The sequence below is a fragment of the Perissodus microlepis genome, chromosome 4 (genome assembly GCF_051167445.1).
Source record: "Perissodus microlepis isolate ML-2025 ecotype Zambia chromosome 4, ASM5116744v1, whole genome shotgun sequence".
Classification (NCBI taxonomy): domain Eukaryota; kingdom Metazoa; phylum Chordata; class Actinopteri; order Cichliformes; family Cichlidae; genus Perissodus; species Perissodus microlepis.
Window position 1 is genome coordinate 20,320,125 of NC_140464.1, and position 144,179 is coordinate 20,464,303.

The 144,179-nt window shown below is 40.4% G+C and overlaps 3 protein-coding genes across 5 annotated transcripts; 1 reads left to right on the forward strand and 2 right to left on the reverse strand.

The window, feature by feature from the left end:
- Window positions 1–6,498: 6,498 nt before the first annotated feature.
- On the reverse strand, window positions 6,499–41,655 carry grapa (GRB2 related adaptor protein a). Its single transcript, XM_084926404.1, has 5 exons — window positions 41,234–41,655; window positions 34,435–34,532; window positions 33,307–33,426; window positions 19,816–19,984; window positions 6,499–7,799 (listed from the first exon to the last, which is right to left on the reverse strand). Exons 1-5 carry the CDS (start codon window positions 41,309–41,311, stop codon window positions 7,614–7,616), a joined length of 651 nt encoding a protein of 216 aa, XP_084782530.1. The 5' UTR covers window positions 41,312–41,655; the 3' UTR covers window positions 6,499–7,613.
- Window positions 41,656–51,502: 9,847 nt separating this feature from the next.
- Window positions 51,503–76,562, forward strand: epn2 (epsin 2). 3 transcript variants are annotated; one of them, XM_084926406.1, is made up of 10 exons: window positions 51,503–51,741; window positions 58,864–59,626; window positions 60,538–60,692; window positions 66,024–66,136; window positions 67,276–67,380; window positions 67,874–67,994; window positions 70,336–70,485; window positions 71,168–71,260; window positions 72,461–72,694; window positions 72,919–76,562. In XM_084926406.1, exons 2-10 carry the CDS (start codon window positions 59,199–59,201, stop codon window positions 73,248–73,250), a joined length of 1,731 nt encoding a protein of 576 aa, XP_084782532.1. In that variant the 5' UTR covers window positions 51,503–51,741; window positions 58,864–59,198; the 3' UTR covers window positions 73,251–76,562. The 3 variants fall into 3 exon arrangements, with proteins under 3 accessions (XP_084782532.1, XP_084782534.1, XP_084782533.1); XM_084926407.1 differs by lacking the exon at window positions 51,503–51,741 and adding an exon at window positions 51,788–51,997; XM_084926408.1 differs by lacking the exon at window positions 71,168–71,260 and having other exon boundaries at window positions 51,505–51,741.
- Window positions 76,563–76,636: 74 nt separating this feature from the next.
- Window positions 76,637–79,546, reverse strand: b9d1 (B9 protein domain 1). Its single transcript, XM_084926409.1, has 7 exons — window positions 79,356–79,546; window positions 79,128–79,196; window positions 78,840–78,951; window positions 78,114–78,210; window positions 77,876–77,938; window positions 77,322–77,389; window positions 76,637–77,054 (listed from the first exon to the last, which is right to left on the reverse strand). The coding sequence occupies exons 1-7, from the start codon at window positions 79,416–79,418 to the stop codon at window positions 76,906–76,908; spliced, it is 621 nt and encodes a 206-aa protein (XP_084782535.1). The 5' UTR covers window positions 79,419–79,546; the 3' UTR covers window positions 76,637–76,905.
- Between the last annotated feature and the right edge of the window lie 64,633 nt (window positions 79,547–144,179).

Here is a 144,179-nt window from a genome sequence, read left to right on the forward strand (position 1 = left end):
GATTTTTAATTGTTTCAAGACTTTTATGATCATTATATCTCTTTTATCAAATAATAACCTAATTTGAACTGCATCTAATACCAGAAACATAGTACCTCGTTGTCAGTAGATTATAGTGACAGGGCAGCCCAGTTACATCTATAAGCATGCATATGATGTTATTACTGTGTAAGAACAAAGAGATTGCAGTCAAGGCTGAAATTTACTTTTCAGCAGGGAGGTGTTCTCGCCTACAGCTCACTGTTTCTGTTTTTAATGCAGAGCAGGCCTGATGCAGGTACTCAAACTAGAAGTCTGCAGATTGCCACCCAAAGAACAATGACGCTAAGAATCAGGCAATGGCGGTATCGCAACATTTCTGGGCCCGAAATTGAAACCACTGCTTGTGGTTTTGGGAGAGGCTATACCGTGAGAAATTTAGCAGTGATTTGTTGATAGCGCTTGCAGATTCCACACACACAATTTTACTCCAACTCTGGCTAATGATCAGTTTTCAAACCTCTAAAAGCTTTATTATTTTAGTGAGTTAAAATGAAATAAAATTGAAAGATTGGACAGATGGATAAACTAAACAGTGTTTTTCACGCCTAGTTTTAGTTTTTAGTTTGGTCAACTGCAATAACATTGATGCAGTCAGAAAAAGAAAGTACACCCTCTGTCAGTTTTAGTATAAGGACACAATAAAGTCAAGAGTTAATATTTGTTTATTTTTTTAAACGGATCTAAAATGTTGCAATAATGTGTGAAAAAACAAATGCGCCCCACGATTCAGTAGCTTGTATAACCACATTCAGCAATAACTTGAAATAATGGTTTCCTGTATGATTTTATCAGTGTCTTGCTGTGCAAGTCCACTTTTGTTTACAGCATTGCTTCAATTCAGTAACCTCATGTTGACATTTGATCTTTGAGTGGGTTATTGCAACACCGTTAGTAGAAAAATAGCCTCATTTGACTCTAGAATACCTTGGTATACAAACAAGTTCATGGAGTTCATGGTCTGCAACGTCCCAAATCATCACCCCTCCACCACCGTGCTTGACACAGTTCATTTGTGCTGTTTGTGCTGATATGTTATGTTTACTTTTCTCCATACACAATGCTGTGTATTACAGTCAAACAGCTTCATTTTAATCTTGTTGTGATTTCTAACTTTGCAAACCTAAGCTGCACTGCCATGTTGATTTTAGAGAAAAGAGGCTTTCTTTTGGCATCTCTTCCAAACAAGTCATACTTTTTCAGTCTTTTTCTAATTGTCCTGTCATGAACTTTAACATTTAACATGCTAACTGAGGCCAGTAGAGTCTGAGAGGTACTCTTAGGCTTTTTTGCAATTTCTCTGAGCATTGCATGGTTTGACCTTGGGGTGAACATGCTGGGATGTGCACTCCTGAGAAGACTGGCAACGCTCTTGAATGACTTCCACTTGTGAATAATCTTTCTCACTGTAGACTTCAAATTGGAACCCTTTCCCGATTGATGTCTAAGATCATCACCGATGTGTCAGTGCAGCACCTGAAAAACTGCCCGAACTTCTGCTTTCATAGGGGGGCTCACACTTGCTGGCGAGCAGTCGATCAAAAGTGGTTTTTTAGACCTTTAAGGACAGGATGATTTTTAATTGTTTCAAGACTTTTATGATCATTATATCTCTTTTATCAAATAATAACCTAATTTGAACTGCATCTAATACCAGAAACATAGTACCTCGTTGTCAGTAGATTATAGTGACAGGGCAGCCCAGTTACATCTATAAGCATGCATATGATGTTATTACTGTGTAAGAACAAAGAGATTGCAGTCAAGGCTGAAATTTACTTTTCAGCAGGGAGGTGTTCTCGCCTACAGCTCACTGTTTCTGTTTTTAATGCAGAGCAGGCCTGATGCAGGTACTCAAACTAGAAGTCTGCAGATTGCCACCCAAAGAACAATGACGCTAAGAATCAGGCAATGGCGGTATCGCAACATTTCTGGGCCCGAAATTGAAACCACTGCTTGTGGTTTTGGGAGAGGCTATACCGTGAGAAATTTAGCAGTGATTTGTTGATAGCGCTGCAGATTCCACACACACAATTTTACTCCAACTCTGGCTAATGATCAGTTTTCAAACCTCTAAAAGCTTTATTATTTTAGTGAGCTAAAATGAAATAAAATTGAAAGATTGGACAGATGGATAAACTAAACAGTGTTTTTCACGCCTAGTTTTAGTTTTTAGTTTAGTCAACTGCAATAACATTGATGCAGTCAGAAAAAGAAAGTACACCCTCTGTCAGTTTTAGTATAAGGACACAATAAAGTCAAGAGTTAATATTTGTTTATTTTTTTAAACGGATCTAAAATGTTGCAATAATGTGTGAAAAAACAAATGCGCCCCACGATTCAGTAGCTTGTATAACCACATTCAGCAATAACTTGAAATAATGGTTTCCTGTATGATTTTATCAGTGTCTTGCTGTGCAAGTCCACTTTTGTTTACAGCATTGCTTCAATTCAGTAACCTCATGTTGACATTTGATCTTTGAGTGGGTTATTGCAACACCGTTAGTAGAAAAATAGCCTCATTTGACTCTAGAATACCTTGGTATACAAACAAGTTCATGGAGTTCATGGTCTGCAACGTCCCAAATCATCACCCCTCCACCACCGTGCTTGACACAGTTCAATTGTGCTGTTTGTGCTGATATGTTATGTTTACTTTTCTCCATACACAATGCTGTGTATTACAGTCAAACAGCTTCATTTTAATCTTGTTGTGATTTCTAACTTTGCAAACCTAAGCTGCACTGCCATGTTGATTTTAGAGAAAAGAGGCTTTCTTTTGGCATCTCTTCCAAACAAGTCATACTTTTTCAGTCTTTTTCTAATTGTCCTGTCATGAACTTTAACATTTAACATGCTAACTGAGGCCAGTAGAGTCTGAGAGGTACTCTTAGGCTTTTTTGCAATTTCTCTGAGCATTGCATGGTTTGACCTTGGGGTGAACATGCTGGGATGTGCACTCCTGAGAAGACTGGCAACGCTCTTGAATGACTTCCACTTGTGAATAATCTTTCTCACTGTAGACTTCAAATTGGAACCCTTTCCCGATTGATGTCTAAGATCATCACTGATGTGTCAGTGCAGCACCTGAAAAACTGCCCGAACTTCTGCTTTCATAGGGGGGCTCACACTTGCTGGCGAGCAGTCGATCAAAAGTGGTTTTTTAGACCTTTAAGGACAGGATGATTTTTAATTGTTTCCTACATTTGATTTTGCTCTGAATTGCAGTAATTTTAACTGACATGGACTCTCCAGGTGTGTATAAAGCCTGATATTATCCCTGCATGATTTGGCTGTTCCAAAGAGCTCAGAGTCATCCACTGTGAAACGCCCGTCTGCCTTCTTGTTCATTGTGGCTGAGGTCGCGTGACTGTGGAGGAAAATCAGCGACAGTCAGCACTCCTTGGTCTTCGTTGGTGTCAAAGTTGGAGTGAAAACCAGGCGTTAGAGCATGTCTCTGAAGAATGGAGAGCTACTTCTTGTGGGTCAAACTTCAGAGTATAGTACAAAAAAACCTGCAGACTTGAATATCATTCACTGCAGAGTAGATATGCTTCATTCTCTCCCCTTTACCGATCCATCAGTCAATACAATATTACAACATCCACTGTGAAACGCTTGCCTGCTTATCATTCCTTCCTTTCTTACTTCATGAGATAAATATTACATCGCATTCACACTTCTATCAGTGTTTTCATATAAAGACGGTCTCACAGGTTTTTTTTATTCTTTTCAGAGTTGGGATTTAATCCTGGACAGCATTTTAAAAAGGCAATTTGTAGCAGAACAGCTGTGTTACGGCTTGGTTGGGTCACTAAAGAAACCTTATACTGTATAATCCAAGCTTTCTTTACGCCTGAATGTCAGGTGGATGTCAGGTGTAAAGGTGAGTACAGTGAGTGATGACTCATCTCGTCTTTCACTCCCAGACTGGCTGCATTTGACCCATTAGTTTAGTAAACAGTTTTTCTGGTTCGCAGGATGTTTGACCAGTTTCCCTTCACTCCGTGGTCTAACCAGCCAGGGGCCAGTAAGTCAGTCAAACTGGTTCCTCTGTTTCAGTGTTTTTTACTGTTCACACCTGTAAATAGCTTTGATGTAAGAGCTCACACGCCTTCCTCAGCCGTTTGCTGTTTAACCATCAACCTCGACTGAGAGACCGACACACTTGTCCCTCACACTGCCTCCTCATCTCTCATCAGTAATCTGGTTCATCCTGTGTTCTTTTCTACCATCTATCTTGTCCCGTTTCACCGCCGTCTCATAAGGTTTTGCATTTTTATTCTGTGTCACCGTGACACAAATATGTCACTATAGAAATCTTGGCATCTCTCTCACACACGCTTACACACAAACCTTATCCCTTCATCCACAACTCAGACACTTCAAAGTGACTCAGCAGTTTTAAAAAAGATCAGAGGGAGAAAACAGCAGTGCTATTTCTGGTACACCTTTAACTCCTTTTCTTCTTTCCCCCCGTTGGATTGCGGTAGCTTATTGACTAACTGTCAGTGACAAGCCAGGGGTGACTCTGTCAGGAAGAATGAAAATAGTGGTTTGTTAGAACAAAAGCAGAGACAAGAGAGTGAAAGGTAACAGAAGTGATTGAGAGCAGGGGAATGGTCAAACGTAACCCAGTTTACCAGCTTCATGTCAAACATTACAGTGTGGTGAGAGAAGCGGCTCTGCATTCCTTACATAACGGCGGCCGAATGTCAGCGCAAAACTGTCCTTAACATCGGTGACGTGATGCGTTATCGCACAGATCTATTATTATGTTGACAGAATTACATGCCAGTGAGGCGTCTCCTGGCACAGGATACAATAAGACCATAAAATGAGCAAGTGTTGTAAAACTCTAATTACCATATAAGTAACATGTACATATTTGTTGACACTTTTATAAAATACACCTAAAAGACAAGTAACAACTCTTTTAACTTGACTAGAATTTCATGTTTAGGTTGTGTGGATATATACATGGATATGTTTTCCTCTTTAAGAGAGTTTTAGACACGTCTAAAGTGATTCTAGTTTTTTAGTTCCTTTTTGTTAACCAGGGTTTGATTTACTCAATCATAATACCAATTTTTGTTTAATCAGAGAGATCAAGCTTTATTGTATTTGCCCGTTGTGCTCAGTGTCCACTCAAAAATGTATTAAGATCCATGAAAAACTAGTAGATTGGCACGCTACAGTAGCTTTTCCTGTTGATGCAGTTAACAAACTGATGTACTTAATCAGACTGAGAAAACTTTAAAAAAGATAGATGTTGTTTATATGTTAAAAGCGGGTCATTATATTCTCTTGCAATAGATACCCACCTTCGGGGGCCCAAGATGTACCTGTGTGCCAAGTTTGGTTACTCAGCTCCTGATGGTCTATGAGGAATTAATGGACAAAGAAACAAACAAACAGAGAGACAGCCCTTATTATTATTATTATTATTATTATTATCTGAATTTAATATAATTATATTAATTAATAATTATATCATTTAATTTACTGAAATTGTGATGAATATGCTGTGTACATATGAAAAAAAATGCCCCTGGAATTTTGCTGTTTGACATTAAACAGAAGAAAGACTCATAGTGGACTCTGTTTGACCGGGAGCATTTCCATAACTTTTAAGTGTGGAGGCACAGGGCAGACCAACAATGGTGCTTGGAGGTAGCAGGGAGGATCAAAATGCTTAGTATTTAATATTTAATAAGTTTAGAAAATTTATGTACAAACCACAGTTTTCAAGCTCATATGTGGCCCTGCCTCCAGATTTATTATGTAAAAAGTGGAGCTGCATCAGAATTTAAACCTAATCTTTTGATGGATAGCTGAAAAAAAAGTTATAAAATTATAATTTTACTTACATGGCAAAATAATTCACTGGTTACATATTCAAACATGTTTAAAATACCTAATACCTAAAGTCATGTGAAATAAAAACAAATCAGAATCATATACATGATATTATTGGATTTTAATTATTGATTTATTCATGTGTATGTTCCTTTAATGTTGCTCAGCAGCTTGGGCTATAAAACTGAAGTTAATCTGTAAAAATAATAAGTATCTAAAACTTTAAATTATATAGTGTTGGGCACAAAGTGCAATAATTGCATTCAAAATATGGAGTAATCTAAAGTAAAAGCCGAAAGTAGCATAACATTGAAATACTCAAAGTACAAGTACATTAAATCTGTTAAATTTAATTGACCATTTAATTAAATGGTTTGGGGGATTGCAAGATTAGCAGTGCTCCGATGGCTTTGGTAGAGGGAACTTCAGGATAAAACTGATCATAAAAAAAAAGGGGGGAAATAGCACCAACAAAACTGATCAAGATCACAGCAAATTATGGCACATGTGACCTTTTCATTAAAAAGAACACAAGATCATTGTAAAATACACACTAAAAGCAGATACAGTAAATACCAAATAAAGTCCAAGCTTCAGGGCTCAAAGATGTAAATGTATCACTTTATTTCAATGATTTTGTTACAGGATAAGGAAGACCGATCCAAGTTCTTGCTGTCAGTCACATGAAGTTTGTTCCTCTTAAGCAACTGCAACAGTTTCAACAGAAGCAAAACATTTATACAATGTTTAAATTCACTTGCAGTATATGTATTTTAAGATCACACGTGGATAAGAATAAATACTCAAGAACAAACAAATGATCAGTAAATTGAGTTGAGCATGTTACATTTTAAGCAGCGCGTTTTTCTTTTTTTTTTTTGTATTAACAAAGCGATGTCTGGGCAGTGTTCGTCTTACTGTCACACTGTAACACAGTAACTCCTTTCACTGGTCCACTGAGCACGCTCAAACACACACACGCACACACACATATATACGCGCACACAGATACAATCAACACACTTCTCACTCCCTCATCGTCACACAACATGCATATATGTATGTAAAGACTGCGGCTTTACATCTGTACAGACACCCCCCCCCCCCCCCCCCCCCCCCCCCCCACACACACACACACACACACACACACACACACCAGCTCAGTGAGAGAGGAATCTGCTGTGTCAGTATCCTCTAAGTGTTCACACTCACAATGACTTTCTGTGTCTTTCTGTCCAGCTCCCGGTGAAAAGGATGGCAAAATACTGGAGTAAATGAGCCAGAGAGCAAGCCTGCCCTTCCTTCAGGAGTTTTCATGGGCCACACACTTTTCCCCTCAGTTTAGTGTTTATGTGTGTTACTTTTATACTAGAGATGGTAAGCTGTAATAAATGATTATAACTGGGAGTATGTATGACTTTGAATATATGTGAGAGTTCTCCACAGTGTAAAGGTCCATGTCTGGATCGGAGGAGAAAGTGGAGTCTTCAGGATCAGATGATCAGATGAGCCTGCAGCAAAGGCTGATTTGAAGGGCGACATCACAGGGGGGCATTGGGAGGAATCAGTTTAGGGAACGGGTCGTTCGGTGGTAGCTCCGTCGTTTGCTCCAGGAAGTTGACGGGCGAGTGCAGAGCGGGGGAGCAGCGTGAGTGTCTTTGGCTCGTCGGTGAACCCAAAGGAATGGCCGTGCGCTTGTTTGACACGAGGTCAGGTCACTGGCAGTGATAAATGGGCTGGACGTACTCTGGAGGGAAGTAGCCCACGCGTCCATGGCAACGGCCCCTCCAGCGCACCGAATCAGAGCAGTCAATGAGTTCAATGACATCACCACGCAGGAAGCGTAGCTGGGACGGGTGGTGCGGGGTGAAATCGAAGACGGCTTGGGCATGATGGGAACGCTGTGGGTCAGGAGGGAGAGAGGGAACAGGAGGGAGGGGAGGAGGAAAAGAAAAGAGAGTTAATCACACATTTTCATCACAACAGTAAGTTAATACCCAGTTAATAGTGTCAAAGAAAATACTAAAAGTAACCCACCCCTGTGTTGGAGACAGCTATCAAGCTATATAAGATTTACATATTAGCCCGGGGAAGTGAACCTTAAAGCCAGAATTGGCCCAACAAAGACTCCAGTATAAAGTATAAATGCAAATATTATACAAAATTTTAAAATGAAAGAATTTCTGTATTCTGAATTTTTTAAAGATTTTTTTGTATATTTTTCTTCAACCACACATTTGCCATTTACAGAAGCCTCTGTTAAAAAACAGGTAGAAAATTACTGTTTTTTTTGTTGTTGTTGTTGGGTTTTTGTTTTTTTTACATTTTTTATAGTGTGGACAAGTATGTGAGCTACCAGAACTCTTTCTGTCAGTTTACACTTTAAAGTCCAAAGAGTCATAATGACAGTCTTCTTTCACTGAAATAACAAACTATTATGACTGAACTTCTTTTTCTTAAATTAAAATATCTCTGGGATTAAATGTGCAGTTAAACTTCTGTACAGTCACAGAAAGGGGAGTTTCACTGGCCTGCTTAAGTAAGCTGCATGTGGCCCACGATGTAAAATGAGTTTGACATCCCTGTATTAGAAAATGAGAGATGAGGCCTTTTCATCGCGCAATATAAAGACACCACATGTCAAATGTCAATGAAGCTCTTTTTTACCATTTCAATCCAGAAACAAAGCACATGAATGCTACTTTTCTTTTTTTAAAAAGCTGGAAAGGAGGCAGTAAGCTTCTGTAATCCAACATCTCCCACATAAAATGAGTCATAACACACCGGTGCAATGTGTGTAGTATTCAGTGGGGTTACGCTGTAGCAGCATGGTGTTATTTGCATGTGACGGTCAAATATGTTACTCGTCAAATCAGGGGGTTGTAGAGTTATTAACATCTTTATCTCGCTACGTTTAGATGGCTGCAGAAACCAAATCCACTTAAAATCCTGCAAAAGACAGATGTTTCATGCTGATTTAATATCACAGCCAGTTTTGGGTTACTTTTGTTTTTTTATCAGTGACTCACAAAAATATGTCTTTCTTTATGTTAAGGTAATATTTATACATACCAGTGCGTTTTCTGCTTATCATCAGGATATAAGATTATAGAAAGTAATTTTGCACTTTTTTCCAGTCACTCATTAAAAAAACTAGAGCACACAGTTTACAAGGGCTAGTTTGGAAATTTCTCCACTACACGCACTTAAAATGAAAGTTGGTCAATAAGGTTCGCTGGTCTTATCTCCCAAAGGCTTTGAGAGGTATTATTTAATTCACCAGCCACAATCTAGATGATGAATTTTTAAAGTGAGCACAGTTTCTTTGAAGCAGGAGGCCAAACAAAACAAGAAAAAGAATACGAGCTCCAAAGAGATTAAATAAGTCTTGGTCAATATGAAAAAGCAGTCTATGTATTCACACATTCATACAGAGCACGCACTTGGTGACAGCAGGAAGGAAAAACTCCCTTTTAACAGGAGAAACCTCCACCAGAAGAAGGCTAAGGGAGGGACAGCCATCTGCTACGACCGGCTGGTGTTGAGGGGTGAGAGATTAATAATAACTAATGATTACATGTACAGTAGTGTGTAAGCACCTAAAGAGTGAAAAGAGTTGAATGAAGAAGAAACACTGTCCATCATGGGAAGTACCCATCAACCTAGGCCTATTGCTTTGTATCTAAGTGAGGACTCAGGGGTAGCTGAGCCAGCCCTGATTATGAGAGCTTTGTATCCTGAATCCAATCTGGGAGCTGAATTCTCTGCTTCCCATTCTACTTTTAAGTATCCTAGAAACTGTTAGTAAGCCTGCAGTCTGAGAGCAAAATTCTTTATTAGGTTGATACAGTACTATCAGGACCAGGGAAACAACTAGATCTGTCCAAGAGTAGCATATGCTAATGGACAGATACTTATATAGCACCTTCCACTACAGCTACAACTACACTACAACAACTCTCATTCACCCAATCACACACACTACTTCTGGTACTTCAGCTTCCTCCCACAGTCCAAAGACATGCATGGGGTTAAGATAAATGGCTAAATTGGCCATATGCATGAATGTAATGTGACTTGTTGACTTGTTGTTTGTCTCTCAGTGTTGTTCCTGTGTTAGACTGGAGTACAGTCCAAGGTGTACTCCCTCTCTTGTCCTATGACAGCTGGGATAGGACGGTGAACTGAAGGTGAAACTGATGAAAATGAATGGGTGGCTGGTTTTGTTTCAAGGACTTCAAGGACGTGATACTGAGAAAGTGATGGAAGCTGTAAAGAAAACCATGCGTGTAGGGCATATTTTCAAGGGGAGAGCGAGTACAGACACACAGCGATGTTAGAAAGGACCTAACAGACAGAAAAACAAAGAACATGCTGCTTACGCCCACTCCAGACACACCACTAATCTGGCCCTGTTGGGTTTAAAGTTACCATTCTGACACATTCCACTTTCTTTACCCTTCGATTCTCAGACTGTCCTTACCTGACAGCAGCTTATGGTAAATATCAATGAGGCAAGATATTTTAGATTGCTGTGACACTTTTATGGTGATGAACATCATGTGCTTTGCATAAAATTCTCATTATGCGCACCTTCGTGAAGCATGAAAATCACCTCGCGCCCCTCTTCTCCTCAAAAGCCTTGTTTAGCGTTGGGTTTTATCCGATATTTAAATCGAGTAAATGGTAGATTTTAGTTTCTCTTGGTCATAAAAGAGAAACACAGAGGGATGGGTATGCAACGGAGAGGTGCTATAAGTCCAGAATGATGAGTGTAATAAACACACATGCCCACTAAAAATAACAACAACAAACAACGCTTATAATACTTGTTGCTGTGATGCTTGATGGCAATCCAGGGCAAGGGGAGCCGCTTTAAATTCAGCCCTCAGATTCTGCTCTCTCTTCCTCACGATGTTTTTCTTTGAGTTCACAAAAGAACTGTTTTTCTTCTCCCTCGATCGCCGGCCTCCTCTGATCGCTGCTGACTCGTGAAGTAAAAGCAGTTTAAGAGTGGCAGAACAAAAGTGGCTATTTTAAGGAGAGAGGCTCGAACTTAACTAACCCGGCTGTCACTGGCGCTCCCACAGAAGAAGGTGGATGTGATGTGAACTGCGAGGGAGCGGGGAGGCTGCAATGAATACCAATATTATTTTTTATATGTAGGTGCGTAGATATCTATGTTGCAATTCTGGGCTTTATTGTTGTGGACTGCTTTATCTTAGAGTAAGGCCCAATAAAATGGCATCCAAGTAGCGGTAGGCACACAAAACATGTACACAGTTACAAACAAGTACATGCACTAACTAGACAGCGGGATTAGGATCAAGAAACCCAGACAGAATCCATCAGGCCTGCAAATCTATAAAATCCTCACAGTCTTATGATTTATTGTTTCACTGATCTAGTCGAGACTTCTAGTTTGTGTGGGTTGCACAAGAAGAACCCTTTCATTCTTGTTCTCTCTTGTAAAGACAAATACAATCCATGTATCCTTGTGATTAGGGTTGACTCTACCGCCTAAGAGAGCACTGACAGTACAGCTTTTGCTAGTTCCCTTGTGCACAGAATGCAACGAAAATTCCTCCAATACTGCTTGTTTGCCCCTTTGCACAAGGTCCAAGTTTTCCAGGGTAAAAGGGAAGGCTTTGCAACACAAGGACATGAGGATATTAAGGGATGTGTTAGGAGAATTATTTCCTATTCTGCCATACTGAGATAAGAAGCTATCAAGAGCCATGTAATGAGCTGATGTGGAATTAGTTTGGGAAGACAAACCAAACAATAGGAGGGTCAACACACACACACACACATACATACAAAAAAACCCCACCATGGTGCAACATGATTCAAGGACTCACAAGTGCTCAACACACTCGGTTCACGTCTGTGAAACTGACCTATTTAGTCGAACACAAAAAGTAAGAGAAACACTGAACACAATCTTTTCATAACCTCGTCTTTCTTTATAATCTAAATGGTTAAAGGGGGGGGATTGAACAGTTTTTTTCTTTGTATTCTTATTTCTTTTATGAAAGAAAAAGAAGTGATGCTGTGAAGAAGTGGATACTGAATACTGTTAATATTTCAGAGCTTTGAGCGTGCACATCAAGCTCACAAAGAAGAAAGAGCTGCTGAGCAAATACACAAGAAAGTGCCAGACTGTTTATTTGCCAGTTTGCCATAGTGTTGTCTGGTTAACTGGTCTTTAGGGCAAATTTCTTTCATTTAGTATTTTCTTTGGGGTTTTTTTCTTCTCCAAAAATGGCACAGAGGATTTTGTAGCTCACACAATTCTGTCCACAGTGGCACCTCGGAGATGCTTAAGAGTCCTTCTCATGATCAAAACCCAAATAGAAACCCTAAATATGGTTTTGCCATAACCAGGTTAAGTCATTCATCAAACAATCTTTTCTCCAAGAGAAGTAAAGCGTGAGTTGTATGACCGTGTGCAAACACTGCCAGTGGAAGACGCTGGGTGTTGGAGCTTTGTTGATGCCCAAGGCCAAGACAAAACCCCGCAGACGCGAAGACCAGCTGACTGTGATTTTATATAGCTTGACAGTGAAAAAGCCAGACGGGGCCAAAGCTAATATCAATGTTTCATGTGTGCTTTTAATCTGCGCATCTACCTACTGGGAAACCAAGCCCACTGATGTGAATTGAAGATAACTGGATACGGATGGAGCCAGTGCAGAAATGATCGGCTGGTGTTTACATGATTGCATCTCTCTTTTTTTCACCACCTTTGATCCTCTCCCAGATTAAATTGTAAAGAAGTAGAAGGCTGTAGAAATACATTGTGTTTATAGAGATTCAATGCTAAGGAAAGCTCTCAACAGACAGGCACAAAAAATAGACCTTAAAGCTCAAATTAAAACAGTAAACACATATGGAGACATAAAGAACTGACTAAGCTGCTGTGATCTCGTGTGGAAAGACAGAAAGGCTGCATAGCCATGTAAGGAAAGCACGGCACCTTCGGCTCTGGGGCATGATGTGATTCCGATTCAAAGTGACCTACAGGGCAACAACATCACAGCCAGTGTGCTAAACACAGAACGATACAAGGATACTGTATATGACCAGCAGCTGACACTTCACTGTAGTTATTTTCACTTATTTTTTCTCAAAACAAAGTCACACTGTTGCTGTATGTGGGCGAAACTCCACAGCAATGGATATAGAATTAATTTGTCATGTCTTAAAGGTACAGTGTGTAAAAGATGTCTAGATGTGTGTGGACTGCAGCCAACGGAAGTTTGTTTTCTTACTCTTCCTAATTCAAGTGCATAATCCTAGCTAAGGTGGCCACTATAGGATAAACAACTCTATTTATATCTTTCTATATTTATCTGTAGTGAGCATAGGCTGTCTGCTGTTTAAGTCAGCTGGTGTCTATGTCTGTTTACTCTGGAGGAGGCTGTAAAACATTTAGAAGAGAGTCTGATAAGTGAATGAAACTCACTTCTGTCTGATGACTGCAATACTGAGGTGAGTTGTTGATATCGTGAACTTTTCTGTGTTTACCCCAGCTAGCCTCTGCTGTTTTGGCTCACAGTAGAGCTCTTAGTCTCTATTAGTTGCTGTTAACCTCTGTTAGCTACTGTTAGCCTGTGTTAGCTGCTGTTGGCCAGTGTTAGTGATATCCTGAACGTTTCTGTGTTTGCCCCAGCTAGCATCTGCTGTTTTGGCTTACAGTAGAGTCTCTTAGTCTCTATTAGTTGCTGTTAGCTTCTGTTAGCTTGTGTTAGCTGCTGTTAAAAGACACTTAATGAATGAACTTGCGATGTGAGTAATTAAATGTAATTAAACTTTGTAATTAATGTAGTTAAACTTTTATTAGAGGGTAAGTGTGATTTTTAGGACACACAAGCCTAGCTATATTACAATATTGGGAATAAATGAGCATGTAGAGCCCTGACTTCAGTTCAGGAGATGAGGTTTGATGTGAGGAGGAAGACAATGAAGTGGAAATGAGGGAGGAGAGAGAGCAGTGGTGAAGGAGGAGAAAAGCATAATGAGAAACAGATCATGAAAATATACATGTACAAATGTTCAATAGTCATATAAGTACAACATATTTTTCTATTACATACGTTAAAAAATAAGTGACTGCATTTTTAAGGTTAGCCATATATGTAAACAACCAACACATGCCACATTTTATATATATTATTATTATTATTATTATGATCACATGTTTCAGGAAGATAATTACATAACACTGCCCTAGTGGACCCTTAATAAGCTTGCTTCTGATGGGGCAACTTTCTGACCTGAGACTAATGATGCTGCGTAATATAAAGACAATCGGAATTTGGTTCTGTGTCTGGGACTCCTGTCACTGATGAATGGAACAGATATGATATAATATCATAGAACCAGGAAATTAAGCAGAACCAAATGAAAGAAAAAACAAAATTAAAAAAAAAAAACAACAACAACATTATTTGGTAAAACAGAAACAGTCTTTTATGGTACTTGAGGACCATAAAAGCCATATGTAGTGAGAATGTGTATTTTTGTGTTTTTCTTTTTTTATTCTACTGCACGTATGTGAGCAAATTTAAAATACACTTTAAGTAATATTGAAGGTCCTGCTAAATGCTGATAGCAGAGTGGAAGTGGCCTGAAGATAAGAGCTGAAATAATCGATCATGAGTAAATGAATCTGCAGCGACTTTAATCATGTCCATAACTGTAAAATGAATTTCTTTTGGGTGTTGAACCATTAAATTAGAGCTTGTAGATGCATTTTCAAAACTATGGGAATTTTACATTTGCTTCTTTTGTTTTTAAAGAACAATTTTCTTAATTTCCTTAAATCGGCTCTGTGGCGTTGTGATTAACACATTTGCTTTACATGCAAAAGATTGATGGTGGAAGGGTAAGAAGAGTTAGGGTTAGGATTAGCATAAAGTGCTTTTACAGATCCTTAAATGTACAATATGTAGAAACTCCACTGATCATGAAAGTAATGCTGGTCTACTAATTCTTAGATAGACGCTGGGTGAACAGTGGCGGTTTCCATAAGCCCTATTATTTCTTAAGTTTAACCATATTCTTAAAAGTAACAGAAGAGTCACAGCTGACCTCTAATACCTGCATATTCATTTAGAATTCAGGGCAAATTGCCTGTGTCATCATAGTAAAATATGAGACAGAATAAATGGGGTGTAAAAAGCAATGAAATTAACAACCATAAACATCTTGTTAAAGCCTCCAGGCTGTTTTCTAGCAGTAAGTGCCAATAAAAGAATACAAGAATGCAGCATCTGTCCTAGTTTTGTTTCTCCTGTGTTCGTATTCCACTTCAGCTTGAGTTTGTCAGAAGTCACTGCACACAAGTGGATCCAAAAGTGTGTTTTTGAATGAGCCGTTTGAGCAGATGGAGAGAGGACAGTCATCCTTTTTGTGCTATTTCTGCCCAAACCATAAAGCCAGAAGTCATAACATAACACCACCTCCTCTGTGGTGGTGTCATTGGTGTAGCCTTAAGCTTCCTGTGCATGAGCATGAGAAATTCTCAGAAAACTGAAATATTCAGAAACAAAACCTGGTGTTGTTTTCATGTGCTATTCACTCGCATTAAAGAGAATTCAATTATCACAGTATTTAGGTCACACAGTTTATTAGTCTTCCGTGGGATGGCTGTAGCCATCTTCCGTTTAAGTACCACCACAACTGCCTAAAGCTAAATTCATCACTTCACACCTGCTCCAGCTGCATTTGCACAGAGAGACGAATGCACTGCGCATCATCCCGAGTGATTTGGAGCACGCTCTGAACGGTTTTATGACCAGCCGTGATGCAACTAATCAGGAGCTCAATTTGCAAAAAAAAAGACTTTTTTTTAGGATGAAAAAAAAATCTGAAGGTTTCCTGTTCCACGAGACAAACTACAACAAATCTAGAAGCAGCTACTCCAAAAGCACATCATCACAACGATCAAATGCATCATCTTCACGACTCAGATATGCTTACATTTTGTAAATTTTGGCTTTTTGTGTGTGCTTTTTTTGCCGTGTTAAATGGTTCATTCAGAAGGATTTTGGTTTACATAATTTTTCTACTGAATGCCCAGCTGCTTTCCTGTTGGGTGATGTCAGCTGCTCTTGCTAAATGTCTTTAATAAAATGTCCCACAATTAAAGTCTAACTTGTGGACATCCACTTTTTAACCTTTTGTTAAACAATAAAGGTAGAAGTCAAAGTATTATTCTTTATCAGAGCAAATAGCCCTTACAGGTTACCCTAGCCTATTAAAACAATCTTTCCTTGGAGCCTGCTGTCCAGGCAACTAAAGTCATGTTAACAAGTGCCACGATCAATAGGGGAGCTACCGTTAGCATGTGGGACTGATAGGACACTCAGGTTTCTTCATATCAGAGTAAGCATGGCAGACACCTGGATGATTTTGAGGTAGTACTGGGCGGGTCCTCTCATCCACATCGGCTCCAAATTTGGAGGGGTGGCCATGCACATGAGCTCAGTTAACCTTCGTATAGCTAAGGCACTGAGTCTGAGTTAGCTTTTACACAGAAGTCAGTGCATTTTAGTGTCAATCCTGTAAATTATAAGTGCAAAGGTGTATTTTATTCTTTAGTAAACAGACATTTCCTTTTTTTAAAGTTGGTTTAAAATAATTTAGTGACGATTCTGGTGGTTTTACTTTGGGTTAAGGCTAATAATCGTTTTTTCTCTTTTTGTGGTGACATAAAGTATATTACTGCAGGCGTTCTTCTCCGGGCTGGATCAGTAAGGATGCTATTATTACTTCAAGCAGAACATAAAAGGAACGTGGAGAAAGGAGGACGAGAACTACAATGTGCTGCTACCTTGCCTGAAACACTCGTGCATGTGTGTCTGTTTATTCCCTGCCTCCCTTTAGTTGTAATAACAGCACTGACTCATTGGCCACTAACATCACTTCTTCTCTGATCATCTGCAAAACACCACAGAGCAGCAGTGACTGGCTATCTGCAGGCCACCACCTCGGATGTCAGCACCTCTCTGCTTCTTTTTTGGCACTTCACAGAGCTGATTGTTAGGCGAAAGGTTTGATTTCAAAGGTGAACCAAACCGAGGCAGTGAAAGCAGTGGTCGCAAACAGATCCCATCTGCAAGGGTGCTTTGAAAACAGATGGCAGCATTAAGGATGAAGCTTGGATGTAATTCTAAGCTGCTCCAGAGTTGCTTTAGGATCATGTCTTCTTATTTGGGGTATTAAAAACATTATTAAGTCAATAAAGAAAACATGAGACAGCTCTATGGCAAACTTTGTCTGTGCATGTACTGTAAACACAGAGTACGAGGGAGCTCTTGCATTTTCTAACATAAAAACTGCATCCCACAATTAAACCTTTATCACCACTATCATCTACAATCAAAAGAAAACATGCAGCGAGTGTCTGATAACTGAAAAACCCAAATTCTTGAGGTTAAACGATCCAAACTTCAACATCATCTGTAGGCCATTTGAAGCACTGATTCTTAACTGATACTCAGTTGAGCTGTGGGCTAAGTAACCACATGTGATGAGATCCATTTCAATGAGTGATGTGAGCAAAATTTACCCTGTCACATTCTGTTAATCCTCGACTCACAGCGAGCCCAAAATGAGAAAAGCGTAAAGTGCTCATGTAAATGACTTAAGATCAAGCCCATCTTGATTGTGACTCTTTTATTTTAAATATACAGGATCTGGAAATTACACTGCGCTGATATTACTCTTATGATGTTACGGCTCCCTAGCTGGAATAAGTAAGAAAGTCTGTGCTAAAAATCCAGCTGAGAAATTCATCCAGGGCACATTAAGCTTATGCCTTTGGCTTCTTCTGTGCTTCATATGATTGTAAAATACTGGACTCCATTCAGAAGTCTGAGTGAGTTACATGTTATGCATTTTGCAGGACTTTTTGTGTAACATAATTTTGCACAAATTAAGAAAAACAGCAAACCCTATTTATTTAAAATAACATATAGTACTGCGCAAAAGTCTCAAACTAGCCCTCATTTCTTTATAGTTTATTAGGAAAATGACAAATAGGTGCAAGCATTTAATTAAAACATGCGACATGCACGATAATACAACATAAAACACCAAATTCTGACATTGTCTTAAGCAGCTTAACAAGCAAATGAAAATGATAAGATACAAGACTTTTGCACAGTACTGTAAATGATTTTTTGTTTCTTTAAAAGAAACTGGGGACTTTGTGATGTACAATAACAGCCACCTGCCACCGTAGCAGGAGTAAATCATGAAGACAGGAGGCTGACTAAAAGAACGACTTAAGACAAAAACCACGCATCCAGCAATGCCAGACATTCCTCGCTTTCATTTTGAGAATTATAATTTTTGTCAGTGTAGTAAATGAAACATGATCTCCATGTGACAGCTAACACTGGCAGATGACTGCACTCCATTGATCGTTCTGTTCCCCGATGAATCGAGGTCAAATCTCGGGGCTGAAACCACAGAAGTGAATATGATGTTATATGAAGTATTAGCTTGTGGTTTGTGTTACAGTGACACAAACATGCTGTCACGTCGGGATTGCTGTGGATCAAATCCCTTCGGTGCAATTGGGTTCGCCTGCGGATGCGGCACTGCCTGCCGCTCCCAGGCGTAGTTACTGTGCAATACGAGCTTGTCTACATAATGACAACAACAACAGCAGCTTTTCCCATGATGACGCCTTCTCAGGAACTAACTGTCATTTCTCGTACTAAAAATCAAATAAAGTACTACTAATGCTTGGGCTATGCTTCTGGTTTACAGCTGTAGTATATTACTATCGTGTGCAGTCTTTTGGAGTCTACATATCACACTCTACATAGAGTGTGATCCACCTAAGACTGATCGGGTGATTGAATTATGGAGTAAAGTAATCATATGCCCAAATTTGATATGTAGCTACCTCATGACTAATGTGTAGAATTGCCTTTTAGAAAATCAGTTTCCTTTAACACTGCTGTGCTCAGTCCGTCTGGCACGCTGTCTAAGATGACTGATTTGATTTTGCTCCAAACTGGCGGCGGCTCTGTGATGTTTCATTACAAGCTGCACCTCTACGTCAAACGTCAAACTCCGCCGACGCAGTTGCAGCTCCAGAAATTCCACATATGGAGTTTTTCCCATAGTTATCAGCTACATTAGATTGACAGGTTATGCCTTCGAGTCAAATGAAAAATGAATACTCAGCTTGTTATGTTTGTCCAGGCGTACTGATTTGATAAGCACCGGATAATTTACTGTGTCTCGCCTGATAGTTAACATGATATATGGGAGTACGGCGGAGGGAAGAGGAACGAGACAGAGACAGATGACATCAAGAACAGATGTGTCTTAAATGGTTTGGTGAGGACACTCATAAGGATAATGGGATTAAAAAATGCATAGGGATTTTTTTTTAAAAAAAAGATGAGGATTTAGGTGATTTAGGTACATTTAATTTTTTTTAATTGAATATATTCCATTTCAAATAAATTATATTCAGGTTGCTTTTAAAAACTGTTTAAAGGGAGACTTTTGTGTACATCTTTACTTCTACTGTATATTTTTGTCCTAGGAGTCCACTGGAACACATTTGCATTAGTCACAGTTTTAGCTCCTGCCTCTTTAAGGCCACCCCTCCCTTAAAGCACAGTTTAATCTGATTGGTAGCTCCTCACCTGGCTTTCACAAACAGAATCCAGTGCTAGCAAGCTAGACCTCCTTATCTCACCTGAAATGACCATAGAAGGAGACCTGCAATGAGCAGATTGAGCTGAAACTGATTGATTAGATCAGTTTAGAGGGTTTACTTTGTTACAGTACAAATACGAAAAAAAAAAAATCAGGTTAAAGCTTCCCCACTTAAATATTATTTTAGATTGCTTTAAGAAAACCATGAAATCAAAAGAAACTCACCCTGGCGAAGTGCTCGGGGTCTCTCAGAAAGACCGTCCTCTCCTTGGCGATGCTGTTGCTATGGTAGAAGTCCACCAGCTCGTTCAGAGAGGAGAACACCTCGTCCCACACGTAGTACTGACTACAGCGATCCTGCAGTACCTTGAAATGCTGAACATGATCCCCATAACTGCAAAGCAGGTAAACAAAGAGACGCAAACGATCATAAAACTGAGTATCTATTAGGATATGTGCTTCCTCGCAGTAGCATACCTTAACTAATGAGTTCCATTTTTTTGCCATTTTGTTAACTAACACTAAAAAAAATACAAAATCGTGAGAAAATCCTTATTTTGTTCCTCTTGATAAATCTTAATTTTGCTGATTTCTTTCTCCCCTGGTCATCCACAACACCACCCTGCAGTGGCTCCATGCTCACAAACACTGAGAATCACTGCCACAGCCAGTTTCCCTTTATTGGATTAAACTTCATGGAAATGAAATCTATAAAACACACTGGGCAAAATTCCCAAATCTCATTAAAAGTTTGAATATTTACTATTGTTTATATGGGACAAATTGCATATATATATATATATCTGCAACAACACGGGTCATTTACTCTCAGAAATAATTTGGAAACAAAACGGTGACTTGTTAACTGTGTTGACGGTGCTTGGGCTCAATTTAAGGTCTATTGTAGGAATCATGGCTGAATAATCCTGCTTTTTAATCATGTACTCTATTGTCAATCACAAGGTCTCTTTATTTTTCTTTTAGTTTATTTCTTTTTGTCTTACAGTACATCTGGACCAACTATTTCTTAATAGTCTTAATGTTTAGCCTGCAAAGCCTCCTCCCAGATGTCAGCTGCTGATTGGACAATGGATTTAGTGCATTTCAATTTGCCTCTAAAATCAGTGGAGTGACCTCTGCTTGGTATTATACGTATTGAAGTTTTATTTTTGGTCAGACTTTATTTAACGAGCAGGAGAAACGCTTGAGATTATAAGTGTCGTGTCCTCGCACAGGCAGAATTAACCTGGTGTGTTTTTCATTTTGAGCCGGAAGCTGTGCCCGAGTCCAAACCCAGGACCCTGGGTTGACTTAAAGCTGTTGAAATAATGTGAAAACAGACAAGCTGTTACAAAGAGAAACCAAAACTACTGTGGAAATATCTAACGCAGTCAGTTTCTCAGAATAAAAGCAGACAATGACATTTTCACAGACTGCTCTGTGAGTCTCATGTCAAACAAACCCAATACCCTTTAAATTTAAATAAATGTGGTTTAGATGCTTTGTAGCACAAAATCAGCAACATTTTTAGACAGATTCTGATCAAAGCCAAGCAAAACAAATGACAAATAATAATAAAATAAAGCCATAAGTGGCACGAACAAAAATAGCCTAGGTGTTGAAGAGCTTTGCCTTGTTGTTATAATTAGAAGAGTTTGGCCAGCATTCATTGACAATCATACCTGCTCCCCCTGTCCTGGTCTGTGGTGGTTGCTAAGTAACTTCCCAGCTTATCTTTAGAAATCTGGACATCTCACCGTGATTACATGGTTACATAACTGCATCTAACATGCAGCGGAAATCAGTGCAACACCCCCATATTTCTAAACACATCGCAGAGTAGGTGTGTGTGTTAATGTTATGTTAATGATTGCTAAAATATCACGTCGGTGGTTAAAGAGAGAGCCAACATTCTCTCTCCCGTTTCTCTTCTAGCGCAACGTCATCGGTGCGGATGGAAATACCGCCATTGAATGATGCAACCTAATAAGCGAAAAAGCACAATGTGGGATCTCTTTTTGGGGGGATTTGTGGTTTAACCTTGCTCGGCTCCTTCTGAATCGCGTCTGATTGGCCGTGCTCCAGGCTCGCGGAAAGTAAATGAGCATCGGCTTTTTTTCACCCAGAATTCCTTTCTCTATTCAGACACTGTGCTCCTGTGAACAAGCAGAGCTGGCTCCCTTATGACTGGATGGCATTCAGCTACACCTCCACCCTGCCCTTCTTTCTCTGCCTTCTCTTTTTCTCCAGCCTGTGTGTCCTTGTTTCTCTCCTCTCACGATCTGACTCCCAAAACTGAGGATTTTATTTTGCAGGAATATTAAATTAATCAAATGTGTCTTTCTAAAATGACAGCCTACCAGCATGTAAATATTAACTCATTCTGTATGACCAACAGTGCTTTTATTTTGCCCACAGGTCTGGCTGGCTTCAGCTATTTTGGTACCCTGTGCGAGGGTTTGAGGTTTGGTGAATAAACTCTGAGGAAAATTTCCGAAGAGCCAGAAGCAACAAACACAACTTCACCTTGAATTAATGTTTAATCGGGTCTTAATTACATTTAATTTCGGTGACTCTTACAAACAGATCTGTCTGTGCCCCTCTGGCAACACACGAACACTATGTTTTAAGCTGTAGTGTTCCTAGACCAATGCTGGGGTGGTAATGTTCATGAATTGCTACTTAAAGGCCACAATTTTTTTTATTATTGTCATATTGTTGCCATATCATTGCTGTCAGTGCAGACAATCACCTCTTAATCTCAGTTCTTTCTAACTTTTCTCTCTTTATCTCACTTTGTCTCCATTGCCTCTCTTAATTCAGCTTTACACACACACACACACACACGCGCACACACACGCACACACACACACACACACACACACACACACAAAGCACAAAACTGTGGTCTTCTGTCAGAGTAATCTTCATCGGCCCCAATAATCTCCCAAAGTGTCTGGCGCCCTCTGCTGCACCCTACTGGTGGGGCTCTGTAACTGCCACCAGCTCTGCAACTGTGCAGCAGCTGCTTGTCTGAGGGAGCAAATCACACAATAAGCCCCTGCTGGATAACGAAGTCAAAATAAGTAAGGGGTGCTGTGAGAGGTGAACAGAGACGAGAAGATTTTAAAACAGGATGTGAGCTCAACACGGACTTTCCCTCGAGGGGATTCACAACAATGTAAAGCACAATTAAACACATAAAACAGATGGAAGAAAAGAAGAAAATAAGGTAATATTTGAAGTTATTCTGCACCCTCTACATCCTTCTCAGTGGTAGTTTGAAATTTGAAAGAGAAAATTTATTTTCAGGAAAACGAAATCAATAGAAAACGAAAAACAAAAAAAACCTCATTTCAGTTTAGCTTTGGAATATCAATGTGAAACTGGCATCTATCATTAATGTTTGACATGCCCAGCCCCTCCCCCACCGGAAAAAGTGCCCATGCAAGTGACCAGAAGCTAGCTAAATACTGGCTGAACATTAAACCACGCTTGATGCTAAATTTACCCTGCCATGCAAAACACAACCACACATCAGTATCAGGAAAGAGGTAAAAATAATAATAACGCAGTTTGAGACTTTGAACACAAATCATGAGAAAACTAGCCTTAAAAAGTATTTAAATACTATTTTTTGCTGTATCGCAATGGCAACACACCTTATTTAGAATGAAATAAACCATAATCTAGAGTTAAATACTTGTATGTAATCAAGAGGAGAATGCATGATAATGTAGCTGTAACAATATTCGGCGATGTCATACTGATGGTTTTATTAATTATGACGGTGAAGTAGAGACAGTAGAGAAGCAGTTTGCTGTAAGAGCGCAGACAGCATCTGTCTCAGCTGGATCGCTCTCTCGCGCACACACATACACAAAGCAGTCTCTCCAAGTGCCCTCTCATCTCTCTGATCCAGTGTAATTAAGGCCCACAGCGATGGAGAGATTATGCTCTGTTTCCGAGTAAAAGGAAATGAGAACGAGAGCAAGAATCTAAGAATGAGAGTGAGAAAGATTGAAAGACAGAAAATGAAATAGATTTAGAGATAGAACTCAGAGTCAGATATACTGTAGATGAGGACAGCAGTTACATTTCAGACTTTTGCTCTGCGCCAGCGCTATTGTGTGTGCTCAAAGGTCGTCCGACCATCTTTCTCTCAACTTCCCCCATCAATCTATTCTCACTTCCTTGTTCTTGCTGTCTCTCTCATTCTGCCAGCCCCCTTGTCTAATCTGCTGTTCAGTTTCTAAACCGCTGCAGATGTCTGGACTACTTCACACAGTCACACTAACACCTCCGGCCGACAGTTTTTAACTCTGTGTGTGTTTGTGTGCCCATGTGATGCAAATTGCTGATTATATCATGTTTTTGTGCCAGCTAGCGTGCATAACCGTCTGCCGTATTTTAAAGGAGCGTCCTTGCATGTCAACCAGGCCAGTTTTGATAGATGGCTGAGGAGATAGGAAGGAAGTGTGACCGTCTGTGCTCTGAGGGTGCAGAGCGAGAGATGTGATGAAGCAGAGAAGGGGAGGAATGATAAAATATGTTTTGGTGGAGGCACTTTAATCGAAACTGTGTTGACTTAGTGGGCTGAATATTTCTACTGCATATTTAAGTCATTCGCGTCCACCTGAAACTTTGGGAAAGCGCTCATACCCCTGACTTCAATCAATCTTTTAAAATCAAGTTAAAACTGTTTACTTTCAATTTTTTTTGTCTGTGTGCAAAGTGGAACAATGCAAGCATCCAAAATAAAACCAGGATTGTGGGAAAAGCAGCGCTAAAAATTCCATGCTATGCTTAACAGCAGTTGGGCAATACTAACGATGCTCATTTTGGATATGTTTGTTAAACGTGTCTTCTTTTTTTGGCTTCCTTTTTTGTTTTGACCTTCTACATGAATAATTAAAAACAGCAGGACTTGCCATCCTAAGGTGACAGAAACTGTCAGCAAGCACTTCTGCTGAATGAGTCATGTTGGTCACAGGAAAAGTCTCCAACAAGCAGACCTCTTTAAGCAGAAAGCTCAAATGACACCACTGTCATGATGCTGTCAATAGATTTACAGATCTATGTCATGTCTTCACTTTTCATTAACTTTGTTCACCTTAAATTCAATAACATTTTAAAATTCTTAAGTAATGAGACTTTTATGATGGCCTGTGATTTCTTGAGTTCAAGCTTTTTTTGTGGTACATTTATGTTATGATTGAAAATCTTTTCAATTGGAGTGTTTGGAATTTGGGGAATAAATTTAATATAACTTTTTGTATCTGCTTTTTCTCATAGTAAACTCGGTCTAAGCCTTGAGAGAGAGTGAGAGACAGAGCGAGTTTGGATTAATTAAAATGAGAAAAAAATGAATACATAAATAAGGAGGAGGAGACCCTCTGGAGCCTCTATCTCACAGAGCACGTGATGGTCTTACTTGACCGTGAGAAAACACAACAGAAGGAAATATAAAGTCCTGTCCTTCTCTGACACTGTTCTTGCTTTGCCTCTTTCTCTCTTCCCCGTGTTTACGTTCCTGTCTCTCTCTGATGTGTTTTGGTCACTGAACTGTGGTATTAAACTGTGCCAGTATGAGTTATGGTTTAGGCTATGAAAACCTGACTTTCTACTGAAAATTTATGAGAAAAGCTCTTACTTGGTCTTGAATACAATATCCTCTCTCTAACCAGGCTGCGGTTTTTGGTATCTGACAATGTTTTCCTGGTCTCAGTCATGTTGGCTGTGGAACTCTTGACCAAACATGTCTATCAATGCCGGGTTTACACATATATATTGCAAGTAAACAACTTAAAGGAGAATTTCACAGAACAAACATTATTGTGCCGTGCACCACACATACAATCGCCAGTTACTTTATTAGGTACCTCTATTCAACAGAGGTGAGAAAAGTACAGACATTCTGTACTTAAGTAGAAGTACAGATACTAATGTACTCTACACCGACAGTTTACTGTTTAGGCTGTCTTTATATTAGACAGTATAAAGTTAGTATGAAGGTGGAATTCAGTCAGCAGATCTAAGCATCATCAGCTTAACTTAAAATTCATCTCTGCTACACCCAATGTAACCTAACTCTGACCATGAGAACCACAGCCACTGTGCACCAGCCCAACACAGTGCTTTACTTTAAATCAACCACATTATTTATCCTGCACAAACTTGCAGAGTATTTTCATGCAACCTTTAAATAACAGTTAGTCTACCTCAGGTTTTTTTGTTGGCTTTTTTGCAGCACGTTTCACAACATGAAAAAAATATATTGTCACATGTACAGGCACAATATATGATTTAAAAACATGAGGTTTATCAAACACCACTGAGCAGTCTTTACCTTTACATCTAACCTCTTTTCCTCCTCTCCTGTCCTGTCTTTCTTATCTTTCTCCATCTCTGAGTAAAGTTAGCTCTCTTTCTTTTCTCTCCTTGTTAAATACAGCAGCTGGACCTTTAGTTAGCAACGCACCGTGTGACAAACTGCACACAAACAGTTTGTTTCTTGACACATGAATAGGACTGCCTTTTGTGCATTAGTGCTGAGCCTCAAATCGGTTTGATGTGTGAAGGCCCGCAGTGATAATAACTCCCCTCAAATGCGTTAAACCAAAAGTAAAAAGCCTGTTTTGAAAACGTAAGGAGTAGAAAGTACAGATATTCGTTCAAAAATGTAGGGAGTAAAATTAAAAAATTGTCAGAAAAATAAATACTCAAGTAAAGATACCTGAAAATTCTACTGAAGTACAGTAACAAAGTATTCGTACTTCGTTGCTTCCCACCTCTGCTCATTAATGTAACAAACAGCCAATCACGTGGCAGCAACTCAGGGCACTTAGATATGCAGACATGGATGTCCTGCTGAAGTGCAAACTGAGCATCACAATGGAAAGAAAGGTGATTGAGGTGATTTTGAAGGTGGCATGTTAAACTTGTCTGACTTGTACTTACGTAGTGCTTTTCTACTCTGTTTGAGCATCTGAAGCACTTTCTTACCTCACACACAAATTCACACAAGCACTCTTTTCTGGGTCGAAGTGTGTTTACGTTCACACACTCACATTCTGATGGATACATCGGGGGCAACTCAGGATACTAAAAGCAGACTAGAAGAGCTGGAGATCAAACCATCAACCTTCCGATTAGTAGACAACCACAGTGTGGTTGTTGATGACAGACTGATCTGAGTATTTTAGAAACTGCTAATGTACTGGGATTTTCCCACACAGACATCTCGAGGGATTACAGCAGCAGCTGTCGGAGTAAAAATGCTCCGTAGATTCCAGAGATCAGATGAGAATCCCGAGACTACTTTGAGATGACTCAAATAACCACTCATTACATGTCAGTACAACACACTGAACTTAAGGCAGATGGGCTAGAGCAGCAGAAGACTGTACCAGGTGTCACTGCTGTAATCTCAGAACAGGAAACTGAGGCTGCAATTTGGACAGACTCGCCAAAATTGGGCAACAGCAAATTGGAAAAAAGTTCATCTGATGAGACTCAGTTTCTGTTGCAACATTCAGATTACAGGATAAGAATTTGTTGTAAACAGCATAGAAACCTTGGTCCATTCTGCCTTGTATGGATGGTTCACAGTAGTGGTGGTGTACCCAAGATACCACAGCCTACATGAGTGTTATTGCTAATTATGTCCAACCCTTTATGACCAAAGAACAAACATCGTAAAAATGACAGTTCACTGAATTTGCTGCATTCAAATGGCCTACACAGTCACCAGATCTCAATCCAACAGAGCACCTTTAGGATGTGGTGGAACAGGATATTCACATCATGGAAGTGCAGTCGAGAAATCTGAAGGATATGTGTGACCCCGTCACCTCAATATGGACCAAAATCTCTCAGGAATGCTTTCAGCAGTTTGTTGAGTCGATACCATGAAGATATTTCTGAATGCAAAAGGAGTTTGTCCAAGTAGTAGCAGGTATACCAAATAACGTGATGGCCTAATTAATTTTTTGGAGTCATGTTACATAACTTTACTGAGTCACTTCTTCATTTTGGCAGGCATTTTTTGACGAACTCTTTTTTATTGTATCAAATAAACTAAAGCACTTTTTTTTCCCGATGTTCACGAAGTGTGAAATTGTCCCCCAAATGATGACATTCACAGGACACTGAACCCACTCTGCATTACTTAAATCTCTGAGCGGATTATGTAGCTGTAAAATAAGCATCACTCACAGGGTCAGTTCCCTTTAATGGTTTCCCTTTGTAGAAATGTCCCTGAAAAGAGGCTGATGATAAATGATGACTAGGAAGCCGAATGAACAGCCAGAATCAGCGCTTACTGTATGAGCCATCAGTCAGTGTAGCGTGAGTCAGTGATACGTGAGGCCGTGTCAAAAACAACAGCATCCACACTGAAATGGTAGCGCAGTGGGCAAATTGCCTAGTGGCCCTGTCTATATAATTTTCATCTACCGTTAATGGCATTTACAGTCTCCATGGAAGGCGAGTTAATCACTATAGATGCCCACGTTAAAAATGAGCAACTTTACAGAAGCACTGCATTTTAATCTAACCTATGCTTTTTAAACTTTCTTGAAGCAGATTTTGTTTTTAAGTAAACCCGAATTTTACTATATTATTTACATGTCGGTACTAATTCACAGGCATCTGTTTCTATGTACTCTTTGATGAGTCAAGCTAGAGAAACTAGCAAAGTTAGCTGAAAACTGAAAAAAAGCTGAAAAAAAAGCCATCATAATTCAAGCTTCGAGTTAATAAGTCAAAATTTTGAGCAAATACCTAAATTGTCAAGCTGGATCTGACAATCAGGGGCTCTGTGAAGTTATGCCATTACCTTGTCACCTGGAGGTAGATTGCAGAAGACGTCAGCTGTCCAACAATTCCACATGAACACCTTTTATGAATTATCATTCGCTAGAAGGCATTCAAGTGGAAATGAGGTCCTTCAGGGCCCTTTCTGAATACCAGAGCTAACTGAAACTTTCAACTTACTAACTCAAAATTTCTAGTTTTTTGATGTCCTTAAAACAAGGACATAAAATGCTAAACTCAAGGCTTCAAAAACATCTGAGCCCACAAATCAAAGAGTGAAATCAGATAGCCAACCCTTTTTCAGGGTGGTGATTGCTCTTGGCAAGACATGCAATAGACCTCAGTCCTTACTGTTCAGAGCACAATGCGATTGACAAATCATTATCTTGAGACTATGAGTCATCTTCTGGGTGGGGTGGGTGGGCGTTCTGAGGCTGAGAATGTGGACTCACTGGTCAAGAAGACATAAGGCTAGACAAGTTGTTGGTGAGCTTCTATCAGACTGTTACATCAAAGAAATGGTGTTTGTATGACCTCCAGGTGATACGGGACAGATGCAACAGGAAAACCGACTGTGTACGTGTCTTTGTGCACGTGTGCGTCTGCGTGCAACACCAGACTATAGTCTAAACAAACACTGGGTCAAGCAGGAAGAAAATATCTAATGGAACAGATTTAGGTCTTTTCAAAAGAAAAAGGAAGGAAGTGATGTTGACTCTTTGAATGTGGGAAACATGTTAAACAAAACCTTGATAACCACAACCACAATGCTACTCCTGCCTGTCTAATAAATTTCAAGTGAACTGCACCTTCAAGACAGGTGTAGCTACTTTTGCTAAGGCACTCGATCAAATTTTTTGCTTCAGTTACTAATTTCCTGAAGTGTCTTTTGGTGACTGCGCACACTTTTTTTTACTTTGAGGGAGTTTGAAAAGTCTGAAAAAGGAAGTGAGATTTTCCACCAGACAGTGAGAAAAGTGATGTTGTCTCTCTGCAAGCATCTAAAAAGTACCCAAACTATAGAATTGGATTAGGTATTGCTGAAAGTATTAGATCTAAGTTGTGCCACTGCAGCGCTGCAGGAGAAGACCAAATATATCCTTTGGGTGCATCTGCTGCTGAGTCAAAGAGAACTGTGAAACCACCCGGCATGGCAAAATAGATTTCTCTTCTTGCTCTCTGTCTCTCTGTGTCTAAAGTCTATCTTGGCATCACTTTATATTCCAAAAATAAGCTACTAAATAACCCACTGGGATAGTTTTGCTGGCGTAGTCTGAAACTACAGTCTTCTGCCACATATTTTGCATGTTCAAAGAAATTTTGAAGCAATTACTGTTTTAAAAAAGGTCCCTTGCATTATGGCTGGAGTCATTAAATTACTTATTTTAGGCCACAAAAACGCTTTTAAGACTGATTTTATGGTGAAGAACGATAGCGAACAGGACGTTGAGATCACGTCAGTTCTTTATTCCCCTCCGCAGATGTTTGTGTTCCACATTTGTGGCTATTTTACACTTTTGTGCACAGTTTCATTCACTTGGCATCTTATATTAAGCGCCATTTTAGTTCTCTAGCTGTACCAGACTACCAGCACATTCTTTTAATGTTGTTTTTTTTATATTTGCTTACATTACGGAAGCCCTTCATGTCAGAATCCTTACTATATTTTAAGATTGAGATTAGACTTTTTTTCCCCTGACAGTTCAGATTAACTCTGATCCAGTTTTCGTTTATGTGTTTGGTTTACTGTAGGTTGACATGGGTATAACTGTGGCTCACTTCTGACTCAGATCTGTTGGTCATTCGCACAGTATATTTGCTTAATGAAAATGTCAGGATTTTTCATCGATTTAAAAATCCTCCTCACATACAAGGCCTTGAATATTCAGGCCCCATCTTAACTTAAAGACCTCATGGTACCATAATACCCCAATAAGGCACTATCAGAGGCTTTCTTGTGGTTCCTAGGATATTTAAAAGTGGGGAGACATTAGCCTTCAGCTTTCAGGCCCCTTTTCTGTGGTGCCAGCTACTAGTTTGGAGTTGGGAGACAGTCAACCTCTGTACTTTTAAATATAGACTTTTCTTCATTTTAAAAAGGAGTTTTTCCTCCCCACTGTCTCCAAGTGCTTGTTCATAGGGGGCCATTTGATTGTTGGGTTTTCTCTCTATTATTGTGAGGTGTTTACCTTATAATATAAAGCTTTTTGAGGCAACTATTGTTGTGATTTGATGCTATATAAATCCCATTTTTAGATATTGTACATTGTTGTTTGCGATATAAAAACTATTGACTGCAATATTTGATAACAAAGCAATGCATGTTTTGTTGTTTGATTTTTTTTGCGGAAACAAGAACAAAGATAGTAACATTGTTTGCATTTAACAAGTACAACAGGGACAATTCAATTCAATTCAATTCAATTTTATTTATATAGCGCCAAATCACAACAAAAGTCGCCTCAAGGCGCTTCATAGATACAGAGAAAAACCCAACAATCATATGACCCCCTATGAGCAAGCACTTTGGCGACAGTGGGAAGGAAAAACTCCCTTTTAACAGGAAGAAACCTCCGGCAGAACCAGGCTCAGGGAGGGGCGGCCATCTGCTGCGACCGGTTGGGGTGAGAGAAGGAAGACAGGATAAAAGACATGCTGTGGAAGAGAGACAGAGGTTAATAACAGATATGATTCAATGCAGAGAGGTCTATTAATACATAGGGAGTGAGAAAGGTGACTGGAAAGGAAAAACTCAATGCATCTTGGGAATCCCCCGGCAGCCTACGTCTATTGCAGCATAACTAAGGGAGGATTCAGGGTCACCTGGTCCAGCCCTAACTATATGCTTTAGCAAAAAGGAAAGTTTTAAGCCTAATCTTAAAAGTAGAGATAGTTTCTGTCTCCCGAATCCAAACTGGAAGCTGGTTCCACAGAAGAGGGGCCTGAAAACTGAAGGCTCTGCCTCCCATTCTACTTTTAAATACTCTAGGAACAACAAGTAGGCCTGCAGAGCGAGAGCGAAGTGCTCTAATAGGGTGATATGGTACTACAAGGTCATTAAGATAAGATGGGGCCTGATTATTTAAGACCTTGTATGTGAGGAGCAGGATTTTGAATTCAATTCTGGATTTAACAGGAAGCCAATGAAGGGAAGCCAAAACAGGAGAAATATGCTCTCTCCTTCTAGTCCCTGTCAGTACTCTTGCTGCAGCATTTTGGATTAGCTGAAGGCTTTTCAGTGAGTTTTTTGGACATCCTAATAATAATGAATTACAGTAGTCCAGCCTGGAAGTAATAAATGCATGAACTAGTTTTTCAGCGTCACTCTGAGACAGGATATTTCTAATTTTAGAGATGTTGCGCAAATGGAAGAAAGCAGTCTTACATATTTGACAGATGTAGATGACCAACAAATTAGAGGATAAAGAACTAACCACTTTATGTTGGTTTTTCCTTTAGTAGGTCACCCACATATATTTATGTTAGAATTACTTACCACAAGACCAATATTTCAAAGAGATCAACGCGGTGGAAATATTTATATTCACATCTTTACACGTGACTTTAACTATTTTCATAATGGACTAAAGTGGTTTTAAAGTTAGATTTAGATCTGCCATCCCTGCCTTCCTAAAACAAAGTTGCTAATTAGCCAATTTTATCGTACATCACACTTGGAGGATTTCTGTCTCCACCAGAATTTGTTTTTATGACAAAAAGAGCCACAACGTCTCTTCTAGGATTCATTCATGGCTGTGAAAGTGGATCGGATTTTTCACAGACTGACGTCAAAGCTGGACCGAGCTGAGCTGAGACTGAAGTCTCTCTGCAGTTACTGATGTCCTGTCTCCTCTGACAGGAGCGGTGTCGGCACACAAGAACCACACACGCACACTGGCAAACTCACACAAACACCTGACCCACTTTTCAAGCTGCTACACCATCCAGCAACAACAGCCAGAAAGACATCAATAAACAGCCAAAAAAAACCAAAAAAACAAGAAGCATCAGATTCCGCTCTGTCCCCTCTTGGCAAATCTATTTTACACGCAGCGTATCGCTTCTCTTCCATCCCTTGTGTCTAATTTTGTATTTTAGCTTTTTTTTTTAAACACAGGCAACCTAATTTTTTCCCTTCCAAAGGACTATCCTAAGACAAATCCACTGAGAGTGACATTGTGCCCAGGCGATTTAACAGCCAAACACAAAACAATCCCCAGATCTAATTCTTAACCCCTGTCTTGAGTTAAGTAGGAGCACAGTGAAGGGCCAAACCTCCATTCCAGGTCTGGCCTTTATCAGCACCAAAACTCAGACCCCAGACCTCCCACACTCCAATATCCACACAGCCCCTCAAGGCACAACACCAAGTCTCAGCTGCACCCTTCAGCGCCACGTACTGACAAGACAACCCATCAGCCCCATCAGCAGCTCCAGATGCCGTGGTGTGCTAGACAGGATTAACTCACATCAGGCCAGAGGGCCCGCAGATCCCCCCCTCACCCCTCTTAGCCTCCACCCCATACCTTATCCTCTAACCCTCCTTCTCTGCCTGCTTCTCTAATCCCCAGCCACCATGACAAATATATCGAGCATGCGCACGCTCGCCCGCGCACATCCAAAATACATTAATGAAGAGATACAGGGAAATAATGTAGCGTTTTCAGAGGTGTGTGCTTATAGGTCTGCTAATTCAATTCTGTGGCATTAGATGAGATGCAATGAAACTTCAGTGATGGCTGTGGAGCAACCCTGCAGCTGCAGTAATGAGAAGCTACGCAGGGTAATATGAAGAAATACATATGAGATCAGAGAGGTGTATGAAATCCCACTGCGAGGAGCACGACAGTAAAGCAACTGTGCAGAATATAGTGCAAATCTTTAGTAATTTTCTCCTACCTGACAGACATGGAAAACTCCCCAGGAGCACTCTCGCTCTCTCTGACCAGGAAGGCGCCGCACTCTCTGTTTCTGAGTCGACTTTCTGCCACGCCGCGAGATATGCGACCGGCGAACCAGCTGCAGGCCAGTCAAGCAAAAACAAAAACAGACAAAAGAAAGCAAGTGAGCAAACAAAGAAAGAAAGGGGTCACGGGTGTTACCACTTTATGCAGGTGAACTCTCCTGATCTGAGCATCTCCTCCAGACGTTTGCACACACACTCAAATTTAAGAAAAGAAGTTTGTGGATATCTGCTAACTCTGAAAGAAACTGAGAGGAGAGCAGCTCACAAAAGCACGGATCAAAGAGCTGAGAGAGAGAATGAAAGAAGTGAATTTTCCACACGCTGCTAAGTTTGCACATGAAACAAATCCAGCAATTCAGTTGTCAGCTGTGGTGCGGAAGTAAAGGTGTCATTATTCATTTCTTTTCTCTTTCTTTGTTTTGCACTTGCTTAGTAGTGCGCTTTGCTTGGAGGCTGTGAGCACAGGCAGTTTGATGACTCATGAAGAGTCAATATGGTGGAGAAACTCTGGGACCCTCGTGGCTAACTTCATGCAGTCAAATTTCAGGGATTTTTTAAAAAAAAAAATCAAAGCCACGCAAAGAAATTTGGAGGAAAAAAGACACACATATATATACACACGTATCCTACACTCCCAGGGGTGTCCACAGACTTAACTAGGCAATTCCAACTGGGCTGTACATCAGGGTTCATTAATGAGCCAGAGCTGCTGTAACGTCTGTGTTGTCAGTTTAGAGTTTGTCACAGCAAACCAGCTGGTGCATGACCATCTGATGGAGATACAGGGTGTACCAGCAGCTTCACTGTAAACACACACACACACACACAGGGCTGTATCATGTGTGATTACATAAGTTAGCGAATGAGTGTGTCCCTTTGGGTAGGCCGCCTTATGCCAGAGTGCAGATGTCCAAAGCAGAGCAGAAAATGCCCGGGGCAGCAAACTGCTCACATCCTCGTTGATGAGATGTTTAAATGGACCGGTGGTAGGTAGATGTGTGAAACGCTTTATACAGATGAGCTAAAGATGCACATGTGTGCGTGAGTGTGCGCATACTTACGCGTGTGGACGCAGGTTGATGTAGTTTTTCGGCACGAACCCTTTTCGGTTGTGGAGTTCGGCCGTGTACCAGTTAGGATCATCTTCCATGTTGGTGATCTAAGAGCAAGCGCACATAAAAACACAGAGTGAGATGAAAAGCTACCCATAATGATGTTGGCGCTGGATTTTGTCCTCACACTGTTTTATCAGCCTCCTCACAGGCCTCTCTGCTTCTACTATCCGCAACCGTCAACTCGCACAAGTTTGAAAAGATTACTGGGCGAGTTTTAAATGCCACATGAAGCTTGTCGTGATTTCACCATGGCTGGCAAATCCACATTTTTCTTCAAAATTGATCTTCCTCGAGTTAGCTGACGTGAGTCAGTCGGTCTGCGCGTGTCATCACGCCGAATGCGGAAACCACCATACATCACAGATGTGTAGCGGAGATAAAAATGAAGTTTGATGGTATTTGTCAAATGTTTGTTGCCCTTTACTGCCCTTTATCGCACTTTAATATGTAATGTATTCCTAAACCCCATAATAGGTGTCTTTTTCCATCAGTAAAGCCCAAAAGATCAAAGTAATTAAAAAGAATAAATACTGTAAACTTAATTCTTCTTAAAAAAAACAACCTTTTTTCTTATTAATTCAGATTTTCTGTCACATTTTCATCCCTATAGTATAATGTCAGAATAACTACAGTCTATTCAGTGCTATATTCTGCATTATGGAGTACAAAACGTGTGTGTAAGGGAGGCTCTGTGTTTACACTAATTATGGGTAAAATATAATGCATGCGCTATAATGTTGAGTGATTTGTTTGTTTCTATTACACTTACAGGTCAGTTGATCAGGTTGTGTTTTATAGCAGAGCTGTAACACCATGAGCAAAGTGGGTAGTGTAATGGAAATCATGACGACACCAGGTTTTACCTTGCGCAGATTCTCCAGGCGATCCAGAGGAATAATATGAAATATACATATATTTACTGTGGAATTTCACATGATATCGACAAGTAAAGATGAGCGCGTCTCGGCAGGCGTTGTCATTACAATCTGAAGTTGTAATCTCACACTGAGTTTCATCTACCTGCTCCTGCGTGTACTCTATAGATAAGGAAACACAGCTTGTCACAACAAGCAGCCAGGCTGCCCTCGCTGCCCGTTACAGAGCCAAAACACCCAGCGCTATCTCTAGACAGTTCTTCATACTCCTAAAGGCCCCACCGACACCAGCCTTTTTCCATAAACAGAGACATCTCACCAAAAATACAGGAAACGCCAAAAGAAAAGTCCTGTGCATGTGATACACTTGGAATGAGCTTTTTTGCAAGAGAAGATTACATTTATATATCAGTAATTTGACTTTTTTTCTCCTCTTTACATTTAGTGACAAATTTTGATCTCAGTATGTATCAACGCAGACAGACAGAAACCACTGGGCTCAGAAAAGAGCCTCTAGAAGCCTTTTAAGGGGCAAAGAGTTAATAATCAAAATTACACCGCTTTGGTGTAAGTAAAAAGAAATGAATTACATAAATAAAATAAATTGAACCCTTGTTTTTTTATCACTTGAAAATAAGCCATAACTGAAAATATTTCAGTTGACTTTTTAAAGACTATAGTTACTATAGTTAGTCGCTTGCCTTAAGAAAGTCTGAAATGTCACACCAGAGCCTGCTATCAAGTTCACATTAGCTGACGTCATTAGCATTCGCAGGATGTGTAATCTGACAGTGGGGTGTGCAAAGTAAAATGAAAAGAAATTCAAGCACAAATGATATTAATGATAGTCATTTAAAAACTCTTGCAAACATGTCTTATTTCTGCTGGCTACAGTAGGTAATAAACAGGGCCAGGGCTCCATCATGATGATGGTAATAAAGGACAGTCTGTTATTTTGACTCCTGATATGTTCCTGCTTTAAACCTTATCTGTTTTATCCCATCCCCTTTCATTGCTTCATCTCTGTTCATGCTCTTTTTCAAAATCTTTTTTACATTCAGTCTCCTAACCCAGCTGTGACATGGCTTGTCATTTTGATATTTTAAGATGATTTTTATTTTGCGCCGCCTGCCTCACACTGCCACATTTCTTCCTTATCTCCCTTACAGCTTGGGTTTATCACTTTTTGGGCTTTTGTCACGTTGCCTCTGTGTTTGATCAGCAGCTGTACCCAGCAAAGTACCGCGTGTCATGTACTGTAGTTAAAACATCCTCCCTCACCTCAAGTTTCACGCGACATCCTGCCAGCAAGGACTTGAAGGCCACTGTGATGAAGAACACCTTGGGCAGTAATGCCCATCTGCCAGAAAATAAATAAATAAAAAAAAGTTGCCCTGTCCCCTCTCTGCATTTAGAAACTTCATTTCATGCATCAGCTGCTTGTAATGGCTACAGTGCACTTTTGTACGTGCATTTTTTAAATGCGTCGCAGGCTACGAAATGATTTACTGCTCATAGCGTCAGTCATTCATCGAGCTGAAAGCTTGCCCTTTAAGAGGCTGGAGGTTTCGGAGTCCCTCCTAAACAACCTCTTCCTATATTTCCCACAGTTTAAAACAACACGCTGGACTGTCTCTCATGAAACCCAGTGAGCCATTTCTGCATCAGTCTGACTCAGAGACTAACTTCCCCCCCACCACAATTTCAATCAAAAAGTTTCCACTTCCTGTACAGCTTCACCTGTTAATTTAATTTTTCCTGCTTGTACATCATAATAACGAGTAACTACAGGAGTTCTGTGGAGAAACCAAATCTTTTTTTTGTCATATGTATTGTGTTCATAAAGCCTCTTAAGAGGTAACACTGGCAGTTTAAGAACTTTTCCTTATTTCTATTTCATAGATCGCTACTTTAATTTTATTAATAATGCAACAATGCCAGTAAGTACTAGCGCATCAATACAAATATCAACAGTATTAATATAGTAAAGTTAAACATGCAGCCCATATTGTTGTTGTTGTGTTTTGGAAAGGAAAATACACACCTCAAACACGCACTATGAAAAATGTCTGAGCCTTTGCGAGCTGACTTTCATGCCTATTTTATTTATAGCCTGTAGCACATTTAAACAAAAGCTGACACAAAAAGACGAGCGTATCTAGATCCCAGGTCTCCAAACAACCCCACTTTCAAATTACATGAAATGCTGCAATGTGTGCTTTGTTGGGTTAACTAATGACTGTGGAAAGTAAAAGTAAGTTATTTGGTTCAGCTCATAAGTCATAAAGGCTGCCTTTACTAATCAAAAGTATCAGTAGTAGTATTAGTAACTCTGGCCCTGTTTTTACTTGGTATCACATGCATACCAAAATTTGCATTATCACTCACCACTAGTAGCTACTAAGTAAGTAAACAATTGTACTGAATGTTGACCGTGTACAGCAGCGGTCTCCAACCCCCGGGCCATGGACCGGTACCATGGCCCGTACTGGTACCATGGCCCGTACCCGGAGGGTCCATGACCCCCCTGGGCCATGGACCCCCCCATGGCCTGGGGGGGTCGTTTGGTACCGGGCAGCGAGACATTAGGCTCAGGTGTGAAATTTATGGTTTTCAGGGTTTTTATTGTTAACTCTGTCTTTTTCCGTGCTGTAGTTGTGTGTCTTATTTTGAAAGACATATTTACGTGTTACCATAGCAATCAGAGAGGATTAAGGGGCAGAGAGGAGGATGTTACTCTCAATATTGTTGGCGCATTTCAGGAGGACGCTGCTAATAAAGTTATACAATTATACAGTGAATTTGCGTTTATTATTATATTTACAAAATACCACAGTTTTTGTCTTAGTCTGTATCATTTTATTTTGTTGTATTTATCCACGACACCTTAAAGGCCGGTCCGTGAAAGTATTGTCTGACATTAAACCGGTCCATGGCGCAAAAAAGGTTGGGGACCGCTGATGTACAGTGTTTATCATATATATATGTAGAGAGAGACCATATATAACCAATAATAGCTGATTATCTAGCTAGACCCTGTTAATTCAGCTGTGACTAACAGCTCCTTCCAGACCACTCCAGAGAGTTTACTCATTACATAATTAACCCTTAACAAAAGAGCATTAAACAAACAAAATCCGACAACGTGAACATCTGACATGGCAGTAGACTGAAAAGACCGCACACAAAGCTCTTAATGAGGCTTAAAAACAGGTCAGGTATGGTTGACCGCACCTGACTGCTGTGGTCAGACACACGAAACTGTTGGAGAAAGGAAGCAAATAAATACAGCAATATTTTTATTTCCAAGGATAGTTAACTATTTTCTAAAGAAATGAAGTTATTTCATTTTGTGATTAGAATGTAGTGCGTACTCTCTGGGTGCTTTGGAGGTTTTCAGTTCCAGCCAGAGTTGTTACATTTTTTGTGACGGTATCTGGAGAACTAAAGCTCGGCTTTTGTGTCCCTCGTGTTAAACTTGGCAGCACGGTCTCCCAGCTTTACACATAATGCCAGAGCCACTTCTTTTTTTTTACAAATTTTTCTATGAAGCTATTTTTATAACTTCTTTATGAGTCAACACTCTGCTCAGCTCGATCGATCCAGTTCCACATGGAAAACGCACAATGCGTTCGCATTGGCAACAAGGTGTGAAAAGAAGCAGAAGTAGGCTTTAAAGCAGCATAAGGGCAATAAATGAGCACCAGTGAGCAGCTGTGAGGAAAGCAACTATCTCTTTGGTATTTTTGTAACTAAATTATAGAGTTTCTTTTTTCTTTTTCCGCGCAAATTCTCTTGATGTTGTAAAGCTCAGGCCATCTGGCGCATCATGCAGAAACGAACAAATGTGGAGAATTATTTAAAAGTACTACTTGACCCGAGTGTGAACCAAAGCTTTTTGGCAAAGACAAGACAGTCGCTTAGCCCTGCACGAGTAAAGAAACAAACTTAACAGTGGTTTAAGTGATGGTGCTGTTTTAGCTACTGTAAATTATCACTGTGGCCAGACAACACGAGTACGCATCAAAGACTGCTGTAACTATCTGTCTTAGTGTCGAAACTAAATGCCATTGCATCTTAGCTGCAACATGCTGTGACACTCGACTTCTAACAAATGACTTTAAAGACAGCAGGAATAAGAGGCCTTTTTTATTCATGTTTAGTGCTGGAATGAAGTCAGTATGGGAAGAATAGTACACCAACTATCTTCAAGCAACAAAAGGTAAATTCACCCTCAAAGAAAAGCCTCAAATTAGCAGAGAAATATTCCAGTGAAAGGAAAAAATAAAGGTTTTAACTAGTGAGAAAAGTTGGACCTGCAGCACCGACGCCCACTGGTTAACTGAGACAAAATCCAGAAGACAAATTGATCTCACTGTGTCTTCCATCTTGCCTGATTTGCCTGCGTCTGAGTGTCAAACAGATGGTGCCAAAGCACCAGTGTTAGAAAGAAGCACTTGGCTCTTTAATTCTGAGGTTTGCTGTTGATGTCTTAGAGGGACGATTTTCTACTACACTAATTTCCAGCTGTGCCGGAATTATTTCAGTATGGTGTTTGACACAAATAAAAAGCTGCAGATTAAAAAAAAGATTGTTAGGCAACCTAGAGCAAAATTAAATTAGAGGAGTAGAATCGAATATGCCTATTTACTTTCTGTAAAATGATAAGAAGATTCAGCATTCCCATTTTATACTGTAAATATTAAGTTGTAGCCTGTGACGTTAGCTTAGCTTGGAAAAAAAGGTTTAAAATAGCGGTAACCTGTTAGCCATGTAGCCATGTGAAAATGACAACTTCCCATTTTAATATGTGAAGATTTAGACTACAAAGCCACCTGTGCTACCACTCATTAGTTTTTAAAGCTACATTTTAAAGCATTTTGTCTGTTGCCATGTTGCTTTTTTGTGGTATTTGCAAAAACTATCATTTGTTGAGACAGTGGAGTGCTAAGTTCTGAGCTAATGTTAGCAAACATGACTGTACAGTACACAGATAGCATAGGTGCCTTTGTACTAATAAAAATATAACTAAAAATCTATATTTCACTCACAAAACTGAAACACAAACTTCTTAAATGGGCTGTTTGTACAATAAATAGAGCTATACAATAAATTAGCTAACAGCAGAAAGAACACTGTTGTGAGGTCTAGCTCTGTAACTTTATACATGCTACAGCATTTTAGTATCCAGCTCTCAAAGTGGCCAAACCACTTTCTTTAGTCCTTAAGGAAAATTTGCACAGTTATCAAAAATGTGTTTAGCTTCATAGACATAAAAAAAAATGTTTTATCTTTCTGCTGTTAAGTAAGCCTTTTCAATATTAAACATGATAGGGAGTGACTTTATTGGTGGCCACTGAGGAAGTACAGATTTGGCACTTCTACAAGCTAAGGACTATTTGCCCTGTAGTCAGCAGACGCTCCAGGAAACCACTGGTTCAAGCCAAAAAAGTCCTCTAGCATACTCTACATGATTGTTTTAACACTTTTGTGTAAAGATTAGCAAATTAAATATAAAAAATAAGTAACTTTTTGCTCTTTTTAAGAACCAGGCTAGCTACTTCAAACTGTTTCCTGCCTTTATGGTAAGCTAAGCTAACTCACTGCTGTCTAGCACATTACCACACATACAGGTGAGTGCTATCATCCAAAATAGGTTTAAGCCACTTCTAATACTTTATCTTTCTTTAGACTATTCTTTCTTTAGGAAGCACCTGAAGCACTTGAAATATAATTTCAATGGCTTCTGACAGTAAAGTTTTAATTGCTGTAATTATCACAGTGTAGGCAGACGGAGCGAGAGAGAAGACAGAGGTGCTGTGCCAGTTTTACTCTTCAGACAGACAAAGATGAAAAATTCTTTTTCTTACCTTGAGCAAGTCTCCCTTGTTGAAACTGAGCTCATCACCCTCTGTGGCACGAAACGTGTACAATGCCACCGCTTCCATGCTGAAAACAGTACCGGCACGCTCTCACATAAACACACACGCACACACACACACACAGTCAAAAAGACACGCCGGGACCCTCACTAATGCCCCTGGCACCCAGGTGGTAGTGGTAGTGGGCAGGGGGGCAGACAGGGATGAAGAAGAAATGTGAGGAAGAAACAGATAAAAGAAGAGGATAGAGCAGAGTTAAAGGGTAGCAGAAGAGAAGAAGAAGTGGAGAGGAGAGGTCTGGTCTGTTCACTGAGCAACAGAGCGTTTGAGAGCCGGAGCAGAGGATGAGAGAGAGAGTGAGCTCAGCGAGGGGAAAAACACGACTGGCTGCTGCTCAGCAACACACTGCCATCAGAAACATTCAGAGAGAGAGAGAGAGCAAGTGACTAGGGGCAAAGGAGTGGGAGGCACTTCCTGTGTATATATTTGTCTTACACACTCAGTGCGGCTTCTGTGGAGTGTGTGTGTGTGTGTGTGTGTGCTTCAGCTTTTTCCATTATGTTCCGTGTGGTTTGTCGTTGCACTTCTGTCATCGTGCGAATTCAGCTTTAGTTTCACACCTTTGAAGTGAAAGGTGAGCTCACGTTTGCTGTTCCTATATTTAACATCTGTGAACGCTGAAAACTTCCGGATGGTCCAGTCAAGTCAGGCATTTCAAAACGTGAAAAAAAAGAGTGATCGCTCTATGCCACAGAACAAGCTGAGAGATTACCGCATCGGTTTTCCCCTGACACCCTCTTCCTTTCATTCTACTGACCGTACACATACACCGTGTGCTACATTTCAATTCTTGAGTAGCTTTGGTTGAGATTTCCAAAGCATCTGCGTGACAGTGAAGGCGTGTCTGATGCAACCTCTGTGCCAAAAATGATAACTGGGCAGCTGAGTGAACCTTTTCAAGATTTATTATTAAAGAAAAAAAAAGATTATAGCATGGATGATAAAACCAGCTATGAGGTTTTACATCATATCGTCTGTATTTATCATCTATGGACTGACAGCAGCAGCGGGCTGCCAGCTTCATCTGTCTCAATTTATGTCACATGCTGAGTTAAATTCATTGTTCCAGCAACGGTTAAAAGCAATAGCTTTTTAATTCTGGAGGCCAGTTCTAGGGGTTTGCTCAGATTCGTATGTGGTGAATCAGAAGTCCTGTATACACTGTATGCTTTGGGCTACACTGTAGGAAATAAAACATTGGGAATCAGTGGCTGTGGAGATCTCAGCTTGATTTGCCTATTTAGGACGATTTTGTAATTAATTACTAATAAAGATCACTTGTTTGCCTTGAGAAACTCTTGGGTTGCTTTTGCAGTTTGCTTTGGGTTAATATCCATTTGCACTGCAAAGCTCTGTCTAATTCATTTTGCAGCGTTTGGACGAATATGAGCAGACAGTGTAGCCCTGCACACTTCACAGATCATCCTGCGATTTCTATCAGCGGTCACATCATCAGTAAACAATAATGACCCGGCTCCACCATACAAATACTTTTAATCATGACTTTTCTCAGTAAGTAAATCTTGGTTTCATGCCTGCACGTTTTTTTTTAAACGTGCAAGTGGAGAAGGAGTGGCCTCCTTTACTTGCATTGACATTTCTTTGAATCTCACATTGGGAGCTCACATGAAAATCTACCAAATGCATATTCAATACGTGGAATCAACTTAGGATATTTTTAGCTGCTTAGTTTGTCATAGAATAACCAATAACATGCCTCCTCAGCCCATAAAACTGCCTGTCAGTCAATTGGCATCTTATTTTACACAACACATTTCATTACAAGTAAACATCATGTGCATTACATAAACGATGTAAACATTAAAAAACTAAACCTACAATACATACACACACAGAGAGAGTTATTAACTGCAGGCCTGCAAGAACAAAAAGGTTTTGTGTCTGTTTTTGAATGCAGACACAGATTTGATTGACCTCAGGTCAGCAGACAGCTTGGATCAGAGATCAGGAGCACAGTAAGTGAAAGCACCCTTAGCACACTTAGATCTAATTCTGGGGACAGTTAAAAGATCTGAACCTTATAGCCCGAGACGTCTGATTGGGTTATACACACTGAGCAAGTCAGAGATGTATTGAGAGGCCAAGCCATTGAGAGCTTTATGAACTAGTAGGAGGATTTTAAAGGTAATTTTGTATTGAACTTGTAGACAGTGTCTGTGTACTTGTAAGGATCTTCACCGTCTTTTGTATTATCAAGTCCTCTTTCTGATGCTTTGGATAACCCTTCAAATAGAGCATTACAGTAGTCTAACCTTAATATGAATTTTCTAACTTTTAGGTTTTTTTATGGTAGAAAGGAGTCCTGGTGACCTTATTGGTATGATTATCAGTTATCAATTGAGACCACAGTCCACAAGAGTTCTGAGATTCCTGCCTTGCTCTAGAACAGGGGTGTCGAACTCAAGGCCTCGAGGGCCTAAAACCTAAAGAGGGATCTAAAACCTGTCCTGCAGGTTTTAGATCTCACCTTGGGTCAACATGCCTGAATCAAATGATTAGTTTATTACTAGGCCTCTGGAGAACTTCATGACATGTTGAGGGGGTCATTAAGCCATTTAAATCAGCTGTGTTGGATCAAGGACACATCTAAAACCTGCAGGACACTGGCACTCGAGGCCTGGAGTTCAATACCTGTGCTCTAGACTCTCTAGACTTTGTGGACCAACAAGTATTTCTGGCTCATCTCTGTTTGGCTCTAAAAAAGTTTGTAGACATACAGCAGTTAATGTCATCGTTTACAAAATACAGAATTGAACTCAAGATTTTAACTGATAAATGACTTCTTCAGGATTTTATCTGGACATTGACCTCATGGCAGTAGTTTGGTAAGAATGTGAGGCAATGCTAGATAAATTAATCAAAGATATTACTTTTAATGAAAGAAATTCAGAGGGAATGGTTTTGGAAGCATTGGGTAGTTTATCAATGGCTGGGAATAAAAGAAGTGGAATTACCCTGAGTATTGTTAGTCAGTTGGGAGATATAGGGATTGCCTGCCTAATTTTATTCCATTGTTGCAGTAACAAAGTGTGTTTTTATTGATTTCAAAGACTCTTTTTTCCATATTTACATTCTCACTGTAGACTGCATACATTAACAGTTCTGAGAGGTGCGATATGATCGATAAATTGAGAAATGTCATCACATGACAACAGTACCAGTAATGTGTATTTTGAAAATTCACTACTAAATGCACTTGCACTGATGTAACGGCTGTTGATAAATCAGTTGGTGTTAGTTTTGACAGACGACCAAAACACTTCTGGAAATATGCAATAACGACCCGAGACAGTAACAGCCAGAACATTTGTCACTGTGACGTCAAGACCTCTGGAACCAATTAGATCAAACATGTGACCTTTAGTATGAGTGGGTGGAGTCGCATGTTGTTAAACATTAACATTAAAATAAACTGATGAAATATTTTGAATCAGAGTTGCTGCTGATGTCAGTGTGAATATGAAATGAATTAAAATAAAGAATAATGCTTTAAAAAATTTTTATAATTTCAGAAAAAAAGTTCATTAATTCTTTCCATAAAATCACATCTCAGTTTAGCCAGTTGGCATTTATTAAGGAGTAATCCAGCCGGAGATACCAAATTATTTACTAAAAATAAATATTCAAAACTTAGATAACTGACAGAGATTTACAACTCAAACTGTTTTTATATATAACAGCGACCAGATCGCCTCTCCTGTGTGGTGTAAAGGTTCAAAGCTGTAATTACTGGACGATGTTTCAGCCAGCTCTGTGTTAGCAGTATTATCAAGCCAGGTTTCAGTTAGAATCACAAAATCCAGTTTATTACCATCCATCCATCCTCTTCCACTTATCCTTTTAGAGCCAATCCCAGTTGTCTTAGGGCAAAATGCAGGGCACACCCTGGACGAGTCGCCAGTCTGTCTAACACATAGACACAGACAACCAATTTAGAGTTTCCAATTAATCTATTCCCACTAACTGCATGTCTTTAGACTCTGGGAGGAAGCCAGAGTACCCGGAGAACCCACACAAACACGGGAAGAACATGCAAACTCAACACAGAAAGACGCCGGCCTGATGGTGGAATTGAACTCAGGACCTTGCTTTAAGGCAACAGTGCTGCCCAGTTTATCACTAATAATGATATAACTAATAATCAAAGTCTTATTTGGAAAGTCCTTTTTGCCACATTCTACAAGCAGCCAATCAAACTCCCTCCCAAATGAGCCTCCACACTTCATGATCTGTAGATATCGTCTGGATGGACTTAGAAAGAAGAAGAGACAGAGAGTAAAACATAGAAGAGGAAATGCAAAGTAAAAATACAAACGGCTCTAACTACAATGAGATAAAACAACAGGGAAGTTGTAGCTGTTTCTTTAGCGTGACCTGTCCAGGAAATCCCCGATCAGCTGCGTCACTTGACTGTGCCACCAGAAGGAGGAGTGCGGGATGTGAAGGCTAGATGTGAGGTGATGGAAGAATAGAAGAGGAAGAGAAGGAGAGGAAGTGGAACTGCCTGCTGCTCTAGGGCCGAAGCAACACCCTTGTTCTTAAGTCTTTTCCTTCCTGTGTGATGATGTCTTGTGCGTTTGAAATGCTGGAGGTGAATTAAAAAATTTAAGGATCAACATAGTCTACAGCCAGACATTTTTTTTTCTATATTTTAATGTGTGGTACACCCCGCTGTGTTTCTGTGTACAGCTCTCCGGCCTCACTCATCACATAAATGTTGTGGGTGATCCTACTTTTTTTTTTGCATTTTTTTTCTGTTGGTTGAGTTTGTGTGTCCGTAGGTGGTTCTCTTCTTTGTCTCAGGCACTGTGCTGTTCACTGCTCTTTTCTTTTGTTTAGGCCCCTCAGCTGACACAATGACATCACTTCCTGTGTCCTTTTCCAGGAAAGCGTCGGATGTTTTAAACACCAAGTTACAACTTACATAAACAGCTGCCCGTACACAATGGTGTGTTTTCTGTTAACAGTGATGAATCCTTCATGCAATGTGGCTGATAGGCCATTTTTAACAGCCCTGCAGTACACTGTGTATGTGTTACCCACAACACAGGCAGCACATAGTATGTAAACCCAGTGCTTTTCTGCTTGGGTGACATTTTCATCATTTTCATCAACATTTTTATCCTGCCGGGGGCACTAATGCAGGGGGGCTTGAAATGGGTGAACAGGTTTGCGTGTTTGAGTGAGCTGGCGGAAGTCAGTGGGCAATGGCGGAAAAAGCAGGTGGGCACAAAATCGCTCAACTTCCCCTCAAACAAATAAACAATGCCTCTCAGGATCTGTGCATTCTCAGGCCACATTTGTCTACAGCTCGTTCCTACCCTCAATTTTCTTTTGCACCTATATGATTGTAATCCACCCCTCCCCCACCCACCCACCTCTAATAGCTGTCATTATATTGTACTGCATTATCCCCACGATGCTTTTTAATCTCTGTTCCTCTCTTAGCCCCCACCCCCACTCCCATTCTCTCACTTGCTTTTTTTGCTCTACCTTGCTTCCTCTCTCACGCACTTACTGAACAACATGTGGCAGGAAGGGCATCTGAGCTCACAAAAAAAAAAAAAAAAAGTTTTGTGAAGCCAATTAGAGAACTGCCTCCTTTATTTGCTGCCCAGGGTCAACATTACTCTACACTTTCTCTCAGTGTAAATTTGTGTCATTGCCTAAACTGTCCTGTGAATGTATATATGAAAAAAAAAGTTTTTGTTCATTTAGAAGAAAATTATCTTTTTTAACTTAGAAATTTCTTAATTAGATAGTGAAAAAACAGGCACTTTTCTGGCATTTAATTGTTTAATTATCACTTAAATACGTTGGGGAGGTGTTCATCATCAGAACAAAGTCGCAAAACCTGTGAAAATACAGTGAAAAGTTCAAAATGTACACCCTCCTTCACATTTTCCGAAGCAGCCCAACAGGCCGGATTTGACTATGCCTGGTTGTTCTGGCCCTCTGGCCTTATGTTTGACCCCTCTGACTTAAAGGGCACATGTAACTAAAGTGGTTAGGTATGTAAGAGTGAAAACATGATTCACCGCTGTCTGCAGGAGTGGTTTCACAAGGATATGTCTGTAGAAATGTGTGAACAGGAGGGTGAAAAAGTGAATTTTTCAGCCACAATGGTCAAGAAAATGTCAAACTGGTAAGAAGTCATGTATGGATTTGCATCTATGCAGCTGAGGAAGGCTGACTATATGGATTAAAAAGTTGCTGTTGTTGTTTTTAGTATTTTTTTACTAAAAAGAAAAAAAGTCTGCTCTCACAGTAGAGGAGTTGATCAGGTGGGTTCTTTATGCTAAAAATGTGTAAATACAACTGCTGGGGCTGTTTTTCTTCCACTTACCTTCCTTCTCCAGGTATAATCTACAAGAGCTCCTCACAAGCACTCTACCATTTGCATATGAAAAGATTTAGCTAATAAGTTGGCAGGAGTGGCAAAAATTATACGCTATCCTATTTCATGCTTTCTGCCCCCCCTTTCTGCTAATTTAGGCTCCATCTGGAACCAAGTGCGCTACTTCAGGCCAAAAACTGACTCCTGCCAGTCTTTCCTCCTTTTCCTCCACGTTACATAAGTTTTGCAGGCTTCTCAAAGTGATGCACCAGTTATATTCATGCTTGAGCTTCCTTAGGTGAACCTTGTTTGCAGGTGTTTGCACATCCTGCTGAATAAAATTCAAATTAATATGACTCACATGTACCGCCTGCCTTTGTAACTGAGATTTACCGCATTTGGTGGCTGAATTTCTGGTGTGTGATAAACGCCGCTCGGTTATATAATAATGGTGTAAGATATGGTAAGCTGCTAACAACTAATGATCATCATGAGCTTCACCTGACTGTTGTTCATGTGTCACGCATGGTGGCATCTAGACTCAACGAATCATGTGTTAGTAACTGCAATACTCATTCTGCATGAGTAAAACTATGCTGGGTCAGTGCATCTGACCATGGATGGTGCAAGACAAGCTAATGGCCCAGTGAGTCTCTAATAGGGCATGAGTGTTGAGAATGAGGGTGATTATTTTGTGGAGGGTGATTTTGTAGGGGGTCACATATGGTGATTACATATTAAAGGTCACACATGTCTGCAGGGGGTTCTAGACAGCCCTCACAAGTTTAGTTTGTGCTCACATTACAGACACACTCTCTGACTGTTTTAAAAGTGGGACGCTCCTGACCTCTACTGGCTGACACTGGACCTGCATGTACTTTAAAAGGGCACATACTCAACACATAGCGCACTTCACTTTTTTGTTTGCACAGACTGACCAATCAGAATTTAGTTTAACTTTCAAAGTTTGGCTGATAAGAGGAGATAGTAAATGCCAAGGTGACATTTTCTTGTTGTTTGTTTGCAAAATAACTGCTTGAGGTAGCTTTCTCACCCAACCATGCATGTCACCTTCAAGCTTCTCTTTGATACCTGTTGCAGAAGAACAAAGGATTTGCCGCAGTTGCCACAATTACATCTATTTTGCACAAAGGTTTTGCATTTTTGTGTTGGATGGAGAAATACAGCCATGGTTAAAATAAAAGAAAGTACATCCTCTTTCAATTATGAGGTTTTAAAATAATATGGTCTTAAACTTCAGTAAAAACAACCTCAGGATAAACAACAACACATGACATATTATACCGTGTCATTATTTATTTAACCAAAACTGAGCCAAAATGCAGAAGCAGTGTGCAAAAAAGTGAACCCTTACTACTTCCATAGGAGTTCAGAGAGTAGCAGCCAGATGCTGATAATCAAATGCACTCCATTAACTGATCCTCACCAACTGTGAGCACGCCTATAACAAGCAGAAGTTTTGGCAGTTTGCTGGTCTGGTGTGCTCAGGTCTGTGTGTGGCCATCAGTCCTGAGAAGAAAAGGCATCAGCTATGAGCTTGTTACTGCCCGCCAATCTAACAAGAGTTAAGGCCATTTCCAAACAATTTAAAAGTCCATTCTACAGTGGCTGAGGTCGCCAGTCTGTGACAGGGCTAACAAATCGAGACAGACAATCTTTCACACTCACTTTCTGATCTATGGTTTGTTTAGAATCAGCAATTAACTTTACTCCCTGTGTGAAGATGAACTATTTGGAGAGAACATTAAAGTTGGCACAAGAAGGTTTCAGACTAGAATTGAAGCCAGGACCTCCTAGTGAGGCGACAGTGCTAACCACCACGCCTCCACGCTCCCCTCAAAGACAGCATAACAACACAAATGCCTTGTATCATCTGTCAGTGGTCATGGTTTGGGCTCATTTTGCAGTTGTAGGACCTTGCAGTCATTAACTTGACCATGAACTCCTTGGTATACCAAAGTATACCCAAGGACAGCAGTAAACCGAAAACCGAAAACTGATCAAAATGTTACAGTGGGACATTAAGAGAGCTGTGTATACACAAAAACCAACAATCTTCAATGAACTGTAGGAACATTGTAAAGAAGAGTGGACCAAAAGTCCTCCACAACAATGTGGATGACTGATAAAGTCACAAGGGAAACCATTTCTTCATGTTATTGCTGCTAAAGGTGGTTCTACAAGCTACTGAATCATGGTAGCTTCTGCATTTTGGCTTAGTTTAGTTTATGACACGGTATAATATGTCATGAGGTTGTACTTTATGAATTTTAAGACCTGGTGAGGATTAAATCATGTATATTTGAGTAACACAAAGATATCTCTTTGACAAGATATCCTCTTGCCATGTACCAAATCTTCTTTGGTACACAATCCTCTTGTTAGCAGGCTCCCATCAGGAGGGGCTTTGCTTTATATAGTGGATATTGGCAGTCTAGTAAGATGAATCATGAACTTGAAATACTCCTCTAAAAACACCAACATAGGTCTTCTTGTTAAAGGTCTTGAGTTAGTAAGTAGTGTGTAGTACAATTTGTTTTTCTTGCACTCTGACTTGCTCTGTTCTGTTCAGGCAATAGCTTTAGAGCAGGCCAATTGCACAATTTAAAAAACCTGTTTGCACAAAGAGTCTATTTGGTTTTTTTTTTATCACTCTCTCAAGCAGAGAGCAGCGAGTGGCAAAAACATCTCAATCAGCTTGCTTGGGCTTCATTTAATTGGCTTATCCTTTCCACTGAATATGCAGCAGGAGGACACAAAAGCATCAGTGAACTTTAAAGGTGGCACTCCCAGCCAGATTTAGCACTTTACTAGAAAGCAGAGCTGGGTGGCTCGATTCAAATATCGACAGTATCGATACCAATGCATTGAATTTGCAAATTGATGATAATTTTAAATGTCATGACACACCGCTCTCCCCTACATAAGCTGTCCTTATAAGTTAAAAATACCGATATTGGTATCGGGAATGCTGGCCCTGTATTTATTTGGTATCGATCATAACAAAATTTGCAGTATGGCACAGCACTAAAAACAGCCAAAGGACATCACATCAGTCATACTGACGTTTGGCTGTTGTCAGCTTTGCAGATTCGTGACATTTTGATCCCTTTCTATTTTTAACTTACACACTTTGCGTCTACAACCTACACTTCTATTAATAGCTCACTGCGCACTTTTTAGTAAGGCATCTGCGTCTATTCATAGATCTCGGTTTGAAAAAAAGATAAAGCGTGTTGTGCCACGTGTGTCTGGGACGTGTGACGTGTTGTCCCCCTCCCTCTATTTAAAGACCTGTGAAAGAAAACGCGGTTGCGCAGAGACTGTGGGGTGGAAAAAATTAGAGCGATGGAATGCGGTCTTACAAAGTTTGCGCTTTGTAATGACACACCTGCAGCGGACAGTCCCTGGCAGTGACAAATCATGACATGCACGTACTTGTGCATACTCCGTTGATTTCCTTTTGGCTGCTAACTTTCTTTGACGAAATTGGAAAATGGCTCCTCAAAACTAGATTTACCAGAGAGGACTGTTCGGTTACTAAAACAAAAAAGCTATTCCACAAAAAAAAAAAGAAAAAAAAAGTAGTCCAGCACTTTAATATAACCATTCTTATAGTCACGCATGTCCACGATGTTGTAAATCGTTCTTGTGAAAACTTGAAAATTATAATTATCACTTTACAGTCACTTGCTCAGGGACGCGCCTTTTCCCCCTCGAGGGTTTTCACGAGGGATGGAAGGGTCTGTCTCTATCCCTGCCAAGTCAAGCCCACTTGGTCACACCCTTCCCGGCCAACCCCCAACCCCTACACCCCACCTCCTGCTCTGCCCGCCATGTTCTGTAGGAGGAGGAGATACGTGTAGTCCTGGCTTTAGCTGGCTTAGCACTAGCAGCATATAGCTAGGCGGAGGCGCAACAAGCTCCTTGAACGCCCAAATAAGTACTCCTGTCTCGGTTTCCCCCTTCTCTTTTTGGAATTAGCTACGTTTGTTTATTGGTTTGACCTCCACTTGGAGTGACACGAGTACCTAAAGTATCCCTCTCAAAAATTCTGGTAAGTTACCTTCGGTTTTCAACACAGTCGCGTTGTTTTGTTTTTCTGGGGTGTCCTGTAATCCAGTTTGCTATGGTGATGTCTCCACTGAGCTCCCGTCTTGGATGCTAGCTTGAAGGATCGCTAACTAGCTTTACATGCTAGTTGATTGTCCTAACATAGAAAGTACTTTATGAAGCTAACGCGAACGATTGTGCGTTACAGTATAGAAGTGGTCATAAAACCGGTAAATAGTAAATTGTGTTACATCTAGATGGTGAGTGATCAACAGTTGTGTTGTTAGTAGGGTGCTGGAGGGGATGGTGTGTGAACTGGCTGTTCTAACACAAGCTCTGCTAGCTTTGATTCAACTTTTCTGAAAACCAGGATTTGAAATCGTCTTGTAAATTGACGCTAGGCGGTGGTTGGTATCTCGGGTGCAAATATCTGTAAGTGGAAAAAGTGATTGCTGCAGTGTATTTTTAAGCTACAGCAAACTTTTCCGGGTTATGTACTTTTCCAGTGAGCTGAAATGTGTAGTCACCGCTAACTCAATCAATGCTAAGCACTAGAACTTGCCGCAAGTTTGCACTCAACTAGCTGTAGTTAGCGGCAAACCCCTTAGTAGCAAGTGTGGTTGCTATTCTATGTTAGAGTAAGCTCGCACTATTTTATACACATACTTATTTCACCTCTATCACCTGGATTTTTTGACTGAACGGATTATAAATAACATTAAGGTAGTTTACTAGCACCAAACGAATGTTAGCTAAAGCTACTTTAGCTTATGTGCTAACTATCAATCACGTCAGTTCAAGGAGGCGCCGTGATTTAAAAAAAAAAAAAAGACTTAAATTATTTTTATTTTCTCTACCGAAACACATGTGCTGTTATAGAGGCGAGGGCTAGACGAGAGCATACTACAGTGACTCAGCAGTCCAAAACTTAACGTACTTATTGATATTTTAAGGGAGACTCGTTACGACGTGGGCGCTGTCTGTTTACTCGCTTGGTTTCCGACAAGCAGCGAGTAAAGTGTTTGGTTTTTAGATCATTAATACTGGCAAGGTTTTCTTTTCTATTTTCAACATAGTCAAAGATGTTTGAGTAAAACCTCTCTTTTCATAATTGCACTGAACCCGTATTGATGTGGCCTGAGAAGCGCTTCCTTTATTGTCAGGATGGTCAGTCAGTTACGGGGGTGACAGATGCATCATCACGGTCCTCCTCCCGTCCCTGTCTTGGCTGGCTTTGTCTCTCTCGGCTAGCAAGATAGGACAAAAGGTGGGGTGATGCGTCGATCAGATGGTGGCCTCTCCTCCTGTCTCACTGTCTCAGAGTGCACGGTTGTAATAGCTCACTTAAACCCACTTTAGTACTGTTTGAACAAGTGTTAGTGCTTATTTGACGCGAGTTTGGCTTTTGGGAGTTTAATCCTTGTGTCTAGGAGAAGATGATGATTAATTACTTATGAATGTTGCTCTTGGTTGTACCGGACTGTAAAGGGATGGTTAAGGAACTGGCTGGATGCCATTACACAGCCTATTATACACAATGTCATTCTGAACAGACAAACATAGTCTTGTCACATTCACACACAGGCGCCCGGTTGTGCAAGCCTACTATCTCGAGATCAGCTTTACTCATTCTGTGTGACAAGGTGGACCTGTTCTCAATGCACTGCTTCTGAGCCCTTAATGCTAATCACAGTTTACCTAGCTTTTGCCAAAACACACACAAGATAATTTGAACTTGTTATGATCTAAGGTGACTCACTTAAGTCAAGTGTTCTACGTGTTTCTTTGGGATATATTCATTCAGATATTTTCTAGGACATGAAAAACCCATTCACCTTCACCAGGCAATATGAACATGTTTGGCTGAAAAACATGAATCATTCTTTGATCTAATGATTGGGGTGATTTTGTAAAACAAGGGTTAATTTTTTTACCCTCTTACAGTTAAATCCTATACATGTGGTTTGAGAAGATACCTTAGTGGGTTCTCTCTTGATGCACAATGACATTCAGATTCTGTGAAATCTGGTGAAGTGAAGCCCCTGGGTGATGTGAATGAAGCTGGAAAGTTAAGTTCGCATCAAGCGGGATTGCCCTGTAGATTGTGGATTCTTCTTCAGGTGAAAGTGAGAATCAGAAATGAAGAACAGGTGTATTGATGCTGTTTGAGGGCTACAGGGCCTCTTTGCTTCTATGTCACTTTTATGTAGAGAAATGGGGGGTAGAACGCGTGGAGAAAAGTGAGTGAAAATGTAGGACTTAATGGTAAGTTAGGAAATTATATTTCTGTAACTTGATTCCAACTGTCAGCTATACACATCTATATCCTATTGCCGGTCAGGAGTGAACATTTATGGGTTTCCTCATGCAAGCAACATGAGGCAGAACTTCTCATTGCGTTTGATGTGAACTAACCGTAATGAAGGGGGACATCATTGTTGTTCCCTTATTTGGTTATTTCCTTGTCCGGGGTAGATTTCTCTCTAGAGATAATAGCAGTGCACAGAAGCTTGTTGAAAGCTATAGCTGAACTCTAACCTCAGGAACAGATTGGGCTTGGGTCTATAATGTTGTATCTCCTCCATGATTTTGTTCTGTTCTCCTCTGCTTCATCCTGCACCGGGAGTAATTTGTGTGCACACAGTGTAGGATGATTTTAAAAATTGCCCAATTGCTCTCTTTGCCGTACCCATGACTGACTTCCTGCCTGCCTCGTCCACCACCCATTGTTTAACTTCCATCGTCTCGCTACATTAGTGGACCAAAGAACTGCTCCTGAAATGTGCTGTGGTGCATCTAGTGGAATTGCCTTAAGTTGCTGTGACATGTGGCATGAGTGGCTGTGATATGGGCACCCCAGTGGGAGTTGAAGGGTAGTGTTTGGCCATTACTCATCGTCTGCCTAAACGGGGGAGGAAGGAGCTTAAGAGACGCACCCACTCTGGGTTGCAATCTTTCCGTTGAGAGCGGGCACACTGGTGCACGGGGAGAAGATGGACCCATTCATAGAGCAAGGCATGCTAGGATGTTTCTGCTACTAGTGTCACCTGGTTTTGGGAGACCTGCACCACATACTGGAGTGTAAAAGAACTCCTGTCTTATGGAGGTTCCCTGACTGCCTGTTCTAAATGAATGAATTGATGTAACTCTTTGGTCCTTTGCGTGTGCTGTGTGCACTAACAAGTGACAAACTAATATATACAGGACTCGTTAGTTGTGGGTAAATTATCTCAAACTTTCAGTTTATTCACAGAAAAGTCAGAAAGGTGCAGTTTTTTTTTTCTTCTTTGGTCTCAAAGAGAAAGAAAGTTGTAGTTGTGTTCAGCCTAATGTGTCTTACTTCATGCTGATGATGTTGATACTGAAACGACATATTGCGCATTCCTGCACTGCCGGCACAGCAACAACTTCTGAGCACTTCCTGCCAAGCCAAGATTAAAGCTTTTGTAATGATGGACCTCTGGTGCACAGAGATTAATGTCTCAGCCACACGTTTCTTTCCCCGTCTGTATCTTTAGATATTCGTAGTTTGGCAATACAGATTGTTAAATACATGACAAATAATTAAATTTTATTTAGGATGAACACTCATTGCGCGCAGGTCATTTGTTTACAGTTGGTCAAAGCCGGAAGTTTTTATAAGTAAGCGGCATTACAGTATTATTATTAAATACTGTTGATGAAATTCATAGAAAGTTGTAGGTATCTGTGACATGATTTGCAATTCAAAAAGGGAATTTCTCATGATGCGCTACTACATCACTGCTGCTAGTTCATGCTGTCGAGACCAATCGTTATTCCTGTCAGGCGATAAACATATTTATTTATTTATTTTTGGGGGGAAATTTATCACAACTGTTCTGTGTATATTAGTCCATCAGTTCACTGGAATCTTATTTGGATTTTTAAAAAAGTGTTTTCCACAGTAAGGCCTCATTTGTTTTTTGTTTTTTCTGCTTTTGACCTTTGCATGTAACAGTAAATGGCACTTTGTCCCATTTGACTATGATGGTAGTGCGGTTAGTGTTTTTCTCAGCCTGTATTTAATGGGTTATTTCTGTTCGTCTTCCTCCTTCAAAATTAGTCCAACTCTATGGCCATAATAAATGCATATTTGGTCTGTTGTTTGGCTGCAGGGCACAAGCACTCTTTTGCCTTTGCCTTCTGTTGCATTCTAAGGAATGATCGCTGGGTATTTTTACTTATTTGCTTCATTTATTACTTTGTCTTCCAAAAGCGAAAATCACCAAGGATTAGGCAATTGTTGCATGAAAAACCAGGCGATATTAAAACACCACATATTTAAATATATTATAAATGGCTTTGTGTTGAAATAGAGAACAGGGTGGACTAACAGCTCATCCTTAATGTGTGTGAATCAGATACAGACAGGCCAGAAAGAAAAGAAGGAAGAGACTGAATGGGTGGCGACAGATGTGTTCGAGTTCATCTGGTGCCGTTAAAAAGCACACCCTGGACTCAATTATTTCACGCTTAAACTGCTACCCCGCATTGTGTGCTGGCGGTTTGACGGGATGATGACATGCTTAATGATTTTTGACATACTTATAATCTGCACTGTCAGCATGAACACATATTTCTTTAGACACGCACACAAACACAAGTCTTGTGTGCAGTCTTCTTTTGGGATTGGCGTGAACTAAGCACAGAAGGACTGAGTGAAGGCAGGCTGGGGATATCTACTGGCTCTTGTGTGTCAGGGGTGGGGTGGGGGGTTTGTTCCGGGATGTGAATGGGGGTTGCAGGAGGGTGGGATGGACAAGACAGACTCTCCTCTCTTCCTCCTGTCTGCTACGGGTGAATAGGTGATTATAGCAGCAGATGTGTCATTAGGTCTGAGCAGTATTCATGCGGATGCAGGGTGAGGAGGAGGGTGACGAGGGAACGTTCAGAGAGAGAGAGAGAGAGAGTGTGTGTGTGTGTGTGTCTCGGAGTCATGCTCTACAGGAATCACGTTTCACTGGCGTTAAGTGAATTTATGGGATGTGCCAAGTTGTTTTCTTATCCTCGTTTCTTCACCCCCGTCCCCTCCAGCTGTCTTTCCATGACATTGCTAGACAGGAAGCTCCCTGAAACAAATGCATGCACAAGTTGTCTGTATTTAACTTCTACATACATTGAAAAAACGCGTTCTTGTGCTTAATAAAGTCCACACAGACTTGCACTTATGTGTATGAAAGAACTTTGTTGGGCTTGCCTGTGCACGCCTGGCATTGAGCTCTGATCAATGAAGAGGATAAGTCATCATAGGTTTGCCTAGAAGGCATCGAGGCAGGCAAAACAATGGGCACCGACATCCCAAACTGCAGTTTATTACTGATAACAGTAATAACTGCATTTGCAGTCCAAGCACAACTCTGTTAATGGGGCTTGCTGTTCTTTTCCAGCACCAGCAGCAGATTTAAACGTGTTATGTAAGCCTTAGGTGTTGCATACTTAAGCGAGTTTTCACGGTCAAGAGTTTTTCACATGGCACTTGGGTGTGTACGTTACGCCGCTGTGAGTCTCCGCCCACTATCCATACTTGTCTCTGTGTCAGGCAGGAAGTGATTAGTGGCTGCTTTGCTGATCTTTTAGAAACAAGTACTGAGGCGTCATCAGTCACTTCTGTGGTATTCATCTGACTGGAAATGGATTATCTCCCCTGCCACCCACCAGAGGGTGGAAACTCATTCTTACTGTTAATCCTGTGAAGATAAAGGCGTCTCATTCTCAGACTTGTTAGAGAATTGTGCTTGAATATATTGGGGAATTAAAAAAGCAAAGCTCTTATTTTATATATACAGTGCTTATTAGACCACCTGTTGTTTAAAAAATATATGTTTTAAAAAATGTCACAAACTAAATCTTACTGAATTTAAGTTTTTATACCCAGAATTTAAGCCGACACCCTGGACTTTTCTGAGAACTCAGAAATTACTACTTTTTCTGCTCGGCTGTAATTTGGCATCCTAATCAAAAAATAATAATATGCTTCAATATTTTTTTCTGCTTTTGAAAAACGGTAAATTCAAAAACAATAATTTTATATTTTAGCATTAAAAATAAAAATTTGATTAAAGAGCTTGTGCACACTGATGGATTAACCATTTCAGTGATTGCCAATACTGTTAATTTAAATCTTTGCAAATAAAAACAACAACCCAAAAAGCATAAAAGCAAAACTTAAAATTCAACTCTGCTAAAAATTAGTTATCTGTTTTGTGCCTGCTGTGGTCAAGTTACTGCTGGTCAGCTGATATCAAAGTGAATTACCTTGATAACTTCTATGATCTTAGAGCAATATTATACATACACGCTGCTCTCTGTGTTATATTTACACCTTATCAGGTTTTTAAAAAAATCCCTGAACAATATTTTAAGGACTTATTTGTACTCCATAACCTGGTGCTCAAGATTAAAATGTTAGATTATTGCAGACCTCTTTATATGGCATGTTGTTTCATTGTAATTGTCTTCACATTGTCCTCCAAGCTCACACAAAGAATATGCACCTGAAGCAGTCTTGGAAGTGCTTGGGAATGGTGTGACCACACAGATTTGTGTTTAGTTTAACAAAAATCTCCACCATCCGTCCTAGTAATTTGCCATCGTGTCAAAGTTACTGTAAACTTAAGTGAAATTATAAAAGTGGAAACAATTCTTGGTCACAGCACCGTGACTTTGTATGATATGGAGGGGGCATGCATGGAAATTGCTTATCTAAGTGTGAAAGTATGAAACATGTTTGTCTAGTTTCAAAAGGCGCTTACAGCTGCTCTTGTGATTACACAGTGATGTGAGCTTACTGTTTAGCTGTGGAACTTCATGAAAGACATTCAGATTAGCGTGTGACTTCAGCTGTTCGGAAATCTGAAATATAGCAACGCATAGGTTTTTCTTGGGCTATTGAGGTTTTGATTTGTTATTGCTGGCATGTGACATTACTTTAGGGGTGTGAAACTTATTAAAGAAGATGCATATTAAGTTGATGTTGTGTTTAAGACACTCTGAGTGATTGCAAGTATTGTAGAGTGTGCTTGTTTTTTTTGGTTTCTGGCCCTTGCCTATATTTGTTTTTCATATTGTTCTGTAAACTAACCTGTTATTTGTCGTCTTGGTCTAGGTGATGGCATGGTCATGTGTTCAGCCGGCACTGTGCGTGTGGAAATGGGTTTAACAGACGCTGTGTTGGAGGACTCGGGAACACTGCACTGGCCTGGAGGAGCCTCATAAACAACCGCGTACATCCACAAACCACTTTGTTACACGAAAACATTAACAAAACACCGCCGTGACAAAGGACACAGAAACGCGGGTAAACAACACAAGCTTCACCTGAAGGGCACGTTTGTATCTTCTGGGTGTGTGTAACCCAAATATTGTTGGTGTCCCAGCTGCTCTCCTTGTGTGAGAGTGTACGTTTGATTTCTTCTTGTCTGTCCCATCTTAACCGCCACCATGCCAAGCACCATCCGCCGGCAGATGAAGAACATGGTTAACAACTACTCCGAAGCGGAGAAGAAAGTCAGAGAGGCCACGTCCAACGACCCCTGGGGGCCGTCGTCTTCACTCATGTCGGACATCGCCGACCTCACTTACAACGTGGTGGCCTTCAGCGAGATCATGAACATGATCTGGAAACGACTCAACGACCACGGCAAGAACTGGCGCCACGTCTACAAGGCGCTCACCTTGCTCGACTACCTGATCAAGACGGGCTCAGAGAGAGTAGCGCTGCAGTGCAAAGAAAACATCTTCGCCATCCAGACTCTGAAGGACTTCCAGTACATCGACAGAGATGGCAAGGACCAGGGCATCAACGTCAGGGAGAAGAGCAAGCAGCTAGTGGTCCTACTCAAAGACGAAGACCGCCTCAAAGGAGAGAGGTGAGACCTTTTTCTTTTTTTATTATTATTATTTTCTTGCAGCAGAGTGCATCGCCGTCCTTTCTGCATTTCTGCTCTTCTGCTTGCAGCACAGGCATCAAATCTTAGAGAGGTCAAACCAACCACGACCTTTAATACAGAGGAAGCAACAAAGTTCAAAAGGCTGTCTTAGTCTACGTGACTAGATCAAAACATCTGTATTACGCGAGAGATTCTTATGTGTAGTTTAAGAGCTCCATGTCTTCTTACTAAAACAGTTAATCCTTGGAAATAACTCTGTAGCACTTCTTATCTTTATCACTTGTAATGTGTGCAAAGAATGTTGCTGGCTACAAATTTAATACATTTCCTGTCTTAACAGTCTGGCATGACTTTTTATTTATTTTTATTTTATTTATTTTTCCCCCTTCCTCCACTTCAACTCAGTGGTGTATTTAGAAATATGTGATCATTCCAAGACTTGCAGTTTTGACACCTGCCTTTTTATCACACACACACACACACACACACACACACACACACACACACACACACACACACACACACACACACACACACACACACACACACACACAGTCTCGAACTGTACACAGAACAGAGAAAGTGTTTTGGTTGCAACTGTAGTGTTTCCAGTATTATCTTAATTGGTCTGTGGGGATTTGTTTGACAGCATGTTTAATCTAAAATAATCATTTTGGCATTTTAGGATTGAAACCACTTGAAACCCTGATTCTCGGGGTAATTCTGCTATTAGATGTTCTCGCTTTGTTTGGTTTCATGGCTCTATCGTCGTGTCACCCTTGTATCTCATTCTTATTCGTTCTGTTAGACCTAAAACTAGAGTTTCTTAGCTTAAGTCAAGATGATTGATCACAGATATTGATCATATATTATCCCTTTTGTCCTGCTAGGTCTCAGGCTTTGAAGACCAAAGAGCGTATGGCCCAGGTGTCCACAGGGAGCAGTCATATGGGATTTGGCCGAGGCTCATCTCAACCCAACCTCTCCACTTCCTACAGTGAAGAGTATGGCAGATCAGAGGGATCACCTGCTTCCTACCATGGCTGTGAGTACTGGATTATAATTACCAGTCGGCTTAACACATAAAAAGGTGTCACGCCATATGTTTAAGCAAAAAAAAATAAATCATGCAGTGTACTCGATTATGGTTACTGTATCACAGTTGGTGTAACTTTGGCCTACATCCTGAAATCTGCCCCTCCCCCTGTCCTATCTCTGGCTAGCGCTCCTGCATTCCTTAATTCTCTCTTTCCCACACACACACACAGAGAAGAGGAAGAAGACCCCCCAATCATCTTTTATCCACATGGCAAAGGAATCTGCTTCCCTTTATAGTGATGCACTCGTTTCTCTAGAGACGCATGACAGTGACAATGTAGCAGAGTGCACGGAAACCACTAAGGGTCAGTTTTATAATATTTCAGACCTCTTGTCAAAGCATGAAATAATATCCCTTTAATTCCATGATGTAGAGTAAATACAATACAGGGTTGATCATACTTGGTGACATCTTTAGGTGTTTTTGCTGGAGTTTCTAAACTGAACTCTTTTCCTTTCACACTCTAACCTCCCACCCAGTTCTTTGTACACAGCAGGATGACTTTGTGTGTGCGTGTACGCCTATGGATGTGGGTTTGTTGCCATGCATTTGGTTTCAGGCTGCCCAGACTTGTCTAGCATCCTTATGGAGTGTACACCAAGCTCTCATTTATGGCCCACATTCCTGTGTGTACATTGTGTTTGAGTGCGTGGCTCAGAGGCGGAAGCTACAGCAGCTGAGTCATCAGTGCAGAAACTGATGGAGGATCTGGCCAATAGGCGTTAGGCTGTGGGAGTTGCTAGTGGAGATTTTTGGGATTCCAGACAAACTTTCCGAGTATTGTTATCCAGACAGGGTGTGAATAAATGGCCGTGTGAGACTGTAGGTGTAAAGCCGGCCCCCAGTTACCAAAATTGACCTCACCCTGGGCCTAAAAATCTCTAAATTTTATCTTTTATCTTCTGTGGTTGATTCTTATACATTTGGATAATGGCTGCCTTTTTGTTTCAGCATTTTAACAAGTAAAATGCATAAAAATAATCGGAAAATATCTAATCTAAAACATCTAGTAATTACTGTCCAGTAATTAAAACAAAAAAAATATATTTGGCAGGTTTTATAGAAATAGTTTTATAGTGTCACATACTCATGTGCCACATACAGCCAGGTTTGAAACCTTGTCTCTTTTGCCACTTATCTAGGTCACAGAAGCAGTCTAATGGGTGAAATTATGGTTAAGTGAAGGTAGCGCGTAGGCAGCTGCATAGAGCATCTGTTGTCAGATGGGGTTGGTATCAGAAATAAGTGGCACAACTGGTTTGTGGGCTACTCTGTGTTGTTGCTGGTCCATCAGCCAGCTACAGAGAAGAGTGTAGTTCTAGCATACAAGTTTAACAGTGTGTTTAAAAACATGCTGGATGCCAGTACACGTTTCAACCAGTATGCATTTGACTAACACACAGCATCATCCACATGTGCAGTGTGCAATGTGGATGCATACAAAAACACCTCCAAATGTTAAGTACATTTAACAACAAAAAAAAAAACCCTGATGTACAAAGACAAGAGACTGTGTCTGCAAGAATGGTGGCTGCTCATGGTTCTCACACATGGAAAAAACTCTCGTGTGCAATTAGCACCACATAAATCCACGCAAGATGACACAAGTGGCCATCAGCCCATTTCAGCACAAAAACCCAGCCTCCTTCTCTTCATAGCTGGAATTGCATGGTGCTCATGCAGCCTTAATGTAGTTGGATGCCTTAGCTTTTGTGGAATTGGAATATCATTAAAGACAGCATGAACCAAAGTGGAGATGTCAAGATAAGAAATTATTTAACTAGTGTCTTATCAGCTCTTTAAAGATTGGAAAACTAAGGATGTTGAAATGTTTTCTGAAACCAGGCAGAGATTTGTCTGTAACATGTGCCAGAAGACTCGATTATCCATATATGGTTCATTCCCACAGTGGTGGGTAAGGAACTGGTGTGTTTTAGTTGGCTTTCAGTTTTTGTTTATTTGCCTTTCTGTTTTGTGGCAGCTCAGATTTAAAAAGACCACTGAGCCTGAAGACATACTAAGTATTTTTCTTCTGCTAAATGACTGCATAGCGTGTGTGTGTTTATGACATAATGGTAAATTTACTAGGGAGTCAGCACGTGTTCTTCAAGAGCCAAAGCTTTTTTTTTTCCACCTCTGATTTGTCAGATATAATTGTGTTTGTATGGTTACACTGTGCCTGTTTTAGCTTTAGTACAGCTGTTCAACGCAGGCATAGATGAGGTTGAAGCCATAGCTCACAGTTCCAGCTAAACAAACACACCTTTTACCTCAGTTACTTTCTCAGGAAATGCATAGTCTGGAGTCGGAGCAGCAGAGACATCGGTTTGATGAGGAGCAAGGAAAGGAAGAACATCAGAAATATGGAGCTAGCGCTGCCACAAATGATTATTTTGATAGTCGACTAGTCACCGATTGTTTTTGCGATTAGTCGACTAATCAGATCATGCATCCATTGGACGTAAAACGTACAGCTTATTCCACTAGCATGCATCTGCTTTTATATAACTATCATTAGCTTACAGCTTGAAGTGTTTAAGGTATGTGCTAACTAAAAATAAAGACAAGATCATAGTTTATTAAACTTTTAATGAAATTTGCAGATTGTCTTGGTGGAGTTTAATAAACTCAGCCATCTGCTCCTTGCTATCTAAAATATAACAGGACACTGGAGTAAACTCTTGACCACCTCACACTTCTGTTTAATCAGTTGTCTGCTTGACGTTTATTCAGCTGTGCGAAAACTATAACTTTAATCTCAGCCAAACCGATTTACTCAGGAACAAATAAAATGCTAAAAAAGCCAAATAATAACATTTTTAAGTTATCTAAGTGACTTATAATATCATGTTAAACCTGAGTAGCGAAAGACCGCGGGGGGTTTGAAAACGATGTGCCGGGAGTTGAACCTTGACCTCTGGGCCAGCTCATCTCCTAAAATGTCGGAGCACTTGTAAATATGTGATGTCTTGATAAATCAACCAGATATTTGACGTTTACACAGCTACATTCTCGCCTGAAAATATCCGAAAACTTTATTTTGTGACCCAAAAAGAGTAATATTAAAACTAAGTAGCTGCCGCCATCGTTGGAAACTGGAATTGGCTGAGCCGCGCTATGAATTCTGGGATAGGTTGGGTCACGAAGGACACACCCAACCCATCCTTCAAATCTGGGGAAATTAAGGACGCATTTGTCGGCTGCATTTGGAGAAGTCTTCGAGTTTGGACAGCCTTCGTCGCGTCGCTGTAACGTACTCGGCCTACAAATGCAGCCCCTGAATTTGGACACAGCTACGATACTGGAGACTGCTTCTTCTTCTTCTGTGTTTAACAGCAGCTGGCATCCTTGTAGATGTAGTGCTGCCATCTTCTGTTTCAGTCCGTTATTACACTCTTAAATCCTACTATTTATTCCTGCGTCTTTCAGGATCTTACAAAGCTTCAAACGACGCGTCGACTATTGAATTAGTTGTCGACGATTTTGATAGTCGCCGTAATCGTGACTAGTCGACGAATCATGGCAGCCCTATCTGAAGCCAATACCTAGAAAACCTGCACAGGTGTGGTTGTTGCTGTCGTTGTTTACAACACTTTTTTTACTTGCATGGGATTTTGAATATGCACATTTCTCTGAGTCTGCAGACTTTAACTGAAGACTTTTGACTGTTTTTTGGCTAAACAAAAACCTGTTTTCGGTTTTTGACTAACCTAAAACGGTAAAGGTACAGTACGCAGTGGAAAGAAATGTAGTTCTGCAGTTTATTGTTATGTGACAGTATCTGCTCTTGTGGTCATTTATTGCATGGTTTTAGAGTTTCACTCAAATAAAACACATGCTTGACTTTTGGTACTCTCTTGAATGAAACGATTTGACTTTTGCGACCATTCATCTGATTATTTCTTGAAGCATCCAGAGTTGACAGTGGTGAAGCTTTTTAGACACTTTTGTTAATGATGATCTTCTATGTAATAGATAAATGAGGCTTTTGTTTCTGCAGAGCACGGGCTACATATGAGCTGTTTTTGTGTTACTGGCTATCCGGTTTCTTTAACCATTTCAAAGAAGACTGGGCCTCTTCATTTTAAGGGAAATGTCTTTATTTGTACCATCTTCTTATAATGGAAACATTTGATCGGGCAAATTGTCTGTGTACGTTTACAGATAACTTGCTGATGTGATATGTATTTTCAAAAATGTCTTTTCAGGGTAGGAGGATGTTAGTCAAAGTGAAGTTTCAAAATTAGTCGCCTCAAAGAGTGAAACTAACATTTAGTCTTTCCGCACGTCATATTTGTGTTACTTGGGTTTTTTGGCCTTGGGATTCTACAGCTGCTCAGGGTTAGACATATATTTAAAAAGAAATGAAGCATGATTATGATCATGAAAAAATAAGTGTGCATATTTGTAGCCAAATTGACAGTAGAAAAAAATAATGGCTGGCGTGTTTGTGTGAAGGAGAGAGGCGAACGAACGAAAACCAAAAGTACCCCAAAGGGAAAATTTGATCAGTACTTCCTCTTTTTTTTTTTTTTTTTTTTTTTTTAGTAAAAAAAACAAAAAAAACAAAAAACAAAAACCAAGTAACAGGTTAAAAGAAAAAAAAGTGTGTGTGTGTGTGTGTGTGTGTGTATGAAAAACTATCATCACATAGAAAAGCACACGTTAAGTAGAAAATCCAGGTCATTATACATATATTCTTTGCACACCCACAACATTCACAGAGAAATAAAGTCGAAAGAATGACATGGCAAGATAAGACAAATATGATGATGGCCTCTGTTTCCCATGGAAATGAGTTTCTGTTTCCACACTGAGACACAGTCACACTTTCAGTTCAGTTGAAGCCGCCATAGTGAGTGTCTCTCTACGCTCTTTCTTATTATGTTCAAGCCAGCTGGCGTGTATGTTTGTTTGCCACATGCGATGTCTGCGTGTTTTGTGCTGCCACATGGCCCGACTTAATCCAATAAGCTGAACGGACCTATCGTCTCCCACGGGCTTGCAGTGAAGACCTATGAACACACACACACACACACACACACACACACACACACACACACACACACACACACACACACACACACACACACACACACACTGTGCTTTCTGTGCAGGCTAATAAAATACTAAATGTGTCTTGCATTACTACTGGATATTGTGTGATTGCATCTGTTGTGACAGAAGTTGTCTTAAAGTACCAGTTAGTGTATAATGAACTGTGACGTCTTGCCCTGTGACAGTAACATTAACATACATTCTGAATTTGCTGCTTAGCTACGTCTCCTAACGCCGGTTCAGAACTGGAACAGGCCAGACCTCAGACCAGCGGAGAGGAAGAACTGCAGCTGCAACTTGCCTTGGCCATGAGCAGAGAGGCTGCAGAGCAGGTATGCACACTTTGTCGCACATGCGTATGCTAACATGCCAGACATGGCTGTTTCAAGTCGAGGTGGGCAGATTGATTTGAATATCGAATATATGTCAGAATACTTTAATAATCCCTAAGGAAACTGGATAGCAGCATTGGTGTCAGTATCAGTTTCTATCATTAAAGTTTTTTGTTTGTTTGTTTGTGTTTTTTTGTTTTTTTAATGAAGAGGAGGAGGGGAAAAAATACCTTAAGCTTCCACTATCAAAAATGTCTGAAACCTTTTGTGTTAACGGTCATGTCAACTATAGGACATTGAGTTGACTTGTGTTGTTTAAAAGTGCTTCATGGCATTCTCACACCAATAGTTTGTTTTCTCTGGTCCGTATCAGCTTTTGCCCCATGGTTTGTGCATCACTGCCAACAACATGAGAATGTTCAATTCACCTTTTGGCCTGATGTGTCCGGCCAATAAGCGGAAGGAAGAAAAATAAAAAATAAAGGTGGTGTGTTCTGGACTTCTGGAGAATATGGAGAAACTACGTTAATTTAACGTAAAGTTTCTAGCCCATAAAGACATTTGCAGTACCATGCCACATCCTAAAGAACAAAGCATATGTGGCAGTGGCAAGTTGTTTAGCTCAGAATTGCGATATACTTCTGGTAGTTGGTTCGGATTGGGGGCCAAAGGGGAAAATGAACCAGAGTTTGATTAAAGCTGACTAAACGCAGCAGGTGTGAAAACAACCTTAGAGAAAGGCACACTTATATTCCAGGTCTTCAAAAAGCCCATATTCAAAAACAGCTGAAAGGAGTGTTTTGTTGTGTTAACTAATTATTTATATAGGAAAAAAATCACAGTGATTTAGTGGTCATTAAAATGTCTTCAGAGTCATGAGCTTTGTATGTAAGCTACCCTTCTAAGTCCACAATTGGCATTATTGGCCCTGTATTTACTTTGCATTAGCTTGATGTCAATATTTTCAGTATTGCACAGCGCTAGTTTTCAGTAAACATACAATAAATGAGCCTATTTTGCAGTAAAAATAAGATTAGTAGTACAAAAACACATCTTTAATTGAACATCACTTTGAAAAATGTCATGTTGAGAAGAATGAGATAAGTTACACATGGGTTGGTCTTTCTGTGTGTGTGCAGGAGGAGCGCATACGCCGAGGAGATGACCTGAGACTACAAATGGCCTTAGAGGAGAGTAAGAAAGAAGGCCCAGGCTCTGCAAAAGTTGCCAAGAAGAAAAAAGAGGTAAAAAGCACATAAGCGTAGTGGTTGCGGTGACTCAGTTATTCCATTATCGCAAACACGCTCCTGAAATAGTCTCGTCTCTCCCCATCTCCTTTTTCTGCCTCACCCTGTCTGCTCCCTTCAGTAGCCGTAATGAAGCCGCTAACTGGCAGCAGACTGCCGAGTTTATTTGTCATTATTCTGCCTGAATAAGTGCCCGGCTGCAGTTTGAGGCCACGGAGAGATAAAGAGTTGAAGACGTACGGTTGCACGACAATGACTCATGTTGTTCTCAATGCGTAATGACATAACTACCCTCTATGTTTGAACAGTATTCATGTGCAAGATAATGGCCAACGGATTGTCTTTCCTACTTTTTTCCATTTCATATATTCCGTGTATATCTTCAATCACCCCCTTTGTATATTTCCTCTTTTGTCTCCATGCTTAATTTTCCTTTTATCTGGTCTCCTGTCGTTTTGTTATTTTCTAACCCATGGGTCTCTCTTTGTAGCCACAGTCCACTTTGATGGATCTAATGGATGTCCCCGAGCCTGGTGCCAGTGCTGACCCCTGGGGCGCGGGAGCTGGTGCCGGAGCTGCTGCTGCATCAGCTGACCCATGGCAGCCTTATGGTATATACATACACACACTCTTGCTCTCTTGAAAGTTGTTACATCATGTGATATCTACATACTAGGGCTGGGCCATATTATACCGTTCAAGGTAATACCGGTACAAAGCTAGGCAACGATAAGAAAATGACATATCATGATAGAATATGGGTAAAACGCGCATGCGCAGTGCTGAAAAAGCAGGGAGAATGCACGGTAACGGAGAATGTGAATGGGGAAAGTAGATTGTTGAGTGAAAAGGATGAGCCAGAATTGTTTTGTAAAAATGGTGCAGCTTAACTGGTTTGGTGTTTGTCCGTCAGATACACAACAAAGCACTTTTTTTTGTAGAACATGCAAGCGGCCCGCCGTATTTGTCGACTAAGGCGCTTGTAAATCTGGAAGTAATCTGGGTCCTAAACTCCGTCCTTTAAAGTCCCGAAGTCAAACAAACGTCACTGAGAGTTTAAAACTGTCTAAATTCTTTCACCTTTAATGAAATGATCATCATTGCTGCTTTACCAGGTGTAACTATGAAGTTTAACATCCAGGCATCCATGAAAACAGAATTCGGAGTTAGAAGTTAGCAGGAAGTTAGCTCGCTAGTTTCGCTAGTTACCTAAACATGATATAGCATGTTCTGACTGAGAGATTTCTGAAAAAATTCAAACGTACAGCTCTGCTATCACTTCCAACATAAATGAAGACAGGAAACTAAACAGCAGTGACGTTTGTAGGGTTACTGAAGTTGGGCTAGCTGGTTTATAATGATGTGCTACGTGATCGCTAGCGACACAGCTGTGTTAGCACAACATAAACAGTGAAGCTCGAGGATGAACGCTAACACTTTTCCACTCGATAAAAGTTAATGTGAAGGTTCCTGATGGTTAGAGACAAATGCAATCGCATGGCAGGATGCTGTAAACGGACCAAACTTCAGTCAGGAGAACAACTGAGATAATCCACAATACGAGGTTAGTCAATAATATACTGCAACAACAGTGAATAGAGCAGCTGTGATAGAATACAGCATTAATGAATCAATGGTACAGAAGTGGAAGATGCAAGAAGAATGAGTTGAAGAAAGTTTGATTTATCTGACTGCTTTGTTTCGCTTAATGTGCCTTATAATCCCGTGCACCTTATGGTCCGAGAAATACGTATTTGACTTTTTTATTTGGCACACTGTGGTTTCATATTGCAAAGCGTCTCTTTTTAACTTCAGTGGATATTATACATGGTTATGCTCAGGATATGTCAGCCCATTTCTACTGGAAATGCCTTTTGGTTAAACTTTCAGCAAGGAATTTGCATTTGCACTGTTAAATGTTTATATAGCTTTAATGCACATGAAAACAGCTACTTGTTTAAGTAAAATGAATGGATCAGAATTTTTGCGCTAGTAAAGTTGTGGAGTTGTATTTTGTCTCGCAGAAATTATATCGTTATTGCAAATTTTCCAAATATATATCGTGATATATATTTTTGACCATATCGCCCTGCCCTACTACATACTATCACTGAAAAGTTTGTGCATGTGTGTGAAAGAGATTGCTGCTCTCCACCTGCCGCTTGCAGGACTGTGACTCTTTGTTACACAGGAATGCTGCTCCACTGGCTCAGCAGCATTACTGCACTGAGGGTTGGGGAGGGTGAGAGTTAGCGGAAGACATTGTGAAGGAAGGGGGCATGATGCTGGGAGAAAAGCAGGCTCGGGGAGTCAGATATGTAATAGTCCTCTGTCATGATGAGGTTGGCGTGTGAGAGGGAGTGTCAATGTGGATAGATTGAACTGAAATGAACTATGCAGTAATTACTCAGTTTATTTCAGTATTTGTTAGTCTCGGGTTTACAGAAAATTTGTTTAAATGTTTGATTAAGGAAGGGCATAATAGTTTCTGTTGCAGCATAATCACAGACGGAATCACATATGTGAGATTTTTAGATAATTATAACACAGATTCTTTGGAGTCCTAAATGAAATCACATGATCCCTCACACTGTTTGCTCTCTGTACTCTGTGAAATGTACCTAATGATAAAATTTGAGGACTGTTGAAAGAGCGGCAGCCCAGAAATGAGGGAGCTTACTGCGTTTTTATCCCTTATCTGTCGTGTGTTTGGTTGACCGTTCATTCTGGATTCTGTGATGTAATTCAGTAACATAAATAATTTTTCAAGGATAAGGTGCTTGTTGGTTTTCCTTCCTCAACTCAAGGCTGGACTGATGTATTAAGTGAGGCCCAGGGGGGCTCAGCGCATTAAATTAACCCTGCTTTTCACCAATTCACTCCCCTCTCTTTACCTGTATTTACCTTTAATCCGTCACCCACAGAACATTGAATGTCTCCCCCTCTGTCCAGGATCTGCCCCTAAGCCAGCAACCTCAGTGGACCCATGGGGCACTTCTACTGTCCCACCCATCAAGAGCAGCGATCCCTGGGCGCCCAACTCCAGTCCTGCTTCTGACCCATGGGGTTCTGCAGCAGCCCGCCCCAAACCCTCCAACACAGGTAACCTTTTCTCTCTCTCTCTCTCTCTCTCTCTCTCTCTCTCTCTCTCTCTCTCTCTCTCTCTCTTTGCTACCAACTAAGTACCAAGGTGGCCTGTCATGTTGCTTCTTACATTGTGATTAATAAATTAAAGTTGCAAGTACACAATGTTTTAAAAAGAATCATCCGATTTCAAAAAGCTTTTTAAAAATCTTGCGGTGACTTTTAGAATACATGGCTGAATTTAAGTTTCACATAGAGAGCTTACAATGTTTACAACTGTGCAGTGTGTTTACCTCCTGACACACAGCATGTGTCCGTGTGATTGGTTTGCTGTTTGTCCGTCAGATACACAAGTCGGTGCATCCACTGCTGTCGTTATGTTACCCACTGGCAATCATGTGAAACTCACGAATCCCTGTATGTGTTTCGATTGTTACCGTTGAACAGAATTAAAGCACTCTGAAATTGGATGATTCTTGTTTATACTTTTTTGTATTGTATAATTTTCCAAGGTTTTAATGAAAATGCAGTCGACTTGAAGACTCAAACTTAAACACAACACAAAGTATTCATTGTCATTCATACTCATATTGTATTCCATTTGTCTTTTTATGTATTTGCTCTGTGTTTATGTGAACTTTTGTCTACTTTGTGTATTGTCTTGTATTCTTGCATTTGTGTATGCATTTTCTCCTTTCAGGTAGCTTTGACCTGTTGAGCGCATCCAATGGTACATCCAAAGAAGACTTCTCAGAGTTTGATAGCCTGCGCTCTTCCTCCTCTGTCCCCACTGGTACTCACCCTGTCTTTGTCTCTCTAATGACATGGAGTCTGTGTTGTTGTTGTTTTTTGTTTTTCTCAGTGTCTGTCTGTGCAGATGCGTTGCTTCTGCATGGCAGAGACACACACATGTCTTGTGTTTATATGTCAGTATCACCAGACTGGAGCAAAGGCAGCATTATAACCACTAAAATTAGGTTTTTAAGCTGATTTGGCAGTAATTGTATCAAATTGTGGCCGGGAAACAGCTCTTTGCTCCAGTCTGGTTCCATTTCACTGTGGTGTAATCTGGGGCAGCTTCTGAAGGTACATTGTTAAATAAATTATCAGACTCAGTTTAGGGAAACCCTCTCAGATATGACCTGATTCTTGTTAAATCTCGATTTGGGAATTTACATCTAAATTTAAACGAATCCTATTCACAGCTCCATTCAGGTCTGTGTCTGATAAGGTTCCAGTGAACAGTTTGGACGGTGTTGTTCTCTAGTCTGTGTGGGAGGATGATGACTTTTGCTCTAGCTCAACACTAACGCAGCACTAATGCAGTCCAAGAGGTGGTGAGGAAAAGAATAAAGTGAAGCGACCTTCTACGGAGCGGATTTGAGCTCCAGCTGAAATCTACAAGATTTATGGGGCATTTTAGGCCTATCTCATCTTACCATGGCTGTTTCTAAGATCTGCTACACTTCATTTCTTATTTTGTGGCAGCAGTTTTCATCTTTGACATTTCCGTTTGCGTGTGTTTGTGTGTGTGCATGCGCGTGCTGTTGCTAGTAAGCTGGGTTTATGAGTGCATCAGTGAATGTCTCTACTGCTATCTGACTGCTGCCACAACAAACAGCCAGGCTGTCTGCCTCTGATGTCCTCTCATAATAGCGTCTTCTGATAATTTTATGGCGTCAACTCAGTTTCGTTTTACTCTCAGTCTGAATCTGGTTTGCTCATGTGCTGATAAACATGTCCGCTAGTAGGTCGGCGACTCTGAGAAATCCAAATGGACAGCAAGTTTAGAGAACAAAACAAAAACAAAATAGAATAGAATACCACAGTAAATCAATCCTTTTTGTTCAAATACTACTCTTCGGTATCGTAGATGCCCTCAATTATTTGCCGTGCCCGACTGGAGTAGGCATTAAATCCATAATGCTTTGCCCAATTCTGAAAGCAGCTCGTTCAGCTGTAAAATACGACTACCTCTACTTTTGTCCTTCAGGTGATATGGGCATTGCATCTTCTGTCCCCTCCCAACTCAGCCTGGCCAGCAGTAGCAGCCTGGACATATTTGATCCCCTTCCCACCTCAGCATCTACTTCCATCATCACAAACCCAACTAGAAAGACTCCTGAGTCCTTCCTGGGTCCCAATGCTGCCCTGGTCAATTTAGACTCTCTGGTGACCAAACCGGCCCAGCCTGCACCAGTTGTCAACCCATTCTTGGCTTCAACAGGTGGGAGAGCAAAGAGAATGTGAAATCTAATATTTTATATATTTATTATTATTATTTATTTATTTTCTAACAATCTTAGTGGGATGGGTGAAGAAAGTGTTAGCTTTGAAGTATTTTAGCGAGTACTTTATATAATGTCCAACTGACATAGCCCAACTAAACACAATGTACTGTTGTACTAATGTGTTTTCTTCCTTTGTTTGTTATCCCCTCATTTTATTTAGGTGGCTCTGCTCCAACCCCGGCCAACCCCTTCCAAGTGAGCCAGCCAGCTCCCCCCACCCTCAACCAGATGCGCGTCAGCCCGATGCCCTCTGGCTTTGGCAGCATGGCAGAGCCCATAGGCCTTTCCTCCATGCCTCCTCAGCCCGTCCCCATGGTCCCTCTGACAGGTATGGCCCCCATGGGCCACTCGATGCCTGGAGTGGGTGCTGTGGGAGGCATGGGGATGAGCGCAGGGATTCCATCCTCCATGTCCATGCCCCAGCCCCTGATGAGCATGCCCCCCCAGGCTGGGACTCAAAACACCGGAACCACCAACCCGTTCCTTTTGTGAGAGGATGACAGGGAGAGGGACACCATGGAGTAACCCTTCCTTTTACTCTTCAACTTTAGCCCCTCAAGAAGCTTCAAAACGAACAAGGAGACGTCTTATCTCAATTATCCATTTATAACCAACTCCAAGCCAGAGTCCCAGCAGGACCCTCTCCTCCCTCCCACACTCCCTAACTCCTTTCTTCTCTCTTTCTTTCTCTCCTACAAGCTGCCTAGTCCTGTGTTCCATGCTGATCTAATGATAATGTTGATGACCACAAAGAGTTTGCATCAGTCCACAGACTTTTAAGAGTAGCGTCAGTGTTTACAGTTTTTCCACTGAGGCAGGACTTGGCCACAGTCTCTCCTCCCTGTCCTTTTCTCAATCATTTCTCCCTTACTTCTTCCCTTTAGGACCGCTCCTCTCCTCTTCTGTAGTGGAGTGACAGGAGAGTCTGACTGTTCTAATGCCAGGATCTTATCTCTTCACTAGAGCTAATCTTTTATAAGCCCTGTCAGCTGGTGTGTGTGTGAGAGAGTGCACATCTCAGTACTTTTACACTGTGTATTTTCCAGCGAGTCAACTTCCACTCACTGGAGTAAAGATGAGAGATGGTTAGATGTGTTTATACTCTGTGTGTGAGTGTGTGTGTGTTACAAAGCAGGAATTTTGCACAATTGTTTGCTTTTTTCTTCTTCTTTGTTTCTTTTTTTCTGCGACTGTTGGGCTCACCGTTACACCTTAGCTTAGGTAGGACATCCAGCCGCTTAAAACAGCCGAGTCGACACACACACAAACACAAAAACACAGTGCCTCGGCTCATGGTCACAACTCTCATCTGGTCACTTCCTCTAACCTCTGAACTTTTTTCAGACCCTCCAGATGACCTTTGACCTCAGTGGTTCACAGGAATAACAATGAAAGCTTCTCAGAGGAGATGTTTTGTTTGTTTGTTTTTAAATATCTGTGTTTTTGCTCACATGCAAGTGTACTGATACTAACTACTACATGTTGAGCCCCCCCAAAATGTTTGTAGTGAAAAAGACATGAACTGTGGCGGCATCAGTATTTTTTTTTTTTTTGCTATATAAATAGGATGCAGTGAGGCATCATGGGACAGTTTTTTTTTTGTTTGTTTTTTTAATTTAAGTTTGTTTCAAGGCTCAAAGGGATACGTATGGAAGGAGGGTTGTGTTTGTGTGTGTATGTCTGTGTGTATATGTGCGCGTTTGCAGGAGAAATGCATTTAGTTTCCAAGTGTACTTTCATGAACAAGTTTTCCCATTTCTCAGTCTGATAAGTGGAAACTGATTTGGAATTAGTTTCTGAAGTGGAACTCAAACAAGGGGCAACTTAGGCATCAACAACCTTAAGTGTGTGTGTGTGTATGCGCGTGTGCGTGCCCGCATGTTTGCAGCAGATATCAGTGATTGTTGCTTTAACAAAAAAATATATATTTTAAAGCATATGACAGACACTTGGCATTGTGGGAAGAGTTTACCTCTGACTGGATTTGCTGGCGTTAATCTATCTACAGGATTACATTACCTAGTGGGAACACACGCACTCACTCACACACACATTTTCAAAGGGGGTTGTTCCAGGATCAGTCTATTGATAGCACAGGGAATCCCACAGCAAACAACAGCGAGTCATGTTACGTAAACGTGCGGTTGTTTTCTTGTGTTGGTTACTTTATTTTGTTTTTGTTTGTGTTAGGTGTAAATCCATAGCCAAGCTTATCAGAGTTTTGGAGCTGTGTACCTAGCTAAGCCATGTGTCATCTTTATTTTTTTAAATTTTTTTTCCCTGTTACTCTAGTTTGTGTCACCCTATGGGTAGGCTATGTAATTCTCTTCTCTTAGAAGCACAACTGTTACCAAAGTCATAGCGACTGTGATTTCGGAGGATGCCGTACTCTGATTACTTTGAACAGTAGAATCACCGCTTACTGACATTTTTTTCCCCCTTCTCTTTCTGTTTATTGATGCTCTTGAGATCAGAGACTCCATTGTTAAAATGTTTTATATTTCAGAGCTGTTTTACATTTTGTTCAGAGTTTTGTGTAAGAAAGTGTTACTGTTGGCTGAACATCAGCACATTTACTGACAGCGAGCTGAGTGTCTTGTCTTTCGTCATTTTGGTTGTGAAAGGTGGGTTGATGACATTCAGCTATGGATGAATTGCACCTGGTGTACAGACCCTTTTTTGTGTAAATCAGAATAGTTTCTTCAGTTCTTTCTCAATAACTGCCAATGTGACTGTGGAAAGCTTGTTTTTCCTTCCTTGTTAATTTTTCTTTTGATATGGATTGGCGCCCCCTCGTGGTCTGCTCTGGTATGATAGCTACTCTGCAGGACCGTGGTGACATCCACTTAAAGCAGACCTTCATTTCTCTCAGGCAAAAACAAAAGGAGGGGCAGCTCCGACCGTACGTGTGCGTATGCTTTTCACGAGGGTGGCGGTGGTGATTGCTTTTTACGTTTGGGGGTCCTGAATGAATGAATGGATGCAACCCCTGCAGACCAGCAAGCATTTTTACATTTTTTTAATCTCAACTAAATATATGCAAAAATAAAAGAAGGAAAAAGTGAACGAGATAAAAACAGACTTAACGCTTGATGTGTTTTGCAGGATAAAATTTGCTAACTAAGTCTTGTTCATGGAAACACTACTATGATATTCTAGCTCAAGATGTGTCACCTTCTCACCGGCCTTGTCTTTCACTGCGGGCCTGACCTTAAACTTCACTCTCAGCAATTGCAGGAAAGTTTATAGAGGCGTCGAAAAGAGAACAAAGGCTTCGAGCCGTCGCGCTCAAACAGTCTGAGAACGCTGCAGCCGGAAAATGTTTTTTCTTGAATCCCTGGCAGCGTTGTTCACAGTCGTGACTATGGTGCAGTGAAAATGTGGCCTGTGTGTAGCGAGCTCCTCTGTGTTACATTATGTATTCACTATGCTTTTATCAAGAGGACTAACTGACCTTACAGGCTGTCTGTCTTTGTATGCATAAACAGCCTCCTTTATTCTTTTCTTTTTGTCTATTTACCTTTCTCATAGTACTGGGAGCAGGCTGCTTTTTCTTTTTTTTTTTTATTGGATACGTGCTCAACCTGTTGGCATTATAACTGTATAATATAATTTATCATTTGTACTATTGTAACATACTGTTCTTCTGTATACCTTATTATTCTGTGTAATGGGTTTTTGTAGGAAAAGTCATTGTGGTATTTTAACGGCATCTAAACAAATGAACGCAGCAGGCTCCGCACCCCTGTCGGATGAGGACAACTGTAGCCGCAACTGGTTCAAAATAAACTGTGTATCACTTCAGCTCTGTCCGCTCTGTCTCTCCTTGCATGTTGTTTTTAGGGCTGGGGATGTTTTCCCCACAGACTACAGCGATCTGTGCTCAACATGTGTAGTTTATTTGTGTTAGAAAAGTTTAGAAAAAACATACAGTAACAGTGAAAAAAATCAAAAATGGTACAAAATGTATAACTGAAAGCACATTAGTATAATTCCATCTCTACACAATATTTCCAGATGCGCACATTGTTGCTGGTGTCTCATTTGAACACGGGATTGTCACTGTGAGGGGAAAAAATGTCGCCTTAATGAGGAGACGTGTCATTTGGCCCAAATTTCCTTCAGTCTGTTAATGTTACCACATGTTTTATGGTTGTTCCTCTGTTGACCAGCCAGATGCGGCGGAGGGCTTGTTTGCCGGGCCTGATGGTCCCGTGTCATAGTCCATCTTCTTCATGTCTTTAGTCATGATGAGAAAGGACACTGAGACAAAGCCTTGCGAATGAACTCTAGTCACTGCAACATTAAATATAAGACAGTTTTTGTTTTAGTCCAGAGCCTGGAAAATACGCTGCAGAGTAATGAGTAACTTGTGTGATTTGATCTGTTGTGAATCTAAAGGCTCGGTCACTAGAATAAGAACCGCGATAAGAGAAACAACTATTTCAACAGCAACAAGAAGTTAATCGCACTAGACTGGACTCCTTTCGGGTTCCCTGATGTGACTTTAGCACAGCATGCTAGTTTTGGGACAGTAAAGAAATACAGACAAGAGCCACACACCTTCTCTGCCCTCACCCTGGGCCACCACTTTAGGATCTGTGTATTCAGGCCGTCGTCCCGTCAACCACCTGAACAGGAGAGGAAAAAAATTGTGAACCTTTCTGTGTACGACAAACTGGCTTAAGAATATGCATTTAGCTTGAGATAAACTCAGTTTTCTCAGTCTACTCTGGAAGGCTTTTTAAGGCAAGTTAACCTTAACTTGATACTTTGATACAAGTGGCTAAAACAAGAGAAGAAAAGCCCTTAAAAAAGTGTGCTGCTGCTGTTTAATTTCAGTTACACTGTCAGGACAACAAATGACATAACTTTGGCATGCCACCAAAGTTACGCGACCTTAGGTTGTCAGAAGATAACGTGGGAATACCTTTGTTTGTGTTTTTCCGCATACTGATCACAGAAGCAGGAAAACAATGTTAATTATTCTCACCACACAGGTAATAAGAGCCTATCTTTAGCTCAGGTGTTGCGCAGTTTGTACTGCTCTGAGATCATAAGCCACCCGAGCTGCTGGCAGAGAGATGAGAAGACCGCACACTGAGCACACATCTCACCCTGTGAACTTCTGAAGTCTCCATGTGGGCTCAGGAACAAACATGGGAATGGTTTTCGCATGCCTGAAGAATAAAAATAAGGTTATTTTCTGTTTCACGCTCTTCCTGCTGAAAGAAGCAGGTGGTGTCTACATGCTGACATGGCTCAAAGGTGAGCACGAGTCATTTGAAAATGGTACTTGTGTAGGGCAACCCACCCCCCAAAAAAACCTAATAAGTAAATGAAAGCAGTACTGACTGTCCTGGTGTGAAGGGGATGTGTGTTGCTCCGTAGCCTCTGACCACATCGTTGCCAAAAACATCTGGACCATAAACACTCACCACGAGCTGAGGCCCTGGAAAATGAACCCATTAATTAATACATAAATTCTCTGTCTACAATAAGTTTTAGATATTACTTCTATTTCTATTTTCAGAGCAGATCATCTGCCTCAATCTCACCTATCTAACATTTTCCTCTGTGGTCTTCCTCTTTTCCTCCTGCCTAACAGCTCCATATTCAGCATCCTTTGTCCAACATTTCCACTTTCCCTCCCTCCATGCCAAACTCTGTCTCCAAACTGCTCAACCTGAGTGGTCCCTCTAATATATTAATTTCCTGATCACTCCCAGACTCCAAACCATACATCATAACAGATCACACCACCATCCTTTAAACCTTCCCTTTCACTCATGCTGCTATCCTTCTTTCACAAATCGCCCCTGACACTTGTCTCCACCCAGCCTGCACTCTCTTTTTCACCTCTCTTGTGCACTTTGGACGGTTGACTCTCACATACTTGGTTGGCTGTCTGTCAGTACTACAATTCATCTCTTGTCACTCTATCATATACTTTCTCTTAATCTGCAAAGACAGTGCAACTAATTTGCCCTTCTCCTTCTAAAGGGTCTAATATTTTTGTCAACAGAGGGCAACTGTTTGTAATTAACCACGTGTTTTTGAGTGTGTTTGTGTAATGCTCACATCCAGATGGATTTGTGCTCTTAAATGTTGTTGCCAGTGGGAAGTTCCATATCAACCTGTGCGAAGCTTGGCTGCTTTTACTAGCAATTTGCGTGATGCCTTCCTCCAACCCCTATAGGACGAAAACAAACAAACACACGAAATTTCAGTACGGGCTGGACTTTAACCATTTGTTATTTAGTAAAGACTTCATGACCCCTTATCAGGCTAATTGTTCCTTTACTATACATAAAACTGTAATTTTATATTGAATCTCGAGATGCAGAAAAGGACTTGACAGCTACTCACCGTGGTGGGAGCCCAGTCGTGGCCGTAGACAAAACAATATTTGCAGTACAAGTTGTCATACTCTGGAAACTGAAATACAACAAAGATAATATCAGCTTTACACCTGTACACAAGGGTAAACGAACTGAGAAATGAGACGAATCCATGGCACAAGTTACCTCAAAGGGTGCTAATGCTAGCTGAACAATCAGCTGCTAGGCTAGGCTAAAACACAGAAAGCCCACTCACGTTCGCTCCCTCAATATGTCCGTTCACCATGAGAAGAAACACGGATGGGTTGCTTGCAGCCATTACGGCTTTAGTTAGTAAACCAGAAGCTGAATGCGTTTCTCTTTCATGAAAGATTCAATCCGCTGCAGAAGAATCCTGCTGCTGATCATTCCGTTGCTAGGGCGACGCTTTTCCTCCTCTCTACGGAAACCTGCTACATCCAAACTGAACGGTCGCGTCAACGCGATGAGGAAATGTTAACACTGTCCACAAGATGACGCCACTGTACCAAACACCGAGTAACAGGAGAGCATCCTGTAGCTTTATATAAACAGTGAACACTATCAGGCTGAGGAGACGGTAATGCGCGCGGTCACATAGTGTACTGAGTGGGGCCACGAGTCACAACATATGATCAAGAAGCAGAGGAAGTGTGGAATGGAGGAGCACAGCATTACCACATTAGTGTTCAGTGGCTTCGATTTATGGGTAAGATTTATTACCATGTCCATTCTTGGGAACAGAAGATGGCAGAACTTAATATGTTGGTTGTCAGCCATTGTTTAAAAACCAGTGAGGAAGAGGAGAAGCCTTCCAGCACATAGGGAAAGTAGAGGATAGTGGGAGCAGCTGTAATACACTTCTGCATAAACTCTCAGGGACAAAACTGTTTTTGATGTAAAAACTTTCTGGATCTGCACTATTTTCTTTTCTTCTGCTGTTTAAAATTGACATGACAGTGAATTTGAACTTGCATCAATTTAAACTTACAAACTTACTTGTTTTTAATTTACATCAGTTTTAAAGATAATTTTGAACAATCATGTAGGCACTACTAGATAGAATATAAGATTGTAACGCTGATGTCGGGGTTAATTTCAACATTTAGGACTGCAGGCGCCTTGCTTCTCTGTGTTGATGACTGACTTTACTGTTAAAGATGACATATTGCAATAATTCTACATTTAAAATGACTCCCTAAAATAAAAACACATCTTTTTGTATAAAATAGTGCTTACATGTTGACAGAAGGTGTCAGTTTGAAGGTATAATAGCAAATCTTGCATTATTCTCTTAAAATCTCTTATGTCATATGGTAATATCTTAAAAAATCAGTCAGTATCTGTGGTCTATATTGATGTAAGTTACCTTAAAAACAGTTTTAAATTGTAACTTATACTCAGTTCATAGGATTATATTATAGTTACCTCTAGAATAGTTAGGCTTTCTGGGAAAATGCCTTGAATCCACAGACTAACATACCTCCAAGAGCTAAACCTTTCTATGTACGTTTTTAGATTTGAGATATAGTGTTATTTACTTCATTTTTACAGTCTTGCCATCATAAGTGAAAATGTACAAATTGTACTATTAGTGCACATATGTAGTGCTTAATAAATGTATTAGACTATATGTCATAAAAAGGAGAAAACACAAATCGTTTAGAAATCTGTCAAAAACTTGTTTCTAAAATAAAAATTGCATTATTATTTAGGGATGCAACGATACCAATTTTTTCAAACCGATACGATACCGATACTTGGATCTGAGTACTTGCCGATACAGAGTACAAAAACCGATACTTCTACCACACACACACAAATGCAATGAATTGGAAGACAGGTTTTATTTTATTCTCTGCCGATAATAAATAATATCTTAATAAAAATGACCACAACAAAATTTCAAGTGAAAAATAAGCACTTCTGTTAAATTATTGCAGAGTCTCCACATTGTAATTTAACAAAATATCACTGAACTATTGGCACTGTCTCGAGCTTTCAGAATAATAAATAAAGACTTCTGTTTGGAATAAAATAAATACAAATTAGGTTTGAGAATAAAATAAACTTTTAAATTGTTGCAGAGGTTCCATATTGTAAACAAACAAACAAAATAATGAAAGTATTTGGCATTGACGAACGAACTCCCCATCTGCCCGTGGATCATCAGTCCACTGCTTGTCTTTACCTCTTTAGAAAGTTTTGGCACCATTATCTCCCTGATGTGTGGGCGGCTGGGAATTTCATATCGCAGCTTGAGTATGCTGAGAAGAATCCTATGTTTTCCACGACTGGCATTGGCTGGTCATCCAGAGCGATAAAATGAGTCAGAGCCTCTGTTATTTTAACTGCCCGTGGATTTTCTCTTGACATTTTTCATCGCTTTTCCAAAACCTGAGTTAAAGTTGGCTGTTCCGGTCCACACTGCTGACATTTTGTTTAGCCTAGCTACAGCAGCCTCCAGTTTCTCTTTTTTTATCTGGAGCTGCCAGTCTGACTCGTCTAACCCTGTGCCTGTTTAGATGTCCCCCTAGTGGCCAATCTAAAAAAACTACAACAAAAATGACAAGCCACCCTCTGATTAATGAAATAAGTTAGTATCGGTTCATGGTATCGGTTAACTTTTACGAGTATGAGTACACACACATTTTACAGTATCGGCCCCGATACCCGATACCAGTATCGGTATCGGTGCATCCCTATTATTATTTATTAGGTAATTAACAGACTGGATTCACATTTTTCCACCGGACTTCTCTGAGGTGTCAGAATTGATGAATAAATCAAGCATAAGATTCAAGCACTGAACCGATTTTTCTGTTCAGAAATGCAAGTAAATAACTGTAATTTGGTGCTTTAATTAAAAAACATTAACATGATTTTTTTTTCCCAGCTTTTTTATAGAACAGTTCATTTGAAAGTTCATGGATACAAGAATAATTATATTTTAACATTAAAAATGTCATTTTGATTAAAGAGCTTGCACAGACTGGTGGATTAACCATCGCAGAAACAGAAGAAATTATTTTGGCAATTCAGGACAGCATAAAACTTACACTGGGTGGTATTCTAGTAATTTATGAAGTACTGTATATGTTCCTTTTCTTAAAAATGACTAGTGTGCTTGAAGTAGTCTTTGAATTATGAGGGAAAATGTAAAAAGTTACAATTACCCCCAGTCTCCCCTGATGCTTTCTCTCTAAGGATATTTGAAAGGGTGTATTTTCACAAAAATTATGATATTTTCCTAAATCTAACCACATAGTTTAATTGCCTCAACAGCACCAGAAATGTCAAAATTATATAGAAATATTAAACTACCTGGCAGAAAGCTTTTCTGGGAGAAAACCCTGAGAGCAAACCACGTACGATCAAACTACATCGAGGACCTAGTTGTTGCATGGCTGGGAGCTTTAAATGAAACCCATTTCCAAATGTCAGGTCTGCCCTTCCATTAATCAAAGTTCATGACAACGACAAGCATACACTGTATAAACAGAATATATGTGATGAACACATTGGTAACCCTAAGTGCACGAACATCGTGTTCTTTGTCAAGCAAATGGCACTCTTGTTTCTGCAAGCAAAGATGGAAATGTGCAATTGTGGTTTGCCTCGCATTTAAATGCATTATATGGCAAACACACATAAACAGAGTGCAGTGTTTCCACTATGTTCAACTGCGTAATGTTCAAATATGAGACAAATATAACAGGTAAGTAGTATTTAGTTAAATTAAGTGGAAATGTGCTCAGCACTTTACCAAATTAACATTAAATTGTACAACATTATGGTAACAGCTGGGTTTGTAATGCAGTTCCACTGAGTTTATTCAGATGCTACTACTTTTAATTGGAAAACATCATCCACTATATTTATATTTATATTTGTTTGCAACATGCTGCCACATTTTCAGTCAGGAGGATGTGCATTCATGTTCACGTTAAGAAGGTACAACGTTTTGCTTAAGACATAATATAAATCTGCTCCTTTAAAGATCTTAAAATGAGATACATACACCCTCAGATGAACTAAAAACAGGACAGAAACCAGCATGTTACCGCTTATTTAACAAATATTCCATATGAATCAAGTAGTTAAGTAGCAGCCAATCAAATGCACTTGATTAACTCATCATCAGCAAGTGTGATGTGATGACTTGAGCTTGTTTTGCACCGCAGGACCAGGGCACTTTGCATTCATTGTGTCCACCATGAAAAAAATGTTTTCGGGGGTTGAGAGACCATCTGTCTGACGGCTAAAGCTTGGCCCAAATTGGGTCATGAAACAGGACAATGATCCCAAACACAGCAACAAATCTAGTGCAGAATGGCTGAAAAGGAAAGGAATCAAGGAGCTGCAATGGTCCAGTCAAAGTCCAGGCCTCAAACCGATTGAAATGCTATGTTGGGACTTTCAGAAAGCTGTGCATGAGTGAATTCCCGCAAACCTCAATGAACGAATGTAAGGAAGATTACCGATTACTACAAGCTACTAAATCAATCAACAAAAATCATCAAAGATGTTGTTTGGGCCAGCCGTGGCCCAGTTGCTACAACACACCTGGCATCTGCCCTTAATATGGTCGGGTTAGCTGAGTTGTGGCGGTCAAATCTGGGCCATACAGTCATTGCTATCTGTGGTAACCTACAATGATTGATGGGAACTACAACTTTTAGGGGTTAAGAGAAACCAAAAGAGCAAAAGGCACATTAACAGAATATTCATATTCACCTGAACAAAATTCAGAACTTGACAAGATCACTGGATCGTCTCAGTTGCAGAAAGAACAAAGACTCCAAACACGTTTGGCGAGTCACTTCAAGAATATACCTGATGGATAGAAGTTTGTAAAGGTTAAGTTAAGATACAATATTACTGTCTAGCTGAAGTCCCATCTCAATGTGGAGCTAATTGCTGTAAAAACATAACTGGTAATATAGGGCAGCTGGGCTAAATATGTATGAAACTGTTTCACGATGAACCACACTGTAACTGCGCATTTCTTTTTAACTAACAGCTGAAACTGCATCAAACAAAGCCTCCCAGGTGCAGCTGCACCTTATAATCTGGGCTTGCCCACCAACCCTTACCAAATTAGAACATGGCAAGTGTTTTAAGGGGACTAAGTCTGCAGTGTGAAAATATTTTGCGATCATGCAAAAAGAAAACTGCTGCAAAAGGGAGTAACGCTTCGAATCCACCAGAGACTACTTTGTAGCAAATCTAAGGTAAGTCTGATTTATAGTTTTTCTCCTGCTCTGTTGTTTCTCTGTAGCCTCGATGCACTCTTTGCACTCTTTCCACATTACAATATGTTCTGTGGTTTAGCCACTCAACCGGTTTTGTTCATCAAAAATCCAGAAGTTCTCAAACTGCTTTTGAAAATGTTCAAAAGGAAGAAACACTGTAGTCCATCCCATAGATGGAAACGCATACAGAAGATCAACCGATTGCATGTTTGAGAATGGAAAACTAGGCATTCAGCAGCGAAACCCTGTAATATTAGTGGTCCTATGTCCTCATCTACAGTGACACAGACAGTGGTAAAAGACAGGCTGCTCATTCGCCCACTTCAAAATAATACTCAAGACCTCACTGCAGCCATTCCTTTTTACATTTCAAAGGACTGGATGCCATTTCAAATTGTCCAAAGGTCTGGCTTTGTGAAGGTGATGAAGGTTGCCATGCCTCCCTACAAAGTGCCATCACAAACATTATTTTTCAAGACTGAAATCCCAACCTGTACAAGCAGATTAAAGCTGCTGCTACACAAAATAAAACTTTAGTTCAAGGTACATGCTTTGCAGCAAGTGCGGGGCTGATCTACCACAAAATCAAACTTTTCAGTCTCTGTTACCTCAGAACAAGCTGGCAGCTGGAATCAACCCTGGAAACACTGTTTCCACAATATTAGATGAGTTTTGTTTCTCTGGGTTTTTTCAGTATGCTAGAAAAATACCTGAGCTGCATAACAACAGAGAACGCCAAAATATGTCTAAGGCTTTCAAGGAGTCTTTAGATCTGTGACTTGTGGCGTTTTGGCCGTTACTTGAACCTTGCTTTTAGCTGAAAATACTTGATGCTTGCAGTTATTTAGTCAAAGGCTTCTTCTAGCTGGAAAAAGGAGCACAGAATGCAAAACAAAATACAGATAGAGTGACCCAGTAGGGATCCACACATAAGCAGCTGTACATATTTGATGCCTAAAGGTTTTCTTCTGCGCTTTCTTAACTTATAAATATGACAAATGGCAGTTGTTTAGGGTGGAAAAAAGAAGGAAAAAAAAGCTATTGTGCGATTGTTGGGGGAAGTTGGTATGTTTGAAATATTTGATCCAATAATTTTATAAGAACTACATGACAAAGATTTTTTTTAACTCATTTTACTCAAAGTTCGGCATTTAACATGTTGATTTATGCAAAGTGGATACAAAGTTGCCTTTTAATTGCAAGTTAATTTTTCTATATTTCAAATTTTTACCTCTTATAAGGTAATGTGTTGATACTCTTTGTTCCTATTATGCATTTATTATCATCATTATTTTTATTATTTTAATAAAAGTCCATGTTGTCTGGTGGCTTTTGCAATCAACACGACACATTTATAAGTTTCTTTTTTCAGAATTGCCCTTAAAGCAAGAACAAATTTATTTCTATTTGCTAAACAGAACAATACTTGATTCACATTTTTTTACATTTTAAATGCAGTTATGACATCAGTTCAGTTCAACCAAATCAGAACAACAGTTGCTTCAAAGTGCTTTATATTGTAATGTAAAGACCCTACAACAGGGGTCGGTGCCACTGGCACGGGAAGGCTTAACTGATGGCACGACCATAGCTGGACTGGCCATCGGGCCCACCGGGCAAATTTAGTTTTTATGGCCGATGGTTGGGTTTTTTTGTTTGTTTGTTTGTTTGTTTTTGTAACGGTATAAACAGTGACAGGTGATGGATTAGCCAGATGCTGGCAGTGTGTAAAAATAACTGGTGGTGCCTATGGGGGAGCTTCCACAGAGGCCAGGAGGTGGATGAGGGAAGGGGAGGCAGGAGGAGGACAGACCCGAGGCGGCCGCCGGTCCAAGTGTCAGGTGAACTGAACTTCAGGTAAGAAGTTATGAGCTGCAGTCTATCTGGGTCAGATATAAACCAAGTTTAGTTGTAGTTTATTTTCGTTGTGCTGACTTTTTACAGTCAGTTACAATAACTCGTACTGCGTACTAGCTAGCATGACGGAGTTTCTATACAGCTGGGTGGGTGCTATGATGTTACTGATAGTGAACTTTATTTTATTCATAAGGTTAGTTAGTAGAGTTGCCAACCGTCCTGTAAAAATGAAATCGTCCCGTATTCAGAGAAAATATTACGCGTTTCGTATTGAGCTGAAAAGGAACACAGTTTATCCCGGACTTCAGCTAGAGTGAAAAAAAAGGCACAAAGCTGGAGTTATTCTGTGTCTTTGCTGCACAGCTGCCTCTTCTTCTCTCATTCTCTCCCCCTCCCTCTCCTGTCTCTACTTCAATCATGAAACCGATCAATGATCAGCTGATCGGCTTTTCTCTCTTGTTTGTTTATCGCCCACTTTGCGCCAAAACAAGGAAACCGGCGGATGTCGCGCTAAACAACAGCAGCACGTTTAAACTTGATCAGCTGTTGTTAGAATTTATTTAATATTAATTTCTAGTATCAGCCGATGTTTGCTGGAGCCACAGCTGTAAAAGCTGCTGGTCATGATGTCGGTTTGGTTATCTGGTGAGAGGGAAACATGAAGATGAAACCAGGAGATGTCCTTACTGAATCATCAGAGCTGAACAGGTGATGGAGAAACAGGTTTACCTTTTAGGTGACATGAATGAGGTGAAGGGAAGTTATGAACTGTTTCTGAGAGACAAATAACACCAGGATCCTTTTCTAGGTAGCTGACAGCTGGTAACTGTGCAGGGGCGGGTCTAGCAAAGTTTTGTCAGGGGGCCAGGTAGGGCATTAACAGGGAGAGGGGGGCACAAAGAAATACTTTTCTTTCTTATTCTCATTTAAAATGTCTAGCTTTTAACAAATACTATCCAAATCTTACAACAAAAGTTTTTATCTGATGTAAAATGTATAGAAATCATGCATATACCAACAAGACTGTACATCACTGTCACAACAGCGTTTGTTTTCATTCAAAGACTTTATGGTTTTTGCTATAATACCTGGTGGGCCGGTCTCTGCGTGCGTGTTCATGGAGCTGCATTTTCACCTGCTGGACATCACTACCTGACAAGTTTAACTGTCTTCAGAACATTGCAGAGGCCTTAGTGACAGTGTGTGGCTCTACATATCTGTGTGAGCAGAGTGTCCTCAGGTAGCCGTCTGAATGCTGGACACTCGGAGACAAGAGATCACATTAACATGTGCATCTCTGTATTAACAAATATGCCACGTTGGCCCAGTTTATTTTTCTTATCATTGTTGTGAGGAGACCATAAATAGCATTTGCATTTTCTGCTGTAAAGTTCATTTGCTTTATGGAGTTCTTGTTATGGATAAAAAGTGTCTTTTTTGTTTCAAAATAGCTGATAACTATTCGCTGATAGCTGCCAACATCTGCAAACAAATATAATTCTATAAAGTGGTTCTGTATAGTGTGTAACTGTTAATATAGAGTGTTATTAAATTTATTGCTAATGCAATCATATGGCGCACTGACCTCTGAGGAAATTTTAGATGGCACTCGTCATCAGAAAGGTTGCTGACCCCTGCCCCACAATAATGTAGAAAAAACAGATAAAATCCCAACAATCATACGCGCAAGCGCCTTGGCAACAGTGGGAAGGAAAAACTCCTTTACAATGGGAAGAAACCTCCAGCAGACCCAGGACCAGGGAGGTGCAGCCATCTGCCTGACCGGTTGGCAGTGAATGAAGGAAGACCGGACAAAGACATGCAGTGAGATTAATAATAACTAATGATTAAATGTCAATCCTAAATCACTGACCATTTAGCCATTCATAGAACTAGCTACATTAAGAGTAGACTACTTAACTCGCTACTTAATAGAGAGCTTTTTAAAGAACTTAGAAAGTGGAGAATATCCATATCTGCCAGGTTTCACGAAACAAAAAGTGCAATTTAAAATTGCTCCGCTATTATCAGCATGATTTATTCCTTTAGTGCTGTTCAGAGTCAAAGATCGCCCCTCGTGTCTTTCTCGAGAGATGAAACATTATTATTACTCCACAAGAATTAAGCTCTGTGTTATTACAGAGAAGGCTTTGACACTAATTTATTTTGAAGCCACTGCGTTAACATTTATTATTCATAACACATTTATAATTTAGCAGTATCTAAATGATGAAGAAGTCAAATTTTACAGACTTTTCAAACCCTACACCTTGAATTCACCGCAATGACGGTGGGGTTGGCTTCAGTGGGATGCATCCTGAAACGCTATCAGAAAGGACTTTGGCCTCAGAATGGTGAATAGGGCAATAATTAGGCTACATAGTTATTAGCTGCTTTTGTTCACATAATTAGCCGTATTTTAGTTTCGGTGTAGAAAATCAGCTGTTTCTATCCGCATTTTTTTCTCTCTGTCTGATAGGCGTCTGTGTATTCTGCTGTCAGATAGTCTGACTGAATGCTGAATGCTGTCTCCATTCTATTTTTTCCACTTCAACACCATCATCCCCCCTACAATGGAAACCTCCTTTCCTCTCACCTACTGCATCCCACATCTCCCGAACCATTCCCTCAATTGATGAAGCTCAACAATGAAGCAGCTGGCAAACATTTCTCCCTTTTACTTCCAAACCCCATGCATCACTTCTCATCTTTATTCCAGCATCTCCCTAAACCTCCCTCCCATCCTCCCACCACCTCACTGTCCCTCCTTCTGCTACATTTTGTCTCTATTTGTTTCTCCACCTTCCATATTCCTTCTCTAATATTCATCATTTCCCCATTGCTTTTAACCTCCGCCCACCTCCATGTCCCCAGCAGCTTTCCTGTTTTCCTCTCTCCTCATCTGAACCAGTTACATTCTTATTCTTTCTCTCCTCAGTCATCCTTCTTCCTGCCAACTGCCTGATTTAGAGGCAGACAGCTTTATGACTGACAGCCCATTTAAAGTTGCAGCCAGTTTGAAGGGGTCAGCTGACCTGTATGGGATTTCATTTTTCCCCCTTTTACCTAAAAACTGGATAAACTGTAAAAACTGGGGTGCTGTACACAATGCCAATGTTCATATTTTGAAATATAACCTCTATATACCATCACACACCATTCATCTTGTCACTTAATAGTTGCTTGGAAATGCCTATTGCTTACATTGGAAAAACACACATTTCATTGGATACAGTGGCAAATATTTTTATTTTTATTTTATTTTTTGTTGCTTTTTAGTCTAACAATGATCTCATGCCTGGAGGCAGTCTCTGGGAAAATGTCTGGATGAAGTGCCCTTCACAGATGAGTGTGAGCTATCCGGGACAAGGGGGGGCGGAAAATAGAAACAAATGGAGAGAGCAAAAGAATGAGAGGAAAAAGAGGGTTACGCCATATTTCAGACTTCCTCGTATAAACACGCACTGTCTCTAACAAGCTGTCACAAAACATTACTTATGACAAGCAAACAACAGGAGCGAGACATGCAGATAGAGTTCAGTATCTCAAGCTGTGACTAATGGTTTATGACCACTGGCGAAGCTCATAGGAGGAGACCTTCACACTTAACCTGCTGCTGAAGTGTATGCAGGGCTGAGCAGCTGTGGGGGGGTCAGCCACAGAGAAAGTGACATAACCAGGAAGTAAAAGAGAGAGAGAGAGGTGAATAAGCAAAGTGGACAGGGAGTGGGGGGGGGGGGGCAGAGGTAATGTTGATGGAAATGGAGAATAATAAATAGAGAAGAGAGGGAGAAAAGAAATTGAAAAGGGGCTGGGAGAAGTGCGAGAGACAGCCTGCTGAGAAAATATTGAAAGAATGAGAAATGATTAGCAAATTGGCAGGTTAAAAAAATCTGAATAATAATAAAAGCACTGCTCAGCTATGGTTCCCAAATCCGGGTGTTTTCACTGTATGCCTAATAAGAGCCGTTATGGACTGTGTGGGTGTGTACATACAGCTTGACATCTTTTTCAGCCTTGCTGCGCCTGCTGGGCTGAGACCGCTTACACCTTTATCACTTTTACAGGTCGTTTTCATGGTAAATGTTTCTATTCGTCATCGTAGGAGAAGCGCAGTGTTGCTAATAACATTAACTGCGTCTCTCCGCCCTCGCGAGCCAGCATGCGCGGCATCAGGACCTTGAAAACAAAGCGGTGAAATGGAATTCAGCCATCTTCAAATGTAATATTTATACCCGTGCTTTTTACTGTGACATTTCAAAATATCTTTTGTGAAAAGGCTTACTGCATTCTTAATAGAAGTTGCCCTTCAGAGAGCTCATACAACCTCAAGAAGAGCCCTGCTCATCTTTAAAAAGACCCTATTAAGCTGATTTTGATCATATCTTTTTTTGTAGGGATCTACTATAGATTGATTCATTTTAATGTTCTAAAACCACATAGTTTTTCTTATATTACACATTTCAGCAATCCTTTTCACGCTGCTTTTAGCTGCTAGCTAAAACTCCTATTGGTAAGTCTACTTATATTCTTCTAGCTTTCTCTCTAAGTGGTCATTTTACATGTTAATGCTTCAAAATCACAGCAAATCTATTATATTCAAGTTAAATGAATGATGATTTTTCTAGAATATGTTTATGTAATAATATTGTTTGTAATGTAAAATAGCTTCAAAGTGGTAGCTGGTTTGCGCTGTTTACTTTTAAACTGCTGCTTTTTTTTGGTCACTTTTTAATGCTTGTTCTGTGTGACAAAGGTTAACAGGGAAATATTTAGAAACGTGTGAGAATTTGCCTTAATTAAAGAACAGTGTGTGATAACAAAAAGACACTAACAGATAATGTTAGCCACATTAGCTACCACCATGCTAACATTTGACTCCTTTTTAATGATGTTGCTGTTGTTTTAAGGACAAACAGAATTCACTGGGTGTTCATTCCATCTCTGTTTATTTACAGTCATGTGACTCTGTGCAGTCCTCTGAAAAATTAAGTACACCCCACAATTCACTGGCTCATAGAACCACTTTTAGCAGCAATAGCTAAAAGTAATTTTTTTCTGCATAACTTTATCAGTATCTTTCGTTTTGGAGGAATTTTGGCCCTTTATTCTTCACAATGACATTCATTTGCGCACAATTCTCTTCAGGTTCAGCCACAGCATTTCAAACAGGTTTATCTGTTGACTGGACCATTGCATCTTGATTATTTTTTTCTTTTTCAGTTATTTTATCCATGTTGTAGATTTGCTGTCATGCTTGAGATCGTTGTACTGTTGTATGGCCCAATTTGGACCAAGCTTTAGCTGTCAGACAGATGGTCCCACATTTAACTCTAGAATACTTTGGTACACAGAGAAGTTCAAGGTCGATAGAATTACTAGAAGGTGCTCATTTCCTGTGGCTGCAAAGCAACCCCATACCATCACACCTGCACCACTGCATTTGACAGTTGGTATGAGGTGTGTGTGCCATTTTAATTTGTACTGTCATAAACTTTAACATGATCATGCTAACTGGGGCCTATAGAGTTGCTTTAGAGCTCTTGATCTTTTTGGGTTTTTTTATAGTTTGTCTGAGTTTTTCTTGGTTTTCTGGGATACCTAGTCCTTTTTTGGCTCAAAAGATCATGGCATTGTGTTGATGGACAGATTAATTTGTAGTAAAACCAAGAATGTTCATAATAGCGTCTCCACTGCCAGAGAAACATCCATAGTTTCCATCCCTAGAAGTTGAGTCACTGGCTAAAATAAGCTGTCTTCATGCCGTCCTAACAAGACAGATTGTGTTATATTATCCCTATATTCACTAGATGTCCATTAATTCATAAAGTAACTTTTTATGAAGACAGCTACCTGTGCAATACTCAATATATTCTACCTGTCCAACAAAAGAGAAGAAAAAACACTCCAAACTGTCAGCTGTAGTCCTTCACATTCGGTTTAATGAGATATTTCTGTATCTGTCTTCTCCTCAGTCGAGCTTCTCCAGCTCGTTCTCTGTTACTGGCTAAACTATCTGCAGTTTCTTGTCTGCGTCATCTTCTTGTCTGCCTAACCTGGACTGCTTTATAGGGTAGCTGAATTTTACAGTTTGGCGTGCTCGTGTGTTTGTGCATGTGTGGGGCAACCCAGATAGCAAAGACTATTTTTCCCAAATGTGGCCCACGTCTTCTGTTTTTTTTTTTTACTCGGCCACTACCCACCCACAGGTCTACCATATATGGGCTGAATGTCATTCAGACTACATCTGGCCTAGCCAGCACCTGCTGTAACCCATTTCAACCCCATCTCGTCAGTTTTTTAGCCACACCGGCTCACCATAATTGATAGCAAGCATAACTTCGGACTACACCAGGCCCATACGACATTAGCTGGTGCCTTCACTGGTGCCAAAAGTAGCCCAGATTAGGCCCTAATGAATCTTCTATCTGGGAAGTGAGTGAGTGAGTGAGTGCCTGTGTGTGTCTGTATGTGTGTGTGGTCTGTCTTTGGCCCAGTTTGAATGTTGTATTCCCTGTGGGAGAGGTACCAAAACTCCACATCATATTTTTAAACTGCCCTCCCCTATCTCTGCCTCTCCCTAAATGTCTCTCTGCCTAAGACTCTGAGTCCTTTTTGCTCCCATGGGCCTATCTGTCCAGAATGAGGCTGGTCTGTTTAGGCTGAATGGTTCTTTTCAGCTGTTGTGCACATGTACAAATATTTTCTCGTTAAAACAAACAAACAAACAAAAAAACCCAGACACTATTCACACCTTAAAAAACTAATTTGACAGTATGGGAAATAGTTCTTCTTGCTGACAGATGAGAAAACAAATACAATATGTTCATGAAGGTGAGGCTACTACCAGCAAACAGCTAAAGACAGACAATAACGTGGTTAAGTAGGCTTGTAACAAAAGAACAAAATCTGCATTTACATGAAAACCTCGCTAACAGACATGTGATATCTTAGAGGGTTGATGATGGCAGTGGGATCTGTTTCACTTTAGTGAGCCAAATCCTTGAGATATGTATCAGAACCCAGTATGCGGGGATAAAAAGTCAGAAATCTAAGCATAGTCGTCACCTATTCAGCTGGATAAAAACTGTTTATTCAAGAAGGTTGCTTTCTTTCCATATCTACTGCTGAAAGGCTAAAGTAACACTCTGGTACTGATACCCCAAGCAGCTTTCGCCTCATCTCCCCTTCTCTGAGAGCTTGTACTGCCCGTAGGCTACCATCCAGCTCTGTAACCTCTACTGTCCTTCACTGAGGAGCCGATCATAAGAGGCAGAGGAGAGGGAGTGAACAAGGTGGTACGAGAGAAAGTTATAGGGACAAAAAAAAGATAAAGAGATGAGGCTACTGGTTGTAAAAGGTTGCCGCTTTCAAGTATCATCAAGGACTTAGCAGGGGAGAAAATCAAGCAGCTGTTGAGGAGGGGATGGGGAAAGGACAGATAGATCTGAAGAACTCAGAGGGGAGGTAATTTAGATATTCATCACCAGAGTGAGTCTTTAAGGTCAGCCTGGTCTACTGAGTGCACCAGTGGCGGAGTAATAACTCATGACGTTGTTGGCTCAGGTTTGAAAAAGGGGCAAGTGGGAGTAGGGGGAAGGGTGAGGGAGAGGTTTTTATGCATTCCAGACTGCCAGATAGGAGCTGATTTATATAATGATTTATATAACACAGTTACATTTCTGTTGCTCTGATTCTTTTACCTTGAATTGCGACTCGTTCAATTTCTTGTTCATGTTCTTCCACTTCCATGTGTCTGTGAAGGTTCTCTGTCATCCAGGTCGTCGTAGTCTAAGGAGCTTGGAAAGAAAAGCGTCTGGACTTCTTTAAGTTGCTTGAAGACGTTTCACCTCTCATCCAAGAAGCTTCTTCAGTTCTAGGGTCACATGGTGGAGAGTCCCAGATTTAAACCCCGTGGGAGTAACCCCCCCAAAGAGGGACAAAAGGACCCCCTGATGATCCGCTACTAGGACTGGGCGATATGACCCAATATTCATATCTCGATATTCTTTAGCTGGATGGCGATATACGATATATATCTCGATATTTTTTTAAAAGCCATAAAGTAAGAACAAAAAGTCAGTTCTTAATCAAAGCTGTGTCCCAAATCTCACACAGGCACTTTTATTATCATACAATGCAGATGAAGAAGAAAAAATTATTCAGAAATAAATTATCAGCATTTATTAAATAATAATGCTCCATAAATAAAATAATGTAAACTAGTCAAAATGTAAACTAAAAGACGCTGAGCAGAATAACAAAGACAGATTTCGCAGCTGCTCTGTTCCCAAGTTCTGCTGCGTGACTGACAGCCTGGAGTTTGAAATCCTCCTTGTAACCACGTCTCTGAACAGGTGCCATTTGTGGTCCTTATAGACACACGGTACGGTAATATTACGTTGAAGCAGAGTACGTATCACTCCGCGAGGCTCCTCAGTAGCTGTAATGCTACAACAATCCATCAAGCAGTGCAGCTTCGTAGCTTACCAAAGTCATACCAAAAATTTTTTGAAAGGTTTCTGAGCACTGTGTACCACATAAAATTGGTTCGAGGTCAGTAAGCACAACCAGAATTCATACATAAGGTGCACTGTCGATTTTTGAGAAAATGAAAGGATTTTAGGCCATGCGTCAACGCGTTAGCTCGGTTAGCTCGTTAACGCCGTCCAGCCCCACGCACGGGGTGATCCGTGGTATCTCGTTAATGGAGATTTGCCGTTATGCAGTTATGGCGTTAACGTTACGCTGACAGCACTAAAATAGTAATCTTCAAATGTTTTGTTTTTACTGACCAGCTCCTCTTTGATAGCTGCTGTGTCCATCTTGTTGCCTGCAAGTGAAGCGATGGGGGAGGGGGGAGTTGAGTAACGTTGCATAGAGACAAAAGTGGATGAAAGAGAGGCAAACTTGCAGCTCCACAAGTATAATTATAACGTAACATAGACTATATCGATATAAACGATATTGTCACATCTCATATCTCGTATAAAAATATATCGATATATTTAAAAACTCAATATATATCGCCCAGTCCTATCCTCTACCTAATCTCATGAGCCAAGGTGTGAAAACGGGTGTTGGTCACAATCAGCCAGGGTTTCAGGTGAGCTCATTGTGAAACTTAGCCCCACTCTATCATGTGATTTCCTGAGGTTAGATGGCCCAGGGTGTGAGTGGGCATTAAGGCGTCTGGGAAGGCATCTCAAAACTGGATTATAGATAGCAGACAGTTGGTGTCGTAAACCACCGCCTCTGTTCAAAGACGGTCGCTCACAGTGGACATAAATGGCTTCTTTCACTCCTCTTTCAAACCATCTGTCTTCTCTGTCCAAAATGTGAACATTGGCATCTTTGAAAGAGTGACCTTTGTCTTTTAGAAACAGATGGACAGCCGAGTCTTGTCCTGTGGAGGTGGCCCTTCTATGTTGTGCCATGCGCTTGTGAAGTGGCTGTTTGGTCTCTCCAATGTAGAGGTCTGGGCATTCCTCACTACACTGTACAGCATACACCACATTGTTAAGTTTGTAAAAATCTGCAGAGGTGAAACATCTTCAAGCAACTTAAAGAAGTCCAGACGCTTTTCTTTCCAAGCTCCTTCCACTTCCATCCTTGACAGCTGGTACAGTGTTCTAAGGTTTGAAAGCCTCACCTTTATTCTTCCCATTGTGACCAAATAGCTCAATCTCTGTCTCATCTGACCATAAAACTCTTCTCCAGAAGGCATTTTGCCTATCCAAGTGGGCAACTGCAAATTTCAATACAGGTTGAAAGTGTGGATTTTGGACCTGGGGCTTCTTTCTTGGTCTGCATCCTCTCAGTCCATGGCCAGCATTTTCCAGTTCATGGCAGACTTGAGTCTTGGTGGATTCTGGGTTGTCCTGAACACCTTATACAATTTCCTCTCATTTGAGAGCAACAGTTTGTGTATCCTTCCAGGCATTAGCAAAACATGCACTTACTTGTTGTTTGAAGTGATGATCTTGGAATCTGAAGTTGTTTAGAGATGGCTCAAAGAGACCTTCCCAGGAGGAGAATTCTGTAAATTTCAGTCCGAGTTCTTCTAAATTTCAAATTGTTTTGAGTATTTTTCAATTCCATAAGTGCTGTCCAACAAATCCTTTTTATATTAGCAAAGAGAAACTACCAGTTCTAGTTTATTATTATCACTAACAGGAGGTTCATAGGCTTTGGTCTTATCAGGTTAAACAGTCTAGAACCTTCAGCATTACTTATTAAAACATTCAAGTGAGTGTTTGCATATATTTGAGCCTATATATACTTTTGACACTGTATAGATTAGAAAAATATCCTAAATAAATTCAAACTTGTGCACTTAATTCTTGTTTTTTTTAAGTAATTAAACATGTATGCTGCACAATCATTCAACCCTGGAAAACAAACAGTTCAAAGAAATCATTAAAAGACCAAAATTATCATGACATTCGTGCCCGTGATGAGTGTATGAAAAATTCTCAGCACAGTATTTACAGGATAAGAAAAAATATCCTGTTATCATCTAGCTTGATAACATAATTATCTGCATGAAGTCATAAAATGAAAATGAGCAACATTAAAGTACATGAAGTACATGAAGGTACGTCACTGTACGTTTCTATTCTTCAGAACAGCCTGTAACAGCTTTTGTGAAGGAGCACACACAGAAAGCCGTAGCATCCCATATCGCTACTCTAATTTCACCTCATTATTTGTACTCACAGAGATTACAGGAAGGCTCAAGATGCCGTGATCTACTTGTTCGTTTCCCAACTGATAACCTCCTATATCTGTTCCAACACCTGGCATTTCTGGAGCACAGCTGAATTTGCTGATTTAACAGTGTTGCACCTGGTGGATGACACAATGAAGAATCATCATTATGTTGCTTTGATGGTCTCCAGTAGCTTAATGTCTGCAGTGAACTAGAAGTGTAACTCATCAGATTTGTCAAGTGCAACACTTATGTGGCCAGAAGCCAATACACTTACTGTAAGTTTCAACCAGAGGCCATGCTTTTCAACTTGGTATGAGCGTGCTTGTTAAGTAGCTTATGTCTCAGCTTCAAAAAGAGCATCTGAATTTCATCTGATTTATTTTTCATCTGGCCAGTATCATCTAAAATAGGCTCCAGTCAAGCTGCAGTAACCTAATTTGAAAAATGTGTTGTCAAATTGTCAACAACTGCCTCAAATAACCCATTGAACCTGGTAAATCATAGATAACATAGTATCCCATGTTATTATGCCCAGTGCTAGATTAAAAATAGACATGTTTTAGTGTGCCAAAAACATGTTTAGAGATACTCAAACACAGCATATCAGCACAGACACCTCATACCAACTGTGGTGGAAGGGTGATGATTTGAGCTTCTTTTACACCACAGGACCTGGGCACTTTGCAGTCAGAAAGTCTACCATGAACTCCTCTGTTTAGCCAAAGCTTGTCCCAAATTGTGTCATGTAAGAGGCCAATGAGCTTCATGACAGCAGGAAATCTACAACAGAAAGTCTTAAAAAGAAAAGAATCAAAGTGTTTTGTTAGTCAGAGTTCAGATTTCAGCCTGACTGAGATGCTGTAGAGAGACTTTAATGAGACCTGTGCATGCAAACTTCAATAAACTGAACTTATAAAGAAGAGTGGGCCAAAATTCCTCCACTACAATGTGAGAGAGCGATAAAGTTATTAATAAATTTAATGCTTCCAGTTATTGCTGCTAAAGCTGGCTCTACAAGTGGCTGAAACATGGAGTGTACACTGCTTCTGCATTTTCATTTAGTTTTTGTTGAATAAATAAATGCATGGTAATCATCGTGTCGTTGCTCATGACTAATGGTCAGACCTGTTAAGGAGTAGCAGGTCTTAAAGCAGCAAGCAGGTAAAACTCTAGAATTTAAACTGGGTGTACTTTCTTTTTAGCATGATAATATGACTGCATGCTCCTGCGGGCCACAAAACTTTATGACACAGCAACTGTGCTAATGGGATGATCTTGATATGGTTAGGGAAATAACCAGGAAGCAGACATGCTAATATGATTTATATCACATTTTAGCTCAAAGGAGTCTCGCAGAGATCGATAGAGAAATTGGCTTTATAGTAGCTGTCAGCCAGTGCATTTCAATTTTACAATATTACGCCCAGGTTGTTTCGACATTCTGGGCTTCTTTTAAAGTCATCAACATCTTATGTAATGTGCATGCATCTTGTGAACATAGTTTCACTGTAAGGGCTCTAAACCTGTAGCCTACTTTGCCTGAAACTTGATCTGATATGAAGCTTTTCATTTAATCACGTATTCGTGAACATTAATCTATACAATATAAGTGTTTGCTTAAAGATTTTGTATACTTTGTGAGTGTTTTGGGGAGCTTTTTGATCATGTATTTACAGTTAGTTCACCCAAGTATGTATTCTCCATCCATCAATTGCTCCATTTTTCTTCAACCTCTTTTCAATATTGCCAGTCAATCGAAGGGCTATCGCAGTCAGATACATTCACACTTGCAAGTTATCCTCGAGGTTATGTTTCTCTTTGAATTTGGGGCAGGTGGGTGGATGATAAGTAACATGTAAGTTGAGTGGCACACGAACACACTAGCTGATTCCATTTATCCATCATCAATTCATCACGCATCTGTCCTCCTCTCTGTTATCTTATCTCGTACTGACATGTCTGACATCTGACTTCCATTATCACAAATATCAGCCGGCCAGTGCTCTGCAAGGACATGCACACACACACACATTTTCTCAGCTGCCTTATACAGCCAGAGAGACTCCAATACAGGCATGTTCAGACACACAAGCTGGTGGTAAAAACAAAAGAAATCCAAAAAAACTGGCACACGGATAGAGGTATGAAATTGAGCGTGGAAACACACACGTCCCAAATATACAAGCATAGTTCCTGTTTAATGTTTTTACAGCTGGTTTTTTATCATGCATCTCTGGTAGCATTTCCCTGAAAAGAAAGAAAATCATTACATGAAGTCTGCATTTTTTTGCTTACAGAAAATAACAATATGGCCTCAATAAAATTTTGATCGATAGCAGAAATGACTCAAGTAAACAAAACCCCCGTGTCTCCGCTTGTGCGACTGTGTCTGAGTGAGCATCAGCAAATAAGTAAAAGAAGAGAGGTCAGGTACAAGTGTCACTGATTTATAGCTGGCGTCTGAAGGCTCAAGAATTTATTATGGAAGACTACTAGTAATGTAAGCATAACTGTATATAAAAAAAAGAAAAGAAAAAGAGGGTGTGGGGCATAGCATCATCATTAATATGGCTCCTCCATTAGCTTGAGTGCTTCTGTGACAACATAATGGCCGTCGCCCAGACAACGGGGTCATCACAGTTATGAACACGCCCGGCAACTGCTAGTGTCGACAAAGTGGGTCCCGAAGTTCTACGTGGCTGGAGCAGTCTCTTCAACTAAGATGTGTACAGATACTTAGCTTGGGCAGGGCAATTCCTTGGGATTCAAGAGGTTTTCAAGCTAATTAATAATAAAAGTGGGGATGATGGGAAATGAAAGAGAAAAAAAGCACGAACAAGCGAGAGAGCAAGAAGGACTGCAGGGGAAACAGCTAGTGGATGAAAATGAGAGAGTGCGATGGAGGAGCCTTCCTGTGAGAGTTGCTTCCGAGTCAGCGCGGCTACAATGGAGTTATACTGGTCCATTTTCCCAAAAAACATCTTAGTGGTAAGATGAGCTGTTCCATTATGAACAAATGGACAGAGAAGCGCTTAAGATGGTTTCATAATTCACCGTCCATTAAAAGTGATTTGAATGTAATAGATTCTTTGAAGGATGAGAAAGGGAGGAGATGATGTAGACGAAGGGAGAGAAAAATCAACCGACAAAACAAAAGTCAGCATTATGATTTGTTATATAGAGGTTTTCCAAACTATGCCCATTCGTTGGGAGCAGGTTAACTGAGGAAATCTCGAAATCCTCCTCACTTGTAGATTTTTACATCTCCCCCTGTGGGATCCTGAGGCATTCCCAGGCAATCAGCTGCACAATCCTATCCGGCCTGTCCTGGGTGTACCCCAGGGTCTTCTGTTGGTTGGTGTTCCATCTTCTACACCAGGGGTTGGCAACCCTGGACACGCGTGCCACTGGCACGGGAAGGGTTAACTGATGGCACGACCATAGCTGGACTGGCCATCGGGCCCACTGGGAAAATTTCGTTTTGTAACGGTATAAACAGTGACAGGTGATGGATTGGCCAGATGCTGGCAGATGTGTAAAAATAACTGTTTGGTGGTGGCTATGGTGGAGCTTCCACAGAGGCCAGCAGGTGGATGAGGGAAAGGGGAGGCAGGAGGAGGAAAGACCTGAGGCAGCCGAGTGTCAGGTGAACTGAACATCAGGTAAGAAGTTATGACCTGCAGTCTATCTGGGTCAGATATAAACCAAGTTTAGGTGGATTTATTTTCGTTGTGCTGACTTTTTACAGTCAGTTACAATAACTCGTACTGCGTACTAGCTAGCATGACGGAGTTTCTATACAGCTGGGTGGGTGCTATGATGTTACTGATAGTGAACTTTATTTTATTCATAAGTTTAGTTAGTAGAGTTACCGTAAAAATGAAATCGTCCCGTATTCAGAGAAAATATTACACGTTTCGTATTGAGCTGAAAAGGAACACAGTTTGTCCCGTACTTCAGCTAGAATGAAAAAAAGACACAAAGCTGGAGTTATTCTGTCTTTACGCTGCACAGCCGACTCTTCTCTCATCCTCTCCCCCTCCCTCTCCTGTCTCTGCTTCAATCATGAAACTGATCAATGATCAGCTGATCGGCTTTTCTCTCTTGTTTGTTTATCGCCCATTTTGCGCCAAAACAAGGAAACCGGCGGATGTCGCGCTAAACAACAGCAGCACGTTTAAACTTGATCAGCTGTTGTTAGAATTTATTTAATATTAATTTCTAGTATCAGCTGATGTTTGCTGGAGTCACAGCTGTAAAAGCTGCTGGTCATGATATCGGTTTGGATATCTGGTGAGAGGGAAACATGAAGATGAAACCAGGAGATGTCCTTACTGAATCATCAGAGCTGAACAGGTGATGGAGAAAAAGGTTTACCTTTTAGGTGACATGAATGAGTTGAAGAAAAGTTATGAACTGTTTCTGAGAGACAAATAACACCAGGATCCTTTTCTAGGTAGCTGACAGCTGGTAACTGTGCAGGGGCGGATCTAGCAAAGTGTTGTCAGGGGGCCAGGTAGGGCATTAACAGGGAGAGGGGGGCACAAAGAAATATTTTTCTTTCTTATTCTCATTTAAAATGTCTAGCTTTTAACAAATACTATCCAAATCTTACAACAAAAGTTTTTATCTGATGTAAAATGTATAGAAATCATGCATATACCAACAAGACTGTACATCACTGTCACAACAGCGTTTGTTTTCATTCAAAGACTTTATGGTTTTTCCTATAATACCTGGTGGGCCGGTCTCTGCGTGCGTGTTCATGGAGCTGCATTTTCACCTGCTGGACATCACTACCTGACAGGTTTAACTGTCTTCAGAACATTGCAGAGGCCTTAGTGACAGTGTGTGGCTCTACATATCTGTGTGAGCAGATTTTCTCTCACACAAAGAGTGTCCCCAGGTAGCCGTCTGAATGCTGGACACTCGGAGACAAGAGATCACATTAACATGTGCATATCTGTATTAACAAATATGCCACGTTGGCCCAGTTTATTTTTCTTATCATTGTTGTGAGGAGACCATAAATAGCATTTGTATTTTCTGTTGTACAGTTCATTTGCTTCATGGAGTTCTTGTTATGGATAAAAAGTGTCTTTTTTGTTTCAAAATAGCTGATAACTATTCGCTGATAGCTGCCAACATCTGCAAACAAATATAATTCTATAAAGTTGTTCTATATAGTGTGTAACTGTTAATATAGAGCGTTATTAAATTTATTGCTAATGCAATCATATGGCGCACTGACCTCTGAGGAAATTTTAGATGGCACTCATCATCAGAAAGGTTGCCGACCCCTGTTCTACACCAACATCCAAGTATAGGTGGCAAACTTAAGTCAACCCTCCTCCCTTTAAACAAATAGAAACAAAAGAAAAACAGAAACCAAACTCACATTTTCCATGTCATGTTTCTTTAATTAGGAGAAACCAGAGCCCCCTGCCGATTATATTGCCCCATTTGATGTCTTTAAATTTCCGTCCCGACTCATCCGTGTGCTCGAATGTCGATTGCTTTTGACAAGTTAAAGCTAAAATATCTCAAAAACTATGGACTGCCAGTGTGGTACATCTCAGAAAGCATTTCTCTACCTAAATATAGCCTCACAGGAGTGATAACATGGCTTTAGACTCACATTATTAACACCAGAGGTCGAGAAATAGGTGATACAAAGAAGACTGGTGAAGATGAGAGAGATGATAGAAAAAGCTGTGGAGTGGCCGATAGCCTCAAACGACTGCAAGAGTACAAACTTTACTACAAAAGGACATATAGAGGTTTGAAATACGTTCTAAGCAAGATTACTATGTTCATAAACTCGTGAGCAAAGCAGCACATACAGTTCCATCACAGTGTGTGTGTTTTTACATTTGAAACGTACAGAGTAGCAGGCAGCGTCCCAGAGGCCATAAAATCTATATTTCAAGAGCTGCAGAGCTGCTGTAGGCTTCTGCTGGGTGCTTTGAAGACCAAAGCGGGGTGGGTGAGGAAGGGGGAGCTGGGTGCGGTGGGGTGAGGAAGGGTGAGAAATGTGGTAGTGGGTGAAAGAGACAAGGCTGGAAGTAAAGTCTAGAGGCAGGGAAGGAAGGACTCTAACACACATGACACATGTAGTTAACAGCTGATGGGAAAAGAAGGAAAACTGAACTAATCATAAAGACCTATTGGAGCAATTTTTCCAAATACTATGAAAAATAAAACACTTTGAGCATCTCTGAAGGCACAGATTATGGACAGGGTTTATAAAAGATCATTCCCAATATGTCCATGACTCTGTCCATAACATTTTTTATATAAATTGGTCTAATAGGACAGAAAATACTTCCAGTGTCTTATCGTGTGTCTCATTCCAAGTAGTAAAAATAATCAAATAAGAGTTAGTCACTGAGTTATGAGAATAATAATATTTGGATTACTACGCTTTGATGCAATGTTGTGATAGCTAATCCTAGCCTTTTATGGTTAGCACACGTCTTTGGCCCCACAGCAAGTAGCAACTTTTTTTCTCCAGTATGGGAAACATGTTAAACCTGTATGTTGCATGCAAGAGTTAAAAGGCCAGGAATGGTGGCCTTTATCACCAAGAAGCCTTAACATTTTATGACGCACAATAGGACCTCAACTGTTTTCTCACTATCTTCCTTTTAAAGGCCTCAATGACTACAGTGGCAGAGGTTGTGTTAAAACAGTAGTCAAAGAAGTTTCAGGAATGTGCTGGTGATGTAATGGTGTGGGGATATTTTCTTTGCCAAGAGTTGCAGAAACACCACAGGCTACCTGAATACATCCATCCCTTTATGACCCCAGTGTGCTTCCAGCAGGATAACACACCATGTCACAAAGCTCAGATCATCTCAGACTGGTTTCTTGAACATGATAGTGAGTTCATTGTACTCAAATGGCCTTCAGATCTCAGTCCAGTGGAGGTTTCTCATGTTGTTCGTCATATTGGATGAGATCCAACCATCGGTTGCTCGGAGAAACATGTTTTCCTCCACTTAAAGAAGGCAATGAACCAAAAACCTCCTAGTGGTTGCTTTGTTTGCCAGCACATTACCACAGTTGCCTGTAGTTTTTTAATCTGTCTGTACATACTTGCTAACTACTAGCTGAGTGTTAGTAAAACTAGAAAAAATGCAAAAGAAAGAAGCTTCTGTTAAGCTGTGAAAAGTTCAGAGAAGGTTTTCCGTCAAAGTTGTGCCTCAACAATGCAGCCAATATGTTTCAAAGGGTGTTGAAGGAAAGCCTACTCCATTTCAAATTGTCCAGTGTTTGTCCATCACTTCAAACCACGACCAAAGCAATCATAATTAAAAAAATATGTATCAATCTTCGTCAATAGTGGAATAAGGACTGCTTGGGGACTGGTTGCCAACTGGTTGGGGAATACACATTCTGTTTAGTTACCAGTGGTTGCCAGTGGATCACTGACTTATCTGTGGTTTCATATGACTGGGACTTTAGTGTCATTTTCCCAGCGATTGCCATAAACTTCCAGCAACCACTCACAATCAGTAGGGGAATACAAATTTTTTGACTAGTGGTTGGATACCAGTCTCTGGCCAGTTCTGAAGGCAAAACAAAGGTCACTGTACCTAACAAAGTGGCAAGTGAATGTATATTAAAGTTAGACCTAACAGTCTCTGTCACACCAATGGCTGAGTGAATGGCTTTAATTAGTATTTGTAATGTCAAAACACTTATTAATTCATATTAATTATTAACTTCACAATGACAAAGCAGATGGCCTTTAGCATTCATAGCGCGTTAGCTCTGCTTATGCAGAATGCACTGAGGGCTGGTGGGGATATAGATGTGAGCTGATATGTGAGATATTTTCAGGTGATATTCTTACTGACAATGTACCTTCCTGAAACAAACATAGCCTGGAAAAAATAGGCAGCATGGAACATGGAGTGAATAATGTAAGTAATGGCAGGTATTTATATATTTATGTGATTTCCCAAATGACATTCTTTCTTAATCTACTCAGTTATTTAGCTTCTTTTTCAGACTTGAACTGCAATCCAGGAAAGGATTTTGATATTATGCTGAGAGAAGGGCATTTTCTGACCACTTATGGTAGTAGATCTCTTATAGCCAATCAGAATATAAGCCAATGATTGTATTAATATGCACATATATCAGAAAGAGAACGACTAAGAAACATGTATATTATTATCAATCCTACTGCACTTCATGTGCATATAAAAAAAGAAAAATCCTGGTGTACATATATAGATTTTTGGCTTTTTTGTGCACTATTTTTATTCTTTTTTCCTATTTTTTCATTTTCTAACATATATCTGTAACTCACCTCCTGTAAAAAGTGAGTTTCCCCAGTGTGGGATTAAATAAAGTCTTTGTCTATGTCAAAGATGATGATGATGAACACGTTGAAGTTCAGCCGAAGGGTTGTTCACGTCTGTGTCTCTGCAGAATTCCCACACTTTCTGCATGTGCGTGGGCGCATGCACGTTTGCATGCACGAGCGCGTGTGCTCACAAGCATTAACTCGTCGCAGAGGATGCTTTACACTCTCAAACAGTGAAGTCTGGTTGCATAGCAACAACATCAGCCCCCTCCTCTCCTCTCCCCTCCTTCCCCTGTTCATCCTCCTCTTCTTCTTCTTCTGTTCTGTGCGAGCATTTGAACTATAGTGTAACCTGAAAACATCCTTAACGGTTTCGCACGCTCACCTCTGAGAGTGCTGCTCCCGTTCAAACGGCAACACGGCACACTTATGTGCATTCGAGTCTCTGTCTCTTTGTGTCCCTTCTCTCTGTAGATTTCACAGAGCCGAACACATGAAAGCAGAAGATAGAGGAATAAGTCTTCCTTCCAGCTCTGCGGTATTACTGAGAGAGAGAGCGAGAGAGTCACACAGGAAACCAAAATCAAGACTGCAGTTCAGCTTTATACTGTGTGTAAATTTTGATGTGATGTTTTTACTCTTAATATCAGTGTGGGGTTCTAAAATCTGGCTTTAGAGTTTTCTCCTTCAGAGTGGCTTCCTTTTTTAAATATATATATATTCTTCAATTTCTGTCTGTTTTTCCTCCTTCATCTTTCTTTTCTACATAGATCACCTCAGCTCTTGTTGCAAACTGGGATTTCTGCATGTCTTGACAATCAAATTACACCCCCCTCAGCCACCCCTGCTTTCTCCCCGCTTTCCCTTGTGGCCTAGTTAGAGAAATATGCATAACTTCTTCATTTACCCCTGCAGCCAAAGCAGTACACTAGATAATTCACTGTACTAACAGATGCTGCAAAACTGCCTTTTATTATCTACTTGACTGCTGTGATATCCTCCTGATGCTGTGCCACTGCCACAACTGTCACCGGATGAGATGCTGCTTTGATGTACCGATGCATGTAACGCATGAAGCCTAGAGCCATCGTCTCCATATTGAACAGTAATCATTACAACAGAGTATGCAATGGACGCAATTCAAAAAACCGAGCAAAGCTGGGCGACTGTAGCTCCAGATTAGCCCTCGTATCTGGGGTGTAATTGTGTGTTTACAGATGTGACGCCGCATGTATTTGTTTGGATTGCATTGCGGAAATGCCCTGTGCTGGCTGTGGCAGGGTGCGTACAGTTTTGTGCATTCAACAATAGGCGAAGATTGGATTTGAATAAACATGACTGTAATGTGGTATCTCACTGCGCAGCCAGCAGAGAGGTTGTTATGACCCAGTAATCCAAACATTAATAAAAAAAAAAAAGTTAAATTCTGCCAGAGGAAGGCAAAACAAAGCAGCAGTGTCAGTTACATTACTTCGCATAAAGGCAGGATTTTTAGATGGAAAACACATCATAACATTTATAATAAAGACTGCCATTGTTGTTGTTTTAATGGCTCAACATATTGCTTGAAGTGGTGAAAGCCTGTCTTGGATTTCTGATATTATGTCCTCCCACCACAGATAACACGCTGAGGCATGATGACAAATGCCTTTCGCGGTGTTTCTGCAACACGCCAAAGACTTTAATGAAGTTAATGGTTGAAGATGTAAACAGAACAAATGAAAAGGCAAATTTTATCTTGTGTTTAATTTTTAAAGTTTGGCATGTATTTGACTATAAACTTGTGATGGTTTTAGATTTTGTAGTTTTGTTCTGGTCATCATCCAAGGTGTACTTGCCTGTGTCTCCTTTTTTTTCCCACTTTTCTTTTTGTGTCTTTTACATAGACTCCATAAAATGATAGATGTACTCCAGCCTTCAAGTCAAAAAGGTGAAAGCAGCATCTTTAACTGGCATTCCTTTATTGACCAGCAGGGGGCGACTACAAAATCCTCCTGTGTAAAGTCTATGATTGCTGCTCTCATGATTCTTGAGTTTTTGTACTCGCCATAGCCATACACCATTGCACACCTCTTAGATTTTGCAACTCACGCTGGCCTGGTTCTAGACCTAAGTATGTGGTTGTACTGCCATTTCAATCTTAGTTACATTATACAGAGTGAGATGCTGCAACAGCTTGAAAAGACTTCCTGGAAAAATAAAAACCTCCAAAATTTCTTTGCTCTTGGTTTCAGCTTCCTTGACTTTCATACCAGCACTAATCCAAAGATTTAGGTTTTGTCTTAGTGACGACACCTATTATTCAAGAGAGCACTGTAACCAGAAGAAGAAGAAGAACCCGCGCTCTCAGCACCAGTATAAATTGTGACTGGGCTGTGGTCCTAAAGATAAAGTTTCACTAGCTGGACCCACATCCTCATTGGAGGTTTGACAGGTTTTAGTAGATAAAGGTGTGGCGTGGACGTGAATCGATCTGCGGTTTGGGGAAGGCCTCTAAGGGGACTGGCGGGGCCTCCCGGGTCTAGCAGATCCCCATGTACTAAACAGAAGTGAAGAAGTTAAAGAATTTAAAAGGGTAGGGAGGGTGGGGAACATAAACGAGACTGAACTGCTTGTAGAACTGGGGGAACATATATAGATAAGAACCAGAAGGAGCCTGTTTGGAGGCGTGGTCCCGCTCCTGAAATTCTGATACTTTGTCTCCAATAAAGATTGTGTCCTTTGTGGTTGGCATACCTTGTGACCTACAATTCACAACTGAGTGTGCGGTGTCCCTCAGTTTCTCAGTTTCCTCCACCCTTCATTCATGACATCTTCTTTTGAGAAGCTCAGATTGGCCCAGGGCTTCAGAAACAGCCTTTGTGGTCCCACGGGTCCATGTCCATCTTTGACAAACAGTCTATAGTCTTTTACTGCTTTACCTTCTGTTTCAGTCCTCTGTCTTCCCCATGTCCTCATTAAAGTGGACTTACACTACATGTTTTAAAGCTAATTTACAGCATGGAGACCGACTCTAAAACACTGTCACTGTGAAGGTCTCAGTCATCCAGGTCATGGTAATCTTAATAACTTGAAAAAGCAACTTCTTTAACTTTGTGAAGATGAACTGAAGAAGACTCTTGGATGAGAGCTGAAACCTCTTCACATACTTAAAGAAGTCCAGTTGCTTTGTTCAGTCTAGCTCTTAAGACTGTCGTCGATTTAACACAATCTGTGAGGCTGGGTTAAAAAAATAAGTGTTTAACATATCAGCTTCGTCATCTGACAGGCTCATCTTTGTACTTGCTTGTTTTATGTCTTTATGACTATGCCTTTGGTCCTCCTCCTGACAAAACCATAACAAATCCACGTTTTAATATTCACAGACGGTCACCTTTTGACCTCATTAATATAAACAGTCATCTGCGGTGATGAACACAAAGACACTACTTTCCAGTACCTTCAAGTTAAGCATGTTAGCTTATTGTTTTGGGCTTGCAGCCATTTATTCTTATGACTCTTGTTATGTTTCCAGCTGCAGCAGGTGGTTGTTTTCAGTGAGTTTAAAAAAAACACCAAAGCACTCCACTGCACACTACCTGCCAGGCAGCAAGCAGAATGTACTGTATCTAAATTATAGCAGCAGATAACTGAACGTACTCGAGCAGTTAGTAGCTAAGGAAACATATTTTTCTCTGAGGTTGAAAGAAAGAGCAAAACAGAGCTCTTAAAAATCAATCAGGGTCATTTGAAAGTACTCTGACTGTAAGCTGAGGCTTCTAGTTCTTGGTAATTTTATGTACTGAGATTGATGAGTCCGCTCTGCATGGAGGTTAAATGTGGACGTGGACTTGTGCAGGAAGACATTGACAACGTCACTAAATTACTTGAGAATCAGCCGAGGCGTCGCTGTGATGATGATGAGTATCAGAAATAAAGGTGACATCCTACAGTTCAGTCTCTGTGTCACTCGTGCCAGATTAATGATGCTGTACATAGTTTGTATCGGATATCCTAACTTGCTGATGTCCACTCAGGAAAAAAAACAAACCCAAAAATGAACGTTTAGGGGAGACAGGGCTATATCTAGTGTGTGGTGTGAAGATGTTTCCACATCTAAAATATATGACATCACAAAGCGATTGTTCACTATGAATATTGAATCTGGAACACTTTATGCTTTACGAGGTAAAGCAAGTCCGTCTGAAGTCATTACACCCCGTTTGCTCAAAACGAATGCAAAATGACACGTATAAGCAGGATGCTACCACCACTGGCATAAACACGCATACTTTTTTTGTCACGGCAATAAATCTGAGGGCAATTTAGATGCCTGTTTAAACCCGGATGATGAACGACAGAAAAAAACTGAAATGACTCCACAACAAAAACCACATCTTCTCTCTGATAGGGGTTTATGAAGGACGGATAGAGAATATGGAATGGATTGTGGGGAGGAAAGCAAGAGATGTGCGGACAGAATAAGGTACACCTGAGCATCTAAATCTTCTCAGTGTGGCTGGCAGGCCTGGGCTGACTTTTTGTGTCCCCGCTCTGCCTGTGAACAGCTCACACTGTCACAGCAGCCACCTTGTGAGCAACTTGAACTGAAGTAACAAGACAGTTTTGGGGCTCGAGGGTTTCTTCACTGCAGTGTCCAGAGACCATTTGTCAAACTCTGCCCTGCATGGTGACTCAAATCTCTTAGGGCAGCAGTCTTTTTGTTTTCTCTCTCTGCAGTTTTTTTTTTTTTTTTTAAATATAGCCAATCTTTGGATAAAATTCTAATATTTTGTTTAGGATATTTTAAACTCGTCTGGATAAAGGTGATTGCACCAGCACCATGTCGTGACATGTTTAAGACTTCCTGGCAGAAACCTTTGAGAGAGCAGTCTGAGAACCTGCAAAACATAACACTTAAGTGACCATTTTGGCAGCAGGTGGTTGCCCCTCACAGCTGATTGCATCCTCGGCAGCTGTAGTCAGGAGCGCGCACGCTGGCCCACGGCGACAGCACGCACGTAGAGAATTGCATTCATGCTACACTGAACTGACATTCTATTAAAAAACTAGAATATTAATGAGCGAATAATGAAACGATAACAGCCATCAAGTGTCCAATAAAGGAAATGTAGGAAAGGGGAGGAGAAAATGAGAGCTAGTGTTGATGACAGGCAATAAGACTACCGAGCGCACCACTCGTGTTTGGCCTAGTGTATTTAAAACAGAAAAAAAAAAAGTAATCTGTGTGTCTCACGCTGCTGCCAGAGGTGCAAATGTTCTAATTTCCTGTCATGAGAAGATTTCACTTGAACACAAGATGAAATTTTTAAAAAAAGAGAAGAAAAGACATTAAATGGGTTACTTAATGAGGCTGTTAGTGTCCAAAAAGTTTTTAATTCTCTCAGTTATTGAGTGTGCTTAGTGTCAGTGTACGTGTGTGTGTGAGTGTATCTGCCTTGATCCATATTAATCAGCTACTCTCTAATCCAGACATGGTGATGGTGCCTCATGAATTAAACATAACCAAACTGGGGAATATTCAAGATATTTAGTGTTACAAGATAGTTAAACCAGTGCCAACGTCGACCGTCTGTCCATCTATCCATCCATTCATCCTCTGCTTATCTGGATTGTGGTGGCAGCAGCCTAAGCAGAGAAATCCAGGCATCCCTCTCCCCAGCTGCCTCCTCCTCCTCACACTGTGGGGTTCCCAGGCCAGCTACAAGATATAATAATATAGACTCCCTGGCTCTACCCCAGAGCTTCCTTTGGGTAGGAAATGCCTTGAACACCTCACCCAGGAAGTGTCTATGAGGCTACCTAGTAAGATGCATGAACATCCTCAACTAGCTGCTCTCGATGTGGAGGAGTAACGTCTCCATTCTGAGCCTCTTTTGAATGACTGCACTCCTCTGTAAGGGCGAGGCCAGCCATTACTGACACTTACATCTGTAATCTCGTTCTTGTGGTGACTACTCATAGCAGGCGTTCAGAGGTGAGGGTACGGACAGAGATCAACTGGAAAAAGGAATACATGTATATTTACAGTATATGCACAAAAGCTATTGTTTTGCTAAGATTTAACTTTTTTTCTGTGATTTCTGACACTTTTCTATATCATTTGTTTCTAATTGTGTGGAAATCTTTTGTAACTTCAAGCAATATGCGAGGATATCATGTTTCACTGACCAGTAATTTTCCACTACAGGCTTGTATGGGTGTGGCATTTTCTTCCAACACTATACTCCATATTATCCTATAAAACATAAATGAGGTTAATTCCTGACAGTAGCAAGCAGGGGTATAAAACTAAGGATTCAAACTTAAGGAGCAAAACCAAACAGAGAACAGAAAATAAACAGCAATTAAAAATCCACAAACGCAACTCCCTGTCCAAAACGGAGGACCACGACATGCACAAGAGTGCACAAATCATATTTTATCTAATAACTGTCATAAATGTGCAGATACTGGTCTGGTTAATTGCATGGTAAATGGACTGGTTCTCATATAGTGATTTTCTAACTCTACTAGAATTCTCAGAGCACTTTAGAGAACATGTCTCATTCACACATTCACACGCACATTCATATAGGTTCTTTTTTTCCACATCTGACTCATTTCTATCTGACGTTCAGACTCCAATGAACGGATCGAGGCAACTCAGAATTCAGTATCTTCCTTGATGATACTTTGGCATATAGTTTGAAGGAGACGGTCATCAAACCATCAACCTTCTGATTAGTAGATGACCTGCTTTACCTCCTGAGCCGCAGCCACCACGTACGCATGTACATTGTGCTTATAATGTCAAATATGTTGTATTTTATCACATATTAGAAGTATAGAAAATTTGATACATCTCATTTTGTTACTGCCCAAGCCCCTCTGATGTTTCCCAAAGTACAGCAATAAGGACACAGGGAAACATCCATGTGCTTTAGCAAGTCGTGATAAGAACCAGAAAAGAGATTTATTTATTTCTCTGCAGTAGACGTAAATCCAACACAAGGACCCTGATAGCTGTATTCAGAGCTCAACGAGATAGTGAGGGATTACACAGGTTGACCACGATAAAAGGGATGCTACAGCATGACTATCCCCCACAGACCACACTCTGAAGTGTCACTTGTAGGATAATGCACGTTAACCACTTCAGCTCGGCTACGGCACAGATAACCACACAGAACATCTCTCAAGGACATTGAAATGGGCTCCTTGTTACTGTCCAAACTCCCCCAGATGCCTTTTCTCTCTGCTGAGAAATATGACCGTATGACATGGTCAGAGACAAGGAGTCAATCCAGAAAACACTCATTTAGAGGATACCAAGAATACCAATGAATATGTTTTTTTGAGGAAACTTTATAATATGCTTGATAAATGTTGTGACTGGTATACAGCATTCACTGCTGTGATGAATAGGTGTGATTTGACTCCTCATAACAAGAGCCAGTAAGATATAGAGAGCAATGTCACGTTTGTGCTTTCAGCATCTGTCAAAAGTATTCACTACCCCCTCGTTATAAAAATAGTACATTAAATGTGTCATTTATTTATTTTTTAAACCAATTTTTTTTTAGTTACATGTAAAAGTGAAAGCAGAGGAGAGAATTTGGTCATTGCATTGAGTCTCCTTTTCTGGAGAGCCTTCACAAGTGAACAGGAGTGTGCTCACCACACGAGCCCACACACCTGCACTTTTGAGTGCCATGTGAGTTGTGTTTGCCCACATCCTTTTGTTCCACTTTGAGTGGCTTCTCTAAGGGCGTTTTCACACCTATAGTTTGTTTGCTCTGGTCCGACTCAGCTGATGAGTTTTGAATCTTGTAGCTTTTTCCTGTGGCTTAAAATGTTTTCACACAGAGAAAAGTCCAAGTGAACTCCAAGCGAAAAAACACGTTGCTGCAAACCACATGACAATATTGAATCTGCTTATTGGCCAGATGTGTCGGGACAGGAATAACAAAAATAAATACAGTAGATCTTTGCACATCTACTGTGCCTTTGTGCATCCAAAAATAAAGCATACATGGCTTCAGGAAGGGGTATTGCTTAAACTTGCATCGTGCACCTGGTAGTTGGGTCGGGTCACATTCACACCATAATTAAACGGTCTCGGTTCGCTTGTTTTGGTCCACACCTCAGTGTGATTACTGACTTCACATCTCCACAGGTGAACTACACCAAGAGGGAAAACGAGCAATTCTAAAAGGAAAGGAAATGAACCCCCACACAGAAGTAGGGATCTGATGTCTGGGAGAAAAAGGCTTGTTTAAACAGGGGCAGGGCGAACCTCGTTACTCATTACACCATCCCAGCATGCAAAGGAGGTGAGAGAAGCAGAGGAGGAAAGAGGACGCAAGCATTCGTACTGCACAAAATTCTGCTTACATTTGTATGTGTCATAAATCACGTGCCAACATTTTCTTGCATGCGTTTGACTTTTCTATATGCACGCTTTGATTTTAAGTAGCGCCTGTTTCTGAGGTGGAGACGCATTCAGTCGTGCTTTCATGTACCCAAAATGACTTGGCTGAATATGAGAGGATATCATGTTTCAGTCTATATTGACTTTACTGAGTAGCTATTATAAATGATTCCAGTCCATTTTCTGTATATTTGCACCAACATGTTGAGCAACGAGACTGGCGGGTGTGCGATATGACTCGTATGCGTCAGAGTCTGTCAGGCAGCCTGTTTGTGTGTGTGTGCGTTTATTGTGTCTACATGTCTGTGAACATACGTGTGCATGTGTGTGTGACTAAGAGAGCGAGAGAGAGAGAGAGCGCTAGCATTTGCAGCTGTTCGCTAAAGAATTCAGTGCCCAACAGTGTACGTAGAGGTGGATTCTGGGAGTGAGTCTTCATTACTGTGAAAAGCCAGGCAGCTTCTCTACAACTCCACACGGTGTTGAATTTTAGACCTCTTATATCCTGCCAGCTCTGGTTTAGTTCAGGAATTAAGGTTACAGTTTAAGACTAGAGCTGGGATTAAGATTTTAGCCCCTTAGCTGTGAAAAATCCGTGCAAGTGTGTTTGTCTTAGCGTCAGGTAACTGCACCTGTTCCATCACAACACGCGCGCCTGAGCTGCAAAAATAGTGAACCACACAGACAGGTTTTGTATTGGCCTCAAACACACCCAAACCATGACTCCCCATTATACGTTCACTCTCCATCTTTGTTTTTTTTTCCCCTCTCATGTTGCTCGCCGCTCTCAAACGATCATTGCATCAATATGTGCTTCATACAGCAAGCAGCTGGTTATTTGCTTTGGAGATATTAACCTCAGCCTGGCTCCAACGTATCATTTGTCATGTCATTGCTGTAAAGGTTGACAGGATTTTACAATAGGCGGCAAAGAACAACATATTAGATCATTTCCTCATTTATGAGAATCTTGATAAGCTTCTGGTAGTATTACATGCTAATGTAGACTAGAGTAGAGTATTAGTTCTATAAAACATAACTACTGTCACTTAAAAACCAAGGATCATATTCTGTTCATTGTTTCCATTTCATGTTTTTTCTCCTTTCCATGTATTTACTCCATTACTTCAATTTTCTGCCAATCCTCCACAACATGATCATCTATTATTATTAATCACTCCATCACCCCCTCCTTCCTCTGCATCTCTTTTTAATCTTAATTCCCGAATTCTTGCTTTCTCCCTCTTCCATCTCACTTCAATTAAGCTAAACTCACTGGGCTGTAGTGGTAAATACCAGCAAATACTGCAAAGGCTTTTTGCTCTCATCAGTACTGATGAGAGCAAAAAGCACCAAGCCTGTTGAGAGTTAATGCAGATAAGCAATAATTATTTCCTGGAATATACTGTACACCACACAACCTCACTTTTCTTGCGTCAGGCTTTATCTGTCAGTTGAGTGCATACGTTCTGTATTGGTCACTTATGCCAGCTTTTTCCACAAAACAAAGCTCTTATGTTACGAAATTTAAAAAAAAGAACCTTCCCACAACACTTTGCTGTTCCCGGCCCATCCCATAAGGTCACTCTGTCTTCTTAGCTGATATAAGACTACCCCCACCCCTTTGTGTATTTATAGTTTTTTAGATACATGTTTCAGATCATCAGATAAACATTTAATATTAGATAAAGAATACCTGAGTACGTACGACATTTAGCTTTAAAATATGATTTAACTTATTAAGTGAGAAAACTATCCTTTATGAAAAAGGAAATAATTTTTTTTTAAAGTTCTTGCTGCCAACCAGCTGGCACAACCAGTTATTAGGTTTAGGGGGCAATTACTTTTTCACACAGGGCCACGTAGGTTTGGGTATTTTTTGTCCCTTTAATAAATGAAATCATCATTTAAAAACCACAAATTTGTTTGATAATCTGAAACATGCAGGTGTGACAAATATGCAAAAAACTAAGTTGAACACATCACCAGTTTTGCTTTGTACATCATGCCAGGTTTTTTTTGTTAGTTTTTTTTTTGCACTTTTATGACTGTGGCTGAGTATATTGCGTGAACGTGGTTGTAATCATGCCTACCAGCTCATAGTGTGTTTTAATATGGTTTGTTTATCCTTAAATGTACTGTGAATGGCCTGGTACTAATGTAGTGTTTTTCTACTCAAAATACTTTCTTACTACAAGCCTCAACTCCTCTGAGCCACAGAAGGTTGAGTAGGTCAGAAGGTAGTGTAGCCTGTAAAGTTGGCCCAATGTGTGGGCTTATTTGTAATCCCAAAAGGTTGATTCTGTTCATCTGGACGTAGCGTTTTCAGTGGGAGAAACGTTTTATCACTCATCCAAGTGACTGCTTCAGTCTCAGCTGACTGCAGGTTTCCACAATTTTATAAACAGTACATTTGCACAATGACTGAAACCAGCCCACCGAATGAACAATGGGCGTGGAGGTCAGTTCCTTGATCATTAATATGCAAATTGTCATGACCATTGATCGACAACCACTGATCAATGGCCATGAGGACCATTCACAGAGAGTTGGGGAATGGCTGCAATCGCAGCTTTGTAAGATGGCGAATTCTTCATCTAGTGTTGTGTCTCACTGAATGACTCCTATAAAGACACATTCTGATTTAAGCACTGATTTCAGTTGCTATGATTGTCTAGAGCAAGTGATATTGTCTAAGTGAAAGACAGTTCATTGCCTAGATTGACTGAATGATCTAAGATGTGCTACGAATCAAAAGAGAGACATTGTTTCTTTTTTTTTTTCAAAGTATGACATACAAAGAAAAAAATGACAAAGATTGACAGCGTGAGAAGGATGTACACAGTTTGCAAATCCTCAGAGTGATGGGATTTCTGCCAGAGAATTGAATTTAAGAACTCTCAAACCACCAGAAAAAAAGGAGAATCGAGATTTTGGGGGCAGGCTACAGCGATGGATGCTTTTCCTGCTGTACCCCTTAATAATCGAAAACCTTTATTGCAACTTGTGAGGCTGGGCACTGCAGAGGCACCACATTAAATGCACACGTACCTCTGTTATTCTTCATGTGACACATTATCTCATACATTAGGACAGACCCTCGTGCAAATAAAACGAAAAATTAATATTTGATGTTTGAAAAAAGATGCCGCGAGGAAAAAAATACTTCAAGGCTGATACTTTACATCCATCTGTTTAAATTAATAGCCTTCTGTGAATAGTTTTTCATATTTATATCCTGTTCATAGCCTGTACATAGCTTGTACTCACTACAGCCTGTACATACCTATAGTTATAGAATATTCACAACATACTTCATACCGTGTACATTATAACATACCATAATAGACCCATTTCTGTAATATACTTACATATCTATATTATTGCTAATATATATTGTAATATATCTATATCACTAAAGCACTTCTGGATGGATGCAAACTGCATTTCGTTGCCCTGTACCTGTGCATGTGCAATGACAATAAAGTTGAATTCTATTCTATTCTATTCTATTCTAGTGCTGCCAGGTTCACAGTGTAATGACATTCAATGTGTAATTGTTACCAGCTAACAGAGCTGGAACATGCCGGAGAGCAGAATTAAATAATTTGACATGCAAATTCAAACTGGCTTGGCCACACAGTTTTGGCCGTAGTGTTCTCTGCACCAGCTGGTCATTTCTGAGCCTTGGCTGGTTGCTCAGTAGTGGCTATACTGTCATGGTGTGAAGCTGCACAATTTGATGCCTTTAGTCACAGAGCAGTCTAGCGAGCGCCGTAAATGTCACGCCGGTATGGTGATTCCCAGCAGATTTAAAGTGATGAAAGGCTGAGATTTTTAGAAGAAATAAAAATAGCATTTTCAATACTCACTGTACAGAGTGAGAAAGTATACCCATTTTGAAATTTAAGTGCATATTTTAATGGGAAGTTGATTATTTTCACTGTGTATTAGAAGTCATCTGATATAGGTTGTGGCTATCACACAAATCATGGGTTAATAACTCAAAATATATACATACTCATGCATTTATTGCATTTTCCATATAATCGCAGTCACTTAAATGTTTATTTTAGGCACATTTTTTGCAAAAGGTTTTCTGCTTGGCGCCGCAATGCTCTGCAAAGACGGTCTCTGGGATTACGGTTTATCACTGGAGACAAAAGTGTTTATGTTGCCACCATAAATCTAGGCCACCAGGAGTGCAGGCCAGTGTTTCTCTAATGCATTTTAACAGTTTGAAATTTTACTGCTGACTAATGACACTTATGTAAGGAAGGGCAGGCTTATATAATCACTGTCACAGACAGCAGGAAGAACAAAGAGCAGATTTCCTGGTCTCCTGTGTCTGATCCTAATCTGGCTCCTGACATTTAAATAAAGGAGATTAATGTCATAAAGTGAAATTGTATAGGGCTAATGACAGATCGGCCATCACCTTTAAATACCAAAACCATGCACAATTGTTTTACCCTTTTTAACAATAGGATCATTGGCTGAATCCTGACCTTCTTCCCTGATGAGCCTCAGATGATTCTGTGTTGTTGTCGGAGCTCAGGACTATAAGACATAACAGCAGCTGAATTAAATATAACCCTACATCATTAAAATTTCAGTTTTTGGCTAAAGCATTGTTTCAATCCTATCAGCAAAAGACGAGAGAGCAATACTGCAAAAGGTTTGTTGTATTTTTTATTCAATCAATTGTAATTCTGTATTATCAAGTTGTCCTAAAAACTCCCTGAAAAGCCAGCTAATCCAAATTGCTACAGCGAGGGTACCGACAGGGACGAGAAAGAGAGATTTCTCCCACACTGGCTTTTCATCTTTGGCTCACTGTTAAATCAAATCGAATTTAAAATCTTGCTCCTTGTATACAGGAGTACATATGTATACTTAAAGACCTCAGAGAACCGTATCACACCAACAGAGCACTTCAATCTCAGACTATTGGCTTACTTGTGGTTTCTAGAGTATTTATGTATTTAAAGCCTGCAGTTCTGTGGAACAAGCTCCCAGCTTGGATTCAGGAGACAGACACCATCTCTACTTTTAAGATTAGGCTTAAAACTTTCATTTTTGCTAAAGCATATAGTTAGAGCTGGATCAGGAGACCCTGAATCCTCCTTTAGTTATGCTGGAGCTGGGGGTTTCCCATGAAGCATTCTTCACTCACTGGCTCTCTTCCACAGTGTCTTTTGTCCTGTCTCCCTCCCCTTACTCAGCTGGTTGCGGCAGATGGCCGCCCCTCCCTCAGCCTGATTCCTTCCGGAGGTTTCTTCCTGTTAAAAGTGAGTTTTTCCTTCCCACTGTTGCCAAGCGCTCGCTCATAGCGGGTTATCTAATGGTTAGCGTTTTGGCTGTATTATTGTAGCATTTTTACCTTACAATATAAAGCAGCTTGAGGCAACTGTTGTGTGATTTGGCACTTCATAATTATTTTTCATCTTTTTTTGAGTAGTAAAGGAAAATACTGTGAAAGGAATAATTTTAAAGCCTACTTTGTATCATTTCATGTGCAGAATCCCAATGAGGTTTAGTGGATTTCTAATAAAGAACAACCCCTCCTCCAAACTCGAGCCTGATCACTTCATCAATATTCTATAGCCAGCCCTGACCTCTCTGTGCCACCCCCCCAAGGGTGCACATACACAGCAGGAAACATGATGCTGCAAAACACTGGAGGAGGAATTAAAAAAAATTAAAAAACAATTGCCCTTTTGGTAAAGATGGTGCTGCTGTTGTTGTTTTCCATTCACTTGGCCTGTCAGCCCAGGTTTGGAGTAGCAGTCACTGTGTGTGTTTGCAGCATTGTGCCCTCAGCGTTTGATAGGTGAGAATGTGACTGCGAGGGAAAGAGAGTCTTTATTGCAGACATCCATGATTTTAAATCTGTAGACTTGTGAGCTGCATTTACAGCTAAACCACTGAACTGAGAAACTGCTATGAAAACGTGCGTTTAATGAATAATTCTTATACTTAATTAATTAAACAAACATCACTGTCAGAGTTTACCCGAGTCTGTAAATTTAAAAAATAACTTGAAAACCAGCCAGAGGTTGGTGTATATTATGAAATATCAGGTTGGCCATTGAATAGTCTGACAGTTTGGAAAGTTTGCTAAAAGTCAAATGAAGGTGAGCACTTGTGAAACTAATTCTACCAACCACTTAACAAGTAAGCAGAATAGCTAGCTTCCCGAAATGATTCAAATTTCCTTTAAAATACTTGTAATAAATAATTTTTATTATCCTTTCAATAGCAGTTTATTTATTTATTTATTTTTTATTTTATTTTATTTTTTTTTGTGTCCCGTTTGGATCTTTAGCCATCAGAATTGTTGTCTTAAGGCCAAGAAAGATGCCAAGCGGATTTATTTTACCAAGTGGATCATCATGGCCTTGCCATATTGGTCCATTTGATTGACTTTTATTATAATTATGAATTTATTTTATTTTCGGTTGCTACAAACGGGACAGACATGACTGGGGGATAGGACAGGGAGAAAGAATGAAAGAAAGAGAGGGAGAGAAAGAAAACCAAAGGGGAGAAGAGACGGTGAGAAGGGGGGGAAGAAAGGAAAAAACAAACAAACAAACAAAACACCTGGATCACCTGTATGGAGAAAAAAAAAACAGAAGAGAAAGCACCAGAGGTCCCCTGCACTGGGGCTGAGCCCCCCTGCACCCACCCGCCCACTGCTCCGGCGACACAACAGCCAGGACCCAAGCCCCCAAGGCCCGGCCAGCACCCCAGACCGGGGGGCGGAGCACCCCCAGACCCCTAAGCCTCCACGCCCGTCCCGGATCCTCCCAGGGGCAGCCAGGCTACCAGGCCAGTAACCAATGTCCGCCAGCACAGACCCTCCCCCATCGCCGCTGTACGCAGCCACAAGGAAAACACCATCCAAGAGCCCCAGAGCTTCTAACCAGGTCATGGCCACATCCCCCAGGTTAGGCCCTCCAGGGAAACGTCCCTAGGGACTCCCCAGACGCCCTAAGGCCGTCCCTACCCCCATATCAACCACAATAGCGAAGGCAGGACCAAACCATGACCCCCCACCCCCACTAGGTGATGAAGCCGATCAAAGGAGCCCAAAGGGATTGATCAAATGTGATGGCAGAGGTTGTATCAAGACTAATGTGATCTATTAGATGGTTTTTATATTGGTTAGAATTAAGATTATTTTTATTTTTCCAGTTAATGAGGACCATTTTCTTGGCAATGCATAGGGCCGTAAAAACAACGTGGGCTGTGTTTATTTCTGCAGTGACCTCATCCAAGTTGCCCAGCAAGCATACTAAAGGGGAGGCTGGAATGTTACATTTCAGACACTTTGATAAGTCTTCACATATCTCACGGCAAAATTTCTGAACTGGTGGACAGAACCAAAGAGCGTGGATGTAATTGTCCGGTGTATTTGCTGTGCAGTGTGAGCAGTTGTTGGAAGGCGTATAGCCCATCTTTAACATCCTATGACCAGTATAGTGCACTCTGTGTAATATTTTGTATTGTATTAATTGCAAACTGGGATTTCTGATCCATTGAAAGGTTTTTAAGCATATCTGAGACCAAAGGTTTGGGTCTAAGTTGATTGATAAATCTGCTTCCCATTTTGCAATAGGGAGGGATATTGATTCATCTATTTTAGAACAATTGTGCAGTCTAGGTGTTCGCAGAGTGTACTAAAAAAACCGTGGAAGAATGAGGGGTCAAAATTATTTTTATTATCCTTTCAATAGCAGTTTATTTTTAAACAGTGAATATTTGGATTAAGAAACAGTACTCTTGTTGTCCATCAGGTTAATGCTGACTGTCTCTACAAAAAAACGACTTTTTAGCATTCAAATGTTTTTAAATCCTCATTCATTGGCACTTGCTTAATCTCAACCCATGCCTTAACCCGAGCCTAACCTCAAACCGAGTCTCCACACTGAAATATAATGATGGTTTTATGGAGGTCCTGGTTTTTGTTCCCAGAGGGAAGACAGATTCCCATAATGTGTCAAAGGAACAGATTTATGTTCCAACAACATGACTAATAGACACACACACACACACACACACACACACACACACACACACACACACACACACACACACACACACACACACACACAGGGTTTAAGCAATCTGGTGAGTGATGTGTTGATGTAAGGTCAGCAGTTTCATACAATTTTCCTGTTCCACAGTGCTGGGGATTGGTTTACACACACACGATAAACCTCTTTCCTTAATTACCTCAAGCCTGTAAAACTCCTATACACGTACATTTGTAGTCACACATACTGCACACATACACACACAGACACACATATCATTTTACAGTTGTGCACTTAAGGGTATGTAATCTTTACTTACAGCTCAGTAGTTATTGACAGCTGACGTATCACACCTATTCAGCTCTCCTGTAACAAGAGGCCAAAGGGTTCAACGATGGGTCATCTGGAAAACCCAGTGTCGTCAACCACCTGTTTCTCGTGTGTGTGTGTGTGTGTGTGTGTGTGTGTGTGTGTGTGAGTTTCTGGGCATTTTTGTGTGCTTGCTTACACAAAAGAGGGAGCAGGAGGAGAGCGCGAACAAGTGAGTGATTGATTTTATTTGACACTGTGTAAGAAACATAAATAAAATGACTGCAGGCGTGGAGGCATGTCAGCAGGAGCAGGGATAGCTGTCAGAACTATTAACAGCTCCCAACTCTGTTGACTTCAACGTCACTTTTTAAATCCCTTAAATCCTGACTCACAATCCACAAGTTTTAAGCTTCAATTTATAGCCACGTCTTCCAGTCGTGTCATTGTGTTAATTCGATGAAAAGCCAGTGATGGATGGGCCTGCTAAGTAGCATACCTGCACCGCCACAAATCAAATGTCTGCTGCACTGACTAGCAATAGAGCCTTTTTTTAATTTGCATACCAGAAGTGTGAAAACTATCATCAATCCAGTCCATTTTCAAATTTTCTGGAATTAACTTCTTCACAGTGGCATAATAAAAAATTGGGTATAGTCCCTACAAGAAATAATCCATTTCATATATTTCCACTGTCATCCATGCCCCAGTTATAGTGGCTATGCCCCACCACTGGATAAGACTGAGGTCAGAGGAGAAGGGGCAAACTGATAGGAAAGCAGCAGTAATTCAAAAACCCCTTGTTATACCGAGGTATGTAGGAGAGCATCTCTGAATGTACAACAACTGAACGTACAGCAGCAGAAACATAGAGCTGCTCTTCTCAGTTAAGAACAGGAAATTGAGGATACAAGGTTAAAAGGATAAAAATTGGACAATGGAAGATTGGAAAAACTTCAGAGATTGATGTAAATAACATGAAAGCATGGATCCATCATGTCTGATATCAGTGGATCAGGCTGCAGATGGCGGTATAATTGTTTGAGGGCTGTTTTAATGGCAAACTTTTGAGGCAGCTTGTACCAGTTTTAAAATCCTACCTCAGAATTGTTGCTAACTATGTCCATTCTTTTATAACCACAGTGCACCCATCTCCTGATGGCTCTTGGTAAATGGACTAGTTCTTATATAGCGCTTTTCTACTCTATCTGAGCGCTTAGAGTGCTTTATATAACACAAACAGTTCATCATTGAGCAACTTGGAAGTAGTATCTTGCCCAAGGATACTTCGGACAGGAGCAGCCAGGGATCAAGCCAATTAGTACATGACCTGCTCTACCTCTGGAGCTACAGCTTCCCCAGCAGGATAATGCACCATGTCACAAAGTTCATAGCATCTCAAACTGGTTTGTTGACCATGACTGTACTCAAACGGCCTCCACAGTCACCACATCTCAATCCAATAGGGTACTATTGGGATGTCATGGAAGACTCACTTCTTGGATGTGCAGCAACTGTATGATGCTGACATGTAAGTATGGACCAAAATCACTTAAGAATATTTCTAGCTGCTTGTTGAATCTGTGCCATGAAGATTTGAATAAAAGGCTGGGGACTGTATGTTATTGCATTAGAGATGTAGTGTTGGAATGAAGCACTTCATTGATAGCTATATTATGTTATTGTAGCTGCTCCCAACCTGGAGAAGTGCACATTAATAATGTATAAAATAGTTGCTGCAGGGGTCTCCATTACCAGGAAGGGTAATGCATTAATACAAAAGCTGAAGCAGTGTGATTTTGACAGAGGAGCAATAAACAAACAGTACGCTGGTGCTGACAATGCAATCAATATGCGGATTAGCAAGGAAGCCAAATAGCATGTGGAGTAGAAAAAGATGGATTTTTCATGAGGACGAAACAAAAACAACTCATCACCTAGTAAATATCCATGAGTGCCAGATGAAAAGAAAGAAGAGAACTTTGATTTCAAACTCACATAACGCAACATAAACGGGTGCAATGTCACGTTATTCAACAGTATAAAAGATGAAACTGACAAAAATCCAAAGAAGTGGAACAACGAGAGAGAGGAAACATTAGGAGATGAGCTGACAAACTGACAGACTAGAGAAAGAGACACAAAAGACAGACCGGGGAGAGTGACAATAAGACACAGGTTAACTCAGTCAAGACAGCGAAAGGAACAACGAAGGGAAGCAAAAACACAAGAAGACCCACGTGGGAATAATATTTAAAAGAAACACTAAAATATTAGTTAAAAACAGAGAAGGCATTAAAAAAAATTATATACACTTATTTGTAACTCATAGTTGTCATATTTTATCTCATCTGCATGATGTTTAGTAGGTTTTTCACTATGTTTCGTGATTGTTACTCATCCAAGATGGCTGACAAGTTGATGTCACGTGGTAAGCAGTCACGTGTCCGTAAAACCTCTATAGAAAGGTGCGCAACAGATGTGGATAGCCTTGAGATAAAGGTGTAATTCTGATGCCATGCAAATCCCTGGAAAGAGATTTTAACAACCCTGCAAAGGGAAAAAAAGTATTTTTCACTGCTGCAAATCCTTTACAACCCAAAGCCAAGCTACTGTTTAAGATTAAATTCCCTTTATCCCATGAGGATTAATGACATAAACTCTTTCTCCTCTCTTCTAGATATTTTACTTACAAGACTACTAAAAGAGGTTTATTTTTTAAAAGTCTTTTAAAAATATTTCTTTTCATTTCATTCCTTCCAAAAAAGAAACCTTGAACCTTACAACCTGAATAATACTTGCCAAACTCCTGGAGGAAGTTTATTCTAAGTTTATAACCTACACAAGTGACCATTTACTATAGCAAAGGGTTTGTTCAAAAGGCTATATTTGAAAAAAATATATTTCTTTCCATTTTTAAACCAACGCTACATAAATCTGTTTAAATCTGCTATGTTTAAATCATTTGGTAGAGGTCCCATTACGTGCCCTTGAAGTTGTCCCTCTTCAAGTTATTCTGGATCTACTCAAATCGGGCAGTGTTGCGTCGGAGACTGTAATGGTGTAACCCCCAAAAAACTCTGGCACAGTCAACACCTGACAGGTTCAGGTGTATCAGGACTTTCCAGTTGAACAAGATGTTGACAACGTCCCTCTGTGGGACCAATGAAGAATGCAGGACAGCATTAATGTTGAAAAGAAGGGGAAATGGGTTGGAAATGGGTTCTGGCTTGGAAATTGAGACCTAACTCTTATGATGATCCCATATATGAAATTCGGTGTATCAGACACAGAAGTTGACTTCGACTTCCACAGTGAACAAAGAAAAGAGATTGTGACCTTGAAAGGGGTAAATCAACAAACTTTTTGGTCACCTTTAACATGCCACTAACCTTGAATTTGGCCATGAACTAAACATCTTAACAGTACAAGTAAAACAGCTATTGGTTTAATTTGGACTATTGGCAGGATTTCTTTCCCTCAGTGATGGCCAAATTCCCATTGATGCTTTTTTCTCCATCCATCTTGATAATTGTAACTCATTATTCATTAGACTGCACTCTAAATGCATCAAAGAACTGTAACTATGGTGTATAATTACCCCATTCTTGCTTCACTATACTATTTACCTTCAGAATTGATATCAGGTTGTTTTTCCTTTCTTTTAAAAAAAAAAAAAAATCAGTTTAAATCACAGAGAGGCCTTGTTCCAACTTAAATTAGGGTCCTCCTCAACCATTACAGCTCACTCTCAAATCTGTAGAGCAGCTGTTGTTCTTGGTCCCAAGTTCAAGGCTTGAGATGGAAGGCAGCAGAGCATTTACCTTAAGGGTTTAACAATGTGGCATAACTTTCAGCTGACAAGAAGAAAGTCTTATCTTTATCCTGAAAAGCTCCTATTTACAACAATATAGTAGGTCTTGAGAGACATGAGTACCTAGCTTGGCTAAGAATTTGACCTTGACCATTGTTTGCCCAAGGTCAAAGTTGACCTTCAAGAAACCATATCAAGTAATATATCAAATAAAAGGGCACAGAGGGAGCTGGAAAACACACTTTTTATATTTTCAATATGATCCCCTAATATATCACAATGATGCCATAACAGGCTGACCTCAGCATTTTGTGATCAAAATATGATAAAACATCAAAGTTTTAGTGGTCCTTGCCATTTGGGCCGAGTTGAGCTCTCCTAGTGCTCTTGTATTTCACTTTTTCAAGTGTTTCCTGATTACAATGTGTCTTTTTTTATGTCAGTAAAACAATGATAACTAGATATAGGTGGGGAATTGAAGTACTATAATCCAAAATCGATTCTAATTGAAATTATAATTGCAATTCAACTGAAATTAATGTTAAGTGTTTTCTTCTGTGTCTACAGTGTTACATCAAAGTTCAAACATCTATCAAGCTAAACCACTTTTATGAATTCTGCTCAGTGGAGCAGATAGTGTTGCACAAGTGGCCCATTTGAATAGCAGAGATTTCTCTCCCATTGTGTCACTTTTCTCCTCTATTACGACAGGATGAGCACTCGCTTGGTAAATGCATTTTGAGAGTATTAGAACCCACATAAACACACAAGGAATAAAAAGAGAAATACGGGTCTTATGTGTGCATTTACCCAGATTTGTGTGTGAGTGTTTGTCTTGTTGTGTGAATGGATTGAGTTTGCAAGTGCAGGTATGGTTGTGAGTGTGTCTTTCAAGGGGTATGGGTGTCAAAGCGTGCTAAAGGTTACATCTAAAGGAAGAGAATACTCTTTGTCCAGAACACCTTGAGGCTTCACTATTCTTCTTACTTGTATTCATTACACATCGTAGGAGCTGTCTGTAGTATCAGTTTTTCTTTATTTTAATGGGCCTTCGGTAGTTTCTGATCTATTAAGTCGAATATAAAGCTGTAAAGGCTTACCATCCACCACAGAAAAAGAGATTTACAGTAACCTCCCGGCTGCAGTGCTTCAGCCCTGGATTAAAGGTTCCAGTGGACCCTGCAGTATAGACTGTTCAAAGAAAGCATGCAATCACCAGTGATTATTACTGGTTGGTCAGCCTGTCTGACCAGTGGTGTGGCAGACTAGCAATTGAAGGCCTGAGGGACATGCAAAAGTACTTGTTGCTTTAGTTATTCTCTGTAGGGTTTTTAGGGTGATCGTGGCTCAAGAGTTGGGAGTTTGCCTTGTAATCGGAAGGTTGCTGGTTCGAGCCCCGGCTTGGACAGTCTTGGTCGTTGTGTCCTTGGGCAAGACACTTCACCTGGTGGTGGTCAGAGGGCCCGGTGGCGCCAGCGTCCGGCAGCCTCGCGTCTGTCAGTGCGCCCCAGGGTGGCTGTAGCTTGCCATCACCAGTGTGTGAATGGGTGGATGACTGGTTGTGTAAAGCGCTTTAGGGACTAGAAAAGCGCTATACAAATACGGACCATTTTTTTTAAAGTAGTATATTAAGGTAGTCGCGCATCTACATTTCATCTGGGCAGCAGACACTGTAAAGGACACCGTGGACAGTCACGTCTAGTGACAATGATACTTATTTTGCAGGTGAATGAATGTATTGAAATATTTCCTGATCTTTCTACCTGTGTAACATTTTTTTAATTAAAAAATGCTGCTTGTACCAGCTCCTCTAAAGCTTAGTATAAAGAAACTGCTGGTTGCCTGGCAACATTTACAACAATGCCCCAGGAAGTAGAAATAGAGCCCAAAATTATAAAATAGAGCAATGTCACTCAAAAGTCTTGAGCCACACTCATTTCTTTATATCTTGATAGGAAAATGGGAAGCTGCAGTGATATACTGAAACTCGGTCCACAAAAATAGATTTTATGTTTCAGGAAACAGAGTTTGTAATTCTGACGATCATAAAGTCAATATTTGGTATCGTTATTCTCCAACACCATCTCTCTTAGGCAGCTTTCTTGTAATTTCTTTAAGTAGTCTTCAGGAATAGTTCCCCCGGCTTCTTGAAGGACATTCAAAGCTATTCTTTGGATGTCGGCTGCCTTTTGTTCAATTCTCTGTCAAGATGATTGCACACTACTTCAATAAAGTTGAGGTCCGGGCTCTGGGGAGGCCAATCCATGACTAACAGTATTCCATTGTGTGTTTTTCTATCCAGATAATCTTTTACTGCAATGGTAGTCTGTTTTGAATCATTGTCATGCTGAAAGCATTTGGTAGTCAGATGCTTTGCAGATGGTATTGGATTAAAATCTGCATTCATAATTCCATCTGTTTTGCAAAGATTCCCAACACCACTCGCTGAAATGCAGCCCCAACAACAGTACAACAGTAAAGTCCATCTGTAAAACACAGTTGTTTTACAGATGGACTTTACTGTTGTACCTCTCTCCTGACTTCCTCCACACACATTGACAACAATTTAAAGAAAAATTCTTTCATTTGGATTCATGAGACTTTTTGCCACTGATTTTTAAGGGTTAAGGAAGAGCAAAGGTAGATGTGGGGTGCAAAGCGGCTGGGAAATGGGAGCACAATCAACTATTTAAATAGGATCCCTTTATGAGATTTCCTACTTGTATGTCTAGAATGATGTCAACTTAGTGATTTAGCTAATCTTCCAGGATTGTGACCTCGTTCTTTGTACTTATTCGACTGATGCCAAAAAAGGACAAAACAGTCAACCTGCTGCTTTGGTTGCTTTGGTTTAACAACTATAAACCTTCAGGTATCTTCAGGTCCAGTTTGAAATGCAGGAATGCACACACTCCATTTCTCTATATGTATAATTTTCTTTAACTCTTTATAGTCTTGAAAAATGTGGCTATATATTTGAATTTTTACCCTCACCTCTGACACCTTTATGGGAGCTTAAGAATACTGAAAGCTGCAAAGTGCAATTATAAAACATTAATTCTAATAGTAAAGGGTGTCAAGAGAATTAGCAACACATAACTTTTTTTTTTTTGGCATAGATAATATAACAAAGGCAGGCAGCGTTATAAATACGGAGAACTACTTGTTCCGTGATGGGAATCTAAATGTTTCACGTGAACAAAAAAATAAATGATGTAATTAGTCGCAGACTGGATTGGAGACGTGTTTCTAGCACTGCTACACTTCTCTCTGCTGGAGAAATACAATTGTGCCCCGTGTCTGAATCACATTTCACTTTATTTAACGGAGCACATTTATGTGTCTCAGGAAATTATGCTAACAGTTTGGTGCCAGGCAGAAAGAACATGAGCGATAAATTAAAACCGCAATGAATGTATGAAACCACAGTTTCTGCTGCTGCTTTAAAGCCAACACACACACACACAAGCCCATTCCGCTATCTTAGTGAGGACCTTCATTGACATAATGCTTTCCCTAGCCCCTTACCCTAACCCTAACCATTAAAGATGAATGCCTAACCCTGACCCTTACCTTAAACCTAACCATAACCTAATTGTAACCCTGACACTAAAACCACATTTTGAGCCTCAAAAATGCCTTCAAATTTGTGAGGACCAGTGTGTGTGTCCTCACAAGTGACTGTTGGTTCTCACAAGTATAGTAGAATGCAGATTTCGGTCCTCACAAAGATAGCTAGACAGGAACACACACACACACACACACTTCATACTAACACTCTCTCTTTCACACTGACTTGCGAACACAAACACACACCTGTCAGAGAGCAATGTTTACCCACAGCATGATCTGCCTGAAGGAGTATTTTCCTGGTAATTGGACCTGACCATTAGGTGTCCTGCAGTGCTGCTTCTGCCTCTGTAGATGCCCAAGTTTCTGTTCCCTCGGTTTGGATGTTGTCTCACACATCATGTGATTAAATCTCATTTGATGTTGTACCGTTATTAAGTTAAATTAATTTATGCAAGTGTCTTGTTTTCATTATCTTACTCAGGCGTGTCTGTATTACCCTTTTCAAACCACCCACCACCACTCAGTCCCTTCCTCCTCCTCCCTGCTGACTGCAGGTTATCCCACAGTCTCTCTAAACCAGGGGTAGGCAACCTTTCTGATGATGAGTGCCATCTAAAATTTCCTCAGAGGTCAGTGTGCCATATGATTGCATTAGCAATAAATTTAATAACACTATATATTAACAATTACACACTATATAGAACAAATTTGTAGAATTATATTTGTTCGCAGATGTTTGCAGCTATCAGTGAATAGTTATCAGCTATTTTGAAACAAAAAAAAAGACTTTTTTTCCATAACAAGAACTCCATAACAGCAAATGAACTGTACAACAGAAAATACAAATGCTATTTATGGTCTCCTCACAACAATGATAAGTAAAATAAACTGGGCCAATATGGCATGTTTGTTAATACAGAGATACACATGTTAATGTGATCTCTGGTCTCCCACTCAGATACAAAGGTCTCCGAGTGTCCAGCATTCAGACGGCTACCTGAGGACACTCTTCGTGTGGGAGAAAATCTGCTCACACAGATATGTAGAGCCAAATACTGTCAATAAGACCTCTGCAATGTTCTGAAGACAGTTAAACTTGTCAGGTAGTGATGTCCAGCATGTAAAAATGCAGCTCCATGAACACGCACATCTATGGATTCCAGCTGCTTCGATGTCGCATTAACTGGCATTAACTCAGCCACTTAATGCGAGACAAATCTAGCTGCTCATTAAAGCTTTCTGGTTTGATCAGAAAAGAAAACATTGGTCCATATGCCTGAAAGTCCCAAAAACGCATTGTGAATTCTGTCTCGAGTCTACGGATGTATCCGTGTATTTCCGTGGTGCTGATGCTGCGCTGAGCGGAAAGCTCCTGAAGCTTTTGAAGTGTCAGAATGTGGAAAGCTAACAACTTCCCCCTCACCAGTAGGCTAAGTTATTTTTAGCCAATTTCAAGTTGAATCTGGTAGTTGGGGTTGTTAGCTAAGATACCATCATTAAGAAGAGGCACAACTAATGTGTCTATGCGAGCTAATTTGCGGCGATTTATTTTTTTAATGCACCTTCTCAGATTAATTCACTGTGTGTCGTGCCCAGGGCTGGACTGGGACAAAAAAATCGGCCCGGGCATTTTGACTAGAGACCGGCCCACCAGGTATTAAAGCCATAAAGCCTCTGAATGAAAACAAACGCTGTTGTGACAGTGATGTTCGTTGTCTTGTTGGTATATCTATGATTTCTATACATTTTACATCAGATAAAAACTTTGGTTGTAAGCTTCAGATAATTATTTAATAACAGCCAGACATTTTAAATTAGAATAAGAAAGTATTTCTTTGTGCCCTGTTAATGCCCTACCTGGCCCCCTGGCAAAACTTTGCTAGACCCGCCCCTGCACAGTTACCAGCTGTCAGCTACTTAAAAAAAGGATCCTGGTGTTATTTGTCTCTCAGAAACAGTTCATAACTTCCCTTCAACTCATTCATGTCACCTAAAAGGTAAACCTGTTTCTCCATCACCTGTTCAGCTCTGATGATTCAGTAAGGACATCTCCTGGTTTCATCTTCATGTTTCCCTCTCACCAGATAACCAAACCGATATCATGACCAGCAGCTTTACAGCTGTGGCTTCAGCAAACATCAGCTGATACTAGAAATTAATATTAAATAAATTCTAACAACAGCTGATCAAGCTTAAATGTGCAGCCTTTGTTTAGCGCGACATCCGCTGGTTTCCTCTTTCTGGCATGTTGTGGAAGTTTTCCATTAAATAAAGCCTGCAGACGAGCGGTGAGCTGTAGCTAACATTCTTTAATCAAAACACACAAACAACAGACAACCAAGCTTGTGGAGAGCCTACATGACCGCGGGGCAGAAGGTCAGCAGAGTCTCCCGAGCCTAACATGGCTCTCAGTTAAATACCTTCTTCAGGAACAAAAGGCAGTACACAGCTGTTTCATACCTTAAGGTTCACACTCCCTTGCTACCTCCCAGAGTAAGAGAAGAGACAAAAGATTCTTCCTGTGGAGTTGTCTGCTTTCCCCAACTTCCTTACTACACCCCCACCATTTGTCTTATTGTATGAGTGTGAGACATGTTAAAATCCAGTGGCACCAAGGCATTATACAATAAAATAATGTGATTAATACATAAGTAAAAGAAATTCCTATACAGGCACAAAGTGGGCGATAAACAAACGAGAGAGAAAAGCCGATCAGCTGATCATTGATCAGTTTCATGATTGAAGTAGCAACAGGAGAGGGAGGGGAGCGAATGAGAGAAGAAGAGGCAGCTGTGCAGCGAAACGACAGAATAAATCCAGCTTTGTGTCTTTTTTTCATTCTACCTGAAGTACGGGACAAACTGTGTTCCTTTTGAGCTCAATACGAAACGCGTAATATTTTCTCTGAATGCGGGACGATTCCGTTTTTTACGGGACGGTTGGAAACTCTAATAACAAACCTTATGAATAAAATAAAGTTCACTATCAGTAACATCATAGCACCCACCCAGCTGTATAGAAACTCCGTCATGCTAGCTAGTACGCAGTACGAGTTATTGTAACTGACTGTAAAAAGTCAGCACAACGAAAATAAAATCCACCTAAACTTGGTTTATATCTGACCCAGATAGACTGCAGCTCATAACTTCTTACCTGAAGTTCAGTTCACCTGACACTCGGACCGGCAGCCGCCTCGGGTCTCTGCTCCTCTTGCCTCCCCTTTCCCTCATCCACCTGCTGGCCTCCACCACTTGCTAATTTTACTGAATCTGTGGAAGCTACGCCAGAGCCACCACCATCCAACTGAGTTATTTTTACACACCGGCCAGCATCTGGCCAATCCACCACCTTTCATTGTTTATACCGTTACAAAAAAAAATAAAAAATCATCGGCCCACCGAGCAAATGCCTGGTATGCCCGATGGCCAGTCCAGCTATGGTAGAGCCATCAGTTAACCCTAGGCACGCGTGCCAGCTGTGGCACGCGTGCCTAGGGTTAACTGATGCCTAGGGTTGCCGACCCCTCCTCTAAACAGTCTTCTTGACACTCAGCTTGTTCATCTATACCCTTTCTGCCTTTCTTCCTCCTTGTCATAGCTATCCCTCTGCCCTTGATAATCAGCTTGAGGTCGAGCACTGACATTTTAAATTTTTGCTCCTCTGGCCTGTTTCAACTTTGTGCTTCTTTGCACCAAACTGTGTTTCTCCAGGATTAGACACATCATTTTTCTCTTGTAAGAATAACTGGTTATGTACCAGAAACTAGGAAAGATCTTACCATTAAATAACTGTTTATTAGTTTGTTAGCATGCAAATATATTGATGTTTTCAAATCTCAAACAGTAGACTAAAATTGTGGACTGAATAAAAAAATGCTTTTTGTGCCTTGAGTTGAGCTGAGCTGGCTTCCCCCATTTTGGGGTCTTGACTTCAGATGACACGAGGAGTCAATCTGACTGAGAAAACCCACACTTTGGGAACTCCTAAATCACAAGGCAGACCCGGCCTAAAGCATTGCCTGCTTTGTCTTCCTTTCCAACCTTTCCATAATTAATAGAAATAAAACTCATGTTTAGTGCATCCATATACACAGCAGTATGACAAACATACCAAAAATGTATCTTTCCATCCAACATTCTATGGCGCTAAAACAAATAAAATAAAAGTGGAAACAAAGTAGAAACAACTGCAGTTCCTCTAGGTGCCACAAGAGGCCGTGCCATCATACTTGCCCATGTTAAAATGCCCAACTTTATAACTTTAAAATGCACATTTACAGCCTGCTACAACAAAATGGTTTTGGCCTCTATAGATAGTTACCTCTAGCATGACAACTCTAAATAGGGTGTATAATTTCTTTATAGCTCATCGAATAACTGAGTTAGGGACACATCACATAATAGAGGCTACACCTCCAAGGTGTCTTTTACTGTTTGTCCTGATTAAACTCGCCCTCTTCATGTTGTCTTCATGTGCCATTAGAGGCTTTTGAAACATCTGTAATGGATTATCTGACCAACATTATGGCTTGATGTTTTTGCCGAAATTAACATTTGTTGGTCCATTACTTAGTGTAATTAGACAATCTGTGCATCTGTATGTTGCACCCATACAGTCTATGAGTGCAGTTTGCTAACCAAGCTTGCTACCATTAGCTAATAAATTAGTGCTAAACCATGTCATCCATACGGACTACAGTGGAACCCCGACTTACGAATACCCCATTTAACGAAAAATTCAAGTTACAAAGGCACTTAACGGCAATATTTCTGTCCGTGTTACCGCAAAATGCCCGCATAACGAAATCCGCTGGCTCTGATTGGCTGAGCCCAGAATGCCTACAATGCCCACAATGCCTTCCGAATCATGTGACAACCCCCTTGGCTTTCGTAGACAGTAGGTGATGTAACTGTGGATTTATAGTCCAGTCATATTTTGCACATATTTTCTTGTCTTTTTTTTGTGAATGAATGAACATTTTGTACCCTGATTTTTATCATAGTCTTGATGATCTGGTTACTAGACAAGCCCAAGGCATTATACACATCATTTTTATATCTAGTCATAATTTAGGGTGTGTAAACAGCGTGGTGGGTGCTGTGTTTTGTGTTGTGGTCAGAATTTTGTAAATATAGAATCTGATCTCCAAAGTTTAAATGCTCTTGTAAAATAGCTTGCAGACGACTATATGTGAAGGCTGAGATAGATCAGACTTTAATGTTTACTTTGAGAAAAGTTTTTTTTTTTTTCACCAATTCAGTGTTGTTGCCAGGGTCCAATCTTTCAACCTGTTATTTTCATCCCAAGAAAATTACCTCAGCTTCTGCTAGTGACACTACAAAACATTTAATTCCCAGACCTCTGGAAATGTGAGCTGGTTCTCAAAAGACAGCCGGGCAGGACTGGCTCTGCACCAGCACAATCCCCAGCACTGTGTCAGTGAAAAAGAGGTGTTTGCTGCTCATGTTAGGAATTACCAGGAGAGATTTGGTTATTTATTTTTTACTCTCCCATCAAATAAATTTCAATTATCAAGAAAATAATTCACAATAATTCCTAGAGTGATTTTTAATGCCATCTGGATTGACGTCTGCTGTTTCACAGAGTTAGTGAGTGACACACCAATTGGATTACAAGGGCTACATAACCAGCAGCAGGATAGAGCAGCATTACTCTCCAGATTACATTAGATGATTAATGATCATCAGTGGAACAATGGGTTGTTTCTGCAAACAAAATGCAACCCAGAAAGCAAAGTGACACTACATTATGCACGCAAGTAGATATATACAATCAGTTGCTAGTTTCTTAGGCACTCAGCTAAATGTAACACAGTCTATTAGAACAGCAGTATTATCGACTCCATGTGTAAAAGATAAACCAACACCTCTGAGTGTAACATGTACACTGCAAATCAACAGCACCACAAACATCCAAACATACATCACAGAGTTGAATCAGCATGTCTGTAAAGGAGCAGTCAAATGTAAACATTTTAACCCTGATGTAAGTAGGATTACTTGCATTTATTTCCCATTATATCGATTACACTGGCAGCCCAAGTTTCAAGCACCCTAATCCTTTATGTGTTGGATTAATTTGGAGTTGCAATGGGCTCTGAGAGTAAACAGTGGTCACAAACTAATCAGCAGAGACCAGCTGACATCAGTACTTCATTAATCTCTCCTCACTGCATCAACCCTGCCCTTCCATCTCCATGCCTCCGTGCAGCATGTCCCCTTTGCCCCCCTCCTTACAGCCTGTCTAGGAATCCCTTTTGATCTGTAGTATGACAGCAGCTGCGCTGTGTGGCTTCCCAGAAAGCCTATAAATCAACTGACAACAGCTCTTTCTTGCTTGCTGTACACACACAAGCAAACACTTGGTACAAATCTCAAAGGCACGCACAAAGTTTCTGAGTGAGCAGCTGGTTGGTCAGTTTACAAGTCAAGCCTATAAAGTGACGAGAGCATAAATGACAGTGGAAATACATGCAAAGCCATAGGCAGATGGGAACTGGTTGAAGAAGAGTGATGCCAGGGGTGATATAGCATCCTTCTACGCTTGTCTATGTCTGCTTTATATTTACCAAATATTTTGCAGTGTAGGTCTGTGGCTGGTGTTCGGGCAATAGAAAGGTTGGTGGTTTAAAAAGCTTTTGAACAAGAGGCTAAACTTTTCATGTATCATACAAAAGCAGTCCCACAAAAGTCTACTCACACCAGGTAAAGTTTGCCATGCCTGAGCACTTTTGACCCACCAAAGTCTGGTTCATTTGATTAATGCTACTGCTGAGAAGACCCGGTTCAGTTGGACAGACGCCCAAGGATAGAGCTCCGTGTCCTCAGTAACTGCCTCCATAAAAAATTATTTGTTAAGTGATTAAATCTTAGTGAGAAAACAGCATGTAACTGCTTCTAAAAACTGCTCCATTTAAGCCCCAAAATGTGTAAAACCATTGTGCTCTCAACTTTTTAAAAGTGTATGTGTGTGAAAATGAGATAAAACTTGAAATGCTGAAACACAACTGTATTGTAGTCAGATCATAAGCACAGTGCAGGCCAGCGGAGAAGTGACGATGGGGAACACTCATGTCAAGGCAACCATGCCTACTGTGAGTAAAGGGGAGCTAAAGTGGGATTTTGGAAGTGGAGGAAACGTAAAGTTGGGTGTATCGGGTAAATGATTTACAAGTGATGAAATAATCGGTACTGTGAGCTCCAGTCGATTTTCTTTAAAGGACTGTGATCACCTGAGCTGTGCTGTTGCTGCTGGTGCTATTCTGAGAATCCAGCCTAGTCTTACGGGAATTTGTGAAATAGTCAAGAAAAATCAGTCTCTTTGGTCGTGTTCATAGACACAAATGTGTAAGCAATGTATTTAAATAGGAAACATATTTTTCTTCACTGCTTTGAAAGAAGGGAAGAATTACCATGAAAAACCAACAAAACAAAGGTTTAAAAAAAGATGACAGCTATTGTATTTTAACTCAAACCATGAACTTTTTCTGAATCTAATCTAGCAGTTTTTAATGCCTAAGCCTAACCAAGGAGCATATTTATCATTTATTTAAAAATAATACAATTAATTTGTGAAAATATGTAACATGTATGACTCAAAGTTGGGTCCATGGCTGTTGCAATAAGTCAGTTTGTGAAATTTCTTCCCAAATGTCTGGGAATCAGTCATTTGGGAATGTCTGATTCGCACAAACATCGTCACATAAACCGACAATATTAACATCCATATGTTTTTATTATGAATATGTTACAAGTTCTTTTAATTTTGATCATCCCCATGCAAATGCGACATTACCTTCTCTTTTTCTGTTTGTTTCACATGTCACGTTTAATGTAAATTGCCTGTACGTGACTTCGACTCGCTATTAAATACTTAACGAAGAAGAAAATCACCTATCGTGAAACTACATGAGAGAATTTGACAGGCCAGCCAGCAGTAACCAAAGAAGGACAGAAAACCTTAGTGAGTGTTCACTTGACACAAGGGTTCATGGTTACTGTGTTAGATCATCAGCTTCAGAGAGTTTTTACTAGTTTTTCATAGTGAACACAAACATAGTTAACACAGCGTGCAGGGCCCTGAGCTACATTTTCTGCAGACAGCATCACCGCAACAATGAAATGTAGATGACTCACAATAATATTCCTTAAGAAAGACAGCATAACAGAGCTCAAGGCAAAATCATACCAACAGCTTACAGAGTCAACGCCATCTGTTCTTAGAAGCAGCACTCCGATTGGTGGTGATTATAGTCTGGGCAGGCGATCCAGCACATTCGGCATCACATATTGTGTAGGACAGGACTATGTGTGTGTGTATGTAGGTCATTATCAGTTTGTTCTCACACAAAGGCTATATTCAGATTTGATCACACTGCTGGACAATAATGCCTATGTTATAAACAGAGAGTAATGCGTTACTGTAATCCAATTACTTTTTCAAGTAACGAGTAAAGTAAGGGATTACTATTGCAAAAAAGGTAATTAGATTACTGTTACTTTCCCGTAAGCACGCTGTGTTACTGCGTTACTAAAACTGTGATTTTTTTTGCGAGAATGTCTCATGACAGTGACGTAAGCAAGTGCGACGTTTGTGGCAACAGCTGTGTGCAGATCAAAAATGGATAATATATCGAGTGCGGGAGAGAGTATGAGCGTGCAGCGTTTAAAGCGTGGAAGTACTGACCTTATTTTGAGTTTGATTCCGTAAAAAGTGACAAAAACATTAGTGTCCGTTGTGCATGGGAAGAAAAACTTCTCTTTACAGCGAAAAAAACCCCTAAACTTCCAAGCAAGCACCGAGTGCGCTATGACGTAATGGGAAATTCACAGAGAAACTCGCGGATTCTTCCACTGACCGCTGCGGCTCACCTGCACCAGGGCAAACCTCCGCCTACCCTAGTCCTGCTTTAGTAAGTAAGAAAGTAAGTAAGTAAGTAAACTTTATTTATATAGCACCTTTCACAGACATATGTCACAAAGTGCTTTACAAGGTAAAAACATAATACAGTCATAAAATACACCATGAAAACCCTGGTCTAATTAAAAGCTTTTTGAAATAAAAATGTCTTTAGCTGCTTTTTGAAGGTCTCCACTGAGTCCAAACCCCGTAGAAATAGGGGAAGTGCATTCCACAGTCTGGGTGCAACAGCTTGGAAAGATCGGTCCCCTCGGGGGGTTTAAAACGAGTGTGGGGGACCACTAAAAGATTTTGGTTTGCTGACCTCAGGTTACGAGTGGAGGTATGTGTATGAATCAGATCAGCAATGTAGGGAGGTGCCTGTCTCTGCAATGCTCTAAAAGTTAAAACTAGAATTTTAAAATGGAACCTGAATCTGATTGGTAGCCAGTGCAGCGACTTTAAAACAGGGGTCATATGAGCACCCTTGTTCGAGCGGGTCAGTAGCCTCGCTGCAGAGTTTTGAACAACCTGTAGGTGGGCTAGCCCTTTCATGTTTAGACAAGTAAACAGGCTGTTACAGTAGTCAAGCCTTGTAGAGATAAAAGCATGTATTATCATCTCAAGTTCACTTGTTGACACGATGGATCTAAGTTTAGAAATGTTCCTCAGGTGAAAAAAGCAGGTTCTTACTGTCTGATTTAAATGTCCCTTCAAAGAAAAAGAGGTGAAAATAGAGCAACAGGACCGCTAGTCTTTGATTTTATTTATTTTCTGCTGTGTTTTACTTGCATCTATTTGAAAGAGTGAGTGTAAACACAAAAACTATTTTATTTTATGTGCTGGAATGTGCAGAAAATAGGTTTAAATGTTAAACAAATTTCTTCCAGTCAGAGAATGTTGCATATAATTACATTTTTGCTTGATGCATAAAGTTAAAAGATTAAAACTAATAAAATAAGTTTTAAAACGAGACTTTTCCATTTGATTACATTTTGTATGATGGATTATGCAAAAAAAGTAGAATTGGGCTGAAAGATCTATCACTTTATCACCTATTCAGGTTGTAAATTATGTTTTTAAAAAGTAACTAAGTAAATAATTACTTTTGAAAATAAGTAATCAGTAAAGTAACGGATTACTTTTGGGGGGAAGTAATCAGTAATTAGTTACTGATTACTTTTTTCAAGTAACTTGACCAACACTGGTTATAAACACATGTTTTACTCTACAGCAAATAGCCACACACAGTGTATCACAAATGCACGTGGCTCAACAAACCAAATACAGAAAACCTTTGAAAAAGAAAAAAAAATGACATAGAAATCCTCATAAACACAACTACAAAACAAGAAAAGAAAGGGAAACAGACATAGAGTGTGACTCCTTAGTGTGTCACTGGGAGAGCGAAAAATGGGGAGGATTAGCCACCAGAAGCTGGCAGGACAAGGACCTCTTGGCCTCACATACACTTTCGCTCTGTCACACACAAACACACACATGCACACAGGAACTAGGAAATGGATTAGTGAGTGGGGCTGTTTGGAGGCAGATCGGATGAATTTGTGATTCACCATGTCAGGTCACAGACTTTTAAAAGTCTGCTTTTCTGTGTGTGTGTCTGTGCATGCATGCGTGCGTGTGTCCATACGTGTGTCCATACGTGTGTCCATACGTGTGTACCGCTGTCTCATTAGTAAGAGCAGTAAGCCAACTCTGTGGAGGCGATGCAGCCACAGACCTTGTTAGAGATCCATTCCTCTAACCTCACAATCCTCAAAGGACATAAACGAATGCACACACACGTGGACATGTACACACACATACACACACACACACAGTGCACATAAATGCTGAATATTGTAACAAAGCATAATATTTGATAATTGTATCTAATAACCCACATTTATTGGGTTTGAAAAGTGTGTGTGTGTGTGTGTGTGTGTGTGTGTGTGTGTGTGTGTGTGTGTGTGTGTGTGTGTGCATTTTGTAAAAAGAAAATAGGATGACGTAACAAAGCTGAAAGTCTAGTGTACACAGAGTATATAAACCAACAGTGAATGGCATCTAGCTGTAATTCCTGTTATAGCTATGTGTCTTTCTCATTTATTCAGATTAAAAAGAAGAAAATAAAAAACTAATTTCAAAAGCACTGCGTGAAAGACAGAATTATTCCAAAAGGTAGCATGTAACAAACTTTGAAATCATCAAAGGCAAATGAATCCCTTTTGGCTGTTTATTGGCTCCCATCGCAGCACAAATATGCTCACCCCCTTAGGCTCAGAACCTTAAACAGAGCACGTGAAGTACACAAATTTGTACACAGTCAAGGGTTAAACCCAATTATCCTGTATCCAACCACTTGTCTTGTCTCTAACTCCTTTGCACAGGGACCAGTCACAAGTATATAACTGAATTTGATCACTTGTTACATCAGTGTCTTTGCAGCATTGTATTCACAATGGCCACAAGAGGGTATTTGAAGGTCCTGTTCTTCCTTATCTTAGGATGATCGTCATAAATCATAAGAGTGCATCAAAAAGCCACAAAGGACCATAACTCAAAATGCATTTAATACTACAGTCATTACTGATTACATCGTGTTCAGTGAGCAAACTCAATACTATTTTTCTTGGACAAATGTATTTTTAATGCCACCTTATCTGTGTCATCAGGCCCCCAAATTTAATGAAGATAGAAGACAGAGGACTCCTAAAAGTGATTTTAAATCACTGGATAGAAAATTACACAGTGGAAATTTCAGTCATGGGTTGGCCTTCACCAGAGTCTTGACCTCAACATTATTGAAGCGGATTTGACAGAGAACAGAACAAAAGGCAGCCAACATCCAAAGAATAGCTTTGAATGTCCTTCAAGAAGCCTGGAGAACTTTTCCTGGAGACTACTTAAAGAAATGACATGCGAGCTGTCTAAGAGAGATCAGACTGTGTTGAAGAATAAAGGTGATCATACCAAATATTGACTTTGGCTTTTTAGAATCACACAAGCTCCGTTTTTATTGCGTTTTTCCATAAATTACTGCAGCTATTTTCCCAGGAAAATAAGTCTGTTGGGCTTACAGTTCTTCTGCAGAGGACTGTATATAATGGTATCTTCAAGTTGCTTGAAAAGAGAAATATTTGAAAGGCATACTTTGATTCTAAAAGTTTCATGGCTCGGTCCTAAATGTCAGCAGTCTGAAGGCACCTTTGAAGTAAACACAAGTTTGATGCATGTTCACCAAATTGTATAAATGACACTGTGCATCATTTTCCTCTGCAGGTTAGGATGTTGGGCTGTATTGGCTGTGAGTCATTACATATGATGCAGAGTATGGCAACAATCACCTGAGCAGTCAGAAACATGAAATTTAACTGAAAGATTGTTGAATCTTCCTTCTAAATCAGGTTCATGTTAGAATTAACATAAACCAGCTAATTCTTCTTAGTGTGAATCTTAGACGTGAGCTCGGAGACAGATGAACACACTTGTGTAGTGGATGGTATCAGTGACTCATCCAGATGGTAGGGAAGCAGAGGGTATTAGTGGATAATGTGAAGGAGGGGGAGGTTGGTGGAGCCCTCAGAAGTGGCAAGAGGGTAAAATCTCTCTGATTGGAATGCACAGCTGCACTAAGACACATACACACACACACACTCGCAAACAAACAAATGCAAAAAAGCATATCATTACACAGCTGAGTATGGGGATGGGGGCTGCACAGAAGTTTCTGGAAGTGTAGTGAGACTTTGCAGAGCTGTGTGACTCAGCACGGGAAGTCTGCTACTTCCTGTCTGTCTCCTCATCCCTCTCTTTCTCTCTTTTTTTTTCAAATCTCTGTGCCATGCCCAGCTCATTTTTCCCTACACCGTCTCACTTTTAATAGTGTGTCTCTTTTCAGCTCGCACACCTAAAAAAACCCACTCCGTTATTTACCGTCTTTGTCTCACGTTATGTCTACCTCTCTGCGGGAGCTCCTAATGTGACAGGCAGTGCAGACTCATCTGACAACTGTTTCAGATGCAGTCAATGGAGAGGAAAGCCAAGCAGAAAAACACAGTGATGGATTTTAAAAGACAGACAGAAAGTACAGGAGTAAAAGAGTAAAACCCCAAATCAAGTTCACCTCACTTGTTGCCATTTTCTCTTTTTCTCTAACCTTTTGAAGCCACTTATTTTTAAATAATCTGGACCTAAAACAGCATCCCATAATGCTTCATGAATTGTGTTAATTGAGGGCTGGAAGGAGTTAGCTTCCTGTTAAGTTTTGCACTCAATCCAAAATCCTGCTGCTCACCTTCTGAATTATTAACAATATAGCTCCAAGCTACCTCATTGAGCTACTTAGATTATACACCCCCACTAGAGTACTAAGATCATCTTCCCAGTCACTTTTGGCACAGCCGAGATCCCGGCTGAAGACTAGAGGTGACCGAGCGTTTGCCTTGGCTCCACCCAATCTATGGAATAACCTCCCCATCGCTCTCCGCGAGTCCGATTCCATTCAATCCTTCAAATCGCGGTTAAAAACCCACCTATTTAGCCTCACTTTTTCTACCAGTTAATGATTGTTTGTTGGTTAGTTTAATGCTTATTTCTATCTTCGGTCTATTCTTAACTACTTTACTTTAACATGCTACCATGTTGGTACTTTGCCATAGCCTTCATCCTCCTTGTTACTTCATCTTACTCTTTTGTATGTTAAGCACTTTGGTACACCACTGGTTTTTAAATGTGCTATATAAATAAAGTTTGTTGTTGTTGTTGTTGTTGTAGTCATTACTACAGAAACTGGGCATCAGGGGTTGATCTACAGGGGGCAAGGGGGGACTCTTGCCCTCCCAGCTGCCCCCCTCAACCTAAAATACTTTTCGCCCGTGCAATATTGCTATTGTTTTGCCAGTGAGTACTGCAGGGTGTGAGTGAAGTTTTTCTACTTTAAAGCTTGTAAAAAAAATCGCCTGTGTTAAAACTTTTTTTTTTTCACATTTATACCTGAAAATTGTCTTTGGTTTCTTAGAAGAGATGATGATGCAATAAATAGATTTAAAGTGTTTTTTGTGGATGTTTTGTTGACTCCATTTACATATAGGGGATTTTCACATACTTTACTGAAGATGTTTGTGCCACCCTGCCTAGACCTCTTGCTCCTCCTTTGCCCCCTCCATGTAAAGTTTTCTAAATCTGACACTACTGGGCATTAAAACCGTTATTATAGTATAGTTAGGTCAATTAATTTGTCAGTAATAAAGACACAATTTTGGTAGTTTTTACTCTTTACACCACCACAGTAAATTTGAAAAAAAAAAAAGTAAAGTGTTGCATGAACTTTTTATATTTACACACAGTCCAGCATTTTCAGAGGCTCAAAATTAATTAGACAGTTGACTGACAAGCAGTTTCATGGCCAGCTGAGGCCTGTTCCCTCATTATTTCCTGACAAATGAAGCAGACAAAATATCTGAAGTTGAGATTTGTATTTTCTAGCTTTTAACTGTCCTTTTTAGGCACAAAGAGATTTTCATCCCAGTATTATACAACAGTCCTTAGATTTGAAACGATCTTAGCTCGTCCAATTAGTTTTTAGCTTCTGAAAATGGAGGAGTGCGTATCGAAATGACTTTAATCTGTTTTTTGTAAAAACCTTGAATAAGAACTGTAAGTCTGAACTTCAGTCATATGCTGATTGTTTGATTTAAAATCACTGTGGTTGACAAATGTGTTACTGTCCAAAAACTTGTGGGCATAAGTGAAAAAAAATTCTCTCATAGGTCTCATAGGTCCCATATTTCGCTCGGCATCACTAAAGAGAGGCATACAGAATCCTGAAATGCATTTCAATACAAAAG

Coding starts and splice junctions, on each gene's coding strand:
- grapa (XM_084926404.1), bottom strand. CDS start 41,311: ATGGAAGCGGTGGCATTGTACACGTTTCGTGCCACAGAGGGTGATGAG. Junction 33,427..34,434: donor ATCAACCTGCGTCCACACGC/GTAAGTATGCGC, acceptor ACTGGCCTGCAG/CTGGTTCGCCGGTCGCATAT. Junction 7,800..19,815: donor ACCCCGAGCACTTCGCCAGG/GTGAGTTTCTTT, acceptor CCTGACCCACAG/CGTTCCCATCATGCCCAAGC.
- epn2 (XM_084926406.1), top strand. CDS start 59,199: ATGCCAAGCACCATCCGCCGGCAGATGAAGAACATGGTTAACAACTAC. Junction 60,693..66,023: donor ACCTGCTTCCTACCATGGCT/GTGAGTACTGGA, acceptor TTTGCTGCTTAG/CTACGTCTCCTAACGCCGGT. Junction 71,261..72,460: donor TTCCTCCTCTGTCCCCACTG/GTACTCACCCTG, acceptor TTTGTCCTTCAG/GTGATATGGGCATTGCATCT.
- b9d1 (XM_084926409.1), bottom strand. CDS start 79,418: ATGGCTGCAAGCAACCCATCCGTGTTTCTTCTCATGGTGAACGGACAT. Junction 78,952..79,127: donor ACGACTGGGCTCCCACCACG/GTGAGTAGCTGT, acceptor TTCGTCCTATAG/GGGTTGGAGGAAGGCATCAC. Junction 77,939..78,113: donor ATCCCCTTCACACCAGGACA/GTCAGTACTGCT, acceptor TTTATTCTTCAG/GCATGCGAAAACCATTCCCA.